This window comes from Choloepus didactylus, chromosome 5 (genome assembly GCF_015220235.1).
Source record: "Choloepus didactylus isolate mChoDid1 chromosome 5, mChoDid1.pri, whole genome shotgun sequence".
Taxonomy (NCBI): Eukaryota; Metazoa; Chordata; class Mammalia; order Pilosa; family Megalonychidae; genus Choloepus; species Choloepus didactylus.
Genome location: NC_051311.1, coordinates 167,735,426 through 167,879,604, shown reverse-complemented (window position 1 = coordinate 167,879,604; position 144,179 = coordinate 167,735,426). Strand labels below are relative to the sequence as shown.

The following is a 144,179-nucleotide window of genomic DNA, read 5'->3' as shown; positions in this document are numbered from 1 at the left end:
AGAAAACAGTTTGAGGTATATTTTACATGTCTGAAATCCACCCACTTTAAGTAGACATTTAGTTGATTTTTTATAAATGTACAGAGTTGTTCAATCACAAGACAATTTTAAAACATACCCATCACTCCAAGAAGAGTCTATAAGCCCTCTAACTTTCTTAGCTACAATTTGACATAAGCAGCCCCTCCTTTTAGAATGTTTCCATCACTTTACTTGCAGTTCACCATATTCTCCTATTTGTCTGCTTGTTTTGTTATAAATGTGACCCCACTGCCCTTTCCTTCTAGTTTTCTTTTGCTGGTTTCAATTTCTCTCTAAAACCTCTACACATTAGATTTGACACAGGAGTCAGTCCTACAACCATTTTTTTTTCCTCAGAAATTCATTCCCTTGTTGATGTCATCCAGGCTCTTGACTTTAAAAATCCTCTATTCTGCCATGAATTTAAAATTTATATTTCCATCCCAAACCTTTCCATTCAGTCCAGCTGCCTTCCTGACACCTCCACGTGGGTATGTAACATGCCAAAAACAATCACTGGATTTCTGCCACAAGTCTGCTCTCCCTCAGTCTCCCATTTTCCATGTATAAGAACTCCATCCTGACACATTTTGAGGTCATACCTTTGCAGTCAGAATTTCTTAACTTCCCAACCCCAGCTTCAGAATATGTCCACAACTGACCACTTCTCTAACTCCCCCTTTTCTACATTGGTTAGAGCCACTGTTAGCTCTTGAAAGTATAACTGAGATTGCCTCCTATGTTCCATTTCCTATGCTCACCCTTGCAGTTTGCTTTCTACCCAACACTAGAGTTATTATGTCAGGGCACTCCTTGAGTCTAACCTCCAAGTAGAAGCAGAAATGCACACATTACCCAAGAGGTCCCACCTGATTCAATGCTCCTTGATCTCTCTGACCTCATCCCACTCCTCACCCTCACTCTGTTCCAGCCTCATAGACCTTCTTGCTGTTCCTTGAATGTGCCAACTATGTTCCCATCACATTTATTATTCCCTTTGAATTTTCTGCTCCCATTGTCTTGAATCTCTGCCCCCAATATCCATATATGCTCTCATTCTCTTCAGTTCTCTCTCAGTTGTTCCCTCAATGGCAAGAAAGTAGAGAAGTACTGAATCAAAGACTTGGAAGGGGTCTATGGGTAGTTTATCCACATAGTTTCAGACAGCACCATGCAGAGATCATAGGGACCAGCAAAGCGGGGGACAGGGAATTGGGAAGACTGTGGGTAGTTATTTGTTACAAGCCCACAATGCCCTTCACTCCCTGGGGAATGTAAGGATCAAGACTGCTGTGGACCTTGGTGGGCAGGGGCTGGCACTTTTACACCAAGGATCAAGGATCCCAGACAGAGGCAGGGACTGACAGAGCAGCCTCATTATCTGTTGCTGATGAAGAAAACACTGTGTTATTGAATGTACCTTAAAATAAACATCACCTGGAAAATCAGGGACATGTATCTTTATCTTAAAAATATATAAATCACATCTATTGTAAAAACAATTTATCCTCAAGAGCTCCAGATTCAAGTGTGTGTGAACCAGGTAGTGGTATATGAAGCTTGGACAGAAGTAGGGATTTTGACCTAGAACCTCAGGAGCCAGGGATTTAATTTACTTTTTGTAGGTAGAAGACAGGAAAATAGGAGGAGGGGAAGTCACATGGGAAGTCCTAAAAGCTAGTGCTATTGCTGGAGAAAAAGGAAAGAAAAGGGATGAGACAAAAATGGAAGCATTGTTGGGCCCTGGAGCATTATACCAATTAAAATTGAAGTTTAATATCACTCCCTGCAAAATCACAGCCCATCCTTTGTGTTTCTATTTATTAACAGAGGGGAAGTACATATTCCAGTGGCTTTTGAGGTGGGGAACAGATGTCATGACATTTATTAAAACATGCAACATTGCTATACTGGTTAGGAAAAGAAATTAGAGATATCAAGTAATAGCAAAGATACAACCAAGGAAAATGGAATATATTTTAGTGTATGGAAACTTGAATGAATCATGCACTATACATTTAGAATCTGTGTTGCATAATATTTCATCTTCTCTGCATTTATAACACATTTTGACAATCACAGAATCCTTTTCTTCCAATGCCACAAACTATTACAAGTGAAAGCTGGTACTGCTGCTTATCAAAATATGAAAGATAACTGATGTTTTATATAAAACCACTTTATATGTTAACTTGTTCCAAAAACCCTTTTTTTTTTTTTTCATTTTTCAGCCAGGTTTAAAAAATGTCATTACAAATATTCACATTTTCTTCTGTTAGATGAACATTTTTAGACATGGAAAATGAGAATTTTATCAACAGAGAATGTGAAACATGAGACAATGTCAGCACTCTTAGCTGTGCTACTTTTGCTGTTGAATATAGCACTGTACTGAAAACACTGATCAAACCTTGTCATCCTAACCCATTTTGTTTACACTTAAACTCCCATTTTTTCTATGTAGTCTATTCACCAATAGGAAAAACAGAAAGTGAAGTCTGTTTTGCACTGGATCTTCTTTCAGAAAGGAGCTTGAGGGAAAATGCTTAACAGAGAGGAGTTAAAATCAGAACTCCTGATTTTAACTTTAAGGGGAACAAAAGGATAGAATATGATTTTTTTAATTACATCAAACAATAGCTATTTAAATATTTGTTTTACAACTACTGCATAGACCCAAGAACTGAAAACAACAAACAAAACAATCTGTTTACAATGCTGATATAAGCTTGCCACAAGAAGCTTTCAATCATAGCTATTATTGCCAAGATCACTGGACCAAAAAAATATCCCTGTTCTCTGCAACATATGCCTCAGGTTATAAAAACTAAGATGACTACCATGAAGGTGGAGAGCATCTGTTCTTGGATATCTGTGCAGTGGTATATAATGAATATTATATGATAAAGGCAAAAGTGTAACTTAGACCTCATTTATACAATTCTATTCTTTGTATGAATAAACCGTGGGACAACTTTCCATAAAAACTCTATACCACAGCTTTAACTCTCAACATCTGTTCATTGTTAGTTCATATTAGTGAGACCATATAGTATTTGTCCTTCTGTTTCTGGCTAACTTCACCCAACATAACATCTTCAAGTTTCCTCCACATTATTGCATGTTCTGTGACTTTGTTCTGTCTTACAGCTGCATAATATTCCATCATGTGTACATACCACAGTTTGTGTTAAAAGCTGTAAACACAGGTTATCAGGAGATAGAAGGTAGAGATTGAGCATTTGATGCTGAAGAACTTCAGAATGTTCTACAGGATTGATTGTATACATTCAGAAATGAATAGCATAATACTGTGTGATGGTAGCACAATTTGAAAGTACACTGAACAATGATGTCTGTGAGTAAAGTTGAAATAGAGGGCTAGGGCATGTACGACACCGGAAGAAAAGATAGGCAATAAAGACTGGGGCTGTATATCTTAGTGTAACCTAGACTAGTCAAGGATTGTGACTAAACATATAAATATAAATTTTTTTCCCTGTGGGAGAACAAATGAATGTCAACCTTGCAAGGTGTTGAAAAAGGGATGGATGGTATTGGAGAAAAATATAATCATAGTTAACTAGAGTCTATGGTTAATAGTAACATTGCAGTAAGCTTCCATTAAATGTAACAAAGGTAATATACCAAAGCTAAATGTCTATGAGAGGGGGATATAACAGGGATATGGGATTCTTAGTAGTGGTGTTGTTGTCTGACCTTATTATTATATTGTATGTATGGTATTTTATTAATTAAAATTTTTATTAATCTTTAAATCTTTAAAATCTTTAAAAAATTTTTTGGAGTAATGATTATGTTCAAGTGCTGACTGTGGTGATGAATGCACAACTACATGATGATACTGTGAACAACTGATTCTACAGTGTGGATGACTATATGGTACGTGAATATATCTCTATAAAATTGCAGGGAGAAATACAAACAGGGATCCAGCTGTTGGAGAAAACATGGAGAGTGGGATGTATGTATTCACTGTTGGTGGGAAAATAGAATGGTGTAGCCTATCTGTAGGACAGTATGGTGGTTCCACAAGAAGCTAAGTATGTGGGTGCTATAAGGTCCTGCAACCTCATTATGGGGTGTATGCTTGGAAGATCTGAGAGCAGGGACATGAATGGACATTGGCACACTGGTATTTATGGCAGCAGTATCCACAATTTGCAATGGATGAAGGTGGCCAAAGGGTACATCATCTGATGAACAGAATGGTGAACTGTGGTGTATGCATACAATAGAATATTGAGTAGCTGCAAGAAGGTATGAAGCTGTCAGACCTGCAACTAAATGAATGGATCTTGAGGACAGCATTTTCAGTGAAGTATGCCAGAAATGAAAATGTAAACATTATAATGCATCACTAATATGGACTAACTACAATGTGTAAACTCTGAGAATTGAATCTTAGAGAACAGCTTATCAAGGGAATGCTTATTGTAATGGTCCCTAGATTGTAACATCTTACATCAGTCACATCTATGAGTTGTAATGGTTATCTCCAAATTCTGAGATGCTGAGCTCTTTGTGTATAACCTGGTCAGTACCTGGAATTTTGGGTATCTCTGTGACAGCTGAAACTCAGAGCTAGAGCACAGCAGCTATGAATGTCAGTATTAGTGCATACAGCAATTGTTAAAAAAGCTGAAAAAGAGTTCAGAATTTAATTAGAGTTATTAATGGAGCAGATCAGATTAGGACTAAGGCAAATCAGACTAAAGGGTAAAGGGCAATACTGACCGTGTTTTTAAACTTCAACTTCTGTGTAAGACCAAGGAAAGAGATGTTCATTTGGTGCTGGATCTATATTTTCTGCAGCACACTAAATAATTTAACTTCCACAGTCAGTTTATTAAAAGACCATAATTACACGGAACTTTGAATAGGAAGTGAGATCTGGTAGGTTTGTACAGATTAGTGTGAAATCCTGATACATCCCAAAGCAATTTCAGCAGAGAAGAAAAATATATTTGCAGGGCCTCACAAAGGGACTGGGGGAAAAGGCAGAAATCTTGGACTCCCCCAACTGGGTTATTACTGATATTCTTACAAACTTTGAGGACTAACAATTTAGTAGGATGAGCCCTCAATCTTTGGGCTTGCCCTTACGAAACTTGTTACTGCAAATGAGAGTCTAAGCCTACTTATAATTGTGCCTAAGAGTCTCCCCCAACAAGTCTCTTTAAATTAAAGTGAATCAACTTAAAAATAGGATACAACACAGACAAACAGTGAAAAACACTGCTTAGAAGATATCTAACAAATGCATGCTGTTCCAGTTTGCTAATGCTGCTGGAATGCAAAACACCAGAAATGGATCAGCTTTTATAAAGGGGGTTTATTTCATTACACAGCTACAGTCTTAAGGCCATAAAGTTTCCAAGGTAATACATCCAAACCAGCACACATGCCAAAACAAAAATATACAGATTTAGTTTTCCAACACCCTGATATTTTTCAATCCTTTTACAGAAACTATGCCAACACAAAATCTGTAGACCTCTATAATTCAAAGATCAAATAGAACATTAGGACAACAACCATGTGCTACAGTTAGGTAGAGACATAAATTGGTGTAAAACACCCTATTTTTTAAACAAAACTCCAAAATGACTGGAGTTCTTATAAGCAGAGGAATTTTGGACACATTGGGAGACAGAAGGAGACAGACAGTCATGTGAAGTAGGCCAAGGCTGAGTGATGGATGGTTGGGTGGCCATCAGCACAATGCTGTAGACTTCATAGAAAGCATGGTCTTGCCAAGACCTCAATGTTGGATGTCCAGCCTCCAGAACTATGACATAATACATTTTTAAGCCCACCACTATTTGGGCTTTGTTACAGCTGCTCCAGCAAAGCCAGGTGCTCCCATTCCCACCTCCCTGCAGACCCTGACTACACTGAACTGCTTTCTGTCTCTGTGGATTTGCTTATTCTGGGTGTTTCATGTCAAAATAATCACACAATTAAAACAATTCAGCTTCGTTTCTTGATAAAAACCCTTCAAAAGGTAGGAATTGAAAGAAATGATGTAAAGATCTTGTTCACAGAAAACTACCAAACATTGCTAAAAGAATCAAAGAAGACCTAAATAGGATAGGAAGACATTCTGTGCTCATAGATAGGAAGGCCAAATGTCAAGATGTCAATTCCAGCCACATTGATCTCAAATTCAATGCAATACCAATCAAAATTCAAACAGCCAACATCACAGAATTGGAAAAGTTAGTTATCAAATTTATTTGGAAGGGAAAGGGGACTTAAATAGCCAAAAACTTCCTGAAAAAGAATGAAGTGGGAGGACTTACACTTCCTGAGTTTAAAGCTTATTACAAAGATGCAGTGCTCAAAACTGCATGGTACTGGCATAAAAATAGACATGTTGATCAATGAAATAGAATTGAGAGTTCAGAAACAGACCCATAGCCTATGACCAATTGACTATTGACAAGATTCCCAAATCCTCTGATTGGAACAGAATAGTCTCTTTAATAAATGGTGCTGGGAGAACTGGATATCCATGTCCAAAGGAATGAAAGAGGACCCCCTAAGTCACACCCTACACAAAAACTGACTCAAAGTGGATAAAAGCCCTAAATGTAAGAGGCAGTACCATAAAACTCTAGAAGAAAATATAGGGAAACATCTTTAAGATATAATGATAGGTGGTAGTTTCTTAGACTGTACACCTAAAACACAAGCAATGAAAGAAAAAATAGATAAATGGGAACTCCTCAAGATTGAATACTTCTGTGCTTCAAAGGACTTTGTCAAAATGGTGAAGACAGCCAATTCAATGGGATAAAATATTTGGTAACCACATATCAGATAAGCATTTGATATCCAGTATATGTAAAGAAATCCTACAACTCTATATAAAAGGACAAATAACCCAATTATAAAACAGGAAAAAGACATTTTTCCAAAGAGGAAATACAGATGGCTAAAAAGCACATGATCAGCCTCACTAGCTATTAGTGAAATGCAAATCAAAACCACAATGAGCTATCATCTCACACCTACTAGAATGGAAACTACAAGTTTTGGAGAGGATGTAGAGAAGTTGGAACACTTATTCACAGTTAGTGGAAATGTAAAATGGTACAGCCACTGTGGAGAATACTTTGGCGGTTCCTCAGAAAATTTTGTACTGAGTTGCCGTATGACCTAGCAATTCTGTAACTTGGTAGAGATTGGCAAAATGGATAAAAATGTATGGCCCAGCCATATGCTGCCTGAAAGGGACTCACCTAATACGCAAAGATAAAAGTAGGTTGAGGGTGAAAGGATGGAAAAAATAATATGCAAGTACTGGAGGATCCAAGACGGCGGCATAGAGAGGAGTGGAAGTTAAGTAGCCCCACTGGAACAACTAAAAAAAAAAAAAACAGAAACAACTAGTAAATAATCTGGAATAACTCCAGGGGGACAAATGTGACCATCCATTCATCATACACTAACCTGAATTGGGAGGACTGCCTGAGATCACAGCATAAAATCTGTAAGTAAGAACTGCGGATCCAAATCGGGAGACCCCTCCCCCACAGCCTGAGCTACAAAACCTCATGGTGCCAGAGAGAAGCTTTCTCCCAGCAAGTGAATATAGCTCAGTTGAGCTCCAACTGGGGTTTTAATTAGCAAGTGTGAACTGCTCACTATGAGGTATGAATCCCCAACAAGTAGACAGAGGCTTTGGGTGATGACTGACCTTGGAGAACCAGAGGGTTGCCTCGGTCTAGCTCTGTTCCTTTTTTGACTCAGTGCAGAAAGCCTCAGCCATTTTCAGTTCCCAGTTCTGTGACCCAGATGTACAGGCAGAGAGAGACCATTGAAATGCTAATGACCTCCCCCTAAGGCGTCTATCTTCTCTAAGAGGAAAGGGGTGGGGCCCAGCTCTACTACCTGCCTTTCATTCAAAACTTACACCAGTCAAGAATTATAGGCTAATCTTTGCATCAGGCAGAGAGTGCCCCTGCATGGCCCAGTGGCCCGGGGCTTCCCTTGAGGGATGATGCGCACTAGTGACGTAGCACAACCTTCCCTCAGCAGAGGTCCTAGAAGATCACAGCTGAGAAGGGGGGCCCTCTAGGAAAACCCAGGGATGCTACATCAATGCTGGTGGTTTGTGGGTCAGCGAAAGAGAAAATCTGGGGCAAAAATGAAATGAAGGCTTAGACTCTTGCAATGGCCTTGAATCTCTGGGAACACCTGGGAGGTTTGAATATTAAAGTGGCTCTGCCTCCCTGACCACCCAGACACACGTACCATGTTCAGGGTGGACAGCTCCAACAACAAACCCAAACTGAGTTCACCAGTTGAACCCCACAAAAATCATTTCCCCACACACCACAGAGACAGAGTTGGGGAGAACTGACTTGAGGGGTATAGGTGACTCACAGATGCCATCTGCTGGTTAGCTGGAGAAAGTGTATGCAACCAACTTGTATTTCTGGAAAATTAGATTGGTATTTTTTTTACAACTTGAAAGAACCCTATCAAGCAAAGCAAATGCCAAGAGGCCAAAAACAACAGAAAATCTTAATGCATATGATAAAACCGGACAATATGGAGAACCTGATCCCAAACACCCAAATCAAAATATCAGAAGAGACACAGTACTTGCACAATTAACCAAACAATTACCATCGAGGAACAAAAACATGGCATAGGATATAAAAGACACGAAGAAGACCATGGAGCAGGATAAAAGGGACATAAAGAAGACCCTAGAAGAGCATAAAGAAGAAATTGCAAGATTAAATAAAAAAGTAGAAGATCTTATGGAAATAAAAGAAATTGTTGGCCAAATTAAAAAGACTCTGGATACGCATAATACAAGATTAGAGGAAGCTGAACAATGACTCAGTGTCCTAGGGGTCCATAGAGCAGAAAATGAAAGAATAAAAGAAAGAATGGAAAAAATTTAAAAAAATCAAAAAGGATCTCAGGGATATGATACATAAAATAAAATGTCCAAATTTAAGACTCATTGGTGTCCCAGAAGGCAAGAGAAGGGTAAAGGCCTAGAAGGAGTATTCAAAAAAATTATTGGGGAAAACTTCCCAAACCTTCTACACAATATAAATACACAAAGCATAAATGCCTAGTGAACTCCAAATAGCATAAATCCAAATAAACCGACTCCAAGACATATTCTGATCATACTCTCAAATACTGAAGAGAAGGAGCAAGTTCTGAAAGCAGCAAGAGTAAAGCAATTCATCACATACAAAGGAAACAACATAAGACTAAGTTGTGACTACTCAGTGGCCACCATGGAGGCAAGAAGGCAGTGGAATGACATATTTAAAACTCTGAGAGAGAAAAATTTCCAACCAAGAATACTTTATCCAGCAAAACTCTCCTTCAAATTTGAGGGAGAGCTTAAATTTTTCTCAGACAAATGCTAAGAGAATTTGCCAATAAAAGACCTGCCCTACTTCAGATACTAAAGGGAGCTCTACCGACAGAGAAACAAAGAAAGGAGAAAGAGATAGAGAGAATTTAACAGACATATATAGAACCTTACATCCCAAATCACCAGGACACTCATCTTTATCTAGTGATCATGGATCTTTCTCCAGAATGGACCATATGCTGGGACATAAAACAAGCCTCAAAAAATTAAAACAAACAAACAAACAAACAAAAACAATTGAACATATTCAAAGCACAATCTCTGACCACAATGGAATACAAATAGAAGTCAATAATTTGTGAATTGTAACTCCACTATTTACTTTCTACGTGATATAAATACACAAACTCTAATGACAAATCAGTGGTTTTGAACTCAATGTAAAATATGTAATTTTTGACAACTACATAAAGGTGGGGGAATGGAGGAGTATAGGTACATAGTTTATCTGTCCTATTGAAATTAAGTTGATATCAAAGAAAAACAAGATTGTCATGGATTTAAGAGTTTAATTTTAAGCCCCACAGTAAACACAAAGAAATTATCAGAGAATATGACCATAGAGATGAAAAGTAGAGTATGGGTTAAGAGAAATGGGGGAAGGGGAAATGGGGAGTTAAGAAAGGAGTGTAGGGTTTCTGTTTGAGGTGAAGGGAAATTTCTAGTAATGGATGGTGGGAAGGTGATAGCATTACAACATTCTAAATGTGATTAATCCCACTAATGGAATGCTAGGGAGGGGGTGGAATGGGAAGATTTAGGCTGTATATATGTTTCCACAATTGAGAAAAAAAAGACAGTCTAAATAGATGACAACTGAACACCAAGGATGACCCTGGATGGGATCTGAAGATGGAGGACAGGAGACTCAAAGGGACACAGTTGAGACATAAGGAAAAGGAAATATAGAATGTAAGCTTTGTATCATTGTTGAATCTCTTGTACTTCTTAGCTGCACTTAATGGGATTGCATAAAAGAATGTACTTGTTCATGGGAATTGTATATATGAATTATAGTGTTTGTTCAAGGATGTGTGCAGCTTGCTCTCTTATGTTCAGAAGACAGAGCAATAGATGATGGATGATAGATAGGGAGGGAGGGAGGGAGGGAGGGAGGAAGGGAAAGAAATAGCAGTGTGACAACATGTTAAAGTTTGTGGATTGGGATATCGGTGGGGTCAGGGAATGCTGGAGTTCTGTGTATGGGGTTTGTATTATTTTTCAACTGTTCCTATAACTTTGAATTTATTTCAAAATAAAGTGTAAAAAAAAATGCAAGTACTAACCAAAATAAAGCAAGGGCAGCTATACCAATATCAGATAAAATAGACTTTAAGTAAAAAGGAAATAGGAACAAAGATGGTCATTATGTAATGATAAAGGGTAAAATTCAATAGGAAGATTTAACAATTATAAATATGTATGAACCTAAATGCAGAGACCCAACATATATGAAGAAAATACTGACAGATTGGAAAGGAGACATTGATGGTTCTACATTAATAGTAGGAGACTTTATTATACCACTCTTGGATAATGGATACAGTAACTACTTAGAAGATGAATAAGGGAGTACAAGACTTGAATGATACTCTAAACCAACTAGAATTAACAGACATATGTAGAACAATTCACCCAACAAAAGCAGAATACTCATTCTTCTCAAGTACACCTGCATCTTTTTCCATGATATGTTGGGTAATGAAAGAAGTCTAAAAACATTCAAGAATGTTGAAATCATACAACATATATTCTTGAGACATAATGGAACAAATCTAGAAATCAATAATGGAGGGAAAAATGAAAAATTCACAAATAAGTGGAAATTAAACAACATATTCTTAAGATTTCAAACAGGAAATCAGAAATGAAATTAGGAAACATCTTGAGGAAAATGAAAATGAAAATACAGCATAGCAAATTTAAGGGATGCAGTTGAAGGCAGCACTGAGAGCAAAAATTATATGTGTAAATGCATACATTAAAAAAGAGGAGGAGGCGGGGCAAGATGGCAGACTGGTGAGCTGTATGTTTTAGTTACTCCTCCAGGAAAGTAGGTAGAAAGCCAGGAACTGCGTGGACTGGACACCACAGAGCAATCTGACTTTGGGCATACTTCATACAACACTCATGAAAACTTACCTGATTATCAAAAAATAATATAATCTGAATTAACTCCACCTCCCACAGCCTATTCATCAGCCCATGGAACTGCTGAGATCAGCGAAATCTGTAAGTTTTTGTGGCCAGGGGACCCGCGTCCCTCCCTGCCAGGCTCAGTCCCGGGGGAGGAGGGGCTGTCAGCTCCGGGAAGGAGAAGGGAGAACTGCAGTGGCAGCCCTTATCGGAAACTCATTCTACTGATCCAACTCCAACCATAGATAGACTGAGACCAGAAACCAGAGAATCTGAGAGCAGCCAGCCCAGCAGAGAGGAGACAGGCATAGAAAAAAAAACAACACGAAAAACTCCAAAATAAAAGCGGAGGATTTTTGGAGTTCTGGTGAACATAGAAAGGGGAAGGGCCCGGAGGCGCATATGCAAATCCCAAAGAAAAGCTGATCTCTCTGCCCTGTGGACCTTTCCTTAATGGCCCTGGTTGCTTTGTCTCTTAGCATTTCAATAACCCATTAGATTTCCGAGGAGGGCCCGTTTTTTTTTGTTGTTTTTTTTTTTTGTTTGTTTGTTTGTTTTTTTTAATCCTTTTTTCTTTTTCTAAAACAATTACTCTAAGAAGCCCAATACAGAAAGCTTCAAAGACTTGTTATTTGGGCAGGTCAAGTCAAGAGCAGAACTAGGAGAGCTCTGAGACAAAACGCAATAATCCAGTGGCTGAGAAAATTCACTAAACACCACAACTTCCCAAGAAAAGGGGGGTGTCCGCTCACAGCCATCATCCTGGTGGACAGGAAACACTCCTGCCCATCGCCAGCCCCATAGCCCAGAACTGCCTCAGACAACCCAGTGTGACGGACGTGCTTCAAATAACAGGCACACACCACAATACTGGGCGTGGACATTAGCCTTCCCTGCAACCTCAGCTGATTGTCCCAGAGTTGGGAAGGTGGAGCAGTGTGAATTAACAAAGCCCCATTCAGCCATCATTTCAGCAGACTGGGAGCCTCCCTACACAGCCCAGCAGCCCAGAACTGCCCTGGGCGGACGGCACTCACCTGTGACATAGCACAGTCATGCCTCAACAGAGGACCCGGGGTGCACGGCCTGGAAGAGGGGCCCACTTGCAAGTCTCAGGAGCCATACGCCAATACCAAAGACTTGTGGGTCAGTGGCAGAGACAAACTGTGGCAGGACTGAACTGAAGGATTAGACTATTGCAGCAGCTTTAAAACTCTAGGATCACCAGGGAGATTTGATTGTTAGAGCCACCCCCCCTCCCTGACTGCCCAGAAACACGCCCCATACACAGGGCAGGCAACACCAACTACACACGCAAGCTTGGTACACCAATTGGACCCCACAAGACTCACTCCCCCACTCACCAAAAAGGCTAAGCAGGGGAGAACTGGCTTGTGGAGAACAGGTGGCTCGTGGACGCCACCTGCTGGTTAGTTAGAGAAAGTGTACTCCACGAAGCTGTAGATCTGATAAATTAGAGATAAGGACTTCAATTGGTCTACAAATTCTAAAAGAACCCTATCAAGTTCAGCAAATGCCAAGAGGCCAAAAACAACAGAAAATTATAAAGCATATGAAAAAACCAGACGATATGGATAACCCAAGCCCAAGCACCCAAATCAAAAGACCAGAAGAGACACAGCACCTAGAGCAACCACTCAAAGAACTAAAGACGAACAATGAGACCATAGTACGGGAGATAAAGGAAATCAAGAAGACCCTAGAAGAGCATAAAGAAGACATTGCAAGACTAAATAAAAAAATGGATGATCTTATGGAAATTAAAGAAACTGTTGACCAAATTAAAAAGATTCTGGACACTCATAGTACAAGACTAGAGGAAGTTGAACAACGAATCAGTGACCTCGAAGATGACAGAATGGAAAATGAAAGCATAAAAGAAAGAATGGGGAAAAAAAATTGAAAAAATCGAAATGGACCTCAGGGATATGATAGATAATATGAAACGTCCAAATATAAGACTCATTGGTGTCCCAGAAGGGGAAGAAAAGGGTAAAGGTCTAGGAAGAGTATTCAAAGAAATTGTTGGGGAAAACTTCCCAAATCTTCTAAACAACATAAATACACAAATCATAAATGTTCAGCGAACCCCAAATAGAATAAATCCAAATAAACCCTCTCCGAGACATATACTGATCACACTATCAAACACAGAAGAGAAGGAGCAAGTTCTGAAAGCAGCAAGAGAAAAGCAATTCACCACATACAAAGGAAACAGCATAAGACTAAGTAGTGACTACTCAGCAGCCACCATGGAGGCGAGAAGGCAGTGGCACGATATATTTAAAATTCTGAGTGAGAAAAATTTCCAGCCAAGAATACTTTATCCAGCAAAGCTCTCCTTCAAATTTGAGGGAGAGCTTAAATTTTTCACAGACAAAGAAATGCTGAGAGAATTTGCTAACAAGAGACCTGCCCTACTGGAGATACTCAAGGGAGCCCTACAGACAGAGAAACAAAGAAAGGACAGAGAGACTTGGAGAAAGGTTCAGTACTAAAGAGATTCGGTATGGGTACAATAAAGGATATTAATAGAGAGGGGGGAAAAATATGACAAACATAAACCAAAGGATAAGATGGCTGACTCAAGAAATGCCTTCACGGTTATAACATTGAATGTAAATGGATTAAACTCCCCAATTAAAAGATATAGATTCGCAGAATGGATCAAAAAAAATGAACCATCAATATGTTGCATACAAGAGACTCATCTTAGACACAGCGACACAAAGAAACTGAAAGTGAAAGGATGGAAAAAATATTTCATGCAAGCTACAGCCAAAAGAAAGCAGGTGTAGCAATATTAATCTCAGATAAAATAGACTTCAAATGCAGGGATGTTTTGAGAGACAAAGAAGGCCACTACGTACTAATAAAAGGGGCAATTCAGCAAGAAGAAATAACAATCGTAAATGTCTATGCACCCAACCAAGGTGCCACAAAATACATGAGAGAAACACTGGCAAAACTAAAGGAAGCAATTGATGTTTCCACAATAATTGTGGGAGACTTCAACACATCACTCTCTCCTATAGATAGATCAACCAGACAGAAGACCAATAAGGAAATTGAAAACCTAAACAATCTGATAAATGAATTAGATTTAACAGACATATACAGGACATTACATCCCAAATCACCAGGATACACATACTTTTCTAGTGCTCATGGAACTTTCTCCAGAATAGATCATATGCTGGGACATAAAACAAGCCTCAATAAATTTAAAAAGATTGAAATTATTCAAAGCACATTCTCTGACCACAATGGAATACAATTAGAAGTCAATAACCATCAGAGACTTAGAAAATTCACAAATACCTGGAGGTTAAACAACACACTCCTAAACAATCAGTGGGTTAAAGAAGAAATAGCAAGAGAAATTGCTAAATATATAGAGACGAATGAAAATGAGAACACAACATACCAAAACCTATGGGATGCAGCAAAAGCAGTGCTAAGGGGGAATTTTATAGCACTAAACGCATATATTAAAAAGGAAGAAAGAGCCAAAATCAAAGAACTAATGGATCAACTGAAGAAGCTAGAAAATGAACAGCAAACCAATCCTAAACCAAGTACAAGAAAAGAAATAACAAGGATTAAAGCAGAAATAAATGACATAGAGAACAAAAAAACAATAGAGAGGATAAATATCACCAAAAGTTGGTTCTTTGAGAAGATCAACAAGATTGACAAGCCCCTAGCTAGACTGACAAAATCAAAAAGAGAGAAGACCCATATAAACAAAGTAATGAATAAAAAAGGTGACATAACTGCAGATCCTGAAGAAATTAAAAAAATTATAAGAGGATACTATGAACAACTGTATGGCAACAAACTGGATAATGTAGAGGAAATGGACAATTTCCTGGAAACATATGAACAACCTAGACTGACCAGAGAAGAAATAGAAGACCTCAACCAACCCATCACAAGCAAAGAGATCCAATCAGTCATCAAAAATCTTCCCACAAATAAATGCCCAGGGCCAGATGGCTTCACAGGGGAATTCTACCAAACTTTCCAGAAAGAACTGACACCAATCTTACTCAAACTCTTTCAAAACATTGAAGAAAATGGAACACTACCTAACTCATTTTATGAAGCTAACATCAATCTAATACCAAAACCAGGCAAAGATGCTACAAAAAAGGAAAACTACCGGCCAATCTCCCTAATGAATATAGATGCAAAAATCCTCAACAAAATACTTGCAAATCGAATCCAAAGACACATTAAAAAAAATCATACACCATGACCAAGTGGGGTTCATTCCAGGCATGCAAGGATGGTTCAACATAAGAAAATCAATCAATGTATTACAACACATTAACAAGTCAAAAGGGAAAAATCAATTGATCATCTCAATAGATGCTGAAAAAGCATTTGACAAAATCCAACATCCCTTTTTGATAAAAACACTTCAAAAGGTAGGAATTGAAGGAAACTTCCTCAACATGATAAAGAGCATATATGAAAAACCCACAGCCAGCATAGTACTCAATGGAGAGAGACTGAAAGCCTTCCCTCTAAGATCAGGAACAAGACAAGGATGCCTACTATCACCACTGTTATTCAACATTGTGCTGGAAGTGCTAGCCAGGGCAATCCGGCAAGACAAAGAAATAAAAGGCATCCAAATTGGAAAAGAAGAAGTAAAACTGTCATTGTTTGCAGATGATATGATCTTATATCTAGAAAACCCTGAGAAATCGACGATACAGCTACTAGAGCTAATAAACAAATTTAGCAAAGTAGCGGGATACAAGGTTAATGCATATAAGTCAGTAATGTTTCTATATGCTAGAAATGAACAAACTGAAGAGACACTCAAGAAAAAGATACCATTTTCAATAGCAACTAAAAAAATCAAATACCTAGGAATAAACTTAACCAAAGATGTAAAAGACCTATACAAAGAAAACTACATAACTCTACTAAAAGAAATAGAAGGGGACCTTAAAAGATGGAAAAATATTCCATGTTCATGGACAGGAAGACTAAATGTCATTAAGATGTCAATTCTACCCAAACTCATCTACAGATTCAATGCAATCCCAATCAAAATTCCAACAACCTACTTTGCAGACTTGGAAAAGCTAGTTATCAAATTTCTTTGGAAAGGGAAGATGCCTCGAATTGCTAAAGACACTCTAAAAAAGAAAAACGAAGTGGGAGGACTTACACTCCCTGACTTTGAAGCTTATTATAAAGCCACAGTTGTCAAAACAGCATGGTACTGGCACAAAGATAGACATATAGATCAATGGAATCGAATTGAGAATTCAGAGATAGACCCTCAGATCTATGGCTGACTGATCTTTGATAAGGCCCGCAAAGTCACTGAACTGAGTCATAATGGTCTTTTCAACAAATGGGGCTGGGAGAGTTGGATATCCATATCCAAAAGAATGAAAGAGGACCCCTACCTCACCCCCTACACAAAAATTAACTCAAAATGGACCAAAGATCTCAATATAAAAGAAAGTACCATAAAACTCCTAGAAGATAATGTAGGAAAACATCTTCAAGACCTTGTATTAGGCGGCCACTTACTAGACTTTACACCCAAAGCACAAGCAACAAAAGAGAAAATAGATAAATGGAACTCCTCAAGCTTAGAAGTTTCTGCACCTCAAAGGAATTTCTCAAAAAGGTAAAGAGGCAGCCAACTCAATGGGAAAAAATTTTTGGAAACCATGTATCTGACAAAAGACTGATATCTTGCATATATAAAGAAATCCTACAACTCAATGACAATAGTACAGACAGCCCAATTATAAAATGGGCAAAAGATATGAAAAGACAGTTCTCTGAAGAGGAAATACAAATGGCCAAGAAACACATGAAAAAATGTTCAGCTTCACTAGCTATTAGAGAGATGCAAATTAAGACCACAATGAGATACCATCTAACACCGGTTAGAATGGCTGCCATTAAACAAACAGGAAACTACAAATGCTGGAGGGGATGTGGAGAAATTGGAACTCTTATTCACTGTTGGTGGGACTGTATAATGGTTCAGCCACTCTGGAAGTCAGTCTGGCAGTTCCTTAGAAAACTAGATATAGAGTTACCATTCGACCCAGCGATTGCACTTCTCGGTATATACCCGGAAGATCGGAAAGCAGTGACACGAACAGATATCTTCACGCCAATGTTCATAGCAGCATTATTCACAATTGCCAAAAGATGGAAACAACCCAAATGTCCTTCAACAGATGAGTGGATAAATAAAATGTGGTATATACACACGATGGAATACTACGCGGCAGTAAGAAGGAACGATCTCGTGAAACATATGACAACATGGATGAACCTTGAAGACATAATGTTAAGCGAAATAAGCCAGGCACAAAAAGAGAAATATTATATGCTACCACTAATGTGAACTTTGAAAAATATAAAACAAATGGCTTATAATGTAGAATGTAGGGGAACTAGCAATAGAGAGCAATTAAGGAAGGGGGAACAATAATCCAAGAAGAACAGATAAGCTATTTAACGTTCTGGGGATGCCCAGGAATGACTATGGTCTGTTAATTTCTGATGGATATATTAGGAGCAAGTTCACAGAAATGTTGCTATATTAGGTAACTTTCTTGGGGTAGAGTAGGAACATGTTGGAAGTTAAGCAGTTATCTTAGGTTAGTTGTCTTTTTCTTACTCCCTTGTTATGGTCTCTTTGAAATGTTCTTTTATTGTATGTTTGTTTTCTTTTTAACCTTTTTTTCATACAGTTGATTTAAAAAAGAAGGGAAAGTTAAAAAAAAAAAAAAAAAAAAACAAGGAAAAAAAAAAGATGTAGTGCCCCCTTGAGGAGCCTGTGGAGAATTCAGGGGTATTCGCCTACCCCACCTCCATGGTTGCTAACATGACCACAGACATAGGGGACTGGTGGTTTGGTGGGTTGAGCCCTCTACCACAGGTTTTACCCTTGGGAAGACGGTTGCTGCAAAGGAGAGGCTAGGCCTCCCTATGGTTGTGCCTAAGAGCCTCCTCCCGAATGCCTCTTTGTTGCTAGATGTGGCCCTGTCTCTCTAGCTAAGCCAACTTGAAAGGTGAAATCACTGCCCTCCCCCCTACGTGGGATCAGACACCCAGGGGAGTGAATCTCCCTGGCAACGTGGAATATGATTCCTGGGGAGGAATGTAGACCTGGCATCGTGGGACGGAGAACATCTTCTTGACCAAAAGGGGGATATGAAAGGAAATGAAATAAGCTTCAGTGGCAGAGAGAATCCAAAAGGAGCTGAGAGGTCACTCTGGTGGGCACTCTTACGCACACTTTAGACAACCCTTTTTAGGTTCTAAAGAATTGGGGTAGCTGGTGGTGGATACCTGAAACTATCAAACTATAACCCAGAACCCATGAATCTTGAAGACAGTTGTATAAAAATGTAGCTTATGAGGGGTGACAAGGGGATTGGGAAAGCCATAAGGACCACACTCCACTTTGTCTAGTTTATGGATGGATGAGTAGAAAAATAGGGGAAGGAAACAAACAGACAAAGGTACCCAGTGTTCTTTTTTACTTCAATTGCTCTTTTTCACTCTAATTATTATTCTTGTTATTCTTGTGTGTGTGCTAATGAAGGTGTCAGGGATTGATTTGGGTGATGAATGTACAACTATGTAATGGTACTGTGAACAATCGAAAGTACGATTTGTTTTGTATGACTGCGTGGTATATGAATATATCTCAATAAAATGAAGATTAAAAAAAAAAAAGACATAATGCTGAGCAAAATAAGCCAGGCACAAAAAGAGAGATATTGTATGTTACCACTAATGTGAATTCTGTGAAAAATGTACAATGTTTTATACTGTAGAATGTAGGGGACCTAGAGATACCAATTAGTGGAGGGGGAATGATAATCTAATAAGAACAGATAAACTATGGAGGGTAATCTCAATGTTATGGGAATGCTGAGGAATGATTATGGTTTGTAAACTTTCCTGGATATAGTAAGATCATGTTGGAAGCAATAGAGTTATTTTAGGTTTTTTTTTCCTCTTATTCCTTTGTTTTCTTAGGGGTTGTTAATTTTCTTGGGGTATGGTAGGAACATGTTGGAAGCACTGTAGTTATTTTAGATTATTTGTTTTTCTTACTCCTCTGTTTGGACATGGTTTATTAATTTTCTTGGGGTATGGTAGGAACATATTGGAAGCAAAGTAGTTATTTTAGGTTATTTGTTTTCCTTAATCCATTGCTTTGTTTGAAATGTTGTGGGGTTTTTTTGGTTGTTGTTTGCCTGTTTGTTTTTAATTTTTTGATAAACAAAGTTAAAAAATTGAAAAAAAATCAGTAGAAAAATGGGAGTAAAAACTAAATGACAAATAGGGTGGGATGGGGGGATGGTTTGGGTATTCTCTTTTCACTTTTATTTTTTATTCTTATTCTGATTCTTTCTGATGTCAGGAAAATGTTCAGAAATAGATTGTGGTGATGAACGCATAACTATATGATCATTCTGTGAACAGTTGATTGTATACCATGGATGACTGTATGGTTTGTGAATATATTTCAATAAAACTGAATTTAAAAAAAATATTGGAATATAGAGTGTAAGCTTTATTACCAAAGTTAAATTTCTTGAACTTAAGAATGTTACAAAGTGAATATACTATTTCTTAGAAAATATACATGGCAGTATTAAGTCTCCATGATTCATGATATACACAATCTATTTTCAATTATATGCAATTTCTATAATTTCCATAGAAAACATTGATAAACAGATATTCAGACAGGTATACAGATATACAGATGGATATAGAATGATATGGAAAAGGTGGACACTTAAAAACGGGAGATCTGGGGATCTGAGGGGGAGAGTTCATTGGAGTTCTATCAGGCTTGTATTATTTTGCAACATTCTTTAAGGTTGAAAGTATTTTAAAATTAAAAGGTTTCTGAAAAATACCTAGGCTATAGATGTGTGGGCTTATTTCTGAAGTTACAATTCTATTCTATTGGTCTATATTTCTGTGCTTGTGCCAGTACCACACTATTTTGCTTGCTGTAGCTTTGTAATAAGTTTTGAAATCAGGAATTATGAGTTCTTCTACTTTGTTCTCCTTTTACAACTTGGTTTTGACTATTTGGGACCACTCACCCTTTCATATGAATTTGATGATTGGCTTTTCCATTTCTGCGAAGGCGGCTGTTGTGATTTTATTGGGATTGAGTAAATCTGTAAATCACTTTGGGATGAATTGGCTTCTTAAAGATATTAGTTTTTCCAACCGCTGAACATGGCTTGTCTTTACATTTATTTAGTTCTGTTTCAGTTCTTTCAGCAGCATTTCATAGTTTTCATGCACAAATCCATTATATACTTATCTAACTTTATACCTCAATATTTTATTCTTTTAGTTCCTTTTGTAAATGGACTTTTTTTTAAATTTCCTTTGGATTGTTCATTCATGGAAAATAAAAATATATTTGCATGTTTATCTTGTATCCTGTTACTTTGCTGATTTCATTGATTATTTCTAGTAGCTCTCTGGAAGATTCTTTTGTATTTTCTACACTTAAGATCATGTCTTCTGAGAATAGAAAGAATTTTACTTATTTTCCAATTTGTATGCCTTTCATTTCTACTTCTTGCCCAATCCCTCATGGTGCAACTTCCAGCAAAATATTGATAGGAAGTAATGAAAGGGGGTATTCTTGTCTTTTTACTGATCATACGGAGAAATCTTGCAGTCTTTCACTGTTCAGAATGTTGCCTGTGGGTTTTCCTTATATATCTTTTATCTTGTTGAGGAAATTCCTATTTCTAGTTTTCAGTGTATTTTCATCAAGAAGTTTGCTATATTTTGTCAAATGCCTTTTCTGTGTCAAGTGAGTCGATCATGTCATTTTCATCCTTTATTCCTTTAATGTTTGTTGATTGATTTTGTTGCATAACCCTGCTACATTCTTGGGATCAAAGTTGGTGACGGGGTATAAGTTTTATGTTCAGTTGGATTTGGTTTGCTAGTATTTTGTTAATGATTTTAGGCACTATAAAATTAATAAGGGATATTAGTCTGCAATTTGCTTTTCTTTCAATATCTTTTATTGACTTTGTTATTAGAGTGATTCTGGCCAAATAAAATGAGGTAGGAAGTGTTCCTACTTTTCAAATTGGGGAATTTTTCACAATGATAGTTAATTTTTGGAATATTTGGTAAAAGTCACTAGGGAAGGCATCTTGTCCAGGATTTCATGTTAATGGCTGTTTTTTAGCCCCATAATTGATGCAGTTGTCTTTCTAGATCTTCTATTTCTTCTGGAATCATTTTTTGGTATATTATCAGTTTCTAGGAAATTTTACATTACTTCCAGCTTTTATAATATGTAGGTATATACTTATTCATAGTATCCTATTATAATAACTTTTTTCCTGTAAGGTCAATATTAATGCCCCTTTACACTTCTGATCTTATTTCAATTCTCTTCACTTTTCTTTGTCAGTCTAGTTAAAGGCTTGTCAATTTCACTGATATTTTTTCATTTATTTCTTTCTTCTCACTTTAGGATTAGTGTGCTAAATTTCTACAGTTTCTTCAGGTGTGAGGTTAGGTTACAGATTTGGGAAATTTCCTTTTTTATTTTTTAATACAATTTTATTGAGATATGTTCACACAGCATAGAAACCATCCAAAGTATACAATCACTGCTTCACAGTATCATCACATAGTTGTGCATACAGCCCCATGATCATATTTAGAATATTTTCATTACTCCAGAAAAGAAATAATAATAAAAAAAGTAATCCTCCTATACTCCTTACTGTTGATGACAGATTCTTAAAATATTACCATTACCATTAACTATTGTCCAGAGTTTGCAATAGTCACATTTTCCCCGTCTTTTAACTCCTTATAATAGTGCCATACATCTGCTCTAGTTCATAAAGAACTTTTAAATATTTGTACACTTAATCATGGCCATTGTGCACAAGATTCACTATGTAACACATTCTCATGTTTTAACATCCAACTTTCCTTCTGGTGACATACATAATTCTAAACTTCCAACTTCCACCACATTCACACACCATTCAGCACTGTAAATTATTCTCAAAGTGCTACTGTCACCTCTGTCCATTTACAAATGTTCAAGTTCACCGTAGTTAAACATTCTGCAAATAACAGGCAACCACTCCCAATTCTTTAACCTCATTCTATACCCTGGTAAACTATATTCTATATATACATATACATATATATACATATATATTCTATATTTTGTCCATTAGTTTACATATTATAATTAGTTCCTATCAATGGGGTCATAAAATATTTGTCCTTTTGTGTCTGGCTTATTTCACTTAACATAATTTTCTCAAGGTTAATTCATGTTCTTGCATGCTTCAGGACTTCATTCCTTCTTACTGCTGAAAAATATTTCATCCTATGTATATATATTTTCTTTACCCATTCATCGACTGATTGACGCTTGGGTTGTGTTGATCTTTTGGCAACTGTTAATAATGCTGCCACAAACATTGGTGTGCAAATTTCTGTTCATGTCCATGCTTACACATCATCTGGGTATATCTGGAATAGTGGGATGGCCAGGTCATAAGGCAACTCGGCACTAAGCTTCCCAAGGAACTGCCAAGCCATCCACCACAGCAGCTGTAACATTTTACATTCCCACCAGCAGTGAATAGTGTTCCAATTTCTCCACATCTTCTCTAGCACTTGTAGTTGCCTGTTTGTTTAACAGTGGTCATCCTAGTAGGTGTGAGATGATATCTCATTGTGGTTTTGATTTACATTTCCCTAATAGTTAGTGAAACCGAGCATTTTCATGCACCTCTCAGCCATCTGAATTTCCTCTGTTGATAAATGTCTATTTATGTTCTAGGCCCATTTATCAATTGGGTTAATTGTTGAGTTTTTGGATTTCTTTATATATACTGGATATCAAAACCTTATCAGCTTTGTGGTTTCCAAATATTTTCTCCCATTGAGTTAGTTGCCTTTTCACAAAGTCCTTTGAAGCACTAAAGTATTTGAGTTTGAGGAGTTCCTATTTATCAATTCTTCTTTTGTTGCTAGTGCTTTGGGTGTAAAGTATAAGAAACTACCACCTATCACTAGATCTTGAAGATGTTTCCCTACATTTTCTTCTAGGGCTCTTTTGGCAGTTGTTCTTTTTAGGTCTTTGACCCATTGTCAGTTAATTTTTGAATAGAGAGTGAAATAGGGGTTATCTTTCATTCTTTTGCTTATGACTATCCAGTTTTCCCAATGTCATTTATTGAAGAGACTGTTCTGCCCCAGTTGAGTGTGCTTGGGAGCCTTATCAAAAATCAATTGACCATAGATCTGAGGGTCTATTTCTGAGCTCTCAATTCAATTCCATTGATCAGTATGTATTACTGGCATCTTTATGCCAGTAAATGCTGTTTTGACCACAGTGTCTTTATCATCTTCTTTAAAATCAGGAAGAATGATACCTCTCTCTTCATTCTTCTTTTTCAAGATATTTTTATCTATTCATGGCCCTTTACCCTTCCAAATTAAATTGATAATTTGCATCTCCATTTTTTGAAAAGTATTGTTGGAATTTTTTTTTATTAAATTCAGTTTTATTGAAATACATTCACACACCATACAATCATCCATGGTATACAATCCACTGTCCACAATATGATAACATAGTTATGCATTCATCACAATCTATCTCTGAACATTTTCCTTACATCAGAAAGAACCAGAACAAGAATAAAAAATAAAAGTGAAAAAAGAACACCCAAATCATCCCCCCATCCCACCCCATTTGTCCTTTAGTTTTTATCCCCATTCCTCCACTCATCCATACACTAGATAAAGGGGGTGTGATCCACAAGGTCTTCACAATCACACTGTCACCCCTTGTAATCTACATTATTATATAATTGTCTTCAGGAGTCCAGACTGCTGGGTTGGAGTTTGGTAGTTTCAGGTATTTACTTCTAGCTATTCCAATACATTAAAACCTAAGACGTGTTATCTATATAGTGCACAAGAATGTCCACCAGAGTGACCTCTCGACTCCATTTGAAATCTCTCAGCTACTGAAACTATTTCGTCTCATTTTGCATCCCCCTTTTGGTCAAGAAGATACTCTCAGTCCCACGATGACGGGTCCACATTCATCCCCGGGAGTCATATTCTGCATTGCCAGGGAGATTTACACCCCTGGGAGTCGGGTCCCACATAGGGGGGAGGGCAGCGAGTTCACCTGTCAAGATGGCTCAGTTAGAGAGAGAGAGGGCCACATCTGAGCAACAAAGAGGTACTCAGGGGGAGACTCTTAGGCACAACTACATGCAAGTTTAGACTCTCCTTTGCGGTAACGAGCTTCATAAGGGCAAGTCCCATGCTCAAGGGCTCAGCACATCAAACTGCCAGTCCCAATGTTTGTGACAACATCAACACCAGTCCAGGTGAGGATGTCCAACACATCTGCACCTTCCCCCAGATCCTTGGGGCTGGGGAGGAGGAGGCTGTAAATATATTTTTTATTATCTGCTCAAATTACTCTAGGATGTATCACTATTTCACTCCAGCCTATACTAACCTACTGTATCTCACTTCCTATTCAAAGTTCCATGCAGTTGTGGTGTTTGAACAAATCGACTGTAGAGTTGTACCATTTAGAAAATTTAGATCCTGTACCAAATAGATATCTATTCCCTTGGTCTCATATGGAAGTTGAAGTTTTAAAACACAATCAGTTTCAACCTTTACCCTTTGGCCTGGCTTGCCCTGGTCTTAACCAGACATGCTTCATTCATATCACTAATTGAAGTCTGGGCTCTTTTTCAGCTTTTTTTTTTTTTTTTTTGACAGTGGCTGTATGCACTAATACTGACATTCATATCTGCCAAGCTCTAGCTCTGAGTTTCAGGTGTCTCAGAGATATGCATTGTTCCAGAGACCAATCAGGTTATATGCTAGGGGATCAGCATCTCAAAGTTTAGAGATAGGCATTACAATTTAGGGAGAGAGTTAACTGCTGTAAGAGCTTACAATTTAGGGACTATTACAATTATTATGTCCACGTTAGGCTATGTTCTAAGATTCAATTCTGAGTTTACACATTGTAGTTCATCCATATTGGTGAGGCATCATCCCTCTCACCATGTTTTCTCCAATTCTGTTGGAATTTTGATTGGTATTGCATTGAATCTGTAGATCAATTTGGGTAGAACTGACTTCTTAATGATATTTAGCCTTCCAATGCATGAACAAGGAATGTCTTGCTTTGATTTCTTTTCAAATGTTTTGTAGTTTTCTATGTGCAAGTCCTTACATCCTTTGTTGTTTATTCCTAGATACTTGATTCTTTTAGGTGCTATTGTAAATGAAAATTTTTTTTCTTGATTACCTCTTCAGATAGCTCATTACTAGTGTATGGAAACACCATTGATTTTTGCATAGTGATCTTGTATCCAGCCACTTTGCTAAACTTATTAGCTCAAGCAGCTTTGCTGTCATTTTTTCTGGGTTATCTAAATATAGGATCACGTCATCTGCAAATAGCGAGTTTTATTTCTTCCTTTCCAATGTGGATGCCTTTTATTTATTTTTCTTGCCTAATTGCTCTAGCTAGAACTTCTGGTGCAATGTTGAATAGCAGTGGTGACAGTGGGCAGCATTGTCTTCTTCCTGATCTTTGAGGGAAAGATTTCTGTTTCTCACCATTAATATGATGCCAGCTGTGGGTTTTACATATATGCTGTTTATCATGTTGAGGAACTTTCCTTTGATTCCTACCTTTTGAAGTGTTATGAATGGATGCTGAATTTTGCCAAATGCCTTTTGTGTGTCAATTGAGATGACCATGTGTTTTTTCCCTTTCAATTTGTTAATGTGGTGTATTATATTGATTGACTTTGTTTTGAACCACCCTTGCATACCTGAAATAAATAATTTCCAAATTTTTCTGAATTTTCCTTGTATTATTGATTTCTAGCTTCATTCTATTTTTGTCAAAGATGGTACTTTGTATGAATGATTTCAGAGTCTTTAACTTTATTGAAACTCGTTTTAATCTAAAATGTGAGTAACTGAGAGTAATGTATAGTCTGAGGTCATTGGGTGAATTGTTCTATAAATGTCAGGTCTAGTTGACCTACAGTATTTTTCAAGTTCTCTATTTCTCTATCATCTGTTTATATATTCTATACATCGTTGAAAGTGATGTCTGGAAGTTTCACAAATATACTGTAGAACCATCTATTTTTCCCTTCTTATTAATCAATGTTTGCTTCATATAACCTGGGGCTCTGTTGTTAGGTAAATGTGTTCATAATTGTATCTTCCTGATGAATTGACCCTTTTAACAATACATAGTGTCTTTTTCCTAGTTAACAGTTTTTTGACAAAAAGTCAAAAAAACTTTTGTCTGCTATTAATATAGCCACTCCCACACTCTTTTGGTTACTATGTGCATGGAATTTTTTCCAACTTCTCAATCCCATGATGCTAGGTGCAGACCCATCCCTGGGAGTCATATCTTGCATTGCCAGGGAAATTTACATCCCTGGGAGTCAGGCCCCATGTATGTGTGTTAACTCTCAGTGCTGAGGGGTTAACCTGCTGAGCTGGCCTAGCTAGAGTGGGCCACATCTGCCTTTTTGGTATCTTTTGAGAAATCTGCACTTCATTGAATTGAGGCTACTTTGTGCATGATCTGTTGCTTCTCTCTTGTCAGTTTCAGAATTCTTTGGTATTTGACAGTTTGATTTTAAGGAAATCTCACTGTGTCTCCTTGAGTTTATCCTGGAGTTTGTTGAGCATCTTAGATGTATTAATTCCTGTCATTCATTAAATTTGGGAAGTTTTCAGGCATTGTTTCTTTGGATATTCTTTCTGCCTGTCTCTATTCCCTTTTTGGGATTCCCATAATGCAGACATGTATATTTTTATGGTAGACTCTGTTTATGTTTCTTAATTCTTTTTACTTTCTGGTCCTTAGAATGAATAATCATATGTATTTCCTTACAAAAATTCTCATTTTGTTCATATATTATTTTCTTAATATCTTTTATTTTTTCTGTGTTATCCTTTTGCTCTTTTAGCATATTGAAGAAAAATTTTAAGTCTCTCCCTGGTATATCCAAATACTAGGCTTCCCCTTTAATACTTTTTACTGTTTAATTTTATTTGAATGGGCCATCAATTCCTGTTTGTTGTGCCTTGTAGTATTTTTTATGTACACTGGGCATTTTAGTGCCTTAGTGTGTTAACTCTGGAATTTAGTGACTGACTTGTCTGTTCCATAAGCATTAATCCAGCTAATGTTATGAGAGTGATTTTTTTTTGAATGCCTGGAGCTAATAGAAGAAAATTAAACTTTTTCAGTATTTGCAGATTTGTCGCTGTGAGTGCTCTCCTTCAGAATTTAGCCAGCCTAACAATAGCCTAAAGAACAGCCCAAAGTGAAAGCAGAGACCATCTTTTTTGTTACCATGTGTCTTATCCTAGTCATGCAACAAGGCCTCATGAATTCCCCTGTTTACTCGTATCTAATTTCCCATTTCCACCCAGGAAAGAATGTTTGCACACAATTATGTTTGTGACAGTAAGTGTTTTAACCAGTAATTCTTTGCTCCAGTTACGTAAGATTTGATTGTTTTCTTACAACAGTTTGGTTGCCCCACAAGCTGTTTATAAAGCCAGAGCAAACTCTGGGACAGCAAGTCAGAAACAAGTATCCTAGTTCAAACTTCTATGCTGCCACCAGAGATTGATACAGATATATATATGCATTCCTGTATGTGCATAAGTATTATTCTCCTCCATCCGTAACCAGGAAAAGGGAGCAGGCCAGTTCCACACTAAGGGAAGTGAGGGTTTGGAGAAAAGTCCAACAAAGGAGTCAGGAGGTTTTCCTACCATTTAAAAGTTGTCTCCTTTATTGATTTGACCTTTGTCATGTTAATGCAACCTTTTAACTGTTGCAGATGGGAGTTCTGCCAGATCTTCTTATTGCCTGAATGTGTGCAGGGGGTGGAGCCATGAAGCATCTAACCCCATCTTTTATATATATATATATTTTATTGCAGAATATAACATATATACATACAAGTGATAACTTTCCAAGTGAAATTCACAAGTAGAGAGCAAACTTCAAAGTATATTATAGGTTACAGTTCCACAGACTCAATCATTTCCCCTGTGAAATACAAAATATATACAAAAAGGTAACATCTCTCAAAGCATGATTTAACAAGTAGTTATATAGGAAACCTCCAAAGTTGCTGAGTTACAGTACTACCTCAGCCATTTCCTCACTGTGAAATATAACACATATACAAAAAGGTGACAGCCCTCCAACTATAATCCAACAAGTAGCCACAGAGCTTCAAAGGATGACATGTGTTACAGTTCCACCATTTCAATTCTTTCTTTCTAGCTATTCTAATACCCTAGCAACTAAGAAAAAGAAAATTTTATAAAGATTCAGAATTCATAATCCTTTGCTAAATTCCATCTTATCTGTTGCTACCCATTCCTCTAGTTTAATCACTTTCCCTTTCTTCAGGGATGTCTAGTATCATGGGTTCATCTCTTTACACCTCAAACCCATGATCTCCATTAGAAAAGGCCTGAGCCTAATCAGGTCATGATTCAATGGGTTTGAGCTTCACCCAGTAACCTCCCACTCAACTAAGAGTATAGGGAAAGACAATAGTTTAAAAGTAAAGAGCACTCAAGACAAGAATTCAACTTTAACACATTTTTACTAAAGGAGCACTTAAGATAAAAGGAACAAGTTTACAATGTAAAAATTAATTGATACATTACCAAGCCTGGGAGCCCCCACTCCTCCAGACACAGCTGGACATGAGATCAGAGAGCTCCTCTGAGTTACAGGAAACTTACAGCATCTTGATTTAGAGTAACTTCAATTAAGACATATTCTATTTTTACATTAAATGATGCTTCATGAACATGAGTGACTTTTGAAGTGAAGCATCTTGATCCATGAGTGGCTCAAGATCCAAGGGTATCCACATTATCAGACACTTAGCCTTGAATTCCTGTAAAATTCTACTAATATTTTTACTAAAATTAAGCTATAACTTCTTTAAGAGCAATAAAACATACTTTTACTTGCATAAAGTCAAAATTAGAAGAGACTACTATTACTTGTTTCTAAGATGTTAATAAAATTTTCTTATTTATTCTATGATTATTTCAGCCATTACATCATATTGATAAACATACATTTGATTAGGACTGTATTCAACCTTGCTACATTATTTATGACTTTTCTATGTTTAAAGTAACAGCTGCAGCCACATCCTGTTTTCACAGAGGATCAGGTGATTACATGTTATCTATGTCTAAGAAGGTTGATAGGACTTTTCTGCTCTCTTGAAAAATATTCACAGCTTTTTTTTTTTTAACTGTTTAGCTTTTCCTTCAGTACAATCTTCTAATATGCAACTGGAAGGATATGAATCATCTGTCCCAGTTATTATGGTAAGGCCTTTCCACTTTTTATCATTTGGAAATTGTACTTGAGTGTTTCTAGCTAAAAGTTCTGTTAAATATGCTTCTATATCAGAAGGAACAACTGATTCTTCACTATCAGAACAGAAAACATCAGGTGGTATATGAGAGCAGCACAGAGAGAAGGAATCAGCATTTTCATTATCAAATTTCTCAGCAGAGATATTATCCTGTGATATTAGGCAGTGACCATTCTAACTTGTTAATGTTGAAAAGGGGTGTCAACTTCATGAGAAAAGGGGACATATCTAGTTGATATTCTTGAAGAAGCTATTGCCTCTGGGTTTTGCAACTTAGCTGGCATAGGAGTTTTCTGAAGGATTTGTTTCTGAAGAATAAACTTAGGGGGTGAAACTTTTATAGCATCTCTGAAAGGGATCTGGTTATTCTTTAAGGTTTTCAGGACTATTCTTGACTTGGGCTTATCATAGTATGGTCATGCGGCATATCTAGGTGAAGTTTGCATAAGAGTAATCTACAGGACAGCCTCTTGACTCTATTTGAATTCTCTTAGCCACTGAAATCTTATTTTTTTGCCTTTCTTTTCCCCCTTTTGGTCAAAAAGGCATTCTTAATCCCTTGATGCAAGGATCAGGCTCATTTCCAGAATCCATGTGCCACATCTCCAGGAAGACTCATTCATCTGGGGGGACCTGTCCCATGTTGTGGGGAGGGTGATGAATTTACGTGCACAGTTAGGCTTAGAGAAAGAAAGTCCACATTGGAGCAAAAAGGTTCTGTAAACATGACTCCTAGACATAATTATAGGTGGGCTTGGCCTCTCCTTTACAACTGTAACTTTCACCCGAGCAAGCCTCAAGATCAAGGGCTTGACTTATAAAGTAGGGGGTTCCTAAATTCACAGAGCCTATGTTATGTCCATGATAATCCATCCATATCTCACATTATCACTTAGTTGTACAAACCTCATCACTCTCCATCATAAACAATTCTCATGACCCCAAACATCTCATAGCTCTTGTTAGGACTTAATTATTTGTCCCTAGTATTTTTGTAGTACTAGTAAGGTATTCCTATTAATTATAGTCCCTAGTATGCAATATGTAGATGTTTTCCCATATACCCTTCTGTTGTCAACTCTCTGTACTGGTGTCATACCTTAGAATTATATCATGCAAGCCTCTATATTTGTGGTAATCTGTGGAAAACATGCCTTTAAACAACCCCTTTCAATCCTATTCACCTTCAATACAGCTCGGATACTTATAATCCATTAACAACCGTCCCCCATACCCATTACCACATCTTTGAATTCACCACCATAAACATATCTGAACATATTAGCTTATCATTCTCCCCCATCACCTTGATCCTAGGGGGGCCCTACCTCACATCTTTAGAGCTCTGTTTCTGTACACCGTCCCTTCTCTGGTAATCTCTCCTGAGAATTCTGGTTGGCTTCACCTCTGCAAATGGCCAATTCTATCCAAGGAGAGCATTGGGCATTCCCTAAGTTTGCTCATTCTCTACTGTACCCAGAAAGCTTTCTTCATACTGTAATCCAAGTGACTATAGTCCTAACCTCATGTGTTTCTTCTGTTTCAGGGACCAATATACCACATGACCTGATATCCAATATCTGAAAACTGTTCTTACACAGTCCGGATTAGTGTTTCTAGCATGAGGTTAAATCCAGTCCCTTTAGTTCATTTGCTCAGAAATGGAAACCACTAATTCATGTAATGTAGTAAATAATGCATGTATAATAATTCTTTAACATGGGTAATTTGATCTGGGATTCAAAAAAGATCAAATGTCCATAAATGACTTGCTACTTCCATTGTCTCTGAATGTATTATTTCTATCCATCTAAAGTATTCCAAAGGGTTTTCTCCCCTAAAGTATTCCATTCAGTCCCTTATTCTTGCTAAATCACTTTCCCTTTTAGAATCAAGTTGATAAATAACTATGGATCTTGTTAGTCATCAGTCAAATGGGATAATACCACCTTCTCGTGGATGTCAATGTTAAAAAGATAGTAAATATAGAATGTGTATTTCCTAAAATAATATTAGTAAATTAAATATAGAATGTGTATTTCCTAAAATAATATTAGTAAATTAGAAATATTAGGACAATGATTCTCAGGTGGAAAATAGCTATAAAGGAGAAGGAAATCCTTCTTGGTCTGGACTTTGTGAAGTCAGGATATCTAGACAAACTCTCCTGGCTTACGACATTAAGATAGTGCTACCCAACAAAATGAAGCCTAAATATGGTACCATGGCCTTCCTATGTGTTCTGCTGGGCTCCAAATGTACAATTTAATAGGATCTGTATTCCAGAAGATGAACTCTAATTTTTGAAATATTTCCTAGATAGCTTGTATTGTATTACTATTTCAGCACCAAATAGTAACACATACTTAACTGTAATAAAATTTTTGTCATATTTATAAAATTCTTTCAAACTCTTCAGTGGCATATTTCAGCATCCCAGAATTGATGACTCTAAATAAAGTTTGTGGAAGCTACCTTCAGAAGCTCAGGTGGACAGATATTGGGGGCACATATCTCCAACTACCCAGAGGTATGTGTTGTGTATGAGCTGACAGTGTGGCATTGTGTTTAATAGCTTGACCTCAGGAGCAATACTTGTCAAAATTGCAGCTTAGCCATCCACTAGCTGAGTATCCTTGGAACAAGTTATTTAGTGGTGCTTTTCCACCATTTTGGGAAAATAAAATAGAGTAATTTATAGAGATTTAAAAAGTCAAATATTTTAATGTGTAAAGTACTCAGAACTGTACATAATACATGATGATACTTCAAATTCAATTAGTAAGGAAGATGGCATTTTCTCACAAATGGGCATTATAATACCAACCTCTGGATCTTAAAAAGTGATTGAGGACCTTCAAACACTCTACTTGCATGAGGGGCAGGGCTTCCATGGAAAAACATTCATAGGCAATGTAGCTGCTTGTCATGGTCTGGGACACAACATGGAAAATGTAATGCCACTCAATGGAAAAAAAAAGGAGATAAATCTCACAGATGTAATCACCTTCAATAAACACTCTTGCTTGAGTATATATTCCATATACATTGAATGGAATTCTGATGTTATAAAAAAAATCATTAGGCCACAAATGAACTGAAGATGGTTTACATGTAGGATGTCAGCTATTGGGACATGGTCTATGCTGCTCAATTCTTCTGAGTGTTGGATGGTTAAGGGATGAAGCTTTGAATGACATCTCTTCTGTTGCTGGTTTTCAGTTACCCCCAAACTCCAGTGAATTCCAGGGCTATTTATCTTGTACTTTATAACTGCAAGTTCTTTCTTGGCAATTCCCATTCTCATGGTGAAAATGCTGAAATGTTGAAAATGGTGGCCTGGTGGCTCATTCCTTCTGCTTTTGTGCAGAGCATATGTAAACATTCACAGGAGATTCCTGAGCTATGTGTGCATTTTATGGCTCCTGGTCCATTCCCATGATCCAAGCAGGCAGAGTGAAGTCCCTTACCTACAGTACACACAAAGGAAGTATGCATGCAAAGTATATCGCCCTATGGCTTCAAAGTGGCTTGTTTGCCATGGGGAAATGATACATGCTAGTGTACCTGATCTTCCTTAGTCTCTTCAATATGTGACTAAGCAGGGCTCCATCCACTGCCTGTGTAAGTCAGGTCCTTCATTGGAAAATCCAACATCTTGAATGGGTTGACAGCTTAGATAGGGCTCCTAACCTGGAGGTGGTAACAGGTGTCTCTTCCCCAAAAGGTTTGGTGCAACAAGCACAATCACCAACAAAGTACCCCATGGCATAGTAGACACATAAGGTTCTTCAGTTCAGTAATCCTAGTGTTTTGGGCACCCCTGGAGATGACAGGCTGTTACTTGCCTCCCTGTAGATGCAAAGGGACAACTGGAATGTGAGAAACCTTCCTTTAAAAAGATTAAGCCTGTCTGATGGTTGAGGATGGATATGTGAGAAGTGGGTCCTAGGAAGAGAAGGACATGGCTCCTGGTTGTATAGTCCCGCAACACCAAGCTACCACCATGGTGTTGCAATTGTTTCTCAAGGGTAAACTGAGGCTCTCATGCAGGAAGCTCCATCCAGTCCAGGTTGTTTGTGGGCCTATTAGATCAGTTTCACTCAGCGCAGAACCAGTGATAGTGTTGCTGAAAATGAAACTATTAAAATGAGGTATTTTTCCACAAGCGAAATACAGAACTTAAAAAATAAACATAGACACCTCATAATAGTGTCATATATCTGCTTTAGTTCATGAAAGAATTTTTTATATTTAGCTAGGATGAACCTGTTTTGAAATGTGACGGTAGCATGTTAAGGTGAGAATGATTAACAGTACTGTATTGTATGTAAATGCAGTGGAAAGGTAAGTTTCACCAGAGGAAAGTTCATGATTAAAACATGGGAGCACGTAACAGTGAATCTTGTGGTGGACAAACACCATGATTAACTATATAAATATAAAAAAATTTTCATGAACTAGAGCAAATGAATGACACTATGAGAAGTTAATAAAAGTGGGGTATATGGGGAAAATATACCTATTGCAAACTATGGACTGTAGTTAACAGTAATATTTTAATACTCTTTTATCAACAGTAAAAAGTGTTCTACACCCATATTATTGGTCAGTAAGGGAGGATAAGGGATATTCATTTAGGGATTTTTATTGTTATTTTTATGCTTCTGGAGTAATGAAAATGTTCTAAATTTGATCATGAGGCTGTATGCACAACTATGTGACAATACTATGAACCAATGATTGTATACTTTGGATGGATTCTATGCTATGGAAATATATCTCAATAAAATTCAATAAAAAGAAAATATGGACATTCTAATTTTTTTATAAAGTGTGAGATAGGAGTACTTTTCAATTTTTGGATATGGATATCCAGTTCTCCAAACACAATTTATTGAGGAGGCTGCTCTGTCCCAGTTACATTGGATTCAATGCCTTATCAAATATCATTTCTCCATAGATAAGAGAGTCTATTTCTGAACACTCAATTCAATTCCATTGGTCAGTATATCTGTCCTTATAGCAGTACCATGCTGTTTTGACCACTGTAGCTTTGTAGTATACTTTAAAGTAATGTTAGCCAGAAACAAAAGTACCTCCCACTTCATCCCTCTTTCTAAAGATATTTTTTGTATATTCATGGCACCCTGCCCTTCCAAATAAATTTGGCTATTGGATTTTCTATTTCTGCAAAGAAAGTTGTTGGGATGTTAACTGGTATTGCCTTGAATCTGTAAATCAGTTTAGGTACAATTAGCATCTTAACTACAGTCTTCCAACCCACGAACACAGTATGTTCTTCTTTTCTTTTTTTTTGTCCTGTTTGATTTCTTTTAGCATTTTCTTGTTGTTTTCAGTGTATAGGTGTTTTGTGGCTTGGTTAAGTTTATTCCTACTCTTTTGGTTGCTATTGTAAATGGAATTTTCTTTTTGATTTCATCTGCACATGTCTCACTATTTGTGTATAGGAACACTACTGATTTTTGCATATTGATCTTTTACCATATATTTTGCATATTGATCTGCCACTTTGCTGTACTCATTAATTAGTGCTAGTAGCTTTGCTATAGATTTTTCTGGGTTTTCTACACATAGGATCATGTCACCTTCAAACACTGAAAGTTTTACTTCTATGTCTCCAATTTGGATGCTTTTGCTTGCCTAATTGCTCTAGCTAGAACTTCCAGCAAAACGTTAAGTAACAATGGTGAAAGTGGGCATCACTGTCTTGTTCCTGATCCTAGAGAAAAAGTCCTCAGTCTTTTCCCATTGAGTATGTTGTTGCCTGTGGGTTTTTCATAGATTGCCTTTATCATATTGACAAAGGTTCCTTCTATTCCCATCCTTTTCAGTGTTTTCATCAAGAAAGGATGCTGAATTTTGACAAATGCCTCTTCTGCACTGATCTGGATGATCATGTGGTTCTTCTGTTATGATTTATTGATGTGGTATATACATTGATTTTCTTCTGTTGAACCAGTCTTGTGTATCTGGAATAAATAATGTGCTGCTGGATTTGATTTCTGAGTATTTTGTTGAGGATTTTTGCATCTATATACATTAGAGATTGGTCTATAATTTTCTTTTTTTATAGTATCTTTGACTTTGGAATAAAGGTGATGGCTTCATAGAATGAGTTAAGTAGCTTTCCCTCATCCACAATTTTTTTGACGAGTTTGAGTAGGATTGGTACTAATTCTTCCTTGAATGCTTGGTAGAATTCATGTGAAGCCATCTGATCCTGGGCTTTTGTGTTTTGGGAGCTTTTGATGACTGACTCAATCTCTTTATTTGTGATTGGTTTGTTGAGGTCATCTGTTCTCAAGTCAACATTGGTTCATGCTTTTCTAGGAAGTTGTCCATTTCTTCTAAGTTGTCTAGTTTATTAGCTTATAGTTGCTAATATCCTCTCATCTCCATTTCTGTGGGGTCAGTAGTTATATCTCCTTCCCCATATTTCATTGCATTTCTGGTTGTATTTGCATCTGCACTTATTTTTTGTTGTTGTTAGCCTAGCTAAGGGACCATCCATTTTCTTGATTTTCTCAATGAACCAACTACTGGTTTTGTTGATTCTACTGATTTCCTGTTCTCAATTTCATTTATTTCTGCTCTAGTCATTATTTCTTTCCTTCTGTTTGCTTTGGGGTTATTTTACTCTTCTTTAGTTTCTCCAGGTGAAAGGTTAATTCCTCAATTTTGCCCATCTCTCTCTTAATATGGGCATTTAGGGCAACAGATTTCCCTCTTAGCACTGTCTTTGCTGCATCCCATAAGTTTTGATAGGTTGTATTTCATTTTCACTTGCCTTGAGATATTTACTAATTTCTCTTGTAATTTCTTTCCTTACCCACTGGTTGTTTAAGAGTGTGTTGTTTAGCCTCCATACATTTGTGAATTTAATTATTGATTATATTATTGATTTTCAACTTCTTTCCATTATGACCCAAGAAAGTGTTTTCTATATCAATATTTTAAAATTTGTGAGACTTGCTTTGTAACCCAACATGTGGTCTACCCAAGAGAATGATCCATGAGCACTTCAGAAAAATGTGTATCCTACTCTTGCAGGGGGTAGTTTTACATAAATGTCTGTCAAGTCTAGCTTATTTACCATTCAGTTCAACATCTGTTTCCTTATTTATCCTCTGTTTCAATGTTCTTCACTGGCTAGTAAAGAAATGAAAATCAAAACCACAATGAGATATTATTTCACACTTACTAGAATGGCCATTATCCAAAAAAACAGAAAATTACCAGTGCTGGAGAGGATGCGGAGAAACCAGCAAACTTATTCACTGTTGGCAGGAATGTAGAATGATGCAGCCACTCTGGAAGGCAGTGTGGCAGTTCCTCAGGAAGCTAAGCATAGAATTCCTATATGATCCAGCAATTCCATTACTAGGAACTGAAAGCTAAGACCCAAATGGACATTTGTAAACTAATCTTTACAGAGGCATTATTCATGATTCACAAGAGATGGAAAAACCCAAATGTCCATCAATGGACGAGTGGATAAACAAACTCTGGTATACACATGATGGAATATCATGTTAGCTGTAAAACAGAAAAGTCATGGAACATATAACAACATGGAGAAAGCTTAAGGATGTTGAGTAATGTTAGCCACAAACAAAAGTACAAATATTGTATGGTGTCACTGATATGAACTAACACTAATGTGCAAACTTTGGGAGTTAAAGCTGAGAATACAGGTTTATCAGGAGATAGAGGGTAGAGATTGGGCATTTGGTGCTGATGGAATATAGAATGTTCAACAAGATTAACTAAATAGATACAGAAATGGATAGCACAATACGGTGTGATGGTAGCACAATGTTATTATAAGTACACTGAACAGTGATGCCTGTAAAGTTGAAAGAGGAAGGCTAGGGGCATGTATGACACCAGAAGGAAAGATAGATAAACACTGAGACTATAACTTGGTGAAACCTAGAGTTGTCAATGGTGGTGATTAAATGTACAAATATAAAAATGGTTTTACATGTGGGAGAGCAAATGAATGTCAACCTTACAAGGTGTTGAAAAGGGGATATATTATGGAAAAAATATAAACCATTAAATGTAACAAAGACAATATACCAAAGCTAAATATCTATAAGAGGGGTATGAGATTCTTGGGGGTGGTGGTGTTGTCTCAACTTACTGTATTTTATTTTTTCTTGTATCTTTTTTATTGTAAAAAAATCTTGGAGCAATGAGTATGTTCAAGTGCTAATTGCAGTTATGAATGCAGAACTATATGATGATACTGTGAACAACTTATTGTACACTGTGTATGATTGTATGGTATGTGAATATATCTCTAAGATTGCAGGAGAAAAAAACAGACACAAGTGCTGGAGAAAACATGGAGAGAATGATGTGCCTATTCACTGTGGTGGGAAGTAGAATGGTGCAGCCTATTTGGAAGACAGTGTGGTAGTTCCACAAAAAGCTATGTGGATGCCATAATGTCCTGCAACCTCATTATTGGGCATATACTTGGAAGATCTGAGAGCAGGGACATGAATGGACATTTGCATACTGGTGTTTATGGCAGGAGTATTCACAATTTGCAATGGATGGAGGTGGCCTAAGGGTACATCCACTGAGGAACAGAACAGTGAACTGTGGTGTATTCATACAATAGAATATTGAGGGTCTGCAAGAAGGAATGAAGTTGAGACATGCAACTAGATGAATCAATCTTGAGGAGAGCATTTAGAGTGAAATGCACCAGAAACGAAGAGACAAGCATTATGATGTGTCACTAATATGGATTAATTAAAATGCATAAACTCTGAGAATTGAATCTTAGAGCACAGGTTATTGGGAAACACTAATTGAAAAGGTCCCTAGATTGTAAGCTCTTAAAGCAGTCACATCTATTCCTGAGTTGTAATGGTTATCTCTAAATTCTGAGATGCTGAGCTCGTGTATAACCTGGTTGGTCTCTGGATCTTTGGGTTTCTGTGTGACACTAGAGACTCCGAGCCAGAGTTTGGCAGCTATGAATGTCAGTATTACCTCAAAGAGCAACTGTTAAAAAAGCTGAAAAAATTCAGACTTCAATCAGAGATTGAATGTAGAGGATCTGGTAGGACTAAGACAAATCAGGCCAAAGGGTAAACCTCAATATCAACTATATTTTAAAACGTCAACCTTGGTTTGTGACCAAAGAGCTGTTTATTTGGTGCAGGATCTGTATTTTCTGTAGCACATTAATAATTTAATGTCTGTGGTCAGTTTATTCAAACAACAATTCCATGGAACTTAGAAAGTGAGATCTGGTAGGTTTGTACAGATTAGTGTGAAACACCAATACATCCCAAGGTAATTTGGGCGGGGAATAAAAATGTATTTGCAGTGCCCTCCTGAGGAACTGGGGGGAAATGCAGAAATATTTAACTACCCAACCTGGGGAATTACTGATATTCTCAGAAGCATTGAGGACTACCAGTTTAGTAGGCTGAGCCCTCAAGTCATGGGGAGTGCCCTTACGAAGCTTGTTACTGCAAAGGAGAGGCTAAGCCTACTTATAATTGTGCCTTAGAGTCACCCCGGAAAACCTCTTTTGTTGCTCAGATGTGGTCTTTCTCTCCCTAAGGCCACTCAGCATGTAAACTTGCTGCCCATGTGGGACATGATTCCCATGAGTGTAAATCTCCCTGGCAATATGGGACATGACTCCTGGGGATGAGGCAGGCCTGGCATCGTGGGATTGAAAGTCTTTTTGTCCAAAAGGGGAGAGAGTAATGAAACAAAATAGTTTTTGTGGCTGGGAGATTTCAAATGGAGTGGAGAGTTCATTCTGGAGGGTGTTCTTACATGCTATATAGATATCCCATTTTAGTTTTTAGTATATTGGAAGAGCCAGAAGGAAAAACCTAAAACTGCCAAACTGCAACACAGTAGCCTTGATTATTGAAGATGTGTAATTATGTAGCTTACACAGTCTGCTGATGTGATTGTGGCTTGTTGCTCACACTCCCTTTATTTAGTATATGAATAGATGACTAGAAAAATGGGGACAAAAATTAATTGAAAAATAGGGTGAGATGGGGATGGGATGTTTTATTTTTTTTTTTAATTTTATTTTTATTGTTTTTGGAGTAATGAAAATTTTCAAAAATTGTGGCTATGAAGCACAACTATACAATGGTACTGGAAACAAGTGATTGCACACTGTGGATGACTGTATGGTATATGAATATAGCACAACAAAGCTAAAGAAAAAATAATACCCCCATAAAAAGATATGGACAGAAGACAGGGAAGTATCAGGAGGCCAGGTTCATCTGTTCAGTAAGGGGCCATTGCAGAGTCAGATTTCTGAGCTAAACGGCACAGTCTGGGTTAGTGAACTTCTTATCCCCTGCTAAAACACATTTTTGTCCACATAGAACAACACAATCAACAGAAGCAAGAGACAAACCAATGACACTTTAAATCTGTGTTCCTTGGAGCATGATAGAATTGTTCCCAATTAGGGGGAACTTCTAAAAAAAATACCCAATGGAAAAATGTTGATGAGGCCATAATTGCCCTTTCACTTAAGGTGGTGGATATAGCTATACGATTGCACTCCTGGACAGGATATAGATGAGACAGTCATACCTCAAAAAGCAGTGGAGGCATTCATGAGGCAATTGCCTCGCTAGTGGAAGACAGCCCTGCCCTTTTTGTTCTCCTTGGAGATGGCGGGCAAAGTGATGGAAAATATCTATCACATCTCACTTTAGGATTGAAGCAGCAGCATGGAGGCAGGCTTGGATGGATGACAGACAGCCCACAAGAAGATGCATTGAAAGGCAGAAGAAAAAGACCAAGGAAAGACAAAAGAAGGGGTGAGGCCCATCTTCAGAGCACTGTGGCTCTGGTTACTAAAACAGAATAGATGACACAGAAACTGATGTGATCCCTTCAGAAGAAAACCGCTAATGCCAACATTATCAGGAAGAAGTTGGGAGTGTTCTTCTAAGAGGTTAAGACCATGACAGGAGCCAATAAAGAGCAGGAGGAAGGAGGCTGGAAGGACTGGAAAAATTTAGAACACAGCAGAGCTGCCCTATGAGTCCAGAGTACTGAGAAGGATGCATGGCTTCCAAAGTCTTCCCTGTTCCCCTATCAGGACAGTGAGGAAGACAATTCAAACTGGGAGCATAATGACACAGATTGGGAATATGATTCACCTTGCCTGTACCCCAATATTACCCCCTATCCCAGGTAGCCACTAAACACACAGTAATTACAAACCTAGTATTCCATTTCTATGGAGTGCACTCATTTTATTTAAGGATAAATTTCAAATTGAGGCACTCTTACAGTTAGTACATAGAATTCCTAACATGTAATTTCTCTGGCTTATCAGAGAGGACTCTCCACTTCCAACAGATTAGCCTTATGAGTTCTCTCAAGATTTATCATCAGACCATCTACTACGGTCTTTCCTACATAAATGACACTCATGGATTCTATGAATTTCTTTATATTAACTGTAAAGTACAGATAGCTAAAGGCACTACAATGTTGATTACAAACAATGTTTTTTCAGGATGTGATTTTTTTTTTTTTTTTTTTGTATATTTAAAGGTTAAAGCTATGGCTGAAATCTCTTGCATATTCAAAATGTGTAGTGTGACTTCTCTCATTCCATCAAAGGTCAGAATATTGACTGAAAGTTTTCCAACACTGATGAAACTCAGGGTTTCTCTCAAGTTTGAATAATTTTATGTTGTCTAAGGATAGAAAAATTAAGGTTTTCCCACAGAGATGACACTCATGGCTTTTGTCCACTGTGCATTCTCTCATGTTGCCTGAGGGCAGAACTCTGACTGAAAGCTTTCCCACACAGATGACATTCATGGGGTTTCTCTCCAGTGTGAGTTCTCTCATGTCGTCTGAGGTCAGAACAACGAATGAAGGCTTTCCCACAGGTATGGCAGTCATAGGGTTTTTCTCCACTATGTGTTTTCTCATGTTGTCTAAGATAAGCATATTGATTGAAGGTTTTCTCACATACATGGCATTCATAAGGTTTCTCTCCAGTGTGAATTCTTTCATGTCGTCTGAGGTCAGAACAACGCATGAAAGTTTTCCCACATATATGGCATTCGTATGGTTTCTCTCCAGTGTGTGTTCTCTCATGTCGTCTAAGACATGAGTATTCACTGAAGGTTTTACCACATAGACAGCACCCATACGGTTTCTCTCCAGTGTGAGTTCTCTCATGTCGTCTAAGGCCAGAAAATAGACTGAAGGCTTTCCCACATAGATGGCATCCATAGGGTTTCTCTCCAGTGTGAATCCTCTCATGAATTCTAAGAACAGAATATCTACTGAAGGCTCTCCCACATAGATGGCACTGATACGGTTTCTCTCCAGTGTGAGTTCTCTCATGTTGCTGACGATGAGAAGCTTGACTGAAGGCTTTTCCACATAGATTACATTCATAGGGCTTCTCTCCAGTGTGAATTCTCTCATGTTGTCTAAGGTAAAAAAATTTAATGAACCTTTTCCCACACAGAAGGCATTCAAATGATTTATTTCTAGTTTGAGTTCCATTATATTGTCTGTGGCCAGAGCTTCTAATAAAGGCTTTAGCACTTCGATGGTATTCGTATGATTTACTTCCAGTGAAAATCTCCTTATGTTGATTAAAAGAAGACTGGTCACTGAGGATATGGCCAAATGGTATGGTTAAATATGATGTCTTTCTTATGGGAATTAATGGATGTTGCATCACTGTGGATCTGAGAGTGCAATCTTCTTGCAAAAAATTATATTTAAAGGAATTCTTTTGCATGTGAGATACCTGCTGTGGGGAGATGAATGAGAAACTGTAAAACATTTGTCCATACACTTATATTACCTCATTTCCCTCCATATGAATTCTCAATTAATCCTTCAGTGATAGTTTCCAACTAAAATCTTCCCTATGTTAGTCTCATACACACGCTGGACACCTTCATGTATAGAGAATTTATTATATCATCCCAATTCCAGACCTATCTGATCAATTTTGAACTTTATGATGTTTCAAAATTTATGTGGACTATGTTTATGCAATCATGTTTTTCTAAAAACTCAGCTTAAGAGTTTGTGTTCAGTTTAGATTTTCCATCAATTCAAACTATCACGGATTTTTGCTGGATGAGCATTTAACCCCAACATTAATTACAGCTAGGTGACTGTACTACATTCATAATTTACTCAATCCCCAGGTATCTAAATGGAAAACTAGAGTTCATTCCAATGAAGCTTACCAATGACATAATGTTAGAATTGTCTTTGCTGCAGGTAAGTTGCATGAATATCATTTCTTGCTTTTCACGGGCACTTTTCCTGCCTATAATTATTGGGAGAAGAATACAGTAAATTGTTAGCATAGCATTAGGGGAATACAAACATTGGAAAGTCCCAAATATCCCTGTCTGTATCTTTCAAACATTGACACTTGGCTGGGAGAGAATTTCAAATTAAGGAATATAGTAGGAAGAAAAAAAAATTATAGGACATTAACAATAAGAAAAGATTTTCATGATTATTGAATAGAGCTTGATAACTGTATAGAATGACCACATATGAAGAAAATTTCCCCAATATCCTTACCTACATTTCAGAAATCATAACTCACTTAAGAAATCCTGAAGTTGGTATTTCCAAGGACATACTAACTGACAAGGGCCCTCCACTACAAATGCACAGTTTCCTAAGGCTCACCTGGACTCCGGTTTTGGAGAAATCCTATTCCTTCTCTCCACACTTCCTCTCCCTGTACCAACTGGGAAAGCATATCTGATTTGCAGACCTGACATCCTGTTCGTAGGAAAAAGATACCTGGGTTTTCAGTTAAGTGTTAATACTGCATTATCAAGTCCATGGCATGCTACCAAAGACAAAGATAAGCACTGAAGTTCAGCAAAGGAAAAGTACTTTGAACGCAAAACACTGACAATATTTCACCAGCAAAACAGTAACTCTTGAACTTGTTTCCATTACAGAGGGGACCTCTGTTGCTGCCCATGTCCAAGTTCAAAGACTACAAAATCTTCCATATTCTAAATGAGGGAAATTCTCTGTTTCCACTGTTGTTGAATAACATTTTCAAAGATAACCCAGTAAGTATAAACTCCACCAAAACAATATAAATTATATGTGGAAATGGTATATGTGGTGTTACTACTGTGTTCTGAAACCTCAGCATAGGCTTTGGAGCAAAATAATTATTTCAAAATGCTTAGTCCATTCAAAAAAGTATCCATTCAAAAAATATTCATTGACTTCCCAGCACTGCTGAGTGTTGGAGATTGAGATTTAAGAGAGACATTAAGTTTTGTTCAAGAAGACTAAATTCTATGGGCGTGAACTAGATGCAAGTAATTAGAAAACATATTTCATTTAGATGGTTGTATGTGTAATAAATATATATAAAATATGAAAGTATATGAAGATATTAAAAGGTTGCACAAAAATATGAAGTAGCTGACAGATACTTGAAACAATAGATGATACATGAGTAGATATGATACCTTCATAGGTAGATAATAGATGAATGATAGATACATGCCAATGATAAATAACTTTTAACAGACTCACCTACTGAGACCAGATGACTGATATTCTCCAGCATCACTTCTGTGAATAGCTTTCTCTGGCATGTGTCAAGCAATGCCCACTCTTCTTGGGTGAAGTCTACAGCTACATCTTGGAAGGTCATTAACTCCTAAAATATCATAGAAATTTAAGTTCACACAAGGTCATACTTACCAAAGTCCTAATGTTGAAAATTGCAGCACTGATAAAGCAGACTGTTTATAGAGCTGAAAATCTGTTTGGAGTACAAGTGAGATCATCTCAATGCTGAACTGACACCTGCCTTTCAAATACACTCACAGACACACAGACATTCTGAATAGAGACAACTTCATTGTAATGGATTATCATATGATATGTAGTATGATACAGACCTGGTAATTTCCTAATAGACTTCTAATTATGACATCTGGATGCTTATTATAATACTTGCTCTACAGCACCCATAACTAAAATACTCTTTTCTACCAACTTCAAGTAAATCTAAACGTTCATCATGAGGTAAGACATACCAATGATATATCACTTTTAAAATATGACTACAGTTAGCTTATTCCTGTATATAGATGACCTCACTTTCCTCTCATTTCCAAAATTCTTTAACATTATTTTATGCATTTGTACAGATCCAATGCATTAACGAGTTAAGTGCTTTCTATCTAAATACAATTCACTGGTCTACTATTCATTAAAATGGCAGGAAATTTGAAGCAATATTTACAACTCTGTAGAACTCAACAGGTTTCATACAGAATTGGATCAGTAAGTGCTCCCTCCCTGAATTCTACATAACTCAGTTGTTCTTGATAATGTTAAGTATAGCTGGTTCAGGATCACAAGTCAGGGACCCTTGAGATGTTGCACTGAAAGATGGCCCTAGTCTGACCATTCCTGTGTTAGGAAACCTTTTATTAAAAACATTTTCTGGGGTCTAAAAAACCAGCTTTCATTGTCCATCTTATATCTTTATCTGTCTGTTCAATATTAAAATAAGCCCATGCATTCCTTTTGGTGTCTTCAAATCTTAAAAAATTTTCAGTGCCATAACTTTTATTCTACCTAAGGGAACAATATTTCCTATACATTGCAGCCATTTATAAAATTTGAATAAAGTTGATTTACAAAAATTGTACTTTGGAAATTGGGAAAAATAGTTGTAAGCAAAATTTTATTTTATTTTTTTAACATTTCAAATGCACAAACCTCTCCATGTGCTGGCAACAGTGGAGTAAATTCAATTCAAGAATTCCTTACTCACCTGTGGCTGCATTGTCAACAGCTCAGCTGACAACTGTCTTCCTCTGGATTTTCACTCACAATCAGATAAGCAGTAGGTGAGCAAAGCTGAGAAAGGAAACAGAAGCCTTGAGATTCAAGTCTTGACCACAATTTCCAGACTCACCTGTCATGAATCCCAAACCCTTCACCAGGGAGTACCCCCAGGCCAATCAACAGGAACACGAATAGTGCTTCAAGAGAAATAGAGGGAATCTCTCCCAGGGTCAAGACATAGGAGGTCCTGGCTTTTCTAGAAAATAATGAAGGCATGAATACCTTCATTTTACAGGTAAGAACATAAAACTCACTGAATTGTATGTATTAATTATCCCATGGAGTTCAGAGACTTTTAATTCTCTCCCTGATTCCATAACAAAGGAATTACTGACCCACGTTACATCTGGAACTAGGTCTCTCCCATCAGACAAAGCAGTCTGCAGTTTCTCAGATATAATTATACTTGGTGTACGCACTAGCATTGATTCTCCAACATTCCATCCCTGTCCTCTGGACTTTCCCTCCCTGCTCTAACCTGCACCTGCCCTTCAGAGTACACTTGTCCTAAATGATCTTTGTTCTTTCACAGAGTTAACAAAGTAACTCCCTCAACACAGAGACCCAGATCTCACTGCAATGGATTTGGATATCAACCAAGAAACTTAATATATTTAATTATGAGGTTAAACAATTAAAGGTCTTGATTGATTTGGAGGTATCAATGCTCCCATTATGCAAATCTAATCATGAAAAACCCCTGCATCAAAAATAGCAGAAGTATATCATGTCATTGTCATGTCCCAAAATCCTCATAGGATTAGGTGGCTCAGAAGATATAGAACGAAGAGATTTGGGAGAAAATCTATTTGCTCTATCTGATATATTGTGAAGCAGTACCTGAAAATTTTTCCTATGTTAATCATCATCAGCTGCAACATTCACATTTCATTTATATATGTGAACAGATGTGTATAATGTACACTCTCTTCTAAAACATCATTAATAGTTACATGTATATCATAGATAAATAATGATAATGTGTCATACACAGAGGTAAGATTAACTTACTCATTTGTACCTGAAGTCCAGGGGGAAAAAATGGTTGTATTAAATATACTTACAAAATTACATATTTTTTGAAAAGTTTAATCAACATACAACCCTGTTGATAAAGAAAATTTCTGAGGTCCCTCTGAGTATTCACATCATCAGTCAGTAAACATCTGACCATTTACCAGATATGCCCCCATGGGAATTTCCTGCCTTGACCGTTACTGCATCTGACACAGCACATTACTAAGCTATTGCTTTAGGTCAAAATGCAGTCACAATTCATAATGCTTTTAGATATATCTTCATAATTGATTCATTCTACATTCTATAATCACTTCAAAGCTCATAGTTTTGAATCTCAAATACTCTCATACTTCACATTTCTTTCAGCAGATAAGATTAAAATGTTAATCAGATGACTGATGTAATTTCATAACCACTTCAGTTTAACACACTAAAATCTCTACAGCTATTCTTGCATTCACATCCATTAGTTATTGTTTCTGTCTCATTGAAGGGTTAAGTTACCCTTGAATGAATTCTGGTCTTTCCTGTTTCTTCAGATAACATATTAATGATTAAAGTTGAAATCTTTACCAGCAACCTCTCCTCTTATCACAATCAATCTCATCACTTAAACTCATCTCTTCTATTTTGAAACAAAATGCCCTGCACCAATTTTCTCTTTTATGCCTAATATCCTGTTCCTTCTTTCACAATCAAACTTCATGAGCACTTTTTCCCTTTCCCCACACTGCTTCAAATGATGACTTACTGTCCCAGTCTGCTAATGCTCCCATTAAGCAATATACCAGAAATGGATTGGCTTTTATAAAGGGGGTTTATTTGGTTACAAAGTTCTAGTCCTGAGGCCATAAAAGTATCCAAAGGCATCAACAATAGGGTACCTTCAAGGAAGAACATGGATGGCATCTGGAAAACCTCTGCCAGCTGGGAAGGCACAGGCACATGGCTGGTGTCTGCTCAGGGTTTATAGTTTCAAAATGGCTTTCTCCCAGGACATTTGTCTTTAGGCATCTGGGAGCATTCTCTTAGTTTCTCCCAGGCAATCTCTGGACTAGCAAAAGTTTACTTTAAATGGCCATCTCCAAAACGTCTCTCTCAGCTGCAGCACCAAGCTCCTTATGTGTGAACTTGTAGGGCTCCAGTAAACCAACGAAGACCCACACTGAATGGGTGAGGCCACACCTCCATGGAAACAACCTAATCCAAAGATTCCAACCTAATCAACAATAATATACCTGCCCCTACAAGACTGCATTAAAGAACATGGCATTTTGGCGAACACAATACACCCAAACCAGCATACTTACCAACATCATTAAAGATCCCTCTTACATAAATCATGTTACCACCTCCAATGAGCTCCCCTAAATAAATCCAGTCTGTGGGTCTCAGGATGTAACTTGGAATCAAAGAAAAACTGGCATATGACATACTCTTGGTAAATTCTTTTTTCTAGACTTCTCTGAAATCTCAAGCCACTGTAGTCACTCCCCAGAATCAAAAAAAAACAAAGAGGGGACATTGGGTCAACTCAATTCTGAGGCAAGTTCCATAGAACACAACTTTCTCTCTTCCCAAAGTTTTGACCTATTCAGCTTCTCTTTCTGTGGGAGAATTCAACTTCCATTTGTACTCACTTTGTACAGGTAAAAACATTTAATAAATCTGAGTGTTCCAGAAAACAAAACTGCACAGATAAAAGAACCTAACTAGGGTTTCATTCCATGGGGGTACATCCTTTTCAAGTTGACTGTGTTACAAGATAAATTAAAATTAAATCCTCATGTAATGTTAGAAAATAAAGGATGATTTTAAAGGCTAATTACTTAAATTCTTTGCAGCTCATTCTTTGTAACAGGAAACATACAAAGTCCTGAGCTACAATAAGGAACTAGATATGCTGGATCTATATTGATAAAGAGCTAGAATCCCCTGAAGGATGGGATTAAAAATAAAGGGAATATGAAATATGAAAATTTGTGATGGATATAAATGTGAAAAAAAATGAAACATTACTGAGATGGAAAATGGGGTAGGGAAGTGGTGGGGCATAAGTCATATAGTACTCACTAGGACTTGCTAAAGATGTTTACTAACTCTCCTCAGATATTGTGGGAAGTCCATTTCATTAGCCTGTTTTTCCAGCTAAAAAGTAAAATTTAAGTACCTAACACAGTGTACTACTTTGTTTTCTTTTTAAAAATTTGAATTTATATTTGAGTAGAATTCAACAGATTCACTTTTATTAATTCCCTCATTTGGATTCTTTTTATCTGAACATGGTTGCACTGAGATACATAAGCCTATGTTGATATATATGTATGAAAATAATTTTCCTTTTTTCACAAAATAGGCAGTTTTAAGTAGGCTTAGCCTCTCCTTTATTCTTTTGTGTTCTACAGATACCCCTTTTAGTTTTTAGTGTACTAGAATAGCTAGAAGGAAATACCTGAACTCTTGAACTGCAATCCAGTATTCTTCCATCTTGAAGATGATTGTCTAATTATACAGCTTATACAGCATGACCATGTGATTGTGAAAACCTTGTGGCTTACACTCACTTTATCCAATGTATGGACGGTTGAGGAATGGATGAAAAGTAAATGAATAATTGGGGGGAGGAGGGGTATGAGATGTTTTGTGTGTTCCTTTTTATTTTTATTCTTATTTTTATTTTTCGGAGTGGTGAAAATGTATAAAAATTGATTGTGGTGATGAATGCACAACTATATAATGATACTGTTAACAACTGATTGTACACTTTGGATGACTGCCTGGTATGTGACTATCTCCATAAAATTGCATTAAATAGGCAATTGTTTTCTTATGATTACCTGCATATTTAATGTAGAAATTGCCCATGTTGCATTGTATACTCTCAGGAAATGGACCTCAAAAATCACAGTGAAATCTCCTGGGATGTTTAATAAATTCTAGTGCCTGGGTCCTGTAATCAGAGATTCTAATTTCAGAGTTTGAAAAGTCCAGTTATGATTTCAATAGACATCAAAGTTTGAGAACAACTTCTCTAAGGAAGCTGAGACCCCAAACAGGGCCTTGGTACTCATAGTGTATGGTAAGTGGGTCAACAGTATTAGCATGTCTGGGAGCTTGGCAGAAAAATAGAATCAGGCCCCATCCCAGACCCATGAATCAGGATCCGTATTTTTACAAGATTTCCAGGAAATTCACAAACATACATTGAAGAATGGTCAGCACTGGCTCACAATTCATTTCTGTTCCCAAGGTGTATGGAAATCCTAAATTTTATAAATGATTGTTCTCTAAACTCACATAATAAATTAAAATTTTTTTTAATATAGACAAAAAAATGAAGGGGAATTAAGACATTCCCATATAAATAAAAGCTCAGGGAGATTGTCACCAGCCTACCACCCCTACAAGAAAGGCCAAAGGAAATTCTTCAGGTTGAAAAGGAAGTTCTGAAGACAATAGTTTGAATTTGCATTAAGAAATAAGTATCTCCTGTAAAGGAAACAAGGTAAATATAATGCCATTGCTCTTCTTTGGAAGGAGTATAATTCCACTTTTTACATATGACAGAGTCTAAAATACAAATGCAGGAAAACTAATGACTAATCCATGGTTTCAGAATAACTTTATAATGGTGGGTGGATGCATGGGGTATAGGAATACAGTATGTGTATACTGAACTTAAGTTGACTTAAAAAAATGAGATTGTTATAGATACAGGGTATTAAATTCAAGTACCATGGTAACCATACAATTAACCAAAGATCCAAAGTGTACAATTAATTGTCCACAGTATTATCATACAGTTGTGCATCCATCACAATTCTTTTTCAATTTTTAGAACATTTTCATTACTCCAGAAAAGAAATAAAGACAAAAAAAACAAAACAAAAACAAAACAGGAAACTCAAATCCTCCCATACTCCTAACCACCCCACTCCATCATTGATTCATAGAATTGGTATAGTACATTTGTTACTATTGATGAGAGAATGTTAAAATACTAACTGTAGAATATAGTTCGCAATAGGTATTTTTTTCCTATATGGCCTTTTATTATTAACTTCAGCTTATAGTGTCATACATTTGTTCTAGTTCATGAGAGAGATTTCTAATTAACAGTTAGGCATGGACATTTCCCACCACAAGATTTATACATTCCCATCTTTTAACCTTCAGCTTTCCTTCTGGTGACATATGTGACTCAGCTTACCCTTTCCAACACCTTCACACATCATTCAGCACTGTTAGTCATTCTCACAACGTGCTACCATCATCTCTATCCATTTCCAAATGTTTGAAGTTACCTTAGTTGAACATTCTGCTTATAATAAGCAACCTCTCCTCATTCTTTAGCCTCATTCTATTTCATGTCAATTAGTTTACATATTAGAATTAGTTCATATCTGGAAGACCCTGCAATATTTGTCCTTATGTGTCTGTCTTGTTTCACTCAATATAGTGCCCTCAAGGTTTCTTCATCAACCCATTTTTTTTAAAACAGTTTTGTTCACACACCATACATTCTGTCCTATGTAAATAACTGATGGTTCCCTGTATAGTCACATTTTTATGTATTCACCACTGTCAACACTATCTAGATAAGGGTCTCTCCATTTCTTCCACAAAGAAAGAGGAAGAGTCAAAGAAGGTAGAGACAAAAGAAAAAGAAAAAAGATGGGGAAAAAAAAATGACAGCTAGGAAGCAAAAAAAGATAGCATTAAACTAAAGTAGAATAAAGAGTCAGACAAAATCACCAGTGCTAAGAGTCTCATACCCTTCCTCTATGCCCCCCCAATATGCATTTAGCCTTGGTATATTGCCTTTGTTACACTAAAGGAAGCATAATACAATGTTTCTGTTAACTATAGTCTCTAGTTTACATTGATTCTATTTTCCCCCAATCACACCCATTTTTAAATTTTTATTTTGAAATAATTTCAAACATATAAGACAGTTGCAGACACAATACAAACCCCATAGAGAGAAGTCCAACACCCCCCCACCCCAAGATATCCATATCTACCAATTTTACATTTTGCTACCTTTTCAGTACCTTTCTCTTTCCTTCCTTCCTTCCTTCCTTCCTCTCTCCCTCCCTCCCTTTTTCTTTCAACTATATCTATTATCTTCCTATCAATTATCTATCTACCCATTTATCATCTTCTGAACATTTGAGCAGGTTGCATATATCATACTCCTTGAACTCATAACACTTTCATGTACATTTCCTATGAACAAGGATATTCACTTATGTCATTAACTTAACTGCATTTAATTCAAGAAAATTAATATGGATATAAAGCTTAAATTCTCTATTCCAACATTTCCTTATGCACCGTTTGAGATTTTCTCCTCCATTCTTAGATCCACTCCAGTATCATATATTGCCTTGTCATTAACTCAATTAACTTTTTTTAAAATTAAGTATACCAAAATTTTATTTTTTAGAAAAAGGTATAAAATAAAAAAATGTTTCAAACAAACCATAACAAGGGAGTAAGAAAAAGACAACTAACCTAAAATAACTACTTTACTTCCAACCTGTTCCTACTCTACCCCAAGAAAATAACCTAATATGGCAACATTTCTGTGAACTTATTCCTACCATACCCATCAGAAATTAACAAATCATAGTCATTCCTGGGCATTCCCAGAACATTAAATTTACCCATGATAGCTTATCTGTTCTTATTCGGTTATCGCTCCCCCTTCATTGATTACTCTTTGTTGCTAATTCCGCTACATTCTACATTATAAACCACTTATTTTAGGAGTGTGTTGTTTAACCTCCAGGTGTTTGTGAATTTTCTAAGTCTCTGATGGTTATTGACTTCTAATTGTATTCCATTGTGGTCAGATAATGTGGTTTGAATAATTTCTATTTTTTAAAAACTTATTCAGGCTTGTTTTATGTCCCAGCATATGATCTATTCTGGAGAAAGTTCCGTGAGCACTAGAGAAGAATGTGTATCCTGGTGATTTGGGATGTGATGTTCTACATATGTCTGTTAAATCAAATTCATTTATCAGATAGTTTAGGTTTTCAATTTCCTTGTTGGTCTTCTGTCTTGTTGATCTATCTATAGAAGAGAGTGATGTGTTGAAGTTTCCCACAATTATTCTGGAAACATCAATTGCTTCCTTTAGTTTTGCCAGTGTTTCTCTCATGTATTTTGTGGCACCTTGATTGGGTGCATAGACATTTATGATTGTTATTTCTTCTTGTTGAATTGCCCCTTTTATTAGTATGTAGTGGTCTTCTTTGTCTCTCAAAACATCCCTGCATTTAAAGTCTATTTTATCTGAGATTAATATTGCTACACCTGCTTTCTTTTGGCTGTAGCTTGCATGAAATATTTTCTTCCAACCTTTCTCTTTCACTTTCTTTGTGTCCCTGTGTCTAAGATGAGTCTCTTGTATGCAATCTACTGAATGGTTCATTTTTTTTGATCCATTCTGCGAATCTTTATCTTTTAATTGGGGAGTTTAATCCATTTACATTCAACGTTATAACCATGAAGGCATTTCTTGAATCAGCCATCTTATCCTTTGGTTTATGTTTGTCATATATATTTTTCCCCCTGTCTCTATTAATATCCTTTATTGTACCCATACCGAATCTCTTTAGTACTGAACCTTTCTCCAAGTCTCTCTGTCCTGTCTTTGTTTCTCTGTCTGTAGGGCTCCCTTTAGTATCTCCAGTAGGGCAGGTCTCTTGTTAGCAAATTCTCTCAGCATTTGTTTGTCTGTGAAAAATTTAAGCTCTCCCTCAAATTTGAAGGAGAGCTTTGCTGGATAAAGTATTCTTGGTTGGAAATTTTTCTCACTCAGAATTTTAAATATATCGTGCCACTGCCTTCTCGCCTCCATGGTGGCTGCTGAGTAGTCACTACTTAGTCTTATGCTGTTTCCTTTGTATGTGGTGAATTGCTTTTCTCTTGCTGCTTTCAGAACTTGCTCCTTCTCTTCCGTATTTGACAGTGTGATCACAATATGTCTCGGAGTGGGTTTATTTAGATTTTTTCTATTTGGAGTTCGCTGAGCATTTATGATTTGTGTATTTATGTTGTTTAGAAGATTTGGGAAGTTTTCCCCAACAATTTCTTTGAATACTCTTCCTAGACCTTTACCCTTTTCTTCCCCTTCTGGAACACCAATGAGTCTTATATTCGGACATTTTATATTATCTATCATATCCCTGAGGTCCGTTTCGATTTTTTCAATTATTTTCCCCATTCTTTCTTTTATGCTTTCATTTTCCATTCTGTCATCTTTCAAGTCACTGATTCGTTGTTCAACTTCCTCTAGTCTTGTACTATGAGTGTCCAGAATCTTTTTAATTTGGTCAACAGTTTCTTTAATTTCTGTAAGATCATGTATTTTTTTATTTAGTCTTGCAATGTCTTCTTTATGCTCTTCTAGGGTCTTCTTGATATCCTTTGTATCCGGTACTATGGTCTCATTGTTCATCTTTAGTTCTTTGAGTAGCTGCTCTAGGTGCTGTGTCTTTTCTGATCTTTTGACTTGGGTGCTTGGACTTGGGTTATCCATATTGTCTGGTTTTCTCATATGCTTTATAATTTTCTGTTGTTTTTGGCCTCTTGGCATTTGCTGAACTTGATAGGGTTCTTTTAGGATTTGTAGAGAAATTGAAGTCCTTATCTCTAATTCATCAGATCTACAGCTTCGTGGAGTACACTTTCTCTAACTAACCAGGACGTGGCGTCCACGAGCCACCTGTTCTCCACAAGCCAGTTCTCCCCTGCTTTGCCTTTGTGGTGAGTGGGGGAGTGAGTCTTGTGGGGTCCAACTGGTGTACCAAGCTTGCGTGTGTAGTTGGTGTTGCCCGCCCTGTATATGGGGCGTGTTTCTGGGCAGTCAGGGAGCGGGGGGTGGCTCTAACAATCAAATCTCCCTGGTGATCCTAGAATTTTAAAGCTGCTGCAATAGTCTAATCCTTCAGTTCAGTCCTGCCACAGTTTGTCTCTGCCACTGACCCACAAGTCCTTGGTATTGGTGTATGGCTCCTGAGACTTGCAATTGGGTCCCTCTTCCAGGCCGTGCACCCCCTGGTCCTCCGTTGAGGGATGACTGTGCTATGTCCCAGGTTGAGTGCCGTCCCCCCAGGGGGTTTCTGGGCTGCTGGGCTGTGTAGGGAGGCTCCCAGTCTGCTGAAATGATGGCTGAATGGGGCTTTGTTAATTCACACTGCTCCACCTTCCCAACTCTGGGACAATCAGCTCAGGTTGCAGGGCTAATGTCCACTCCCAGTTTTGTGGTGTGTGCCTGTTATTTGAAGCACTTCCGTCACACTGGGTTGTCTGGGGCAGCTCTGGGCTATGGGGCTGGCGATGGGCAGGAGTGTTTCCTGTCCACCAGGATGATGGCTGTGAGCGGACACCCCCCTTTTTCTTGGGAAGTTGTGGTGTTTAGTGAATTTTCTCAGCCACTGGATTATTGCTTTTTCTCTCAGAGCTCTCTTAGTTCTGCTCTTGTCTTGACCTGCCCAAATTGCACGTCTTTGAAGCTTTCTGTATTGGGCTTCTTAGAGTAATTGTTTTAGAAAAAGAAAAAGGGATTAAAAAAAAAAAACAAAGAAAAAAAAACGGCCCTCCTCACAGATCTAATGGGTTATTGAAATGCTAAGAGACAAAGCAATTAGGGCCATTAAGGAAAGGTCCACAGGGCAGAGAGATCAGCTTTTCTTCGGGATTTGCATATGAGCCTCAGGGCCTGAGCTCTGCCCTTCCCCTTTCTATGTTCACCAGAACTCCAAAAATCCTCTGCTTTTATTTTAGAGTTTTTTGTGCTGTTTTTTTCTATGCTTGTCTCCTCTCTGCTGGGCTGGCTGCTCTCAGATTCTCTGGTGTCTGGTCTCAGTCTATCTATGGTTGGAGTTTGGATCAGTAGAATGAGTTTCCAATAAGGGCTGCCACTGCAGTTCTTCCTTCTCCTTCCCGGAGCTGATGGCCCCTCCTCCCACGGGACTGAGCCTGGCAGGGAGGGGTGCGGGTCCCCTGGCCACAAAAACTTACAGATTTCGCTGATCTCAGCAGTTCCACGTTTTCATGAGTGTTGTATGAAGTATGCCCAAAGTCAGATTGCTCTGTGGTGTCCAGTCCATGCAGTTCCTGGCTTTCTACCTACTTTCCTGGAGGAGTAACCCCAATAAGGAAATTAAGAACCTAAACAGTGATAAATGAATTCGACCTAATACGCAAATATACAATGTTATAACCACACTACCAGGATATACATTCTTCTCTAGCACTCATGGAATGTTCTCCATGATATGTCATATGCTGGGGCATAAAACAAGACTCAATAAATTTAAAAAGATTGAAACTACTCCTAGCACCATTCTCTTACCATAATGGAATGCAAACAGAAATCAATAACCACCAAAGAACCACAACCTTCATAAATATGTGGAGATTAAACAACGCAATCCTAAACAATCAGTGGGTCAAAAAAGAATTTTAAGGAAAAATAGGTAAATATCTAAAGAAAAATGAAAATAAGAACACAAAATATCAAAACCTTTGGGATGCAGCGAAGGTGGTGCTAAGTGGGAAATTTACATTTCTAAATGCATACATTAAAAAGAAAGAGCTAAAATCAAATACCTAACTGAACTGAAAAAGAGAATGATCAGCCAATGAACCCTGTGCCAGTTTGAATGTATTGTGTCCCCCCAAAAGCCATATTCTTTGATGCAATCTTTTGGGGCAGACGTTTTGGTGCTGATTAGATTTGCATGGCAAAGCACCCCACCCAACTGTAGGTGGTAACTGCTGAGATATTTCCATGGAGGCATGGCCCCACCCATTCAGTGTGGGCCTTGATAAGTGGGGCCATATAAATGAGCTGACAGGCAAAGGGAACTCAGTGCAGCTGAGAGTGATGTTTTGAAGAGGAGCTACAGCCAAGAGGGACACTTTAAAGAAAGCACAGGAACTGCAGATGAGAGTTTGAAAACGGCCGTTGAAAGCAGACTCTTGCTCCAGAGAAGCTGAGAGAGGACAATATCCCAAGTGCAACTAAGAGTGAAATTTTTGAGGAACCACAGCCTAGAAAGGAACATCCTGGGAGAAAGCCATTTTGAAACCAGAACTTTGGAGCAGATGCCAGCCACGTGCCTTCCCAGCTAACAGAGGTTTTCCGGACACCATCGGCCATCCTCCAGTGAAGGTACGCGATTGCTGATGTGTTACCTTGGACACTTTACAGCCTTAAGACTGTAACTGTGTAACCAAATAAACCCCCTTTTATAAAAGCCAATCCATCTCTACTGTTTTGCATTCCGGTAGCATTAGCAAACTAGAATAAACCCTAAAGCAAGTACTAGAAAAGAAATAAAAAGGATAAAAGCAGAAATAAATGATATGCAAAACAAAAAACAATAGAAAGAATAAATAAAATCAAAAGTAGTTTCTTTGCAACCCTTTTTAGTTTCTAATGAATTGGAATAGCTAGCAGTAAATACCTGAAACTATCAAACTACAACCCAGAACTCTTGAATCTTGAAGTTAATTGTATAGAAATGTAGCTCATGAGGGGTGACAATGTGATTGGGAAAGCCATATGGACCACACTCCCCTTTGTCCAGTGTATGGATGGATGAGTAAAAAAATCGGGGCAAAAAAAAATAAAAAAAGCACCCAGTGTTGTTTTTTACTTTAATTGTTCTCTTTCACTTTAATTTTTTTTGTTATATTTTTGTGTGTGGTAATGAAAATGTTCAAAAATTAATTTTGGTGATGAACACAAAACTATATAATGGTACCATGAACAACTGAATGTATGCTTTGTAAGACTGCATGGTATGTGAATATATATCTCAATAAAATTGAATTTTAAAATAAAGCTGGTTCTTTGAAAAGATCAACAAGATTGACAAACACTTAGCGAGACTGACAAAGTCAGAAAGAGAGAAGGTATGAATAAAGACAATAATAAATGAATGGGGGGGGGGGACATTACTCTGGTTCATTAAGGTTCATTGGGCCTGGAGACTGGGATTGGGTATCATGATCCCTGAAGCCAAATGTTCCTGATATTTTTAGGGCCCCCGAATAAACTCAAGAACCATGTATAAATTATCTATGTATCCCAGATGTTTTAGTATCCTAGCTTCTAAAACAAATACCATACAATGGGATGGATTAAACAATGGGAATTTATTGGCTCATGGCTTTGAAGTCAGAAGACTTGCTTGCTCCATAGAGGTTATCTTCTGGCTGGCTAGCAATCTTTGGGGTTCCTTGGGGTTTCTGTCAAATGGCAATGTACATGATGTCTTCTTTTTCTTCTGGGGTCCATTAATTTCCAGCTTGTGAATGCTTTCAGGGCTTCTCCTGTGCCAAATTTCCTTTGCTTTTAAGGACTTCAGCCATATTGGATTAAGGCCCAGCCTCATTCAGTTTCATCACACCTTACTAATACCTTCTTAAAGTTCATATTTATAAATTGATTTCATACCCAAAGGACCAGGATTGGAACCTGAAAATTACTTTTGTGGGGGCATGATTCAATTCTCAACATGAGGGAAAGTCATCTTCCTTCTCTGTCTTTATTTCTTCACCTGTCAAATTTCATTGATATTTTTACCAATTCATGTATTCTGAATAAAGTAATCTGGTACATGTAAAGCACTTTGAAATAAGCTTGTAAATACTCATTAATTAATGTTGTTAGTTACAATAGTAACTAAGTTGTTATTGAGTTTTCAATCCCAGAAGCTCTTTCTGAGTCCAAGGGGTACCCATTCATGCCCTCCCTATGAGGACTACAATATTTGAGCCCTAAGATATTTTATCAATTTAGAAAAATATACATGCAAGTGGAACAGAATTTTATAGAAATATTTCATTAGTGACTAAAATATAACAATCATAGACAATCGGCCAATCCTTAAAGAGGGAAGGGACATTGTCAAAAATTTTCAAATTTTCTAAATACTATCACGTCTCCAAGTCAATTATTTATTCCTGAAAGGAATACTTTTAACAAGATGAAAAATCTGACAAAAAATTCCATCTTCAATATTAGAAAATCTAAATTTGCTATTAAAATAGCTAAAAGGGATACTGAATAGATGCTATAATTTAAACTAAGTCATCAAAGATTTATAATTAATTAGACATGAAGCATGAAAACAGTTATGTTAAAATAGGAAAGGGAAGCCTTTGAAATAATCTATTGGGCTCCTAAAGAGCATGGGACAAAAATATACTTTGTAAACTTGCTTACAAAAACTGCCTTCCTGATGAAAATTCACTGTTATTCAATTATTTTTTAAGTGCTTTTGAACCCAAAATCAAAGTATTCATTAATTTAAACAATTTGAACTATATATTCTCTTCTTTAGTCCCATTGTCAGCCATCTCAGTTGAGATTTCACTGAAAGGGTTGGGGTCAGTGAACATCACTGGCTTTTATTTAATCCTCTTTGAAACTGATCCAGATATCCCTCATACACATCCAAATAGATCTCCAATATTCCTTGGTTGGGCACTGACTCCTTTAAGCTCCTCAAATAGTTCTCTCAGGAGTAGTTTCCTTAAACATTAATCCCCAAACTTGGGCTTTAATAACAAATGCCAAAACCAGTGTCTGTCATTCTGTCAAAATTCCTGAGCCTCTTCATATGCCAAACTCTGGTGTTCAAAGGTGAGACAGATAGACCTGATACCTGACCTTTTGGGATACAGTGCCTAGGAAAGGAGGCAGGCAAGAAAAGTGTATTATTAGTAGTAAATACTTTGGTAAAAACACAGAGGTATTGGTGAGCTTTGGAAAGACACCAATATTGGACTTGAACATTCAGTGAAGGTTCCCAAATTACTGATAACTAGGCCAGATCTGAAAGAAGGCCTTGATAGATATTGTTCCAAGGTGCTCCAAAAATAGGAGACAACATGGGCAAGTCACATGCAATTTTAGAGGTAGGAATCTCCCATTTGCATCACAAATCCTAAGGCAATCAGATTGAAAAATCCAATAAAAAGTTTAGATCTAGCAGACATACATAAGGCACTCCACACAACAGAATATACATTCTTCCCATATGCACATGGAATAACCTCCAGGGTAGGCCATATTGTCTGGTCATTAAACAAATCCAAATTTTTTTAAAATCTTAAAGTCAAACAAAATATCTTCTCCAACCATAATGCAATGAAACCAAAAATCAATTACAGAAGGAATGTTGGAAAATTCACAAATACGTGGAAAATTAACACACTTGGTAAGCAACCAGTGGGTCAAATATAAATCACAAGGGTGATTAGAAATACTGTGAGATTAATAAAAACCATAACAAAACATACCAAAACAGAATGATAGAAGTGCTCAGAGAATTTTATAGGTGGAAATGCCTACCTTTTATAAAGAAGAAAAACCTTAAATCCAGTAACTTAAAACCTAACTCTACATATTAATAACTATAAAAAGAAAAGCAAACTAATCTCAAATGAGAAGGAAAAAAAATAATAAAGATTAGAGTGGACACAGATGGATTTAGGAAGAGAGAAAGTGACAGAGAAAAATCACAAATCCAAAAGTTGGTACTCTGTGAAGATCAATACACTTTCCAAATTTTAGCTAGAATGACAAAGGAAAAAAGAGAGAAAACATAAATAAAGCAAATGAAACTATGGCCATTACAACTGAGTATAGAAATTAAAATATTTTAAGATGATACCATGAAATGAATACCAACAAATTCAATAAACCAGATGAAATGAAAACATTCCTAGAAACATGCAAAATACAAAAACAGACTCAAGAAGAAATAGAATATCTTAACAGAACTATATCAAGCAAAAAGAATTAGAAATTGAAAACCTCCAAAGTCCAAGACAAGATGGCTTCACTGTTGACATCTATGAAACATTTAAAGAACTAGCACCAATCCTTCTCAAACTCTTCCAAAAAATAGAAGGTAACGGAATAGTTCCTAATTCTATGAGTCCAGCATTGTGCTTTTATGAATGTCAGACAAAGGCATCAAAACTACAATTATCCCTCAAAATACTATCAAACCAAATCTAACAGAAGGTTAACACAGGAGTATACATCATGACCAAGTGGCACTTAGCTTAAGAATGCAAGGAGTGTGTCAACATACAGAAAACAACCAATGTAATATTCTGTATTACTAGACTGAAAAAAAAAATAAGATCATGTAGTCTGATGCAGGGAAAAAACATCTGATAAAACCCAACACTTTCATGATAAAAAAAGATAACAGGACTGGAAAGGAACTTCCTTAACCTGATAGAGGGGATTCATGAAAAATCCACAGGTACCATCATAAACAATAGAGAAAGCCTGAAAGTTTCCTTGATGAAGGAAAAAAAAATCTGATAAAACCCAACATTTTCATAATAAAAAACAATCAACACACTAGGACTGGAAAGGAACTTTCTTAACCTGATAAAGGGGATTCATGAAAAATCCACAGATAGCATCATAAACAATGGAGAAAGCCTGAAACTTTCCTCCTAAGAGCAGGAATAAGAAAACAATGCTTGCTTTCATTTTTTGCTATTAAACATTCTAGTGGACATTCTAGTCAGAGCAATTTGTCTAAATAAATAAATAAATAAATAAATAAATAAAGGGCATGAAAATTGAAAAGAAAGAAGTAAATCTCTATTGTGAAATAACATGATATTATAGAGAGAATCCTGTACAATACAATGCACACACATTCACACTTACACTCATATACACATAAACACACTATTAGAGCTAATGAATGAAAGCAGTAAAAAGTTGCAGGATATAAAATCAACATGTATGAATCAATTGTATTTATGCATACAAATTATGAAGAGTCCAAAAACAGAAATTAATGAAACAATTAAATTACAGAGGCATTGAAAGATTAAAATTCCTGGGAATAAATTTAACTAAGGTGTACAATTGTATACTGATACCTATAAAATTTGGCTGAAAGAAATTACAGAGGAACTATATAAATAAAAAGACATCCCATTCCATGAGCTGGGAAATTTAATACAGTTCAGGTAGCAATACTCCCTCAAATGATTTAGAGTTACACTGCAAACCTATAAAAATCCCAAAAGCCATTTTTTAAAAAATGCAAAAGTTGACCTTTAAAATCATATGGGGCAATATAAATAGGGATAAAAGTGCTAGAGAAAACATGGAGAGAGGGATGTATGTATTTACTGTTGGTTAGTAGTCTTTCTAGAGGACAGTGTGGTGGTTCCATGAGAAGCTAAGTATGTGGGTGCCATAAGGTCCTGCAACCTCATTAGGGGGCATATACTTGGAAGATCTGAGAGCAGGGACATGAATGGACATTTGCAAACTGGTGTTTAAGGAGGCAGTATGCATGATTTGCAATGGGTGGAGGTGGCCTAAGGGTACATTGAGGAACAGAATGGTGAACTGTGGCGTGTGCATACAATGGAATACTGAGCAACTGTGAGGAAGAGTGAAGCTGTGAGACACCCAATTCAATGAGGTGAATGGATCCTGTAGACAGCACTTTGAGTGAACTACACCAGAAACAAAGCAAACACTATAATGCCTCACCAGTATGGACTAACTACAATGTGTAAACTGATAACTGAATCTTAGAGTTCAGCTTATCAGGGGAATACTTATTGTAATGGTCCCTAGATTGTAAGCACTTACAGCATTCACATCTATTCCTGAATTGTAATGGCTATCGGCAAATTCTGAGATGCTGATCCCTCTGTGTATAAACTGATCAATCCTTGGAACTTTGGGTATCTATTTGATACCTGAAACTCAGAGCAAGAGCTTGGCAGATATGAATGTCAGTATTAGCTCATACAGCAACTGTTAGAAAAGCTGAAAAAGAGTCCAGACTACATTAGAGACATGAATGAAGCAGATCTAGCTAGGATTAGGGCATTAGGCCAAAGAGTAAAGGATGATACTGACTGTGTTTTAAAACTTCAACTTCCATATGAGACCAAGGGAAGAGATGCTTATTTGGTGCAGGATGTAAATTTCCTAAATAATCTAACTCATACAGTTTGTTCAAATACTATAATTACATGGAACTTTTTTTTTTTTTTACATGGAACTTTGAATAGGAAGTGAGACCTGGTAGGTTTGTATAGATTAGTGTGAAATAGCGACACATCCCAAAGTAATTTGGGCAGAGTCTAAGAATATATACGCAAAGGCCCCCTGAGGAGCCAGGGGAAAATGTGGAAAGTGTTTGACTTCCTCATCTGGATTGTTGCTGATGTTCTCACAAACACCGAGCACTGGCGGTTTGGTATGCCGAGCCCTCTATCTTGACACTTGCCCTTATGGAGCTCATTAATGCAAAGGAGAGGCTAAACCTGCTTATAATTGTGCCTAAGAGTCTCCCCCCCCAGTACCTCTTTGTTGCTCAGTGATGGCCCTCTCTCTCTAGCTAACCCAACTCAGCAGGTGAACTCAATGCCTGACCCTCTACATGGGACCTGACTCCCAGGTGTGTAAATCTCCCTGGTAATGGAGGATATGACTCCCAATGATCAATCTGGACCCAACATCGTGGGATTGAGAAATCTTCTTGACCAGAAGGCAGATGCAAAATGAAACAATCAAGTTTCAGTGGCTGAGAGATTCCAAATGGAGTCAAGAGATCACACTGGTGGGCACTCTTATGCACTATATAGAAAACCCTTTTTAGGTTTTAATGTATTGGAATAGCTAGAAGTAAATACCTGAAACTATCAAACTGCAACCCAGAAGCCTTGACTCTTGAAGACGATAGTCTAACAATGTAGCTTACAAGGGGTAACAGTGTGATTGTGAAAGCCTACTGGATCACACTCCTTTTATCAAGAGTATGGATGGATGAGTAGAAAAATGGGGACAAAAACTAAATGAAAAATGGGGGGGGGATGATTTGGGTATTCTTTTGTATTTTTATTTCTTATTCTTATTTTTACTTTTTCTGGTATAAGGAAAAAGTTCAAAAATAGATTGGGGTGATGAATGCCCAACTATATGATGGTACTGTGAAGTTGATTATACACCACAGATGACTGCATAATATTTGAATATATTTCAGTAAAACTGAATTTAAAAAAAATTATGGGTAGTCGGGCAAGATGGCAGCATAGAGAGGTGTGGAATATAGTTAGTCCTCTAGAGCAACTAGTAAATAGCCAGGAACAACTTATAAATAGCCGGGAACAACTGTTGGGGAACCTCCATGACTGCTCACACATTGTACACCACCCTGGAATGGAAGGAATGCTGAGATCACAGCACAGAATTGTAAGTAAAGCTCCCCAAACTGTGGAGCTGGTGCCCCTCTTCCACTGGCATGGTAGGCTGAGTTGCAAAACTTTGCCCAGAGCAAGGGAATGTAGCTCAACCAACCTCCAACTGCAGTTGTAATTAACAAATTTGTACTAGTGAATATAAGCTACAAGCACAGATAAACCCAGAGCAAATAGGAAAGGAAACTGAGGTTCCTCCCAGCAGAGAGGAGACAGGACTGATGGAAAAAGAAAATACATAAGTAGATAAAAACAGAGGCTTTTGGAGATGGCTCAGCTCAGAGTACTGGAAAACAGCTGTGTCCCAAGAAAAGGGGCACTGAGAAATAGGTACCAACACCATTTGATCAGCGAATCTGGGGGGCTGGGGACTGGCTCTGTAAAGGGGTTTTTGTTCTTTCTCTTTTTTTTCCCCTCTCATTCTAAGCAGTTCATTAGAGAAAGCCTCAGGCATTTTCAGTTGTCAGCCCTGACCCAGGGAAGAGTGGAGTTAACAGTAAGAGAGCCAAAGGAGGAATTCAAGTGTAGAAGCTAACTCCCTAAAAGGTGTATCTTCCTGTTCTAGTTTGCTAATGCTGCCTGTTATGCAAAATAGCAGAAATGGATTGGCTTTTATAAAGGGGGTTTATTTGGTTACAAAGTTACAGTCTTAAGGCCATAAAGTGTCCAAGGTAAGTCATCAACAATAGGGTACCTTCACTGGAGGATGGCCAATGGCATCCAGAGAACCTCTGTTAGCTAGGAAGGCATGTGGCTGGCATCTGCCTCAGAGTTCTGGTTTCAAAATGGCTTTCTCTCAGGACACTCCTCCCTAGGCTTCAGCTTCTCTCCAAAATGTCACTCTCAGTTGCTCTTGGGGCATTTGTCCTTTTTTAGCATCTCTGGAGCCAAAGTCTACTTTCAACAGCCATCTTCAAACTGTCTCTCATCAGCAGCTCCTCTCTACTCAGCTCCTGTGCATTCTTCAGTGTCCCTCTTGGCTGTAGCAAGTTTGCTCCTTCTGTCTGAGCTTATATAGTGCTCCAGCAAACTAATCAAGGCCCACGATGAATGGGCGGGGCCACACCTCCACGGAAACTATCCAGAGTCATCACCCACAGTTGGGTGGGGTACATCTCCATGGAAACACTCGAATTACAATCTAATCAACACTGATACATCTGCCCACACAAGATTACATCAAAGATAACGGTGTTTTGGGGGATGTAATACATTCAAACTGGCACACTTCCCTAAGAAAAGGGGGGTGGAACCCAGCTCAAGTGACTGCCCTCCCTCAGAGAATTCAGACCCCAGGTCCTGGGGGAATAAACAAAACACCTTAAGCTTGGCTTCTGACACCCTCAGACTCCAGCCAGGACAGGGTCCACTAAGAATTAAAGGGACCACACCTCTTTACACCACTGGGGAGCTGCAGGCTGACAAGTGCCACCTGCTGGACAGGATAGGAAAAGCACCAAGTCTAGAGGCCTCACAGGAGAGTCTGACAACCTGCTCCTAAGGGAAATGATACTGATTACAATTTCATGAGACCTGGGCCTGTCTGGTCAGGGAAAATCTGATTGGGGTAATCAAGGAAACCAGAAGCCTAGACAAAAAAAAAAAATTACGAGTCACATTAAGAAAAATGAAAATATGGCCCAGTCAAAGGAACAAACTTACACTTCAACTGAGATACAGAAATTGAAACAACTATTAATCAAAAACAATTCTCCTAAATCAATCAAAAAATCAAATCAGCGAATTGAGGGAAAATATGGCAACAGAGATGAAAGACATAAAGAAGACACTGGGTGAACATAAGGAAGAGCTCAAAAGGTTGAAAAACAATTGGCAGAACTTATGGGAATGAAAGGCACAATATAAGAGATGAAAAACACAATAGATACATACAACAGCAGATCTCAAGAGGCAGAAGAAAAGATTCATGAGCTGGAGGACAGGACATCTGAAATCCTACACACAAAAGAACAGATAGGGAAAAGGAAGGAAAAATATGAGCAGTGTCTCAGGGAACTGAATGATAACATGAAGAACATGAATGCACATGACATAGGTGTCCCAGAAGGAGAAGAGAAATGGAAAGGGGCAGAAACAATAATGGAGAAAATAATCACTGAAAATTTCCCATCTCTTATGAAAGGCATAAAATTACACACCCAAGAAGTGCAGAGTACCCCAAACAGAATGGATTCAAATAGACCTACACCAAGACACTTAATAATCAGATTATCAAAAGTCAAAGACAAAGAATTCTGAAAGCACCAAGAGAAAAGTGATCCATCCCATACAAGGGAAGCTCGATAAGACAATATGCAGATTTCTCAAGTAGAAACCATGGAGGTGAGAAGCTATGATGTATTTAAGATACTGAAGGAGAAAAACTGCCAACCAAGAATTCTGTATCTGGCAAAACTATCCTTCAAAATGAGGGAGAGTTTAAAATATTCGCTGACACTGAGAGAGTTTGTGAACAAGATACCAGCTGTACAGGAAATACTAAAAGGAGCACTGCAAGCAGATAGGAAAAGACAGGAGAGAAAGGTTTGGAGTACAATATTGAGTGATAGTAGCACAATAATGTAAGTGCAGTGAATTAAGATGACTGTGAGTATGGCTGAAAGAGGAAGGTTAGGGGCATGTAGGACACCAGAAGGAAAGACAGAAGATATTGGCATAACTTCACTGTATAACTTAGTGAAACGCAGAGTAGTCAATGATTTTGATTAAATGTACAAATATGTGTTTACATGAGGGAGAAAAAATGAATGTCAACTTTGCAAGGTGTTAAAAATGGAGTGGTATTGGGGAAAAATACAATCAATGCAAACTAGTTCTTATTAACAGTAATATTGTAATATGCTTCCATTAACTGCAACAAAGGCAATATGCCAAAGCTAGATGTCTATAAAAGGAGGATATAATGGAGGAATATGGAATTCTTGGCACTGGTGTTGTTGTCTGATTTTTTTATTGTATTTTTTTTTCTTTTGTTGTTTTTCAGTCGTCATTTTTTTCTCTATTTCTTTTTACTTTTTTTTTTTTTTTTACCTTTTCCTCTTTGTGGAAGAAATGGAAATATTCATATATAGATAGTGTTGGTGAATGCATAACTGTGACTATATAGGGAATTATTGTTTGTTTACTTAGGATGGAATGTATGCTATGTGAATAAAACCATCTAAAAACAAAACAGAGGGATACAAGTGCTAGAGAAAATGTGGAGAAATGCATGTACCTAATCACTATTGGTGGGGAAGTAGAATGGTGCAGCCCATCTGGAGGGCAGTGTGGTGGTTCCACAGAAAGTTAAGCATGGGGTTGTCATATGGTCATACAATTTGTTTATTGGGTATATACTTGGAAGAACTGAAAAGAGGGACATGAATGGACATTTGCACAGTGGGGTTTATGGTGTCAGTAATGACAATTTGCAGTGGATAGAGGTGGCCTAAGGGTATACTGACTGATAAATGGAATAGCGAACTGTGGCCTATACATAAAATGGAATATTGAGCTACTACAAGGAGTGAAGTTGTGAGGTGAATGGACACTGAGGACAGTATGCTGAGTGAAATAAATCAGAAATGAAAAGAAAGAACAATATAATGCCTCACTAATATGGACTAACTATAACATGCAAGCTCTGAGAACTGAGTCTGAGAGTATAGGTTATAAGGGGAAGGCTTATTGTAAAGGTTCCTAGACTGTAAGCTCTTACAACAGTTACATCTATTTCTGAGGTGTAATGGTTATTTGTATATTCTGAGATGCTGAGTTCTTTGTGTATAATCTGGTCAGTCCATGGAACTTTAGGTATCCATGTGACACCTGAGATTCAGAGCCAGAGTCTGGCAGCTATGAATATCAGCATTACCCCATACAGTATATATTAAATCTGAAAAAAAAAGAGATCAGACTTCAATTAGAGATACAAATGCAATGGACTTGCTTAGGACTAAGGTAAATCAAACTAAAGGGTAAAGGATGATATTCACTGTATTTTAAAACTTCAACTTCTGTGTGACACCAAAGAAAGAAATTTTATTAGGTACAAAACCTATATTTTTTGTAACACACTATATAATTTAACTTGATTGGTCAGTTTATTCAAACAACATAATTACACAGAATGTTGAATAGGGAGTGAAATCTAGCTGGTTTGTACAGGTTAGTGTGAAACCCCAATACATCCCAGAGTAATTTGGGCAGAAAATAAAGACGTATTTGCAAGGCCCCCTTGAGGGACTGGAGGAAAATGTGGGAATATTAAATTTCCCCACCTGGGGAATCAATGATACTCTCACAAGCACTGGAAGCTACCGATTTAGAAAGCCAAGCCCCTTATCTTGGGGCTTGCCCTTATGAAGCTTGTTACTGCAAAGCAGAGGCTAAGCCTACTTAAAATTGTACCTGTCACCCCCAGAGAACCTCTTTTGTTGCTCAGATGTAGCCTCTCTCTAAGACAACTCTGCAGATAAACTCACTGCCTCTCCCCTCTACATGGGACATGACTCCAAGGGGTGTAAATTTCCCTGGCAACATGGGATATGACTCCCGGGGATGAGCTTGGCCCTGGCATCATGGGATTGAGAAAGCCTTCTTGGACCAAAAAGGGGAAGAGAAAGGAAACAAAGTTTCAGTAGCTAAGAGATCTCAAATACAGTAGAGAGGTTCCTCTGAAGGACAGATGAATAGAAAAATTAGGACAAAAAGTAAATGAATAATAGGGAGAGATGTGGGGTACAGGATATTCTGGGTGTTCTTTTTTACTTTAACTTCTATTCTTCTTCGTTTTTATGTGTGATAATGAAAAGGTTTAAAAATTGATTGTGGTGATGAATGCACAACTACAAAATGCTACTGTGAACAACTGTACCCCATTTTGTACACTGTGGATGACTGTATGGTATGTGAATATATCTCAATAAAACTGAACTTAAAAAAAATCATATGGAATTATAAGATAGCTAGAGTAGTTAAAATGATATTGTAAAAGAAGAACAAAATTGGAAGATACTCAATTCTCTATTTCAAAGCATACTACAAACTACTAAAATCAAAACAGTGTGATACTGACATAAAAGTAAACATAGGGACCAATGGAATACAACTGCTAATCCAGAAATAAACCCATGCATCTATGGTTCATTAATTTTAAGCATGGCACCAAGATACTGCACCCTGGAAAGAACAGTGTCTTCACCAAATACTTGTGAGAAAAGTGTATATTCACATACAAAGCATGAAGTTTAATCTCTATCTTACAGTACTCAGAAAAAAAATTAAGTCATTTAGAGACTTAAATGTAAGAGAAAAATCATAACACTTCTACAAGAAAATATAGAAGTAAGTCTTCATGACTTTATTTTTGGCAATTAATGCTTCGATACGACATTAAAAGCATTAGAAGCAAAAGATAAATGTAAAATGAACTTCAAAAAAATTAAAAACTTCTGTTCATTAAAGGAACCTCTCAAGAAATTGAAAAGTCAACTTACTGAATGGAAGAAAATTCTTGCAATTCATGTATCTGAGAAGGGCATAACATCCAGACTATACATAAAAAATCTGTTACCACTTAAAAAAAAAACAAATAATAGATTGATAAATGGGCAAAGATTCTGAAAAGAACATTCATCAAGGAATATACTCAAATGGCCAACACAACACATAAAAAGACATTCAAGATCTTTAATCATAAGGGATAAGCAAATCAACACCACAACAAGACACCACTTCACACCCACTAGGATAGTTGTAATTTTTTGAAAATCTAAAATAACTGTCAGTGAGGATGTGGAGAAATTAGAACCCTTGTACACTTCTGGTGGAAATGTACAATGACCACTGTGGAAAATATATAGGCAATTCCTCAATAAGTTTTATATAGAATTAGCAGATTATCTGATAATTCTACTCCTTGATATATACCTAAAAATGAAAAAAGAAATTCAAATAACTGTATGCAAATATTCATAGCACCAGTATTCACAATATCCAACAAACCAAGTATCTATCATCTGATGAATGAATAACTAAAAGATATTATAGCAATACATTGTAATACTGTGCAGCCATACAAAGGAATGAGGTAATGGTACAAGACAAAACATCGACAAATCTCAAGAAACACGATAAATGAAAGAAGTCAGAAAAAAAAATTCACATCTTTTTTTAAAGATTCTATTTACATGCAATATCCAGAATAGGAAAATCAATAGAGATAGAAAGATTAATGGGCAATGGGTTGAAAGGAGTGGGGAATGGGGAGCGGCTCCTTTTGCAGGCATGAGGTTTCTTTTGGAGGAAAGGAAAACACTGTAGAATGAGATAAAGCTGATGCACAACATTATGTATGTACTAAACACCATTGATTATACCATTTAAAATGGTTCAATTTATGTTATGTGAATTTTCACCTCAATAAAAAATGTGCAGCTCAAGTACAGTAATCAAATATCTTACTCAAAGACATTCAACTTTCTCTGGAATACAAAATATAAACTTTAATGTTCAAATAGGAATATAAACACAAGTAGTTCTAAATTTTAATAAATATTTATTTTCCAGTATTTCTTTTTCATGCAAAAATGACTCAACATACAGAGAAAAATAAAATTAAAATGGCAAATTAAAAAGAAACACTTGAATTCCTCTCAAATGTCCAATTCAATTTTGAATGAAATGGCAATAAAATTACGTCCTACACTGGGTTATGTGCAGTAATTTTTATATAATTTCCTCTTATCAAAAATAAGTATAAAACTTTGAATAGGAAGTGAGATCTGGTAGGTTTGCACAGGTTATTGTGAAATAGCGACACATCCCAAAGTAATCTGGGCAGAGAATAAAAATATATATGCAGGGCCCCCCTGAGGAGCGGGGTGGGGGTGGAGGGGGCGGGGGAAATGCAGACCTTTCTCACTTGGGTTGTTGCTGATGTTCTCATAAATACTGAGGATTGGCAGTTTGGTGCTTGCTGTTATGAAGCTCATTGCTGCAAAGGAGAGACTAAACTTGCTTATAATTGTGCCTAAGAATCTCCCCCTAAGTACTTCTTTGTTGCTCAGATGTGGCCCTCACTCTCTAGTTAAGCCAACTGGGCAGGTGAGCTAAACTGCCCTCTCCTCTATGTGAGACATGAATCCCAGGGGTGTAAATCTCCCTGGCAATGCAGAATATGACTCCCAAGGATAAATCTGGACCCAACATTGTGGGATTGAGAACATCTTCTTGACCAAAAGGGGGAAGTGAAATGAAACAAAGTTTCAGTGGCTGAGAGATTTCAAATGGAGTCGAGAGGTCACTCTGGTGGGAATTCTTATGTACTATATAGATATCCTTTTTTAGGTTTTAGTGAATTGGAATAGCTAGAGGTAAATACCTGAAACTATCAAACTGCAATCTAGTAGCCTTGACTCTTGAAGACAATTGTATAACTATGCAGCTTACAAGGGGTGACAGAGTGTTGGTGAAAACCTTGTGGATCACATTCTCTTTACCCAGCATATGAATGGATGTGTAGAAAAATGGGGACAGGGACTAAATGAAGATTGGGGTTGGATGGGAGGATGATTTGGGTTTTCTTTTTTATTTTTATTTTTTATTCTTATTTTTATTCTTTCTGGTGTAAAGAAAATCTTCAAAAATAGATTGGGGTGATGAATGCACAACTTATATGATGGTACTGTGAACAGCTGATTGTGCACCATGGATGATTAAACTGAATTTCAAAAAAAGTATAAAACTGACATCCATATTTGCTTATGATATTTAATAACATTTTAAACCTGTTCTAGAAAGTATTTTATGGCTCCTACGCTACCACTCCCACCCTCTAGTCTTCACATGAGTAACCTGTTTTATTTTTGTCACCTTACTAGGCATGTGCAAAAATTCATATTTATTCATCTTTCATTTAGTTTTTTTTTTTTCCATGATGGTTTTTAATTACAGGATTTTTTTCCTTAAAAAGTAATATAAACAAAATTTTAAACATTTAAGAAAGAAAAAAGAATAACCTATAATCTTACAATACTGAAATATCTACTCTTAGCATGTGGTATTTATCCCTCCAAGTCTTTTTTCATTTACATATTTATATTACATAGTTGGAATCATTCTATACTTTAAATTTTGCATCTCACTTTTTTATTCAATGTGCTGTCACAAACAGTTTTCAGTGTTAATATATAGTCTGAAAGCTTATTTTTAAGAGCTATGTAATATCCATTGATTGGTAATATTGTAATTTACCTAACTATTCTAATTTTGGAAAGTTATTTTTTTCTAACTTTTAGTTAGTTTTAGATTTATTTCAGAGAATTCCAGCCAATTCTTTGTAGACACTCAGTGTGTTAGATTCCCAGCAAAATCACCAGGACCTAGAATATCTCCTGGTACACATAATGCAGTCAAAAGGATTTATGTATGAATAGAGGAATAAATGTCTTCAAAACTGCTCTTCACAATGGCCTCACGTATTCAACATCATAGGAGGGATATAATTTTGAAACTGTCTGGTATTCCCAATAAAGATGAACAAGTGAGTGTCCCACAGAATGAAGCATTGACTACATTACCTGTGTAATCAGGGAGTGACCCCTGGAATATAGCCCTTATTAGGTTAATTGAATGCTCTAAAGGAATACAAGACAAGAGATTTATAATCACCTTGAGAAGAAACTGGACAGGGCAGAACTTTGAGACAAGAGCAAAGTGTTGCTTCCTTTTGAACCCGTTTCAGAACCTAGTTACCTCACCAAGTCTTCCAATTTTTGAGTTCTGATGAGTTCTACAAACAATAGATGTGAGCAGGCCTCAGTGACTTACACTTTTATATCAAGGCAAGATCTTACATTTTATTGCGTCAACTTTTACCTCACCATATTCATTTCCTATTTTGACTATTTGTGTCCTTTTTCCATTTTTCTCTTGAATCTATTTCATTACTTTTTTTTGCTGCTCAATACTGTAAGGGTTGAATACTTGTATGCCACATGTTGCTATGAAATTTAAGTTAATTAAATTTAATGAAAACTAAATAATTGAGTTCTTCAGTACCACCAGCCAAATTTCAAATGTCCATGAGCTACATGTGGCTAGTGGCTTCTGCAATGGACTGTGCAGATATAGAACATTATTGTCCTTGCAGAAAGTGCTCTTACACATGCTGATCTGGATCATAGGTATTTCTTCTATCTTTTCTTTCTGTAAATGATTTATTTTCTGCTTTGATCTATTCCTTTCTTTATTTTCTCAAATTATGCTTTATTGTATTTAGCGTCTTAAGGCAGGGGATTAATATCATTTAATTATTTTAATTATAACTGGCCAGTTAGCTCATTTGGTTAGAGAGTGGTGCTAATAATTATTCTAATTAATATAAATATTGTTCAAAACATAGGGCCAATAATTATTCTAGGGATACTGGTTTAGCTTTATGACTTTGGCAATTTTATGTAATACATTCAACTATTTTTTTCATAATGTACATTTTTAAAATTTGTGCCAAGTATATATAGAAGAGTTTTCCACATTAATTTTCAGTTCTTAGATAATATTTTCTATTTGTCACTATTTTCCAGTTTTATTTCCCTTATAGAAGAGTTTTCCACATTTTCAGTTCTTAGATAATATTTTCTATTTGTCACTATTTTCCAGTTTTATTTCATTTTGAATAGGGAATACTGGTTATTCCTTTCAAATTTTTGAGGTTTTCCTGCATCTTATTTTATGAACCATTGTTTGCCAGGTCCATTATCTCTTTAAAGACAGATTTTCTTTTTTGGGATGTGATATTTCCATACATACACATGTTGAATAATTGTGGAATTCATTCTACTTTTTATTTTGACAAAGTAGTAAGGATTTTTATCATCAAAACAAGTAAGAGACACAAGCATAACAGATTATAAGGAAGTTAAGAAGCCTGAAATGGAGTCCTGCATGCTAAGTCCATGTCAACAAACCAAAGCTTAAATAAGTTCCACTCTCTTGTAAGTGCTCCTGCTCCCAGAACCTGAAACCCAAGAACAACCAATCATAACTTGCCAGATTCCTTTTCTTTCTGTAGCTTAGTTCCTCTAAGTCAAGGCTAAGCCAAATAAGCAAAACTATCCTGTACCAATAAGGTTATTTTCGTTAAGACTAACTTGTTCTGCCTACATAATCTTTGTTCTTGCTGTTGCTCTTCAGAGCTCCCTTCCATTTTATGGATTGGATAGTGCCTAATTCATGAATTTATTCATTAATAAAGGCTTGAGATCCAAAAATTAATTTCCTGTAGTTTTTTTTTTTTTTTTGCCTTTTTTTTTGTTGTTGTTGTTACAGTTTTGGTGATAATACCAGGATCTGAAGGCAACTGCTAAAGACTCTGGAGGCAAGACAAAAGGCGGCAACTTGAAACCGTTGAGTTCTCTGTCGTCCCCATCTTCTCCAAGGTTAAGTCACTCTCAGATCTGAGCTTCACTTTTTTTTTTGTATTTGAACTCTCTGATTTCACTAAGTGTCAATCCAAAGGTAAGTTGGTCAATCTTACTGATGAGAAATATCAAATTTTGAGCCTGAGTCCCTGGCCTTTGGGTGAAATCCAGTTTCATTTTTGCTACTGTTAGTTTCTTTAACTGTGTACAAGGTAAGAAAAGATAGAATCCTCGAACTCTTAAAATTTTGATACTCCATCCTCTGACACTGTGGCACTTACATGTTCAAAAACTGGGGGGTTAGAAGCTGTGCCTATCTAAGAAAACGGCAACATCTCACCAAAGACAACCTAGAATTTCAATGCCCCTTATGGGAAATATTCCAAATAGACAAAATTACTCATCTTACAAATGCTCTCCAGAAAAGGAGCTCCCAAACCAGTCAAATGGAATGCCAGACTGTATCTAAAAATTGCAATATTCTAAAATTGTTTCCTCAAAGCTTCTTTGCAAAAGGCAAATGAAAAATACTAAGTTCATGACATCTATGTTTTTATGTCCGACTGGAAAAATTGTTTAATTGATGCATATAAGCTCTGTATATGTGTCTGTCTGTAGATTTCGTGTGTATTTTCCTACCTCTGAACGGTATTACCAAATTAACCTATAAAAGTCCTTAGAAAGAGTTCTATTAAAACTGACTTAAAGATAAATAAGCACTTACATAAAAATACTCCTAAAGTTCCAGAATTAAGGAAACCAAACTTCTAATATTTTCAATGAAAAAAAAAAAAAAAGTATTCATAGAACTAAATCCAAGTATTTTGAAGAAAATTAAAGTTCCCATAATTCAGATAAACCTTTGGCAAACAGGACTGATATTATTAGTTAAGTGAAAATAACTATGTCTTTGGAATTACCAAAGTAAGTACAATATAAGTATATAATTTTATTCTACTTGGGTATGTTCTTCCTATATTTATATAGGATTATTGATCAAATAAGCTAGCATTATATCTACTAGATCTTTAAGAAGAAAAATGTAAGTTTGTATTTAAAGAGTAATTGTGTTTTGAAGGATGTTAGCTTGAAGACAGTTTGCAAGATGTTTCTGATAACTTAAATATGCAAGGTATGCAAGGCATGCTTTTTTAAGAGAAAAGAAAGTAGTTTTGTCTTAAAGTAAAACAACCAGTTGTTGCAGAATGAAAAACAGAATCTTGTAGGACCATCCTGAATGAATGTAAAAAGTTGTAGAAGGTTTGCAGAAAAGGCATTTTATTTGACATGGTTAAGGCTGGTTAAGATTTGATCATTTGTAAAAATTTTAAAGGTTTTCTTATCAGAAACTATTTTCATACAAAAGTAGAATTCAGTTTTCTCTGTTACAATGGCAGTTTACTTGGATTATTGGTCTGCTCTTAGTAAGAAGTTATAAAAGGTTTTTCTTAACTCTTTGAGAAACCTGCTTAAAAGACAAACATTCCGTATCTTATCAGAATAAACTCCTGTGCTTTAATTGACCTTTATTGCTTTAGAGAATGTTCTCATTTGCTAATGCTGCCAGAATGCAAAACACCAGAGATGGATTGGCTTTTATAAAAGGGGGTTTATTTGGTTACACAGTTACAGACTTAAGGCCATAAAGGGTCCAAGGTAAGGTATCAACAATCGGGTACCTTCACTGGAGGATGGCTGATGGCATCCAGAAAACCTCTGTTAGCTGGGAAGGCACGTAGCCAGTGTCTGCTCCAAGTTCTGGTTTCAAAATGGCTTTCTCTCAGGACATTCCTCTCTAGGCCTCAGCTCCTCAAAAATGTCACTCTTAGCTGCTCTTGAGGCATTTGTCCTCTCTTAGCGTCTCTGGAGCAAAAGTCTGCTTTCAAAGGCCATCTCCAAAATATCTCTGTAAGCTGAAGCTCCTCTCTCAGTTCCAGTGCATTCTTCAAAGTGTCCCTCTTGCCTGTAGCAAGGTGGCTCCTTCTGTCTGAGCTTATATACTGCTCCAGTAATCAAGGCCCACGCTAATGGATGGGGCCACACCTCCATGGAAATTATCTCATCAGAGTTATCACCTACAGTTGGGTGGGGCACATCTCCATGGAAACACTCAAAGAATTCCAATCTAATCAGCACTAAAATGTCTGCCCCATGAGATTACATCAAAGAATATGGCTTTTCCTGGGGGACATAATACATTCAAACTGGCACAGAGAACAAGTCTTCTCACTTTTGAAGTAATTACGTATATTTTACAATTATGTTACCTCTCCTTCTTTACTTTCAAAATCTTTTATTGTCACTTTTAGTTAAATAGGGAGCTAAATATTTTTTCACAGCGACCCAATATGCTATCTAAAAATTACACCTGATAACTTCCGACATACTGCCTTTCTAAAATTTTATCCCCAAATGATGTCTTCTTGAACTCAAACTGTAAAAAGATTTGTCCTTTCACCTTGTAAATAAAGAGGTACTAAAACTAGTTAGGTTTATTTACTATGCTATGAGTTGCATGGGAAGTGTTATCAAATTAAAAATGATTTTCTTTCTATAGGTTAAATTTATGACAAAATGTTATTAATATAAACACTTCAGAAGTTCTAAAAAGTTCTTAGAGATTTGTCAATATCCTCACATCTGTAAAATGTCCAAGTACTTACTTGCCTGATACTGGACAACAACAGTATCAGTTATTTAAAATGTTTGATGAACTCTCATTGGATCGTTTGTAAGACAGCAATAAGCTAACAATGGCCATTTTAAGTCATTTGTTATTTACAGTTTTTATTCTGATGCTTCTCTGAAAACACTTGTAATCAACTACAGGCTTCATCTTCAACAAAAAGGATTATGTCAGAGAAGAGACCTATGAAAAGTACTATGCCAAGTTCTCTGAGGCACAGGCTTCTAATGACACTGCTTAAATAAATTTGAAAGAATAACTCCTGGACTGAGTCAAGATTTCCAGAATCTAGTAAAGAAGCTGATGGGTTCATGAGATCACTGACACAAGATCAAGAGAAAAAGGATTAATTACCTAGGATCAAATGAACTGATTAAGAAATGTTATAGTTTTGTTTGGATTCTTGCTGTTTTACTGTTCTACTTCATTTCGAGATACAAGGAATTCCTTGCCCTTTTCCCTTAAGCTACCTATAATTCATGAAACATTCATCTTTATCTCCCTGCCTGACTCCTTCAGAATTTGGAAACTCTTACTGAATATCGTTATTTTTTTGGCAATATAATTATTCACATAGACTTAATCAGAATCTGTCTTCCTTGATAACAGGAAATAACAGGAGACACTGGTTATATAACCAAGTCTTAGGACACAGAGGAAATTCCAAACCTATCGTCTATTGTAGCCTGAAACTTGATGCGGTTGCCTATGCTTATCCAATTGTGTAAAAGCTATAGCAGTAGCTGCCAAATTAGTTAAATCCTCAGCACACTTAACTCTGAGCAGACCCAACATTTTCCTCCAGAAATTTGACTTATGAGATCCTTCTACTTTCACCTCCTAATCTTCTCATAAAGTGCTGCAATGTTCTTAACCTGCTACTCAGCTACCTTTACCTGATGAGACAGAACCCCATGACTGTAAATTGGTAACTTCACAATTACATGCTCCTTTAACCATCCCAGAAGTCATTCTATGTGTTAATGCTTCTTATGATAGAAATTCTGAAGGGAAATTCCAAAGCAGGCTCTTTGGTTACTACTATGAACCAGTTGAATGAGATAGCCTTCCACAACTTTTTTCTGCCCAACAGGGTGACCTCTATGTTCTTATCCCAGCCTGCTTTCTATCTGAAGGAAAAGCTGCTAACATCTGTACTAATAACACAAATGCTTTCGGTGCAATCCATGATATCAGCATGTTATGGAAACAAAGATGGTTTCTCACTTCTTCTGGTACTCCAATTAAGAACAGTCATATAAATATGTCCTTTCTGCCACTTTACTCCCTTCTATGGTTGCCATCATTAAGCAAAAAGCTCACACAAAAAGAACTGAGACTGAATATTAAAATGAAAATGGTCTTGCAGATTTCCTAGCAGAAACAGCCTCTACTATAACAGCTGAGATTATAGACTTAAACTGTCCTTCTCTGGCCCCAAACCTTTGGCCATGATTATTCACAGCATTCCCTTTGTGAAACACAAACTCTACCCATATGAAACTGTCACTGGCAAAACTATGGTTCTGCAAATAAAATTGACACTGATCACTTATTGTCACACCAGGAAATGACCTAATTTGCAAATCCATAATGCATTATGCCAAAGATTATCTCCAACAAGTAAAGGACACCTTTCCTGACCCAGATGACAGACAACCCATTTAATCATAATCTGGAAACAGGAGATTGGGTCTATTAGAAATGACACCAACTAAAGACAGCCCAAGAGCCTCAATAAAAGGGAACCTACCAATTGCTATGAACTTCTGACACTGCAACTAAATTACAGGGTGTTGAACCATGAGTGCACATATCTAAACTGAAACAGGCCCCAACAGAGTCCCAGACTTTTTTTTTTTTACTCCAGAGACTTAATAATCAAACAAGCCAGGAAGTGAAGCAGACCATGTCACAAGGTAGACTACTTACTCCCAAGATCCTCACATAGTCTTTATCTTACTAATACTTTTAATGCATAAAATCCTTTATATTCCTCTATGCTTTGTCCTTGAACCGGCCTGGAAACACACCACCATTGTCTGCTTCTCCTAAGCCATTTTAAAGACAGGTAACTTCATAGATTATTGGACTTTGTCACTATAAACCCTGATCTATGCACACTGCAGGGGACCCCATTATTAGATCCATAAACAAATTTCTTTCTTGTCCCAAATGCTTCAGTCTCTTTGGATCAAACTGCACCATTTGTTTCACATCAAACATGAATACCAGAACCAAGGTCCTCTTTACCCTGCTTTAACCTTTCTTGGACCTGTTAACCTCACTATAGACACAACTAGCCAGAAGAGCTTGGAGACCCTACTGTAATTGTGTACTTGCCTCCAAGAACTACAAGTTACATTAAAATGCATGTTCACTTTCAAGTTTAAGACCCTGGTTATGAGAAAGATTCACAACACAAATTTTCACCAACTCCTTAACTGTACTCTCTATATCACAGACGCTTGGTTACTAAGCTAAAATGACAGTGTTCATAATAATAAGTCTATAAACAGCATCACCTTGGCTGGAATTACATTGTTCTGCCAGGCTATCTTTTTATTTGAGGAGGTTTTGATAAGGTATTTGCCATAATAAGGTAAATTGCCATAGTAACTGGCAAATATCTGGGCAATGTGCACTTTGTCTCCTCACTGCCCTCTTAGCAGTTTATAATCAATCTGAAACTTTTCACTGGACTACTCCCCTCAATCTACATTCTCAGAAAAAATGGAATTTACCCAGGGAGTTCATGATTGTGGGTTTGCCTCTTTTGGCAGATTGCTGATACCCTGGATTGGATAATCATGAAAACACAGTTAGAAATCTATCAATCACAATTAGAGAACTTACCAAATCTACCACTAGAGAGCTAGAGCTACACAGCCATGATCATTAGATTCATTAGCTAAACTTGTTTTAGACAATAGCATTGCTGTCCTTGACTAATTAGCTGAACAAGGAGGCATTTTTGCCATTGCCAACATCACCTCTTGTACTTGCATAAACATTGCTGGGGAAGTTGAGACACAACTGCATGAAATAACTGAACAAGCCACATGGTTCAAACAGGTAAGGTCTTCCTCAGGGCCACCTGTAAACCACTTTGATTTCAGCTTGTTTAAAACATGGGACCTGAGCTGAGGAGCATATTAAGGGATGGGCATTTGGGCATTTTATTACTCATACTATTCACTATAGTCTCCCTGGTGCACTGCTTGCTCTTAGGAGTATTAAATAGGGGTACCCAACCACCTATGAACCAGGAAATGCCTGGAATAAAAAAACATGTGATGAACAAAGAAAAATTGACAACATCATGACTACCTGTGAACTCAACATCAAAACAACCAATAATTACTACTCCAAAACCTTAGGCAGTAACTGAGAGTTGTGCACAATACCAAAAATTTTTATCACAGCTGTCAATGGCTGAGAGCCAGATCAAACTGGGGGAAATCATTAAATATATTAAGTAGGCCCTAGATGGAGTCCTTCATGTTAAGCCCTATGTCAGCGAACTAAGTTACTTCTTGTACCTGTTCTCCCAGAACCTGAAATCTGAGAATAACCAATCATAATCACCAGCTCCCATTTTCTTCTGTAGCTTAACTCCTCTAACTCTAGGCTAGGCCAAGGAAAATGTTCCTGTACCAATAAGATTATTTTAAGACTTCCTTGTTCTGCCTGTATAAGCCTTGCTTTTGCTCTTCAGACCTCCCCTCCATTTTATGGATGGGATGCTACCCAGATCATGAATTGCCTAATAAAGCTAATAAAGCTCTGAGGTCCAAACAATTAATTTCCTGTAGATATTTTCTTTTTTTTTTTTTTGGTCTGTTGACACAGACAAGACACAGATTAATTAATTCTGATCATTCTAGACTCCCAGATCTCTCTATGGAAAGCTCCTTTTGTGGACAAGATAATATCCAAAATATAAAACAGCAGGAATTTGAGACAAGTTTGAAGACAATGAATAAACATGGTCACAGCGAAGTTCTCCTCATTTTGGGGAAAAAATGTTCTCATACAGCAAAACCTTAATTTCCTCCATGCTACAGAAAAAAAGTTTCTAATTCTGTGCAAGGAAATAAAAATGTTTCATATAAACTTTAAGACTATCTAACTGTTCTTTACTTCAAAAGAGTTTAATATCCTTTTATCTATAATAACCAGTACAGTACATTTTTTCCCTTATGACATTTTCAATGAAATTGAAGTTAAATTAATATCACCTTAAAGGGCAAGAAAGAATATGCAAGACTAGTGTTTGCTCTGTGTGACACATAAAATTCAAGCATCCCACCAGCATCAAAAGACCAAGAAGTAATGTAAGAAACACCAGATACAGGACACAGTGAAACATTAGGACTATCACAAAGGAGAGTGCAGCTGCAGCATAGGAAGAGGGATCCCTGCCACATCTTGCTTTTAATTGTACCCAGATCTCAAACAGATGTTAGGCCCCTCGCATTGACAAGGCCAGAGCACTGTAGCAGAACAGTGTCAAACTTAAAGGAAGACAAATGATAGTTGAATGGATATCAGATATTAGATTTTTGTTGACAGAGCTTTAGGAGACATAATTATGTTGTGTGGAAACAAAGAGATCCCTAATATCACACCACAGCACCAAGCCAATGTATCCACAAAATCCAGTAAAGGCTGGGCAACCACAAACCTGCCTCTGCATGGCAGGAAATGCACTTACATGTTAAGGCCCAAATAAGGAAACAAAATACCTGCTTCATGGTGGCTACTGAAGAGATCTGGAGGGAGAGCCTAAGCTGTACACTTACCCATACTAATGGCACTACAGACATAAATCACTACTAACATTTTGGTGAAAAGTTGTAGTACACACACACACACACACACACATATATACATTGAACAAAATTTTGAATGAATGGATGAATAAGTGATTTGGAAGCATTAAAAACCTTAACTTCTCCTCAAGATTAACTGTGTAGGTATCTTATTTCTAATACATTTTATCTTCATTTCCAGACAGTGTCTCTTGTCTCCATCCTGAATTTCACTACTAAATGAGTTTGCTTGAATTCCTTCCCATAATATGTGTCACTGTCAAACTTTTAATTCATCTGTAGGTTGTACTTACACAGAAGTTTTCTCTAAGTCCATTTCTTGCTGTGATATTTGAGGAAGAATTTACTTGGTTATAAGTTTATGAGTGTCAGAACTGCTTTTACTGAATTCTTTGTAGGTATTCTACAATATCTCATGTTGCTGAGTAAATTCTCCCATATTCTGCTTGAGTAGTTTTGTTCTGATGCTTAAATAATATTTATCTTTGAATTGCAGTGAGAGGGAATTATTCATTTTTATTGTTTTATATTGGTTTACCAACACACAAGAGTGAGTTTTCACAAACTCTAAAATTGAGTTGTCTTCCTGGCAACGCAGGATATGACTCCCAGGAATGAATCTGGACCCGGCATCATGGGATTGAGAACATATTCTTGACCAAAAGGGGGAGGCGAAATGAAACAAAATAAAGCTTAGTGGCTGAGAGATTTCAAATGGAGTCGAGAGGTCACTCTGGTGGACATCTTTACACATTATATAGATAACACTTTTTAGGGTTTAATGTACTGGAATAGCTAGAAGTAAATACCTGAAACTACCAAACTCCAATCCAGTAGCCTTGACTCTTGAAGACAATTGTATAACAATGTAGATTGCAAGGGGTGACAGTATGATTGTGAAAACCCTGTGGATCACACTACCTTTATCCAGTGTATGGATGGACGAGTAGAAAAATGGGGAAAAAAACTAAATGGAAAATAGGGGGGGAAGGGGGAATGATTTGGGTATTCTTTTTTACTTTTTTTTTCAACTCTTATTCTGATTCTTTCTGGTGTAAGGAAAATGTTCAAAAATAGATTGGGGTGATGAAGGTATAACTATACGATAGCACTATGAACAGTTGATTGTACGCCATGGATGATTATATGGTATGTGAATATATCTCAATAAAACTGAATTTAAAAAATTGAGTTGTTTTAATGAATTAAATCGTAAAATTATTTTTGTCATATCACTCAATTATCTCTACTAGTTGAGATAATATCGATTTTTATCAGCTGTGTCTGTCTTCAACAGTTTTCAGATTCTCTCCACTCATTTTAAAAGGTTTTACTTATTTCACTTCCTTTTGCTAATTTTCAAGCTTGTCCTTCATGTATACAAGTAATTTTACTAGTGTCTTTTTCTTTTATACTCAATGGGCCTCTTCTCTGAGATGGCTTTATTTTGTTTTCCTTGACATTTTAGCAGTCTGTCAAGTCAATTTTCACTTCTTCTTTTAACTTAAAATTTTTACTTCTATTATTGTAACTGTAATTTGAAGTCCTATTTGATTACATTTTTAAAAAATTTTTTCACCAATTCATTTTTATTATTATATTAACAAATGGCAGAGATAAGATTCACCTCTTGATAACACTAATGGTTGGCAAGAAACCACATTTTGGCAAGAGCATACGACAGTGATATGTTACTAATCCAGTCTCTGAACGCCACCACCACCAAAAAATCAAAATCCTGTATTTATAGATCTTGCTGCCTTCCATAGTGCCTATGTGCATAAACATACACAAGTGCCAATTTCAAGCTACCAAATGTTTACCAACTGTCTCACAAATCTGAATATTTACGCACCAGCTCTTACCAAGTCAGCACATGCCTGCTCAAGGATACCTCTGGGTGAGAAGTTACAGACTGCTGAAGGATGTAACTCACTCTCCTGTGCTGTTTCTGGGCAGGAATATGCTGGCAGATTCAAGAAAGATTAATATAACCAGGGCCACCAGGCTTCCTTGTAAGGAAACCAATTAAAATAGTCCTTCCCACCTTTGATTCACTGACTCATTGAGTGGACCTAAAACGTAATGGTCAGGTGGAGCAGAGGAAACCAATATGATTCCTCTCTCTTGCGATCATCCTTGTCCATAATGTTTTCTCCTGCCTGAGGAGGAAGGGATCGGTGGCCTTCGCTGCTGCCAAACATGGATATCAGAAAAGGGAAATGAAGCTCAATAACTGAGAATAATCAGGTACTAGAAGAAAACCCTGGTCATGAAGTAAATTCTTCCTGCAGTTTTAGCATCATTTCTCTTCAGTGTTAAGAAGGATCCAGCACTGATTCAAGTATTCAAGTATTCTAGAACCCTGTCACATCTAGAGGTCCTAGAGTACCTACCCAAGAAATCAGGAGACTCAGACTTATCAGATTTTACAGATTATTAAAAGAGTTATAGGAAAATATGACAGTGTATATCCTTTTATAGTTTCCAACAGAGACCGAGATTTATTTAGTGATTCAGGATTTAGATGTATTCCACGTATCTTAGGTCACCAGCTTGAAGACTGGAAATTGTCCTGATTGACATATAAAGACAGTGAGGATGGACCCAAGACGGCAGTACAGGGAATTCTAGGATTCAGTCCGTCATCAGGGCAGCTAGTAAATAGCCATGAACTGTCTGAAACAACTATTTGGGGGTCCCCAGAGACCAGAAGCACATCGTACACCAGCCAGGAATGTGTGAAAGAATGAGACTGATAAGTTTCAGTGAAGAGCTGTAAGTAAATCTTTCTGTGCTGTGGAAGTTGATGCACACCCCTCACTGGCAAGGCAGGCTAACCTGGAGTTACTCCTGGCAGGAAATAGAAGTCCTCTCTCCTAGGAACATGAGGGAGACTCCCTCAGGCACCAGCTGCAGCTTTTAATTAGCAAATGCAGGCTGCTGGATCCAAGTTCCTAGCACAGATAAATTTACAATGCATCTGGAGAACCTAAGATGGCACCTAGGTGAGACAGGGCAAAAAAACACCTCCGTGAAAAATACTAGATAAAAACCACAAAGTGACTCAGAACACCACTTCCAGAGCAGTACCAGCCAGACAAGGTCTGCTAAATCTACAAGGGCCGTGCATTTGGTGAAACCAGGAATCTGCATTCTGAAACGAGTGAGTGAGTCGGCTAAAAGTCCCTCGGCCATGCTGCGGTGTGGGGAAACAGTAGGTTGGCGTTTGGAGACAGAATAGTTCTTTTAAAAAAAAAAAAAAAAAAAAAAGCCTGGAGCAGCTGCAGATACGACAGGAGCAGGCTGGGCTAACCCCTCAGTGTCTAGCGTGGAGGATATCCCTTCTCACACCCACTGCTGATTGTCTCGGGCCCAGGGGAGCAAAGGGGAGCCAAAAGGAGAAAAAAACGCACGACTTGCAGCCGTCTCCCTGGCAGGCAGGGGCACTCCTGCCCAGGGCTGAACCCACAGCACAGAGCTGCGCCAAGAAACCCAGTGTGACAGGGAGTCTTCCCGCAGCACCGCACACATGCCACAATATCCACCGTGGACAGTGGCCTTTAATACACCCACGGCTGATTGTCCTGGAGCTGGGAGGGCAGAACTGTGCAGAAAGGGGGAGGTTAACAGGTCCTATTCAACCATCTTTGAAGCAGGCTGGGAACACCCCTGCACAGCCTGGCATCCCAGGGCTTCCCTGGAGGCCGGCGCGCACTTGTGACATGGTGCAGCCCTCCCTCCCTCAGCAGAGGTCCTGGAAGAGCACAGCAGGGAAGGGGGAACCACTCGGAAATCCCAGGGAACCTACACCAATACCAAGGACTTTTGGGTCAGTAGCAGAGAACAGCCTTACATCTCCAGGAACACCTGGGAGGTTTGATTAAAGCTGCCCTTCCTCCCTAACTGCTCAGACACATGCCCCTCATTCAGGGTGGACAGCACCAAAAACACACCCAAATTAAGCACACCAGTTGGACACCATAAGAATCAGATCCCCACACACCACAAAGACAAAGTTGGGAAGAACTGACTTGAGGGGAATAGGTGACTCACGGACGCCATCTGCTGGTTAGTTACAGAAAGTATACACCAACAAGTTGCAATTCTGACAAATTAAAGATCAAGTAAAGCAAATGCCAAGAGGCCAAAAACAACAGAAAATCTTAAAGCATATGATAAAACCAGATAATATAGAGAACCCAAACCCAAACACCCAAATCAAAAGATCAGAAGACACACAGTACTTGGCACAATTAATCAAAGAACTACAGACAGGCAACGAAAGCATGGCACAGGATATAAAGGAAGTGAAGAAGAGCATGGCACAGGATATAAAAGACATAAAGAAGATATTGCAAGAGTAAATAAAAAATAGAAGATCTTAAGGAAATTATGGACACTCATAATACAAGATTAGAGGAAGCTGAACAACAACTCAGCCTTCTTGAGGACCACAGAACAGAAAATGAAAGAACAAAAAAAAGAATGGGGAAAAAAATCTAAAAAATCTAAATGGATCTCAGGGATATGACTGATGAAATAAAACATCCAAATTTAAGACTCACTGGTGTCCCAGAAGGGGAAGAGAAGGGTAAAGGTCTAGAAAGAGTATTCAAAGAAATTGTTGGGGAAAACTTCCCCAACCTTCTATACAATATAAATACACAAAGCATAAATGCCCAGCAAACTCCAAATAGAATAAATCCAAATAAACCCACTCCAAGACATATTCTGATCAGACTGTCAAATATTGAAGAGAAGGAGCAAGTTCTGAAAGCAGCAAGAGAAAAGCAATTCACCACATACAAAGGAAACAACATAAGACTAAGTAGTGACTACTCAGTGGCCACCATGGAGGCAAGAAGGCAGTGGAATGACATATTTAAAATTCTGAGAGAGAAAAATTTCCAGCCAAGAATACTTTATCTAGCAAAACTCTCCTTCAAATTTGAGGAAGTGCTTAAATTTTTCACAGACAAACAAATGCTGAGAGATTTTGCTAATAAAAGACCTGCCCTACTTCAGATACTAAAGGGAGCCCTACCGACAAAGAAACAAAGGAGAGAGAGATACAGAGAATTTTAACAGACATATATAGAATATTACATCCCAGGTCACCAGGACACACATTCTTCTCTAGTGATCACGGATCTTTCTCCAGAATGGACCGTATGCTGGGACATAAAAACAAGCCTCAATAAAATAAAAAAAAAATAAAAAAATAAAAATGAATTTGTTCAAAGCACACTCTCTGACCACAATGGAATACAAATAGAAGCCAATAATCATCAGAGACTTGGAGAATTCACAAACACCTGGAGGATAAAAATGAGGGGGAGATGAAAACATTCATGGATAATCAAAAGCTGAGAGACTTCATCACCAGTAATCAGTCCTATAAGTAATGCTAAAGGGAGTTGAGTAGGCTGAAAGGAAGGGATACTAAACAGTTGACTGAAACTACATGAAGAAATAAAGATTTCCAGTAAAGATCACATGGTAAATATAAATACCAATACTACTGTATTTTTGATTTATAACTCCACTATTTACTTCCTACAGGAGCTAAAATACATAAACTGTAATGATAAATCAGTGGTTTGGGACTCGATGTAAAATATGTAATTTTTGACAAGAACTACATAAAGGTGGGGGAATGGAGGAGTATAGGAACATAGTTTATGTGTCCTATTGAAGTTAAACTGGTATCAAAGAAAAACAAGATTGTTATAGATTTAAGATGTTAAATTTAAGCCCCAAGGTAAACACAAAGAAAGTATCAGAGAATATGACCATAGAGATGAAAAGTAGAGTAGGGGTTCCAAGAAGTGGGGGAAGGGCAATGGGGAGTTAAGAAATGAGAGTAGGATTTCTGTTTGGGGTGAAGGGAAACTTCTAGAAATGGATAATGGGAAGGTGATAGCATTGCAACATTGTAAATGTGATTAATCCCACTAATGGAATGCTAGGTAGGGGGTGGAATGGGAAGATTTAGGCTATATATATGTTTCCACAATTGAAAAAAAAAAAAAAAGTCTAAATAGATGACAATTAAATGCCAAGAATGATCCTGGATGGGATCTGAAGATGGAGGAGAGGAGGCTCAAAGGGACACAGATGGGACACACACACACAAAAAAGGAAATATAGAATGTAAGCTTTATATCAAGGTTGAATTTCTTGAACTTCTTAGCTGCGCTTAATGCGATTGCGTAAAAGAATGTTCTTGTCCATGGGAAAGGTATATGTGAATTATATCGTTTGTTCAAAGATATGTGCAGCTTGCTCTCATATGTTCAGAAGACAGAGCAATAGATGATGGATGATAGGGAGGGAGGGAGAGAGGAAGGGAAAAAAAGAAACGGTGGTGTGACAGGATGTTAAAGGTGGTGGATAGGGGTATTGGGGGAGGGGGGTCAGGGTATGATGGAGTTCTATGTATGGCGTTTGTACCGTTTTTGCAACTGTTCCTATAAGATTGAATTTATTTCAAAATAAAATTTATTAAATTAAAAAAAAATTTACAATGCATCCAAGAAAGAGATAACCCAGAAGCTTCTGCTTTAGTGCCAATCCCAGCAGGGGAGGAAGCAACTCCCAATGGGGAGGAGGCACGGCAGACAGAGAGACACAGAGGCTTCTACAGGTGGAGGAGCTCAGTTTGATGAAGGACAGACAGCTCTGCCCATCCTTCAGGAAATTAAAGGCACTGACTCTGGCCCTTGATTGGTAAACTCAGGCTGCAGGACTCCAGCTACATTTTTTTTTAAGGAGACCATTAAAGAAAAGCAGCTGGCAGTCTCCGTTTCTTTCCTACTTCAGGCAGAGGCAGAAGCAGGGTTGACTGACAAGCACAGAAATCTCTCAGGCAGCAAACTCAGGTTGCTGAAGCGTGGCTCCTCCCCAAGAAAAGAGGAGAAAAAGATCCAGCACAGGCAATGGCTGTTCTTTAGAGAATTCAGACCCCAGGAGCTGGGAAAACAACAGTTTCATACCCCTTTCCAGCACCCTTGTCTCAATCACGCCCCCAGCAAGGGTGGAGTCAGCCAAGAATTAAAGGCACAGTAGTCTTCTGCTCCTGTGGGAAGCAGAGGACTAAAAAGTGCCATCTGCTGGGCAGGACAGGAAAAAACACAAAAGATTGGCATACTGATGGGTCTCCTCTCCAAGGAACATTAGTACTGATCGACACCATTTTTGTGAGTCCTAGACTTGTCTTGTATTGGAAAAACTGACTGCAGTAGATCCTCACTGTGGGGCCCCTCCTCCCAGAATCAATTCTGCAAGTAAAAGTAGCTAGGGGTCACAAAAGAAGTGTTAACTACATATAGAAGCAAATTAAAACAAACAGAATAGCTCAATATTCATGAAGGAGGAAGAGGAAAGAGGAAGTCATTTCCTGGGGTGAAACAATTGCACAAATAGGGCAATCTCAAGACCCATTCCATACACGCAGGGCAAGAATCAGATAAATAAGTGCCGAAAAAATTCTGATCAGTTAAACATGAGCTACCTAAGATATGCAGAATCGATTAAGTGTTCTCTAGAAATGCAGAATAAGTTGAATTAAGAGTCAATAGCACAAAGCCAATCAACAAGAAAACCCTAGGCAAGAGAGGAAAACAACCTCAAGAATAAACTAATCAAGAAAATCAGATGCCTAGACACTAGGGAAAAATCACATCACCCTAAGAAACATGAATATTTGGCCCAGTCAAAGGAACAAACTAAAACTTCGGGTGAGATACAGGAGTTGAAGCAAGTAACCAAGGATTTTCACATAAATCTTATAACTCAATTCAACAAGAAAAAGGAAAATGTGGTAAAAGAGATGAAGAATATAAAGAAGATACCGGATGAGCATAAAGAAGAACTCAAAATATGCAAAAAAAAAAAAAAAAAAAAAAAAAAAACAGAACTTAAGGGAATAAAAGGCACAATAGAAGAGAAAAAGCATACAATGGAAGAATACGAAAGCAGATTTGAAGAGACAGAAGAAAGGATCAGCTAACTACAGAATAAGACATTCAAAATCTTATACACAAAAGAACAGATAGGTAAAAGAATGGAAAAATTTTAGCAGGGTCTCAGAGAATTGAATGACAGCACAAAGCACATGAATATACATATCATGGGTGTCCCAGAAGGAGAAGAAAGGGGGAAAGGAGCAGAAGAATATTTTAGGAAATAATAGCTGAAAATTTCCCAATTCTTATGAAAGGTGTCAATTTACAGGTTCAAGAAGTACAATGTACCCGAAACAGAACAGATACAAAGAGAGATACTCTAAGACACTAATCAGACAGTAAAATGCCAAAGACAGAGAATTCTAAAAGCAGCAAGAGAACAGCAATCCATCACATACAGGGGAAGTCTGATAAGAATAAGTGTGGATTTCTCATCAGAAACCATGGGGGCAAGAATTCAGTGGTATGTTATATTTAAGATACTGAAAGAGAAAAACTTCCAGCAAACAATTCCATATCTGGAGAAACTTTTAAAAATGAAGGAGAGTTTAAAATATTCACAGATAAACAAAAACGGACAGTTTGTTAATAAGAGACCTTTACAAGAAATACTGAAAGCAGTACTACAGGCTGATAGGAAAATACGGAGAGAGGCTTGGAGGAGAGTGTGGAAATCAAGAATATCAGTAAGGGTAACTTAAAGGGTAAAAAGAGAGAAAAAATAAGACATGACTTATAAAATGCAAAGGATAAAATGGTTGAAGGAAGTACTGCCTTTACATTAATAACATTGAATATTAACGGATTAAACTTCCCCAAAAGACACAGTCTGGCAGAATGGATGAAAAAAACAAACAAACATGATCTATCTATGTGCTGTCTACAAGAGACTCACTTTAGAATCAAGGACAAAAAATAGGCTGAAAGTGAAAGGTTGGAAAAAGATATTTCATGCAAGCAGTAACCAAAAAAAAAAAAAGCTGGGGTGGAGATACTAAGACAAAACAGACTTTAAATGCAAAAATGTAAGAGACACAAAGAAGGACGTTATATATTAATAAAAGGGGCAATCCAAAAAGAAGAAATTTCATAAATGTTTATGCACCTAACCAGGGTGACCCAAAACACATGAGGCAAATATTGGCAACACAGAAAGGAGAAACAGACATCTCCACAATAATAGTTGAAGACTTCAATACACCACTCTCATCAATGGATAGAGCATCTAGATAGAGAACCAATAAGGAAATAGAGATCCTGAAAAATATGATAAATGATTTAACAGACATTTACAGTATACTGCACCCACAATAGCAAGTTTTACATTCTTCTAAAGTGCACAAGGACCATTCTTCAGGCTAGACCACATGTTCGGTCAGAAAGCAGGACTCAATAAATTTTTAAAATGTGAAGTTACACAAAGCACTTTCTCTGATCATAATGGCATGAAGGTGGAAATCAGTAACAGGTGGAGGATGGGAAAATTCAAACATTTATGGAAGCTAAACAATGCAGTCTTAAACAACCAGTGGGTCAAAGAAGAAATTACAAGAGAAATATGTAACTATCTTGAAACAAATGAAAATCAGAACAAACATATCAAAACTTACGGGATGCAGCGAAAGCTGTGCTGAGAGGGACATTTATAGCCCTCAATGCCTACACTGAAAAGGAAGAAAGAACTAAAACCAAAGACTTAATTGCACACCTGGAGGAACAAGAAAAAGAACAGCAAACTAACCCCAAAGTGAATGGAAGGAAAGAAATAACAAAGATTAGAAAAGAAATAAATGAAATTGATAACAAAACAAACAAACAAACAAAAAATAGAGCATCAACAAAACCAGAATTGGTTCTTTGAGAAAATCAATAAAATTGATGGACCATTAGCTAGAATGACAGAGAAAAAAAAGAAAGGATGAATATAAATAATCAAAAATGGGAGGGAGGACATTACTACTGACTCCACAGAAATGAAAGCGAGCGTAAGAGTTGACTATGAGCAACTGGATGCCAACAACTAGACAACTTAGATGAAATGGACAACTTCCTAAAAACACATGAGCAACCTACACTGACTCTAGAAGAAATAGAAGACCTCAACAAAGAGATCACAACTAAAGAGAATGAATCAGTTATCAAAAACCTCCCCAAAAGAATACAGGACCAGATGGCTTCACAGATGAATTCTAACAAGCATTCCAAGAAGAATTACTACCAATCCTGCTCAAACTCTTCCAAAAAAAATTGAAGAGGAGGGAATCCTACCTAATTGCTTATACCAAAGCAAGACAAAGATACAAAAAATTACAGACCAATCTCTCTAATGAATATAGATGCAAAAAATCCTCAACAAAATACTTGCAAATTGAATCCAGCAGCACATTAAAAGAATTATACACTATGATCAAGTGGGGTTTATCCCAGGTATGCAAGGGTGTTTCAACACAAGAAAATCAATTAACGTAAATACACCACATTAACAAATCAAAGGGAAAAACCAAATGATCATCTTGACTAGTGTGGAAAAGGCATCTGACAAAAGCCAACATCCTTTCTTGATAAAAGCACTGCAAAACATAGGACCTGAAGAAAACATCCTCAACACGATAAAGGGCATATATGAAAAACCCACAGCTAACATACTCAAGGAGAAAGACTGAAAGCCTTCCCTGTAAGATCTGGAATAAGACAAGGATGTCCTGTGTCACCCATTATTCAACATTGTGCTGGAAGTTCTAGCTAGAGCAATTATGCAAGAAAAACAAATAAAATCCAGATTGGAAAGGAAGAAGTAAAACTTTCCCTCTTTGCAGATGACATGATCCCATATTTACAAAATAATGAAAACAAAAAAAACCACAAAGCTAATTGAGCTAATAAATGAGTTCAGCAAAGTGGTGGCATATAAGACCAACATGCAAAAATCAATGGTGTTTTTATGCAGTAGTAATGAGCTATCTGAAGAGGTAATAGAGAAAAAACTTCTATTTATAATAGCAAATAAAACAAATACCTTACAATAAACTTATCCAAGGATGTAAAGGACTTACACACAGAAAACTACAAAACATTGGTTAAAAAAAAAAAAATTAAAGACCTAAATAAATGGAAAGCCATTCCATGTTCATGTATTGGAAGGCTAAATGTCATTTAGATGTTAATTCTACTCAAATTGATTTACAGATTCAACACAATACCAATCAAAATCCCAACAGCTTACTTTGCAGAAATTAAAAAAACCAATAATCAAATTTATTTGGAAGGGCAAGGTGCCCCGAATAGTTAAAAACATCTTGTAATAGAACAAAGAAGTTGGAGGTCTCATACTTCCTAATTTTAAAGAATATTACAAAGCTATAGCGGTCAAAACAGCAAGGTACTGGCATAAGGACAGATATATTGTCCAATTGAACTGAATTGAAATTTCAAAAATAGACCCTCTGATCTCCCGCCAACTGGTTTTTGACTAGGTGGCCAAGTGCACTCAACTGGGACAGAGGAGCCTCTTCAACAAATGGTGCTGGGAGAACTGGATATCCATATCGGAAATAATGAAAGAGGATCCCTATCTCATACATAAAAATTAACTCAGTAGGATCAAAGACCTAAAATATTAGAGCCAGGACCATAAAACTTGTAGAAGAAAACATAAGAAAATATCTTAAAGATCTTATGGTAGGCGGTAGTTTCCCAGACCTTACACCCAAAGCACAAGCAATGAAAGAAGAAATAGATAAATGGGATCTCCTCAAAATTAAATACTTTTGTGTATCAAAGGATTTTGTCAAGAAGTAAAAAAGCAGCCTACTCGATGGGAGAAAATATTCAGAAATCATATATACAATAAAGGTTTAATATCTAGAATATATAAAGAAATAAATCCCACAACTCAACACCAAAAAACCAACAACCCAATTTAAAAATAGGCAAAGGACATGGATGGACACTTTTCCAAAGAAAATATACAAACGACTAAAAAGCATATGATGAGATGCTCAATTTCACTGGCTATTAGGGAAATGCAAATCAAAACCACAATGAAATACCATTTCATACCTACTAGAATGGACATTATCAAAAAAAAAAAAAAAAAGGAAACTACAAGTGTTGGAGAGGATATGGAGAAACAGGTAAACTTACTCTCTGTTGGTAAGAATGTAAAATGGTGCAGCCACTCTGGATGGCAGTTTGGCTGTTGCTCAGGAAGCTAAGTATAGAATTACCATATGATCCAGCAATCCTGTTTCTAGGTATATACCTGGAAGAACTGAAAGCAGGGACATGAACAGACATTTGCACACTGATGTTTATAGTGGCATTATTCACAACTGCCTATAAGGTGGAAACAGCCCAAATGTCCATCAACTGATGACTGGATAAATAAACTGTGGTACATACATACAATGATATATTATGCAGCATTAAGGAGGAGTAAAGTCACAATGAATTCAACAGTGTGGATGAACACAGAGTACATTATGTTAAGCGAAATACACCAGAAACAAAAGAACAAAGTGTATGTTCTCACTAACATGAACTACCTATAATGAGCAAACTCTGAAAGTTAAATTCGAGAGCACAGGTTATCAGGAGAACGAAAGACGGCAGAGATTGGGCAATTGATTAATGAGTGCAGACTGTTTAATAACGTTGATTGTAAAGGTTCAGAAATGGATAGCACAACAGTGATGGTAGCACAATATTGTAAGCGTAATTAACAAAGCTAAGTGTAAGTATGACTGAAAGAGAAAGATTAGGGTCGTATATGTCACCAGAAAGAAAGCCAGAGGATAAAAACTGGGAGTGAAACCTAGAAAGGACGATGACTGTGGTTAATTATACAAATATAAGAAAGTTTTTATATGAACTAAAACAAACATACGTCACCATTACAGGGTGTCTATAATAGGGTGATATATGAGAAAAAATACAACTAATGCAATCTAAGGTCTATAGTTAACAGCAACTTTCTAATATTCTTTCTTTAATTTCAAGAATGGCACTATACCAAAGCTAAATGTTAATCATAGGGGTGGTCATAAGATGTATGGGATTACTGTTTTGGAATTAATGAGAATGTTCTAATATTGATTGTGGTGCTGAATGCATAACTGTGTGATTATACCAAGAGCCACTGACTGTACACTTAGGATGGACTGTATGGTATGTGAATAAAACTTAAAAAAAAAAATGAGGATGAAGTCAATGGTGGTGTAAATTATATTTTCACGTGAACTATGAGTGAAACCTATAGCCCATAAAAATTAGAAAAGGTTACCAGATGACCAGTACCTGGAAGAATGATCCAGTTATTTCTATCCTTAATTACAGAGTTTTTTTGCACATCAATAATAAGGGAAATCCCCACTTCCAGGCAACATCATACCTGATCTCAAACAGAGAAATGATGAGGACCTCGTCCTGTACAACTAGAATGTCAGTATCTTGCAAAATGGAAATTGGCTGAGGTAAATGAAACGCAAGTCCCAAATGTTAAAAGAGAACACAGTGTTTATATACTAACTCTTTCAAAACCTTTTGAATGCAAAAGGTGAAGCTGGATAATCTGCTCCACAGTTGAGGCTTGAATGGACAGGATGAGTTCTAGTGTGACTTGCCATTTCTATGCTCTCATTTTCCTCTCTGTGAAGTGGTAACAATAACAGGACCTACCCATTATTTAAGCTTATAACCAGTCCTCTGAGACTCCCTGAGGATGACTCTGAGTGGCAACTTTTATTAACTGTCAGAATTTCTCATGTTCCTTATCCTTTTTGCCTAAGATTTCTCATCCATCAATGTGAACAATAATTATAACTATCTCCTATGCAATACTTTGTGAGAAATAATGAGTTAGCACATTCTAAATACATAGAATTGTGTGCTGTACATTAAGGTTTCAAGTAAGACTTAATATGACCTGATAACCCTCCCATGCTTTCAAAGTAAAGGTTAACTCCCTTGCGGGAAATTTTTATCAAATTAGAAAAATGTATGCAAACTAGTAAGAAACATAAGGAAGAACAGAACTAGCAATCCAGTAGACCAATATTTCAATCACCTAGAATATGCGAGAGATTGCTCACAATTTTCTTAATACGTACCACCTTTTTAAACTATTAATACATTATTATTAGGACAGCAACATCTCTACAAGTTGGTTTTCACTGATTGAAAATAAAACAGCGTAATTAAAAACTTTTACCTGGCATCCGCAGGCAAGTGCTACCAGCGCACTCCCGGGCGGCATCCCCACCCCCACCCCCGGAGCCGAAGGGCCGCCGCGCCTCCGAGGGACCCTCGCGCCCCAGGCCGGGGTTAGGGCGGGGACGGGGGGTTCGAGTAGCTCACGCCCGGTGAGAGGCGGCCCGAGAGCAACGCGGACTAACGTACGAGAGCAACAGTCGCCGACACCATCTTACGTCCACCGCGGCCGCCTTGCACACCCAAGCTGCTGCTCCCTTCGCGGTCTCACGCAATCCGGGGGCTGCCGGAAGATCCCAGGAGTGCGAACTGCTGTGGTAATAGGCCTTTCTTCCGGCGACGTGGGAGGAGAAAAGATCGCGCTTCCGGTGTTGTCAGTTCAGTCTCACCAGGGAGGCCGGAAGAGGAACGGTCGACCCCTAGCGGGGCTGAAGGTGCTTACGCAGGCGCAGAAGCACATCTTCCTAAACTAGCAAGTTGAGAAAAGTGTTGAAAGAACCACCATATTTCATGCATTTTATGGTGCATATTCTTTGCATGTTAACGTCTCTAAGAAGTCAGGATGTGTCTCACAATGAATGATGTGTTCTTGTTTAATTGGCAGCATTTTCTCTTTCCTAGTAGCTGATGGCATAGTAGGTTCCATGAAACACAGTAGGTAGAACGTCAACCCAATTGAAGGGCGTGTGAAACCAATCGTCTTGAAGAGTGTGCAGAGTTCCCTTAGTCCCTGAACTGTTTTCAAAAGGCTCAGCGTCGTCATTCGTAGTTTTGGAAAACCTGCTCTGGGCAATTGCCATGTGGTGGACCCAGTTCCAAACCTGAATTCAGTTTTCTGACCCTGGAGAAACCAACTCAGCCCACTCCCAGTGCAACTCAGGCACCCGAGTTGGCCCAGTAAACTTCAGCAAAGTGGGTTCCCCGGTTGGGCAGGTCTCTTTTCAACCCTGGCAAAGATTAAAATGTAATATAGAAAACCTCTTGTTAAATATGGGAGATTTACCTCCTCTTCCTCCTGAAACTCCTCTCATGTGATAGAAAAGGATTTTTAGAAAGACAAAAAAAACATGAGGGCAAGAAGGTAGGAATCTTGTGGAGCTGGGGCTACATGGACAGTGGTCGCTGCCTTAGAAGACTGGGGTGTGGAGGCCAGTGAGAATGCTGGAAAAGGAGACCCCAGACCTCTCTCCCTGCCTGTCCTACTGGCCGGCATGGCCCTCTGCCCCAGCAGTGACTGGGAAGTGAATTCCAGGTGAGGAGCTCAGAAGCCCAGCCCACCGGTGTCAGAGCCCTATTCTGAGGCTTCTTGGAGAGGAGGTCTCCCTGCAGTAGCTCCCAACACAAAAGACTGGTAGGTGTCACCCAGCAGAATATCCCAGCCAGATCTGCTCTCAAAGCTCAGCAGCCCCAGGGCTAGGAGCATAACGCTTGTCATGTGACTGAAAATCCCAGGGTCCCCAGACACCAGAAAAGAGAAGGAGATAAAGGAAGAGGGACTCAGAAAGAACAGAGATGATTCTTACACACATTTCCTGGGTTATATATATTAAGGAACTTTTTGGGGGGTGGGGGGGTCTTCCCTAGTAATAGAATTGCTGGGTAATGAATTCTGCATTGCTTAGCATCATATTTTAATATCAATTTTTCCCCCAAAATGACAGAACCACTGCAAATAGCAATGTATAATATTTCATGCTATTTTATATCCTTTTTGCATTTATCAATCTGGTGAGTATAAAATGGTACCTCATTGGCCTTAATTTACATTTCTCTGGTTCACAGTAAAACTAAGCACCTTTTGGTATATTTATGGGCCCTTCATGTTTCCTTTTTTGTGGCATGCTTTTTTATGTCTTTTTCCCATTTTTCTCCTATGTTGTCTTTTAGAAAAGTGAGTTATAGTTCTTCATATATTCTAGATAATAATGTTTTCTCAGTGTGCCAGTTTGAATGTATTATGTACCCCCAAACACCATTATCTTTGATGTAATCTTGTATGGGCAGACGTTATCAGGGTTGATTAGATTGTAATTCTTTGAGTGTTTCTTGGAATGCGCCCCACCCAGCTGTGGGTGATGACTCTGATTGGATAATTTCCATGGAGGTGTTGCTCCACCCATTCAGGGTGGGTTTAAGTTGATCAGTGGAGCCATATAAATAAGCTGACATAACAGAAGGAACTCAGTGCAGCTGTGAGTGACATTTTGAAGAGGAGCTACAGCCAAGAGGGACACTTTGAAGAAAACACAGGAGCTGCAGATGAAAGACAGTTTGAAAATGGCCGCTGAAAGCAGACTCTTCCTCCAGGGAAGCTGAGAGAGGACAAATATCCCAAGTGCAACTAAGAGTGACATTTTTGAGGAACTGCAGCCTAGAGAGGAACATCCTGGGAGAAAGCCAGAGCCAGATTTTGAAACCAGAACTTTGGAGCAGACACCAGCCACATGCCTTCCCAGCTAACAGAGGTTTTCCGGACACCATTGGCCATCCTCCAGTGAAGGTACCCCATTGCTGATGTGTTACCTTGGACACTTTATGGCCTTAAGACTATAACTGTGTAACCAAATAAACCCCCTTTTATAAAAGCCAATCCATCTCTGGTGTTTTGCATTCCAGCAGCATAGCAAACTAGAACAGTCAGTATCATAAATTTACCCAGTGTAAGACTTCCTTTTCACTTTCTTTACAGATCCTTTTGATGAAAAGAAGATACTTATATTAATATACTAAACTTTATGAAACAACTCCTGTTTGTATACTTGCCTAATTTCCAGCAATTCTTGTTAAGAGCTCTTATTCTAAAAATTTATCTGTAGATTCTCTGAGATTTTTAGATATTAGTTTAAACTCTGCATAATGGTGATTGTATTTCTTTCCAATACTTTTACTCTTTTCCCTGGTCAGCTTAATGTCTTGGCTAGGATATGTAGAAAGGATGGTTTATAAGTAGTGATAATGAGCATTGTGCTTTTAAAGAGAGTATTTCTAGGGTTGCTATAGATATTTTTGCAGGTCTTTGTTAAAGAACATTACCTTTTATTCCTAGTTTGTGAAGAGTTTTTAAATTTTTCTTTTCTTTTTTATTTTGAAAAGTATCCTAAATTTATAGGAAATTTGCAAGTATAGTACAAAGAGTGTTTGTTTCCTTAAGCTTTCTAGAGTAAGTTGCTCACCTGTTGCATCCTTACACCTAAATAGTTTATATTTCCTGAAAACAAGGACATTCTCTTAAATAACTGCAATACAACCATCATAATCAGGAAGTTAACATCGATAAAACATTATCATACAGTCCTTAAACCTTCAAATTTCACTCATTATCTCAAAAAAAAAAAAAAAATGCCCCTTATAGCAAACGGAACCAGTTCAGAATCTGATTTTGTTGCTAGTCATCATTCTTTTCTCTCCTTCAATCTGAAAGCACAGTCTTTCCTTGATTTTCAAAACCTTGACGTTTTTGAAGATCACAGGCCAATTATTTTGTAGAATTTCCGTCAGCTTGTATTTGTGATATTTCCACACAATCAAATTTGAGTTATACATCTTTGACAGATGTATCACAAAACTGATTTGAAATCTTTTCATTGCCTCTTCTCAGGTAGAATGTGATTTGTTTGTTCTTTTACTGGTTATAACTTTGGTCACTTTATTTTTTTTATTTTTTTTTAATTTCTTTTTTTTTTTATTAAATTCAGTTTTATTGAAATACATTCACACACCATACAATCATCCATGATATATAATCCACTGTCCACAGTATGATAACATAGTTATGTGTTCATCACCACAATCTGTCTCTGAACATTTTCCTTACATCAGAAAGAACCAGAACAAGAATAAAAAATAAAAGTGAAAAAAAACACCCAAATCATCCCCCCATCCCACCCCATTTGTCCTTTAGTTTTTATCCCCATTCCTCCACTCATCCATACACTAGATAAAGGGGGTGTGATCCACAAGGTCTTCACAATCACACTGTCACCCCTTGTAATCTACATTATTATATAATTGTCTTCAGGAGTCCAGACTGCTGGGTTGGAGTTTGGTAGTTTCAGGTATTTACTTCTAGCTATTCCAATACATTAAAGCCTAAGAGGTGTTATCTATATAGTGCATAAGAATGTCCACCAGAGTGACCTCTTGACTCCATTTGGAATCTCTCAGCCACTGAAACTATTTCGTCTCATTTTGCATCCCCGTTTTGGTCAAGAAGATACTCTCAGTCCCACGATGCCGGGTCCACATTCATCCCCGGGAGTCATACTCTGCGTTGCCAGGGAGATTTACACCCCTGGGAGTCGGGTCGCACGTAGGCAGGAGGGCAGCGAGTTCACCTGTCGAGATGGCTCAGTTAGAGAGAGAGAGGGCCACATCTGAGCAACAAAGAGGTACTCAGGGGGAGACTCTTAGGCACCATTACATACAAGTTTAGACTCTCCTTTGTGGTAATGAGCTTCATAAGGGCAAGTCCCATGCTCGAGGGCTCAGCACATCAAACCGCCAGTCCCAATGTTTGTGACAACATATGCTAGTGGTCACTTAATTTGAAGTGGTATCTGCTAGGGTTCTCCATGGTGGAGTTACTCTTTTTTCATAATTAATAATTATTTAATGGGGAGATGCATTGAGACTATGTAAATGAACCATTCTTTGTCAAATATTCAATCTGTCCCTCATCTATCTATCTAATCTGTATGGACTCATGTCTTTTATTTTGTTTTTATTTCAGTATAAGCCATTATTTCATTATTTATTTTGGTGCTTGACTTGTTCCAAATTGGCCAGCTATGTCAAGATGGACTCTGTGTCTTTTTAACATGTCATCATGCTTTGGGCTTTTGGAAATAAATTAATAAATGCTATCTTTCATCAGATTCTTTGCTGCATCTCTATAGATGATCCTGTGGTTTTTCTCCCTTTGATCTGTTACTGTGGGAAATTACATTAATTAATTGATTTCTTAATGGTAATGAAACTTGTTTTTCTAGGCTGCTATTTTTGTACATTGCTGTATGCAATTTGATATTCTTTTGTGAGGAATTTTACATCCCTGTTCATGAATGGGACAGTAATTATCCTTTTTTCCACTTGGCTCATTATCATATTATATCAAATCTAGCCTCATAGATTTAATTGGAGAGCATTCTTACATTTTCTGTTCTGTGGTAGATTTTGTGTAAGATTACGACTAGTCCCTGAAAGTTTGGTAGAACTTGCATGTAAAATAGTATGTGCCTGTTGTTTTCTTTGTGGAATGGTTTTTAATTACTTATCCAAATTATTTTATGATAATAGGACTATTCGGAAATTTTTTTTCTTGAGTTTTGGTCATTGTTATTTTGCTAGGAATTTTCCTATTTCCTCTAAGATTTAAAAGCCATAAGCAATGTTGTTCACAGCATTATTTTTTAATCTCCTAAAAATAGAGACTAAAGAAAAGATACAGATACTTAAAACGTATCTCTAATAATCTCTCCCTTATTTTGTACCTTCTAATTTCTCAACTTTCTTAATTTATTTGCAAATGTTCTTCAAATTTAAATCCACCAATATTTTTAAGCACAAATTATTTGTCAATTTAGGGGCTGATATAGCAATGATAAAAACAAAGAAAAATCCCTACCTTCAATTTCCTTACATTTAGTTAATGTAGACAAATAGATTAAATAGTAAAATAAAAAAAAGTATGTTAGATGATACTAGTAAAGAAAATAAAGCAGATGGGGATAGAATTTACTGAATAGGTAGGGGAGGTTGCAATTTTTAAATTGTAATTTAAAAATTAATAGAGCGAGAAGGGATGGCCTCGCTGAGAAGGTATAATTGGAATAAAGAGATGAAGGAGTTCAGGGTAAGCCACTAAGGTAAAGGGAAGAGAAGGTACAAATGCACGGGGGTGTACCTGTGTGTTCTAGGAACTTCAAGGTACGGCTGGATTGGAGTGAGAGGGGAAAGAATAACATGAAATGAGTTCCCAGAGGTTAAATGGGGGCTGACATGTATTGCTTTGTGGGCCTTTGTAAGATCTTTGGCTTTCACTTGGGGTGAGAATAAAATTTCCTGGAGAGTTTGAGCAGAAGACTGACTGGATCTGGCTGCTGGGTAAAGAATAGACTAACAGGTGGTCCAAGGGAGGGGGTAGGGAGCCTAGCGAAGAGGCTTCTGCCATCCTAGGGGAAAATGGGGCGGGGAGAAAAAGGGAGACGGGAGAGCAGAAGGGAAAGAGAGAAAGGGAAGAGACGATGGGTTGAAGAGGAGGGTAGAGAGGGGGAAGGAGGGAAGGAAAGAGAAGCAGAGAGGAGTGGGGACAGGAGAGCAGAAAAGGGGAGTGAGGGGAGGCTTCAGTTACTCATTTAGTAAAATTTAAAAACTGATATGGGAATAATATATGACAATATAAATTCATCCCAGAAATGCAGAATGATTTGACGTTAGGAATTCTATCTACATACTTAATCATATTAGTAGGTTAAAAAATCAACAACATGACCATTTCTCTTGATGCTATTAAGATATTTGATAAAAGTCTATAGCTATTCCTGATTGTTATCCTTAATCAAATAAAAATAGATATTTTATACTTATATACACACACACACACACACACACACACACTTCTCAGACCAAAAGCTAGCATCGCACCAAATTATTTTCCTTAATGTTAGAAACATTGAGGCAGGCTAGATAGGTCACCCAGGGCAGTAAGATGTCACTTAGGCCAGCCACTGAGCAGAAAGCACAAGATAACTTCAAAACTGCAGCAGAAAGCTAGCATAGAAAACAGCTTCACTGCAACACAGACCACACCTGGTGTAGGAAGCAAGATGCCCCATTTCTCAGAAATTGCTAAGCAGAGAGAGGAAGAAAGGAGGGGTAAGCAAGAAAGGGGATTTGGGGAATTTCCACATCTAGCTTCAGCCTAAAGCATAGTGACAAGCCAGCATATAAAAATCCAAATATAGCTAATCGGGTGAGTGTCTCTCTCTTGAGCACTCCCAGGCAAATTTCTCTAGCATGTAGTGTCTATTTAATAAATTTCACTACTTGCTGCTAATGGCCTTTATCATCCTCGAATTCTTTCTTGAGACATCAGGTCTGGAGCGGAGCTTGGCTCCAGTGTGGACAGAGCTCTGGTAACAACGTGAAAAATATGTTTATTGTCACTATTATCACTTTACATTTTTGCAGAAATATTAGCTATTATAATTGTTTAAAAAATAAAAATTTCAAAAATAGTAAAGGAAAATAATAACAGCATCATTGTTTGCAAGTGATATAATTTTTAATACCTGAAAACTCCAAATTAATAAACTGAAAGCTATTAGAAATAATGAAATTGTATTCATTTATACACAGTTTATGTTTCTATATAAAAACAATAATCAGAAAATATGATTAAAATTTGCTGACACGATAGCAACATAAATAAGGGACTTTGGAATAAACTTGAATACTTAAGACCCATATGAAGACAACTTTGCATCTCTACTGATGTATGTAAAAGATTTAGAGAAATGGAAACAATATGTTTTATTTTTATGCTTAAAGTTTCAATAGTGTATGTATGTAATTTTATAAACATAATGCAATATACATTATAGATACAATAAAATTTTAATTAAAATGACAGGTTTTTTTGAAACATGACCAAACTGATTCTAAAATTCATATGGAAATTTGTATATATCAAAAATAGAACTTCTAGAAGAAAATAGGAATCACTTTAAACTTATAATCATGATGAGCCAAATTCCAAAGACCTAAAGGAAACAAATGATCAATTTGACTAACTTGAAAATAAGAAAAAAATAAAATAATCCTAACCAGAAATATAATGAACAAATATAAATAATAAACTAGAAATATATACAATATGTTTACCTGACAAGGAACTACATTCTATAACAGATAAAGAGCTGTTAAGGAAAACAACCATACTGTATAGAAAAATTGGTAATGAACAAAAAAATTTGGCAATGAACAAAATATACTGGCAATTAACACCAGTTCACATTCACGAAACACACAAAACAACACAAGAAACAACAAACACAAGAAAACATGCTGAGTCTCACTGACTATAAAGAAAGAGTAGGGAAGTAAAGAACGAGATAACGTTTGTCTCCTGTTGGATTGGTGAATATACCTCCTGTATGGCCGAGAACATGCATCAACAAACTCTTATGTCCTATTGGTTGGAGAGTAAACTGGTACAATCTTTTCATAGGACAATTTATCGATATTTTTTCAAATTTTAAAATTTACCCTTCGATCCATCAATTCCACTTCTACCAATTTATTCCATTAATGGGTTGAAAATGTAATGTTTTTACCACAGCAGTGTTGGTATTCGGGAAAAAAATAGAACTGGAAGCACTTTTAGTGGTCACCTGTTTGTGCCCCGTCCGTGTGTTTCAGCGCCGTCTCGGCTTCATCCGGATTCTCAGACTCAGTATGGGAAGCATCCCTCCCACAGGCATGCAGACATCCCCCTGATGCGATCCCTGGTCACATTGCGGGTGAGCCTCCCGGGTGCACTTCGGCGGGTTTAGGGGAAGGACTCCGTGTTTTCCCTTCCTTTCCATCTCTTCTGGGTGGTATGTGGAGCGGGAACACCGTCTGTCGTCGTGTCTGCGCCGCGGACTCGGAGAGCCCGAGGAGGTGCTGCAGCTGGAGCTGCGGGCTGTGCTGGAACCTCCCGAGCGGCTCGACACCGAGGAGGAGCTGGGACCGCTGCTTGAGCCGGTGCCAGTGCTGGAGCCGCAGCTGGAGCTGGCGCCGGGGCGAGACCTGGTGCTGCTGCGGCCTCTGGAAGCGCCACGCCTCTGTCGGGTTTTATCCCTGCAACGATACTTCTCGCTTGCCTCCTCGGTGGCCCCGTTGATCTTCAGAGCAATCCTTGGACTTCTCCTCAGAGCGGCCTTCGCGTTTGGTGGGAGGAGCCCTCCGGGCTGCGGAGCGCGCCCACGATGCGCCCAGCGGCACCGGGCAGGCGGCCCTGGAAGCTCGAATGGGGTCGGATTCCGCCCCGAATTTACATCTTCCAGCTCCTGCCCCGCCTCCTGCTGCCCTCTGGCACTGCTCTGTCGCCAGGGTTCGGGAGCGGGAAGGCCTGGAGTTCATTTTTGAAATGTTTCTGTTTCCTCTCTTTCTCCCGTTCTCTTCCCTTATTCTCTTGCTGCCCCACTCTCTGAGCTTCCTTTGCTCCGTCGGGCATCTCACAGCAGTCTCTCTCCATTTTGTGGCGATCAAAGGTTTTGAGACCTTGATTATTTAGCTCTTTGCTGATTAACTATGCATGAGATATTCAGATGGTTTAAGTTAGGCGAGGACTCAGCTATATTTTGCTAAGTTACTATGAAAAACAGATTTAGATTTTGGATAGACCTTCTTACAGAATTAGAACACATGGTGAAAGTGTATCTAACAGCTTCTGTCACTTTTTGCAGAATGACTTTCTAAATTAAAAAAGTCTTTCTAAATTTAAGTACATCCTGAGCTGGTTATGTCTTTTTTCTCAATGGGTTTCACCATTACAATGATTTGCATATCTAAGGGGAAAGAAATTATTTCTTGTATCAGAAGTGCATATGCTTTAGTATAGGCCAGCTTCCTGAAGACAAAAGCATTCTATATTGTTAATCAAAACGTACTGTCCTCCTTGACTGATCATTTAAGCTACTCAGATCATTTTTACTTTCTTGATTTCCAGAACCCCCATTAGCAAATTTGGAACACCCTATTTCTTTGTTCCATTTTACAAATAATGCTAATTTAATAACCTGTTTCCCAGGAATATGCCAAATGCAAAGATATTCATTGCTCTCATTGCCATTTTCACCAAAGGAGAAAAGATCCAGGGGAGCTTTCTGGAAGATGACCACGATATTCAAAACTACATTTCCAGAAAGGATAATCCAATTATATTTATGACCTTTTATTTTATTACGCAATCTGAAAGTTTACTAAAATTAGATAATAAATCCAATTGAGTGAGTATTGTTTTCTAAGATATGACCTGATCTCGAGATTTTAACTGACACTTAGAGAGGAAGCATCATTTTGAAATTTTTTTTAATGAGAGAATATGTTGAGAAAGTTTTATATAAAATCGTTATTGTATTCTCTTTATAGACTCTCACTTCTAGCTACAGTAGAAATGTAGCAATTATGCCTTAGGATCATAACTTTTATGGAATATCTCTCCCCTTCCCAGGCTGGGCCACTACCCTCTTTGGATTGTGTGACTCTACATTTAGTCACAGAAATTAACAACATATGGTGATACCGTGTTTTCAACCAAAAACAAAACAAAACAAAACAAAAAAACCATTAGCTGACTTTTGTGCTTTGGAATTAAAAAGTACAGTTCTTAAAATCAGTGAACTCGGTCCTGAACTAGGAAATGTCTTAATGTATTCAGTCTGTATTTTATATGCCTGTGTAGGGAAATACTGTTGTTATCCAGGAGAAAGTTCATAACTCTTGGTAGCTATGCACAGGGAAGCCATTGAGTTGAATGTTCCATATGAATAAAATCTATTCTAAGTAAATTTTTTAGGAAATTTCTCTTCAGTTCAATTGAGCATGTGTAGTTGTCAGGTACAGTACTACCGCTAGACTTGCCACATAGGTGTGTCTTAAGTATAAATTAAGAGTGTATAGATTTGATGTATTTTGGTGCATAAATGATGTCAATAGTTACAGAATATAGCATGTTTATGCATATTTAAGTATAAAGACACATTTTGACGTATTTATTTATAATTGCGACTTTAAAACCTGAATGATATCGTATTTTCTGTTCTCAGATGTTCAGAAACATCCGCAAATATTTAACTTGGGTTGAAGTATTAATCTTTAGATAGCCTATCATATTTTTGACAAGTTTGAAGTATCTTTGGATCCTGTAGTTCACACACTTCAGGAGTCTATGTACCTGGTGAGACTTAACATTTGACAGAGAAGTATCTTGTTGGCTCTAGTAAAATCTCTTTTGCAGTTTTGTTTAAGAGTTGATTATTAGCGTAAGGAAAACCTTATGCCTAGATGATAGCTGTCTAAAACTCTGAAATTATTATATAACTCTTGGTTTTTAGGCAAATCAGAAATGTAAAATTAGTCATAGAAATTTATGTACATTCTATTTTCAACTTTTCAAAAATTACTAACTGACCTAATTACTTTAGGTATAACAGAGCTATTTCTCAAATCATTCTACATGGAAGTTATCACATGGTGTTGCTGCATGCATAAGTTTTTCCTTCTCTAAAGTATACCAGTGGTTTTATGTTTTACTTTTAAGGAAATGAACTATGTAATGCAGAGGGTCTAACAGTTTTCTAACATATGAAGTCTCAATTTTAATGTGTCAAATTGCCCTTTCCATGAAGCAAGGGAAGATTAATATTGGGTGGATAGTTAAAGAATTCAGTTTTATTAATTTTTTACCCATGTTTCAGGGTAGTGAATGCATTTGTAAGAAACTGTTAGTGAAAGGGGATTTTAACTGCAATTGCTGGATGTATCACCTACAAAATCTATTAATTTGACAATAGTATCATGTATATGTATTTTTATTGTTAGCTGTTTTCCCTTAATTTTGGAATAGTACTCTATATTAATTTGAGGTACATTTTTACATTTTCTCTGGATATAGGATATTTTTTGTCATGCTTGATGCAACCATTTATTTTTTTTTCCTTTTTAGGCTACAACTATGGGATGACTATAGGAAATATCAAGTTATTTTTGTTTTGCTTAAGTTTTCTTTTGTAGGTTAACCAGGGATGTTTTTGGTTATTTGGAACTGTGATACTCAAACATTTGACATCTAAAATCTTTGGCATTGCAGTTGATTTGAGTGTATTTTTTGCTTATATTTTAATGGCTTGATAAAAAATCAAACAGGGTAATAATGAATTATTTGAGTTATTACAGTGCTACCAAAAGTTACTAAAGTTATTAAACCAAATTCCAGGATGAAGTCTGCCTACTTATTATTTTATCTGTTTACTACAAAATAAAGTAAATATGACTGTGTATATATAGTCTGTATCCTCCAATCTAATTCCTTGACACAATTCACTTACTTTATTGATTCTTCTAGATTACAAAAATTTTTTAATTTTAAAGCAAGAAAACTTTTAGACATTTGAGCACACATTTTAAGTCTATACAGCCATTTTCTCCAGCTTCTTTATATCCATGTTTATCACAGATAAACATATCCTATTCAGAACCTCTTAAACTGTAAATCATAGTTTAGTCCCATTCTTTTTATTTTTCCAGATTTCTGGTCAGTTCTTGTCAAAGTTTATTTATAAAGCCTTATGAGCAATAGGAATTTCAAAAGGGCATCAGTATTTTCCAATGTAATCCAAGTTGGTCTTATTCAGAGAAGACTTCCCCACCACCTTGGAAAGTAAATAGAAAAGAAAAGAAAAGAAAATGAGGGAGATTTTTCACTTGTAATTTTAAGGCTTCTTCCTACCCATGATGGTTTGCCTATTTCATTTTATTTTTTTATTTTTTTAATCAACATGTCCTAAGTCAGGAGACTCTCAAGACTTAATTAAAAGACCAAGCAATACAACAACCAACGTGGAAAGTATAAAATAAGAAACATTATTTTTCCTGTGAATCATTTTTATTGGCTATCATTCTTCCTTCTGTAATAGATTAAAGCTGTGGTTTTGAAACTGGGTTCTGTAAAGTCCTAGGACTCCCAAAGGATCTTCCGGGGGGGCCCATCTACTCCCCTCAAGCCCCCTCCCCAGCTAACCTCTCTTTCCTCCGGGGCATTTCACCTCAACTCTTACATACTGGACATTTACATAGGTTTTCATATGAACAAGGGAATTGTTTTGCTTAGTGAAGACTGAAAACACCTAGGCTATTATATGGGTCATGTAAAACCTGTAGAGACATTTTTAAGAGTATAAAACTGTAGTCTAAAATGCATTTGTTTATTTATCCATTCACTGTGTACTACCTGCTTAGTGCTTGGCAGTGGAATGCATGTGGGAGATACAAAGCTGAACAAGGCGTGGCCTAGTAGGAGATGGGTACAATTCCTAGCAATTACAGTACAATATTGGATGCTATGAGAAAACTCAAGTACAAGTGCTGCTGCAGGAATCCACAGGGAAGGCTTCTGGAGGTAACTGTTAAGATGAGAGCTTAAAAGGGATTGTGTCAGCCAGGCTGTGAGTGAGCCTGAAGAAAAGCGAAAAAGCCCAAGTCCCTGGTTTATAGACTGCCTCGTCACTGGAGGAAGACAAACCAGTTACAGAATGGATTCAGATTAAAGTGACCATTGTCATTCCTATCACAGCTGTATGTTGTACTGGAGCCTTAAGTACTGTTACTTCCAAATTAGAAATAATTTAGTTGTAAGTTTAAAACTCATAGAATTCTGTAATATTGATTAAGAACATGTGTTAAGGCTGCCCAGTTGTTGAGAAACATTTTCTGTGAACCTTTTCTATTAGGACAATTTCTCAATATAACCTATTTTCCCATCCCTGTTCCTATCAACACTTATTTTGTTAGAAGACTAATGAACTGGAAACTATGGTGAAAGCCTTTCTAATTTACAAATTTTAGCTGATTCTATTGGCAGTGAATTCTGGGGGCTTTAACAAACCTTTACTTTGAAAACACCTTGCTGTTTCAGCAGAATGTAGCATTTAAAATCAGGGACTCTGGTGTCACATGGGTCTAGGTTCAAGTCATAACTGCCATTTTTCACCTGTGAAATTTTCAGCCCATTTAACTAAATAAAAAGCACTTGCACAGGGTGGCATAGGGTTAGCACTCAATAAATATTGACTGCTGTGTCTCCATTGTTGTTTATTGTCATGAGAGAATGTTGAATTTGTCAAATGCCTTTTCTGCATGTAATGAGATGATCATATGGTTTTCCTTCCGAAGTTTGTTAATGTGGTGCATTACATTAATTATCAGATATTAAATCAAAGTTGCATTCTTGGAATAAATTCCAATCGGTCATGTTTTGTCATCCTTTTTATATATTGCTGAATTTGGTTTCCTAATATATATTTTTTTAATTTAATAAATTTTATTTTGAAATAAATTCAATCTTCCAGGAAGAGTTCCAAAAGCACTACAAACCCCATACATAGAACTCCATCATACCCTGACCCCCCTCCCCCGATACCCTTATCCACCATCTTTAACATCCTGTCACACCACCGTTTCCTTCTTTCCCTCCCTTTCTCACTCCCTCCCTCCCTCCCTATCTATCATCCATCATCTATTGCTCTGTCTTCTGAACATAGGAGAGCAAGCTGCACATATCTTTGAACAAACAATATAATTCACATATACCTTTCCCATGGACAAGAACATTCTTTTATGCAATCTCATTAAGCGCAGCTAAGAAGTTCAAGAAATTCAACCTTGATACAAAGCTTACATTCTGTATTTCCTTTTTTGTGTGTGTGTGTCCCATCTCTGTCCCTTTGAGCCTCCTCTCCTCCATCTTCAGATCCCATCCAGGATCATCCTTGGCATTTAATTGTCATCTATTTAGACTGTCTTTTTTTTTTTTAATTTTCAATTGTGGAAACATATATATAACCTAAATCTTCCCATTCCACCCCCTCCCTAGCATTCCATTAGTGGGATTAATCACATTTAGAATGTTGCAATGCTATCACCTTCCCACCATGCATTTCTAGAAGTTTCCCTTCACCCCAAACAGAAACCCTACTCATTTCTTTTCTTTTCTTTTTTTTTTTTTTTATTAAATTCAGTTTTATTGAAATACATTCACACACCATACAATCATCCATGGTATACAATCCACTGTCCACAGTATGATAACATAGTTATGCGTTCATCACCACAATCTATCTCTGAACATTTTCCTTACATCAGAAAGAACCAGAACAAGAATAAAAAATAAAAGTGAAAAAAGAACACCCAAATCATCCCCCCATCCCACCCCATTTGTCCTTTAGTTTTTATCCCCATTTTTCTACTCATCCATACACTAGATAAAGGGGGTGTGATCCACAAGGTCTTCACAATCACACTGTCACCCCTTGTAATCTACATTATTATATAATTGTCTTCAGGAGTCCAGATTGCTGGGTTGGAGTTTGGTAGTTTCAGGTATTTACTTCTAGCTATTCTAATACATTAAAACCTAAGACGTGTTATCTATATAGTGCATAAGAATGTCCACCAGAGTGACCTCTTGACCCCATTTGAAGTCTGTCAGCCACTGAAACTATTTCGTCTCATTTTGCATCCCCCTTTTGGTCAAGAAGATACTCTCAGTCCCACGATGCCGGGTCCACATTTGTCTCCAGGAGTCATATTCTGCATTGCCAGGGAGATTTACAACCCTGGGAGTCGGGTCCCACGTAGGGGGGAGGGCAGCGAGTTCACCTGTCGAGATGGCTCAGTTAGAGAGAGAGAGGGCCACATCTGAGCAACAAAGAGGTACTCAGGGGGAGACTCTTAGGCACCATTACATGCAAGTTTAGATTCTCCTTTGCGGTAATGAGCTTCATAAGGGCAAGTCCCATGATCGCTGACTCTCATTTCTTAACTCCCCATTGCCCCTTCCCCTACTTCTCGGAACCCCTACTCTACTTTTCATCTCTGTGGTCATATTCTCTGATACTTTCTTTGTGTTTACCGTGGGGCTTAAATTTAACATCTTAAATCTGTAACAATCTTGTTTTTCTTTGATACCAACTTAACTTCAATAGGACACATAAACTATGTTCCTGTACTCCATCATTCCCCCACCTTTATGTAGTTCTTGTCAAAAATTACATATTTTACATTGTATTTATCATTACAGTTTATGTATTTTAGATCCTGTAGGAAGTAAATAGTGGAGTTATAAATCAAAAATACAGTAGTATTGGTATTTATATTTACCATGTGATCTTTATTGGAGGTCTTTATTTCTTCATGTAGTTTCAGTCAATTGTTTAGTGTCCCTTCCTTTCAGCCTGCTCAACTCCCTTGGTTTCCTAATATTTTGTTTAAGATTTTTTGTACCTGTGTTCATGAGGGATATTGGTTTGTAATTCTTTTTTCTTGTGATGTCTTTTTCTGGCTTTGTTATCATGAAAACACTGGTATCAAAGAATGAGTTTAGAAGTGTTCCTTCTGAAAGTGTTTGTGTAGGATTGGTATTATTTCTTCTTTAAATATTTGATAAAATTCACCAATAAAGCTGTCTGGTCCTAGATTTTTCTTTGTGGGAATATTTTAAATTGAAATTTCAACACCTTTACTTGTTTGCCTTTCTTCTTGAGATAGTTTTGGCAATTTATGTCTTTCAAGGAATTTGTCTGTTTCATCTAAGTTGTCTAGTTTGTTGGCATAAAGTTGTCCACTATATTACCTTATCATCCTTTTAATTTCTCTTGGCTTATTAGTTGTCTCAGTTTGCTTAAGCTGCTGGAATGCAGTATACCAGAAATGGATTGGCTTTTACAATGAGGATTTATTAGCTTACAATTTCTAGATCTTTAGGCCATGAAAATATTCAAATTAAGGCATCAACAGGATGACAGCTGGACTCTGAAGAAATGCTACCAGCATCTGGGATACCTCTGTCACATGGAAAGGCACATCACCCGGCCAGCGTCTGCTGGTCCTTTACTCCTGGGTTTCGTTGCTTTCAGCTTCTGGTTCCAGTGGATTCCTTTCTGAGTTTCCATGGGTCCTCTCTTAGCTTCTCTGGGGCTTTTTCTTTCTAAGCTCTCACAGCTTTTTCTGTCTTTTATCTTTTCAAAAAGTACTCCAGTAAGGGGATTAAGACCCACCTTGAATGGGCTGGGTCACATCTCAATTGAGATAACCTAACCAAAAGGTCCCACACACAATAGTTCTGCACTCACAGGAATGGATTAAAAAGGAATTGCCTTTCCTGGGGTACATAATCATTACATCTTCCTGGTGAATCATCCCTTTTATCATTATGAGTTTCTTACTTTGTTTTTATTAATATTTCTTACCTTAAAGTCAACTTTGTCAGATATTGATTACAGTTACCCCAGCTCTTGGAGTTACTGTTTATATGGCATATATTTTTCTACTCTATTACTTTCAACATATTTATGTTATTGAATCTAAGGTGTCTCTTGTATACAACATATAGTTCGAGCTTACTTATTTATCTACTCTGACGATATCTATTTTTTGATTGGAGTGGTAGTCCATTCATATTTGATGTAATTACAATAAATGGGTGCAGGTACGGTTTCCATTTGCTGTATTTCCCCCTCTGTCTATGGTTGTATATGTGTCTGTGTGTGTGTGTGTGTGTGTGTGTGTGTGTGTGTGTGTATGCATTTCTCTGCTCCTCCTTTCTGCCTTCTTTTGTGTTAAACAAATATTTTATTTTGGTTTACCCTTTTAATCCCTCTGTTGACTTCATAACTACATGATTTTTAATTTCCTTATGGTTGCTCTAGTATTACAATATTAATTTTAATTTATCACAGTCTATTTCATGCTAATCCTGAAATCATATGTCTTTTAAAGAAATTAAGAGAAAAAAAGAAAAAAAGTTGTTTAAGTCATCTTTCATATTTATCCACAGTTACCATTTTTATTATTATTCTTTTCTTCCTATGGATTTTCATTACGGTCTGATATAATTTCCTTTCAAATTGACGAATACCCTTTAATAACTCTTGAAACATAAGTCTACTAGCAATGGATCCTCTCAGCCTTGTTTCTCAGGTTATTAGTCTCAGATAAAAATCCCTTTGGTAGCAAGCTGGCATGGGTAATGTCTTCAAGATTTATATTCATGGAGGGAGTTTATTTAGTGATCAGTTGACTGCTGTCTAAATGATATATTCTTTAAGAAATAAGAAACATGTCTTCATGCCTGTTCAGGGATTAAGCGATTATTGCTTTATGGATAACACAAAATCCAGATCTGCCACTGCATTGCTTCTGAAACTTTTGGGTTAGGTTGAACACGTGACTTATTTAGTAATTGCCTTCTTTGCTTTGTGTTGTTGGCCCTAGAATTTGATCAGGGTATCTCACACAGCATCCCATCTTTCCTATAAGTAACCCAACGATCTGATTGGTTCATATAATGAGGTTGAGTTGTGGGGTAAATCATTCATGGCAATAAATCCCAGGCTGCAAATAAAGGATGTTGTATATGACATGCTTACTTACCCAAACAAGAAAGTGACTTGAAACACCAATCTAAATATCTTAAAATATGAATTGCTTTCATTCAGTTAAATGGGATTAGTTTAGGCATTCTTCATATTTTGATTGCTGACATACCAAAGTAGCATATTTTTTGTTCCAAAAGTCACAAAACTCTTAGTGCCCAGAGGTTTGAATTGTTTGAGAAATGTCTACTTAAAATGAAAATATTTGGAATTAATTTTGCAAGCGGCCTTAACCAAACCTTGTAGAGACCCGAAGAGGATTTGTATTTTGTTTATAGTTAGGTCAACCATACAATTTAAAATCCTTCTTGATAATTCCCATACCTGTGTCATCTCAGTGTTCTCATCCATTGATTGTCTTCTCTCATTCATGTTGAAGTTTTCTGAGTTCTTGGTATAATAAGTAATTTTCCTTTGTACCCTGGACACTGGGTGTTCTGTTATGTGACCCTAGATTCTATTGATACTTCTGTTTGCCTTGCAGTCACCCTGCTGAAGCGTAGTATACAGGTCCAGTTGGAGGGAGATGTTCAGATCCCTGCTGGGTTTACCTGACACCACCCCAGCACAAAATAGAGCGTGTCCTGCCTTGCCTCACCTTGCCCCATTCCCATCAGGTATCTGACAGGTGGGATGGAATGTCCAGCTCCCTGCTTCTTATTACTGATACTAGGGAGGAAGCAGGAAAAGGGAAGGGATGCAAAGTGCTGTAGCACTGCCTTGCCCTGAGTCGCTCCACCTCACAGTTGCTGTGTGAGAGTGGAAGTTCAGCTCCCGATGGGCCTTGCTGATACCACCCCTACAAAAGCAGAGCACCAGCTCCTGCCACCTCACTCTGGCCTGTTTCTGCCAGTGGAGGTGGATAGCTCCCTGTAGAGCATCTCTGACACCTCGGGCAGACTTTCCTTTGGTATTCAGGTGGTGGATATTATCAAAAACGTTTTTGTTGTGCCTTTTCTTGGTCGTTTGGCTTGGAGGGGTGGGTCTCATTTGCACCTGTTTGTTCTGGGGGGTGGGCTTCTGTTGCACCACTCTTGGGATAGATGGGAGGCACCGTGAACTCACCGACACATTTTCCCTCAAGTCCTGAGGGCCCTAGCCAACTCGCCTTTTTCTTTCCACCACTTAGAGTTTTCCCTCTATTTGTTGGTTGTCATATATCCCAGTGTCCCGGCCCGCGGGACGTTCAACGGAGACTCCGAATCCTGTGAGGGAGGAATGGTATGGGACAAGAGACGCGAGGAACGACAGCAAGACAGGTTTCTGATCAAGCTGCAAAATTTTATTGAAGAGGCAGAGCATATATACTCTAGGAGAAGGGGAAGTGGCTAGCAAGGGCTCGTGGCGGTCTAGGATTGGTGGCTGCTGTTGCTAGGGTAGATGGCAGATGTAAGGTTAGCACTTTTGGCGCGAACTAGCACTTTTGGCGCGAACTACTTCCGTAAAGAAGGCTGAGGGTAACTTAAGCTGTTGTTGCATCAGCCCTGGCGGCCATGTTGCATATTTCCGGCATTGCTGAGGGTGGATTTTATACATGCTACCTTAATCGCCCTCTACATCTCCTCCCTTTGTTTTTCAAAAGGATGGAGGAAGAATGCTGATCGAGCATTCTTTTGGCATTAACCTGCTGGGGGAAGTAGAGGCCTCATTCCCCAAGTTGTTTGTGGCTCTGTTTTTCTGGGGAGGGGAATTTGTGCAGAGCGAACCCCTATGCTAATGAGGCATACTTCTCAAGGAGCTCGAAAATGGCCTTTAATTGTTTTGGCCCTCCTTTGCAGTGCTTTGTCTTGCACCCAGTGGTACCAATCATAGCATAAGCTAGAAGCATATTTTCGAGTTATATGCTGCTCCCGTAGGAGGGGGCTTTCTTACCCGAAAGGGTGGGTAGCAGGCAGATTTTCTGGATCCACACCTTGGTCAGCGAGGTGAAGCCGGTGATAATGCACTTGAATAGGCTTGCCTAGGGCAGAATCAACTTGGTCCTTAACTAGCTGTATTATTCTTTTTATGGTCCAAGGTGCAAAAGATATTATAAGGAGTATGGTTATAAAGGGGCCTAATATAGGGAGGAGGTAAGGGAGAATTCCGTTAAGCCCCCAGGAGGTACCTCCTTGGGTTTCTCGCTCACGTTTGCGGTTTTCAATTCCTTCCCTAAGTTTGGTCATGGAATCCTTAACTATGCCAGAATGGTTAGCGTAAAAGCAACATTCTTCGCCTAGTGCAGCACAAAGCCCTCCTTGCTTAAGGAAAAGCAGATCTAAGCCTCTCCTGTTTTGGAGAACAACCTCCGATAGGGACGTAAGGGATTTTTCAAGATGGGTGATGGAGGTTTCAATGCGGGCTAAATCTTCATCTATAGCAGCTCTTAGGTGGGAGAAGCCTTGGTTTTGGAGAACGACAGAGGCGATTCCGGTGTCCAGGCCAGTAATACCTGTAAGTTGGGCTTCTTTTAGTTGCTGGCTGCACGTAGGCTGGGCGTGTTCTGGGCAGGCTACAGCAAAGTTGGCGACGTGCTGGAAGAGAAAAAAGGAGAGAAATTTTTTCTCAGGGAGGGGTTTGTTCCCTGGAAAGGTTATTGTTAAAGGGAAGGGGGGATTTTGGGGCTTGCTTTGACAGTGGAGGATTAATATGTCTAATTAGTCTTTCTGGAAGCCAGCGAGGACCCTCTTTTTCTTGGTCATATATGCAAGCAGAACCTCGTCCCCAGATGATAACGGGGTCAGGTCCATTCCATTTTGATGTTGAGGGGTCACGCCACATAACAGTGGCTTGTTGCATCTGTGTTTTGGGATGCCAATGTCTGTCAGCTGCAGATTGTCCTTCATCGTCCAGAGTTAGGAAGTTAAGAACAAAAAGAGCATGATGTAAAAGGTCTCGGGGACGTTGTTTCGTGAGATTGAGAGTGCTTTCGGCTAAACGGCACAGAGCATTTTTTAGGGTGCGATGTGCTCGTTCTACTATGCCTTGCCCCTGGGGGTTATACGGTATTCCTGTAGTATGCTTGATTTGTAATTGTTGACAGAAGGTTTGAAAATTTTTGCCAGTATACCCAGGTCCATTATCTGTTTTAATGGTTTTAGGCTGGCCTAAAACGGTGAAACAATGCAGTAAATGAGAGATAACATGTTTTGAAGCTTCCCCTGTTTGCAAACTAGCTTGAATAAATCCACTACATGTGTCAACGCAAACATGAATATATTTAAGTTGCCCAAAGCTGGCAAAGTGCGTGACATCCATTTGCCAGATTTCATTTGGGATAAGCCCTTTTGGGTTAACTCCTAAATGAGGGACTGGCAGTTGGGTTACACAGTTTTTGCAGGCTTTAACAATTTCCCTTGCTTGTTCCCTTGTAACATTAAATTTTAGGCGGAGGGTGTTTGCATTTAGGTGGTGTTGGGCATGGGCTTGGGAAGCTAAGGTTAGAGAATCGCAGAGATTGGGGCATATTAACTGAGTGGCAGCGTCTGCTAGCGCATTGCCTTTTGCAAGAGGACCTGGTAGATTTTGATGGGCACGGAGGTGCCCCACAAAAAAGGGGTGCTGCCGTTTGAGAATTAATTTTTGTAACTTTGAAAATAAGGGGACTGCATTGGTGGATGGTTTGATAAATGGAGTTGTTTCTAATAGTGGTACAGACTGAGCTATGTACGCGCTATTAGTGTATAAATTAAAAGGTTGGTTTTGAAGGTGGGAAAAAACCTTCAGGACCGCATAGAGCTCGACAAGTTGAGCTGAGGTATAGGGAGAGCGCACGGAAAATGCTTGACCCTGGATGACATATGCTGCGGTCCCATTTGCTGAACCATCAGTAAAGACTAAGGTAGCAGAGTCTATGGGTTTTGCTTTAGTGACCTTTGGGGAAAGTGAATTGATGGATTTTAGCGAACTGGATTAATGGGTCGTTTGGGGTAATGATTATCAATATTGCCTAGGAATGAAGAGCATGCGATAGCCCATTCATCGCTGGTTTGGGAAAAGCCAATGGATTGATCTTGGTGTATGGGACAATAAGGGAATCGGGATCTTTTCCAAACAGTTGGCGGCTAGTTTGCCAGCCTTTAATTATGAGGGCAGCTATAAGAGCAACGTATGGCGAGAGCACTTTTGTTGGAGTAGCTGGGAGGTGAACCCAGAGTAGTGGGTGGCCTCGCCCGTTGGTTGGTTGTTTAAATTGGATTGCCAGAATACGCCTGTAGGCGTGTGAATTGTATTAAGAATTATAAAAATTAAAGGCTGGTGGTAGTTTATTTGAAAGCAAGTTTGATTTTGGATAGCTTGATTTATGATGGTAAGCGCTTGCATTGCCTCTGGAGTTATGCTTCGGGGAGAGGAGGGACTTGCGTCTCCTTTCAAAATATTAAGAGTGGTAGGAGAGTTTCAGTGGGTAGTTTTAGGTAGGGGCGAAGCCATTGAATGTCTCCCAAGAGTTTTTGGAAGTCATTTAACGTTAGCAAATGGGAGGTTCGCAATTGAATGCGGGGTGTTAAAACTTGTTGGTGCCAAAGTTCGAACCCTAGATAAGAAAAAGGGTCTGAGGTTGTACCTTGGTCGGGGGCTATTTGAAGACCTTTTGCTGTTAAATTTTTAAGAAGGTCTTGAAAGCAAAAATGTAATTTATCTACGTCCTCACCTGCTAATAGGACATCATCCATGTAATGAAGAATGTAGATTTGTGGCCATAGCTGTCTGATAGGGTTAATGGCTCAGCAACAAATTTTTGGCATAAAGTCGGACTATTGGCCATGCCCTGTGGTAAGACTTTCCATTGAAACCGGGGCATAGGGCCTTGAAAATTGATTTGAGGGACGCTAAAGGCGAAATATTGCCTGTCTTCTGGGTGAAGAGGTATGGAGAAAAAACAATCCTTTAAATCTATAACTATTTTGTAAAAGTTGATAGGGATAGCAACTGGTGAAGGGAGACCGGGTTGCAGGGCCCCCATGGGTACCATGGCTTTGTTTATGGCGCGCAAGTCTTGTAGCAGTCTCCATTTACCTGATTTTTTTCTTATAACAAAAATAGGAGTGTTCCAAGGGGACTGAGTAGGTTCAATATGTCCGGCATTAAGCTGTTCCTGTACTAACTTTATAGCCGCTAGGGTCTTTTCCTGAGTCAGGGGCCATTGATCAACCCATACTGGTTCTATGGATTTCTATGAAATTTTTTCAGCATGGGGTACAGGGATGTCAATGGCCATCAGGCTAAATTTTGGGGGAGCCCAAGTCCTGTTTTACCTGTATTAGGTGTTATAGAGATGGGCAGTTTTATTCCTTGATTAGCTTTGCCTAGGCCTTTGCAGGGAGAAAATTCATTTTGAGCATTTGAGCAGTAAACTGTATCACTAGGGCTGCCATAAAAACTTTCATTTGAGTTAAGATAATCTCTGCCCCATAGATTAGCGGGGAATGGGGGAGATAACATATGGTTATAACTGTACCAGCGTTCCCTTCCTCATCCTCCCGTTTTAGGGTGCCTGTGAACTTTGTAGAGGATTTTGTGGTTTCTCCTATTCCCTGTAGGTGGGGTGGGCAGCGGCCGTGAGAGGCCAGGATTAGGCCAGTGATTTGAGGATATAATTGTGGCTCAGCCCCTGTGTCTAAAATACCTTCAAATGATTTACCATTTAATTTTAATCGTAAGATGGGTCGATTATGGGATATTGGCTGTGCCCAAAAAATATCGGAAGATCCAGGGCCCTCTGTGGGGCGCTGGGTTTTTTTGAAGTTTGAGTTAATGCATTGAAGGGGGAGGATTACAAGCTGTGCTATTCGGGTGCCGGGAGGAATAGAGACAATGTTGCTTGAGGTGGCTGCGATTATTTTTATTTCACCCTTAAAATCATTATCCAGCACACCTGGGGTGATTTGAATCCTGTGAAGGGCAGTACTGGCTCTTCCTAAGATGAGGCCAAAGGTATTTGGGGGCAGTGGTCCATAAACTCCCGTTGGTATGAGGAGAGGACTGTTTTCTGGGGTTAATATTGATTTGGAGGTGGTACAGAGGTCCATCCCTGCGCTTCCTGCTGTTGCTCTCCATAAGTCTGCAATATAGCAGCATGGTTTATAGTTGGGAGCGCAGGTACTGCGACTGGGGATGGCTGAACAAACCGTATTGCCCCTGGGTTTGTTCTGGTTGGGGCCTGGGGCCGGCCCCATTGGAAGTTTCCCTGGAGCTTAGGCTTAAGGGGTTGGTCATTAATGTCTGCGTTAGAGTGGCATTCAGATGCCCAATGGAACCCCTTTTTACAGCGGGGACAAATAGAGGGCGGCAATGGGGGTTTATTAGTAATGGGTAAGGAGGAACCAGTTTGTGGCACGGGGCAATTTTTTGAAAAATGGCCAGGTTGCTTACAGTTATAGCATGTTGGAGGCTTTGCTTGTGCCGTAAAATTTTTATGCTGCGCTGCAAAATTTTGAAGGGCGGCACCAATGGCTATTCCAAGAGTTTGAGTGGGCCCAATGCCAGAACAGAGCTTTATGTAATTATTAAGATTGGTATTACGAAAGGGGCGGATTGCTGCTTGGCAGGCAGCGTTAGCATTTTCATAGGCCAGGTGTTTAATAAAATCACTTTCGTTTTCGCTGGCCCCAAATAAGCACTCAGCCACGTTTTGCAGGTGGCTAAGGAAATCGCTATACGGTTCATCGGGCCCCTGTCTTAATTTAGCAAGAGAGGCAGTGGCGGCACCCTTTTGCGGAAGTTTTTTCCATGCTCTAAGCGCGGCCGTTTGTACTTGAGCTAAGAGACCTGGGGGGAATTGAGCCTGTTTATTATTCTGATGGTAGGGGATTTGACCTAAAAATTTGTTTAATGTCCAGGTTTTAGAGGTGGCTTTACGGGCATTACGGGTGGCATACTTTTTACAATGCTCTTCATAATCGGATTTCCACAACAGGAAATCGCCGCCGGACAGGGCAGCTCTGGCTAATTGGGACCAATCGTTAGGAGTGAGCTCTTTTTCACTGAGACTCTCTAATAGGGTGAGCGTGAAGGGGGCGGTAGCGCCATAATTACTCACTGCCTTTTTTAATTTTTCTAAATATTTTAAACTGAGTTTTTTATATTTAACTGTTGAAGCAGTACTAGCTTCTTCCTGCTCTTCTTCGTTAGAACTAGGGGGATTTGATTGTTCCTCTTCCTTGCTTTAGCTACTAGAATCGCCATTTTGGGAGCTGGCGGCGCCATTTTGGGAGCTGGCGGCGCCATTTTGGGTTTGACTACGTGTAACTGGAAAGGCGTAGGTGTGGTGAGCGCAATGGGGACGTGATGAGCGGGCGTTTTCTGGAAGCACAAGGGCTGCAACGCTCTGAGTTGCCGACCAGAGGTCGGCGAGCAAATTGGCGGCTCGCAGCCGCTCTTGTTCAAAAGTTTCTCTAAAGTTATCGGCGTGTAGCCGGAGGTTTTCTGTGGCCTCTTCCAAAGCGCGGAACTGAGGTAAGGACGTGACTGAATAAAAATGAGAATATGGTTTTGGAAAATCGGGTGCGTAAGGGGGTGGCCGAAACGGAGGAAGGGAGTTGATCTCCAAAGAGGGAGAGATTTTAGCCTCCGGTTCCTCCAAAAAGGGAGAAATTTTAGCCTCTGGTTCGATATTGTGCTGATCGGGCGATAGACTAGCTTGACTGGTTGGGGTATTTGGCCTATCCCTGTTGGGGTTTTTGTTTAGGGGGTTTTCAGGCATGTTAATAATTACTGAGCTGCATGCTGAAGCGGGGCGAGAGTGCTCTCTTAAAGCTTCCTCTCCTTTTTTGCAGAGGTTTTGAATGTCTGGAGCTAAAGAATGGACTCTTAAGATTTCATTAATTAGATTCCAATAAGAAAAGGCAGTAACCGGGACCTTTTCAGGACCAAAGGTCCGGGAATAATCTTTTAAACAGTCGCCGACTCTTAGCCAGCATTGGTGGTCTATAGTACCTTCTTGAGGGAACCAACGGCAGGTTTTTAACAAAAAATCAAAAAAGCGCGTGAGATCTTTTTTCTTAACTCTAGTTCCTCGTGCCTTGAGCGATTGTTTGACCTGACTAATATATAATTCATGTTGGGAGATTGCTTGTCCCATGTTGGGGGTGGGGGCTTACCTTTTGTTGCTTTCTTTTCTTCTTTCCGTTTCTTCCTTTCTCCGGCACTGATCGACTGCTGAACGGATCTGTCTCGCGAGCGCGCTTCCCCGCAGCGATCCCGGGTGCGGTGAGTGTGAGAGGCCTCTCTCTCCTTGAGTGCGGCGTTCCGTCTCTCACAGAACTCCGAGCCCCACGTTGGGCGCCAGTTTGTCCCGGCCCGCGGGACGTTCAACGGAGACTCTGAATCCTGTGAGGGAGGAATGGTATGGGACAAGAGACGCGAGGAACGACAGCAAGACAGGTTTCTGATCAAGCTGCAAAATTTTATTGAAGAGGCAGGGTATATATACCCTAGGAGAAGGGGAAGTGGCTAGCAAGGGCTCGGCGGCCTAGGATTGGTCGCTGCTGTTGCTAGGGTAGATGGCAGATGTAAGGTTAGCACTTTTGGCGCGAACTAGCACTTTTGGCGCGAACTACTTCCGTAAAGAAGGCTGAGGGTAACTTAAGCTGTTGTTGCATCAGCCCTGGCGGCCATGCTGCATATTTCCGGCATTGCTGAGGGTGGATTTTATACATGCTACCTTAATCGCCCTCTACATCCCAGAATTTTGTTGTAAGAGGGAGGACTAGTGAGGAACGGAGCTGCTCCATCTTGACTGATAGTTGGATTTATCAAACAGACAGGGTCCCTTTTGAGAATAAAAGAATGTGATGTCTGGATGTGTGAGCAACAGGCACAAAACAGGACACATGGCCACCACGCCTACAGTCCTTGCTCCCGGCTAATATGAAAGGGGAATCATTTTGTCACTTTCACTCAAATTCCATCTACCTTTTCAAGGGCCCACATTAGATGGTGTTGAGGCTCTTGCTTTTTTCTCTTGGGCACTAACTGTGGAATTTCCATTCAGCACTTGCCCTCCTTCATGGTCAAACACTCAAGTAGGGAGGGAGGATGCTGCAAGCCTATGCCGTGTCCATCAATGATAGGAATTTGTGCATCAGTGTCTCTAAGATCCTTTTCCCTTGATGGCCACTTTTTGAGGCAAGGTGTGTTTCTGGCCACAGATCTCTTATCTTCCAGGGCTCAGGAATTTCTCTTAACTTTTTTTTAATGCCTTGATTCCTTTTTCCCTATCCTCATGATGCCCCCTGTAATCTATACTCCAGATTCTTATTTTGTGCCGGGCTTATTTCACTCAACATAATGTCTTCAAGGTTCATCCATGTTGTCACAATTATCAGAATTTCATTCCTTTTTTAAGCTGCATAATATGCCATTGGTGTATATACCACATTTTTTAATTAATTGAGGTTTAATTTACCTGCAGTAAAATTCACCCTTTTTTCGGTGTATGATCTGAGTTTAGCAAACGTCAATAGTCATGAAACCACTACTGCAATCAAGATATAAAAAAAATTCATCAGCTCCAAAATTTCCCTTGTTCTTCAATATCATTGCCTGGGTTTTGATTATTAAAGTTAGACTGTCTCATAAAATTAGTTCTGAAGTATTCCCTCCTCTTTTGTTTCTTTGAAATGGTTTCGGAAGATTGTTATTATTTTTCCCTTAAATATTTAATAGATTTCAACACAGAAATCATTTGGGCCTGGTGTTTTCCATTTGAAAAATTTTTTATTACAAATTTAATTCCTTCATAGGGCCTTTCAGCTTATTGGTTTCTTTTTGTGTGGGTATTGAGAATTTGTGTATTTTAGGGAAATTTTCCATTCTGTCTAAATGGCTTCATTTAGTTGCATTAACTTGTTCATAATATTCTCTTACTTTCCTTCTAATGACTTTAGGTCTACTTATATTCCCTTCTTTCATTGTCAATATTGTTATTTTGTTTCCTATCTTCTTGATCTGCCTAGCTAGATGTTTATTAATTTTATTCATTTTTTTCAAAGAACGAGATTTTATTTTTTTCTATTTTTATTTCAATGGTTTCAACAAGTATCTGTATTTTTTCCGTTCTTTTATTTATTTAGATTAAATTTGCTTTGCTTTTTTTAGCTTCTTAATGGATGACTGGAGCACACCCACCCTACTGGCTCTGCAGCCCCGTGGGCAGGTGGACTCGCACCTCGGCACCCCCCGCCCCCGCTGCGCCCTGCCCCGCCCCGTGCTGCTGGAACTGGGTGTTTTCACCCTGCTGGAGCCTAGAACCGGGAATGTGGCACCTAGGGACGCCGGGAAGGGGCCCGGCCCCGACTCTGCTTCGGGCTTCGTGGAGCCTCAGACCCAGCATCCACGGACGCCCCCACCGGCCCCCGGCACTGTGGTGGGGACTGTTTGTCGGTCTTCCCAAGACAAGGCCAGTGCCCTCCCGAGGCAGCAGCTGCTCACAGCTCCCGCCTGCTCCACTTCATTTCATTGTGGTTGGACAAGGTAGGTGGTGTGATTTCTATATTTTTGAATTCATTGACACTCAAGTTTTGATCAAACATATGGAATATCCTGGAGGATGAGCCACATGCACTACAGAAGAATGTGTATTATGCTGCTGTTGGGTAAAGTTCTCTCTCTACATGTATCTGTTAGGGTTAGTTGGTTTATATCTTCCTAGTCGTCTGTTCCCTTATCATTCTTCTGTCTCGATGTTCTTTCGTTTCAAGAAGTTTCGTGGTGTATCAAAATCTCGTATTAATGTTTAATTATTTCTCCCTTCAAATCTCTCAATATTTGCTTTGTATATTTTGGGTTTCTGCGCAGTAAATGTACGTATAAGTATAATTGTCAAGTCTTCTTGTTGAATTAACCCCCATCTGTATATAGTAACGTCCTTTGTTCCTCGTAACAGTTTTTAATCTGATAACAGTATAGCTACTGCTTCTCTCTTTTGGTTCCTGTTTGCATGTTTATATTTTCTTCCATCCTTTCACCTTCAACCTACTTGTGTCTTTCAATTTAAGGTGACTGTCTTCTAAACAGCATTTAGTTAGGTCATGCTTTTTCATCCATTTTGCCATTATCTGCCTTTTGACTGGCAAGTTTAATCCATTTACGTTGAAAGTAGCTGTCAGGTCAGAGTCGTTCAAGAATCTACACAGTGCAGCAAGTCAAAGTTTTAAGTAGAAAGTTTAAGATTTATTAGAGGAAGAAAGCAGGTGGGAGCCAGCAAAAAGAAAGAAAGTGGCTCTGGCTCTCTTTCTGAGAGCTGCCTTTTTTAAAGAAAAAAAAAACTGTGTTGGGAAAGAAGGGTGTCCACTGAGTGGTGTCTTGTGCCTTGATTGGGTGAGGGATTATTAACTTCTGAGCTGACTGGTTGCTAGGGTTCTAACTCACTACTCTTCTTTGAAGTGCAGCTGCATTATCTCTTTGGAGGGAGCAGACCTTTTCCACATGGTTATGGTCGTTCATCTTATAGACATATCTGATCTTGCTTTATCCGCCTTTTAGGGGTTGAGGCACCACCATGACTGGAGTTTGTAAACAGTCTTCAACCTGTATTTTATAGCACATCTGGTTTCTATAGATAAGCTGCGGGGTCCCTGGGTCAGAAATTCCTTCTGTATGTTAGACTCTTTTTCTGGGATCTGGCAGTAACTACCAATAATGCAGAACTTTAAACTGTCATTTTGCTACTTTTAAGTCATATATTTTTCCCTTGATTCTTTCCTTCATGCCTTTTCTCACATTTATTTGATATTTTGTATTGTGCCATTTTGAGTTCCTTCTGGTTTCTTTCTGTATATATTTATCATGTATTTTCTTTGTGATTTCCAACAGGCTAAATTTAACATCATAAATATGTAAGAATAATGTTTTATTTGATATGAACTTAATTTTAATAGCACACATGTGTTCCTGTACTCCTCTCCCCACTATTTGTTTTACTTGTTACAAATTACATCATTACACATTGTGTGTCCATAACCAAAAATTTACCATTACTTTTTATGCATTTGAGTTATAGGACCTGTAAGAAGTAAGAAGTGGGTTACTTACCAAAACATACAATACAATAGTTTTGGCATTTTTGATGACCCACATGGTTTCCTTTAGCAGAAGTTTTTATTTCTTTGTGCTGCTTTTGGTCCATTGTTCAGTGTCCTTTCCTTTCTGTCTGAAGAACTCCTTTTAGTGTGCAGGTAGGGAGGTCTTTTGGTGATGAACACTCTCAGCTCTTTTTTTTTTTTTTTTTAATCTGGAAATGTCTTAATCTGACCCTTATTTTTGAAAGACAGTCTCACCGGATATAAAATTCTTTGTTTGCAATTGTTTTCTTTCATTACTTTAAATATTTTATGTCCAACTGCTTTCTTTCCTCCTTGGTTTCAGATGAGAAATCAGGACTTAATCATACTAGGATTCCCTTGTACATAACTCATTGCTTTTCTCTTAAGCTTTTAGAACTCTCTCCTCATCCTTGGCATTGGACAATTTGATTACCACATATGTTAATGTCTTTCTCTTGGAGTTTATCCTGTTTGGGGTTTTTTGGCCTTATTGAATGTCTTCCAATTAAATTTTGGAAGCTTTCTGCCAATATTTCCTTGAACATTCTTTCCTTCCATTGTATTTTTTGTATATTTTTAAAAGTTTTAAAAGTTGCAATAATGAATTTCATGGATCAAAGAAAATATCACAATATGGAATTTTAAATATTTTGACCCAAATAGCAATGTAAACAATACCTATCAATAATAGGAGAGGTAGCTTAAAACAATAAGCAGAAGAAAAAGTTTGCCTTTAAATGTACTTTACAAAAAACATACAATAAATCAGTGATCTGAGTTTCAGTTTACAAAGAAGGGAGAAGAGCAGTAAAGCTATAAAAGATTGGAAATAGAAAGGTATGGTCAGGAATAATGCAGGAGTATTTTAAAAATCCATAGAGGAGGGAAAGGAAGCCAAAGTTTTCCCACCTATAAAAAGGAAGAAAGAGCTAATATTGACTTTACAGTGAGATTGGGAAGATTAAATGCCATTATGCGTGCAGAGGCATTTGTAAAATGTAAAGAACTATTCCTATCCAATTCCATTTTCATTTCATTTATTCAACACATATTTACTAATTACCTATTCCATCCCAGGAACCTTCATGGTAGGGGGAGTGCAGTGCTCTGATTGCTGCTGCCTCATTTGTTTAAATTTCCATCTTTTTATAGTGATGTAGTACACCTGGAGGCCCATGATACAATATTAAACATTTGTTATGTCCCATAAATAATACCCTAATTATTAATTAAATTTACTATTTAATATTTTATTATTAAATTTACTATTTAATATTTTCATGATGCTATTTCTTTTATGAATGCAAGACTTCCCTTGAAGTTAAAAACAATAGGGAAACTTATAAAACACATGTTTTCTGTTAATAGCCCAAACCTAAGTAATTACGTGTAAATTTTAGCTGTCTGAGTAACAAATGCAGATTGGGATTGGAGAAACTTGCTGGGTTACATGCACAGTGACTTCATGAGCTGAGCTTTCTGGGAAGGTATTCATCAAACTTGATTCCTTTTCATTCTATACACAGTTAGACTATGTTCCCAAGCCTCTGGTAGTGTGGTAAGGCCACATGACTGAATTTTGGCCAGTGCAATGTAAGAGGAATTAATGTAGATCATTTCCAAGACTGTCCCTTGAAAACCTCCCACACAAGACCCTTGATCTTAACTCACATCTGCTGACTGGATACTGACTCCTTGGATGACACTGGTCTTCAGCTATTGAAAACAGCAGATGTTGTTAGCCTCAGCTCCTGGATGACTACATGGAGCATGCCCAAACTCCAGTTGGATTTTATGTAAGTGAGAGTTAAACATCTGTGGTGTTCAACCACTGAGATTTGGTTTTTGCCTGGTGTAGCAGTTAGCTGCGCACACACACTGCTATGTTGACTAGCTCAGTACAACTGAAATTGCATTTCAAAGCGTTTGTTTTCAGTGTGTCTGATCATTCTCAATCCCCTGTTCTTTCAGTTATCAGTGGTTCAGTTTGTTTCATGTTTTCACAAAATACCACTAGGAGTGAGAGAGAATGACTTCTACCACCAGAAACCTCCATGACTTCCTGAAGCTGTCAGTTGCTTGAACTTTTATTCAAAGTGATGATTTATGTCAGAGTTCAGGTTAGATTCTGGGAAGCCATCTGCAATGGAAATTATCTTCCTTTCCAACTCTAGTTTCCTGAGCCAAACATTGCTGGGGTTAGTGGGAGATCAGTGCAAGGGAGGCCTTAAGCTCTCAAGGAATCCCTTGAGGGGAAGGTTGGCCTAAGCTCTATGTGGGTTTCCCTGATCTCCCTGACCCCTGGAAGCCAAGAGGCAACAGAGTGAGTGGGCTAAATCTTCCCTCCTCCGAAGCAGGAAAGGGAGGCATTATCCATGGTCCACAGCAAAGGTCAGAAAGCCTTTGCTTTTTTGACTTAGGTCAGAGACTGGCAGCGCTTGGTCTGTAACATCTGTGAGACAACCCCCAACAGAGGGAAACAAGGACCAAGGAACCAAGGAAGGAAAATAACAGCCAGCACCCCACCCCCACCCCCACTGCCCCAAGGAGCTTTGACCCAGAGGGAGGAAAATTAGGCAGAAGAAACAGAGTTGTTGGGGAGACACAAGACAATTTGAATGACAATAATAGTAAACACTAGAGCATGTAAAGAAGTTGAAATGTAGCACAGAAAGCCTTTCTGGAGTGCAAAATTAGAATTTTCTAACTAAGTGTAAGTCATTACCTTAATTGAAAGAAAGGAAGGTTATCACGGAGACCTGAATTAGCATCCTGGAAAATCAAATGGAAGAAATATCTTGAAGCACAGGGAAAAGTTAAAGAGATGGCATGTAAGTGGAAAAGAATAAACAGCATGGAGGACAGATCCTAAAACCCTGATGTGAAGAGCAGCAGCAGCAGAAAGAGAAACAAACCAATGGAGGATGGGTAAGTATTGTACTAACAACAGAAGAAAATTTCCCTGGACTGAAGAAAGTGGGAGACTGAATTTTAAAAAGCATTAACCAGGTTTTAGGCTGATTTGACCTGGAAAACCATATGCCTTGGCATATCCTAGTAAAATTACAGAACTCTAAGGACAAACTAAACATCATAAAAAATGTCTAGGTAGAAAGAATTAGGAGCCAGATGTGCCTGGAATTCTCAATTTACACAGCTGGTCATGAAAATTGAAAAATTTTTCACAGGGCTCTTGGTTGTTCCTCTGTCTTGGAGTCCCTCCTTCATCAACTTTCAACAGATCTTTATATATTCCAGATATAAATATACATATATCTTTTGACCCAGAATTTGTCCTTCTAGTAATCTAATCCATAGAAATAAAAGTACCAGGATACAATGACACATAGGTAAGGATATTTCTGTTGCCAAGAAAATATGGTAAATGACTGTAAAACTTATTATCAAGGAAATAGTCAAACAAATTATGAAATATACTGAAGTACTATAAAATAATTAAAAAGGATGAATAAGAGCAAAACAAGTTAATTTGATGGTATTGAGGGAGAAAATCAAGATTCAGATATGTTCACAGCTGAATATAACTTTCTTTCTATTATATGTTTATATATGCAACACTAGAAGGTAAATTCAAATGGTCTTGGGACTTTAATTTTCACCAGTTTTTTGCAAATGTTGTGAAGAGTGCCATAAATATGGAGAAATCATTTAACACGGGAGATACAAGACTGATGGTTTGCTATGTGTGTACTGTTTGGGCAGAAGGGGGCCAAAAAAAGAGCTTCCCCAAATCCAAAAAGCATATACATCATTCCATTTATACATTTAGTAAAAATATGAGTATGCATGGTTGAAGGAATTTTTCAATGTTTATCAATTCAAAAGTTTCATGCAAATATTGTACCCTACTTCATTGTATAGTTATTATTATACGTAATATTTCTGTGACTTTTAACTCATAAGTTTTTCAATTAAAAATTTAAAAATAATTACAGGGACCTCTCTGAAAAGATTCATTCTCAGTTTAGTGACTGGATATTTGGTAGTATCAGAGACTTATTGTTAATTTTTAGTTGTGTAATGAGAAAAGGACAGAGTAGGGCATCCAGGCTGTGGTCCCTAGTCTTCTATTCAGCGTTAAAAGAGTTAACACAGAACTGAAAGCTCCAGCTGCAGACTTCATGGAGTCAAGATTTCCCCTAAAGCCCTGAAGCCTTCCCAAACCATAAAAGCTTGTAAAATCATGGGTCCAAAGCAGATTCTTAGTTAAAGACAAAAAGCATGGGGTGGTAAAGATTGTTAAACATCTGCCATAAACAAATTTTCGGTACCTGAGGGCAAGCCCCAAGTCCTGATAGCTATCTCCTTCTAGAACAAAGAAGATACCTAGTTAATGCAAACCATGGTTAATACAAACTTTGCACACTCCCATTGTTTAAAGGTTACTATGGAAATCTGCCACCAGCCAAACTTCCCTTTATAACAAGCCAACCCACTCCCACTCAGTGCATGTTTCTCCCTCGAACATGCCCATGTTATCTCTTTAACATATATATATCTTTCTCTTTCTCTTTAATAAACTTTACTACTTATTTCTATTGGCTCCTTTCATCTCAGAATTCTTTCCGTGGTGAAAGTCCTGAACCTGGAATGGGATTCTGCCTGGCACTGCTGCCAGTGGGGCCCCAGTTATAGTAATAATTGTGGTTATTTAAAACAAACAAACAAACAAAATCAAAACACCTTCTGCTCTTTTAGAAATATGTGTTTAACTATTTAAGAACATGATAGGGTGTTAGGGATTTGTTTCAATGCCATCCAATATGACTAGTTTGGGGTAAAGTGAGAGTGCAGATGGAACAGAATTGCCCAGGTTTGGGCAATTGTTGAAGCCGGGTGATAGGTACATGGGGAATTCATTAAACTGTGGTAATAATATGACTGAAAATTCCCGTATGAAATGTTCAAAACTAAAAAATGTGCAGGCAATCTCAATGACTGACTCCTTCCAGTTCTCAGTTATATATATATATATATATATTTTTTTTTTTATCTTCATTTTATTGAGATATATTCGCATACCATGCAGTCATACAAAACAAATCGTACTTTCGATTGTTTACAGTACCATTACATAGTTGTACATTCATCACCTAAATCAATCCCTGAAACCTTCATTAGCACACACACAAAAATAACAAGAATAATAATTAGAGTGAAAAAGAGCAATTGAAGTAAAAAAGAACACTGGGTACCTTTGTCTGTTTGTTTCCTTCCCCTATTTTTCTACTCATCCATCCATAAACTAGACAAAGTGGAGTGTGGTCCTTATGGCTTTCCCAATCCCATTGTCACCCCTCATAAGCTACATTTTTATACATTGTCTTCGAGATTCATGGGTTCTGGGTTGTAGTTTGATAGTTTCAGGTATCCACCACCAGCTACCCCCAATTCTTTAGAACCTAAAAAGGGTTGTCTAAAGTGTGCGTAAGAGTGCCCACCAGAGTGACCTCTCGGCTCCTTTTGGAATCTCTCTGCTACTGAAGCTTATTTCATTTCCTTTCACATCCCCCTTTTCGTCAAGAAGATGTTCTCCGTCCCACGATGCCAGGTCTACATTCCTCCCCGGGAGTCATATTCCACGTCGCCAGGGAGATTCACTCCCCTGGGTGTCTGATCCCACGTAGGGGGGAGGACAGTGATTTCACCTTTCAAGTTGGCTTAGCCAGAGAGAGAGGGCCACATCTGAGCAACAAAGAGGCATTCGGGAGGAGGCTCTTAGGCACAACCATAGGGAGGCCTAGCCTCTCCTTTGCAGCAACCGTCTTCCCAAGGGTAAAACCTATGGTAGAAGGCTCAACCCATCAAACCACCAGTCCCCTATGTCTGTGGTCATGTTAGCAACCATGGAGGTGGGGTAGGCGAATACCCCTGCATTCTCCACAGGCTCCTCAAGGGGGCACTACATCTTTTTTTTTTCCCTTGTTTTTCTTTTTTTTTTTTTAACTTTCCCTTCTTTTTTAAATCAACTGTATGAAAAAAAAGTTAAAAAGAAAACAAACATACAATAAAAGAACATTTCAAAGAGACCATAACAAGGGAGTCAGAAAAAGACAACTAACCTAAGATAACTGCTTAACTTCCAACATGTTCCTACTTTACCCCAAGAAAGTTACATAATATAGCAACATTTCTGTGAACTTGTTCCTGCTATATCCATCAGAAATTAACAGACCATAGTCATTCCTGGGGCATCCCAGAACGTTAAATAGCTTATCTGTTCTTCTTGGATTATGTTCCCCCTTCCTTAATTGCTCTCTATCGCTAGTCCCCTACATTCTACATTATAAACCATTTGTTTTACATTTTTCAAAGTTCACATTAGTGGTAGCATATAATATTTCTCCTTTTGTGCCTGGCTTATTTCACTCAGCATTATGTCTTCAAGGTTCATCCATGTTGTCCTATGTTTCACGAGATCGTTCCTTCTTACTGCCTCGTAGTATTCCATCGTGTGTATATACCACATTTTATTTATCCACTCTCTGTTGAAGGACATTGTGGTGTTTCCATCTCTTGGCAATTGTGAATAATGCTTGCTATGAACATTGGCGTGCAGATATCTGTTCGTGTCACTCGCTTTCCGATCTTCTGGGTATATACCGGAGAAGTGCAATCGCTGGATCGAATGGTAACTCTATATCTAGTTTTCTAAGGAACTGCCAGACTGACTTCCAGAGTGACTGAACCATTATACAGTCCCACCAAAAATGAATAAGAGTTCCAATTTCTCTCCACTCCCTCCAGCATTCGTAGTTTCCTGTTTGTTTAATGGGCAAGCCATTCTAATCGGTGTGAGATGGTATCTCATTCTGGTTCTTAATTTGCATCTCCTCTAATAGCTATTGAAGCTGAACATTTTTTCATTGTGTTTCTTGGCCATTTTATTTCCTCTTCAGAGAACTGTCTTTTCATATCTTTTGCCCATTTTATAAATTGGGCTGTCTGTACTATTGTCATTGAGGTGTAGGATTCTTTATATATGCAAGTATCAGTCTTTTGTCAGATACATGGTTTCCAAAATTTTTTCCCATTGAGTTGGCTGCCTCTTTACCTTTTGAGAAATTCCTTTGAGGTGCAGAAACTTCTAAGCTTGAGGAGTTCCCATTTATCTATTTTCTCTTTTGTTGCTTGTGCTTTGGGTGTAAAGTCTAGAAGTGGCTGCCTAATACAAGGTCTTGAGATGTTTTCCTACATTATCTTCTAGGAGTTTTATGGTACTTTCTTTTATATTGAGATCTTTGGTCCATTTTGAGTTAATTTTTGTGTAGGGGGTGAGGTAAGGGTCCTCTTTCATTCTTTTGGATATGGATATCCAACTCTCCCAGCCCCATTTGTTGAAAAGACCATTATGACTCAGTTCAGTGACTTTGGGGCCTTATCAAAGATCAGTCGGCCATAGATCTGAGGGTCTATCTCTGAACTCTCAATTCGATTCCATTGATCTATATGTCTATCTTTGTGCCAGTACCATGCTGTTTTGGCAACTGTGGCTTTATAATAAGCTTCAAAGTCAGGGAGTGTAAGTCCTCCCACTTCGTTTTTCTTTTTTAGAGTGTCTTTAGCAATTCGAGGCATCTTCCCTTTCCAAATAAATTTGATAACTAGCTTTTCCAAGTCTGCAAAGTAGGTTGTTGGAATTTTGATTGGGATTGCATTGAATCTGTAGATGAGTTTGGGTAGAATTGACATCTTAATGACATTTAGTCTTCCTATCCATGAACATGGAATATTTTTCCATCTTTTAAGGTCCCCTTCTGTTTCTTTTAGTAGAGTTATGTAGTTTTCTTTGTATAGGTCTTTTACATCTTTGGTTAAGTTGATTCCTGTTGTTTTTGGCCTCGTGGCATTTGCTGAACTTGATAGGGTTCTTTTAGGATTTGTAGACCAATTGAAGTCCTTATCTCTAATTTATCAGATCTACAGCTTCGTGGAGTACACTTTCTCTAACTAACCAGCAGGTGGCGTCCACGAGCCACCTGTTCTCCACAAGCCAGTTCTCCCCTGCTTTGCCTTTGTGGTGAGTGGGGGAGTGAGTCTTGTGGGGTCCAATTGGTGTACCAAGCTTGCGTGTGTAGTTGGTGTTGCCCGCCCTGTATATGGGGCGTGTTTCTGGGCAGTCAGGGAGGGGGGGGGTGGCCCTAACAATCAAATCTCCCTAGTGATCCTAGAGTTTTAAAGCTGCTGCAATAGTCTAATCCTTCAGTTCAGTCCTGCCACAGTTTGTCTCTGCCACTGACCCACAAGTCCTTGGTATTGGCGTATGGCTCCTGAGACTTGCAAGTGGGCCCCTCTTCCAGGCTGTGCACCCCAGGTCCTCTGTTGAGGGATGACTGTGCTATGTCACAGGTGAGTGCCGTCCCCCCAGGGCAGTTCTGGGCTGCTGGGCTGTGTAGGGAGGCTCCCAGTCTGCTCAAATGATGGCTGAATGGGGCTTTGTTAATTCACACTGCTCCACCTTCCCAACTCTGGGACAATCAGCTGAGGTTGCAGGGAAGGCTAATGTCCATGCCCAGTTTTGTGGTGTGTGCCTGTTATTTGAAGCACTTCCATCACACTGGGTTGTCTGGGGCAGCTCTGGGCTATGGGGCTGGCGATGGGCAGGAATGTTTCCTGTCCACCAGGATGATGGCTGTGAGCGGACACCCCCCTTTTCTTGGGAAGTTCTGGTGTTTAGTGAATTTTCTCAGCCACTGGATTATTGCCTTTTGTCTCAGAGCTCTCTTAGTTCTGCTCTTGACTTGACCTGCCCAAATTGCAAGTCTTTGAAGCTTTCTGTATTGGGCTTCTTAGAGTAATTGTTTTAGAAAAAGAAAAAAGGATTAAAAAAAAAAGGGCCCTCCTCAGAGATCTAATGGGTTATTGAAATGCTAAGAGACAAAGCAACCAGGGCCATTAAGGAAAGGTCCACAGGGCAGAGAGATCAGCTTTTCTTCGGGATTTGCATATGCGCCCCAGGGCCTGAGCTCTGCCCTTCCCCTTTCTATGTCCACCAGAACTCCAAAAATCCTCCGCTTTTATTTTGGAGTTTTTAGTGTTGTTTTTTTTCTATGCCTGTCTCCTCTCTGCTGGGCTGGCTGCTCTCAGATTCTCTGGTGTCTATGATATCTATGGTTGGAGTCTGGATCCGTAGAGTGAGTTTCCGATAAGGGCTGCCACTGCAGTTCTCCCTTCTCCTTCCCGGAGCTGACAGTCCCTCCTCCCATGGGACTGAGCCTGGCAGGGAGGGGCGCGGATCCCCTGGCCGCAAAAACTTACAGATTTCGCTGATCTCAGCAGTTCCACGTTTTCATGAGTGTTGTATGAAGTATGCCCAAAGTCAGATTGCTCTGTGGTGTCCAGTCCACGCGGTTCCTGGCTTTCTACCTACTTTCCTGGAGGAGTAACTAAAACATACAGCTCACCAGTCCGCCATCTTGCCCCGCCTCCTCAGTTATATTTTATAGCAGTAATTTATTCTGGAATGTACCACAAAACATCACTGTTTGTTTTGTGGTTGTTACTTCAGATTACTATTGGGAGTATTATTATTACTGCAGAACATCAAAAAAACTGTTCAGTAGATAAAATTTGTGAGTCATGCTTGTTATTAAGACTAAAATGGACTAATTTACTTAATCCAGGTGTTACCCTTTGTTAAGATTATTTTATCTGTTCCACTTGAGGATAAATAAGAATTCCATCCTAAATTTCAAAGCTCTGACCAGGATTTGCCTGGCTTTATCACTCTCAAGTGAATAGTACAGCAACCTGTCAAAATCACTATGTAAATTTGTAAATTTCTTAAAGTACAGCATATTCAAACAATTCTTTTTTGTTTTACAAAGAAGTTCTCCCCTTCAGTAACCAACTGACCAATCACCGAATAAGGAAACCAGTTGACCAGTCAGTCAAGGAATTGTTGGTATTTTGAGGGACAGAGAGTTGTAAGACAGGATCTCTCCTAGGAATGTACACTGTAGCCAAGGTGATGAGTCAAATTAATGGTCATTACCAAGTCCGATGTATTTAAGGGATAAATTCTGCATAGAGACTGTAGGTAGCAAAGCCAATTTTCATGAGTTTTAGGATATCAGGGTTGATCAAAGAAAAGACCTAACCATGAGATGTCAGTAGCACACAACAAGTTCTGTTTCGGCAGCACTTGAACAAGGTGGCATGAGAAGGGAAGTCCCTCCTAGGAGGAGACCTTCAGGAGACATTGGCATGAATCTATCAGCCAAAAGGAGAGACAGTACAGGAGCTCCCTGGGAAGTGGAGAATCAGAGAGGAGACTTATGTGTTTAGGTGCTGTCAACCAGCAGCATGGTGGGGAATCAAAGGGCTTCAAAGGGCAGTAGTGGTTTAGAGTGTTTCATAGCTATAGGGTTTATTTTATCTACGGTTGACTAATATTGTATGCAGGCTTGTGGAGGTCTGCAAAGGTGATAATCACTAAATAGCTAAAAACATGCTTATTTGGGCTACATTTAAAGCAAATTGATGCACAAAATACTGAATTTGGCACTGGCAGGCTTTTGGGTAATGGTCCTATCCTGCTGTGAAGAAATGAGCAGCATAGGAGCCACTACACATGGTCCATTTTTATCCATTTATATAACACTAGTCCTTTAATAAGATCCCCTCTCCCCACACTTTTTTCCCCCAAGTTTCAATGGTTTCCCACAGATATACTTTAAAACATGATGCTTTGGATGGTCTGATAAGGATGCGTGTCTGGAAGGTAATAAATAGAAAATTTACATTTCCCTATTCTTAAAATGAAGGCACATTAGAGCTGATATGCCTCTGATGAGTATGGGAAATATGGCAAAAGTCCTTTTGAGCTTAGGTGGAAGACAAGGGATGTGGAAGACAAGTGATGTGAAGACAGGACTCATTCTTGCTGTCTCCTGCCAAATGACACATCCACTTCCAACAGAGCTTCTTACTCAAGGGAAATGACCTGAGAATAGGATACGTGTGCTGGGAGACACTGGGTCCATTTGTTTTCATTTGAGGGTTATTAGGCTGGAACAAATGGGTAACAGAATTAAATCATAAACTTAACACATTTGAAACTCTCTTGGTTAGTACTTCAATCCGATTGCCTCATGTGGCTGAGTGTCTCAGGCTGCAGATCCTGAATCTCTGCTTTGCCTATGGTCTATTTGTTTTCAAACCCCACACCTTGCCTAATCATACAAGATACTCATAAAAACCACTTGAGGTGTCTTAGTGAATGTTTCTCCTAGGATGTGTTTTTGGATGCAGGTAGCAGGAAACTCAGAGATAATGGCTTAAACAGTAAGATTACATAACAGTCATGTGTTCCCTACCTTAAAATGATATCCAGAATCTGACAGCTTCTCTCCACTCTAGTTCAAGCCATTGTATTGTTTGCATAGGATTCTGCGATACCCTTGTAATAGTCCATGACTCTAACCTTGATCCCTTGGTTGTTGCCCCCCTTCAGTAGTGGTTTCACACATGTGACAGACCATGACACTTATCTTCTCAAAACCCTTCAGTGACTTCTCACCTTGCTCAGACTAATAGCCAGAGTCCTCCCAATGAAACATAAGGCCCTACCTAATTTAGACTCTGCTGCCTCTCTGCCTTTGGCCCTTATGACTCTCCTTTCTGTTATTTCAAGGTACAACAAACTCCTTGAGGTTCTGTTGCCAACCCCCTCCTGGTATGTCCTAACTTAGGTCTTTGAACTTTCATTTCCTTCAGCTTCAGTTCATTTCCCCAGATATTCAGGTATCTGACTCATTTCCTTCTTCTGTCTCTCAAAATATGAACTAATTAGATAAGTTTTGTTCTAATCACTCTAACTAAAATGACTCTCCTTCTCCAACCATCAATCTATATCAATTTACTTAATTTTCTTTATTGTACTTATCACATTTATAATTTGATAATACTTCATTTATAATTTTAAAAATTAATTTTGTGTGGAAATGGTAATATTTTGTGATACACATATATTTTTAAAATATATATGTATTTTGAAAAAATTAATTTTTCCTTATATTTTTAATTTTTAATGAGGGTACTAGAAAACTGAAAGTTAAATTTGTAGCTTGCATTTGTGGCTTACATTATCTCTCTATTGGACAGTGCTGGCTTAGGCCAACAATTCTTTACTCCAATCATAGGAGGCGGGAATGCTGGCCAGTACAAAACTGGTGTTCTGTAAGTATAGAAAAGGCACAATCCAGCCCATCAGGCCCATAGGATTTCTGATATGAAAACTAAAATGTATAGTTCTAGTTTTTTGTTTGAGAATTTTTCCTGAATCTAGTACCTGCAATTGCAGCCCTGTTCATGGGACCATTGTATCAGGAAGGAAAAAATATTGAGATGTTATGTGGAAAAAAGAAAAAAAGTATGGTTGTACCACCAAATTCCTCCCATGGGAAGAATTGTACAATTATACTAGCATCCTTCCGCAAGCCCCCTTCTTCAGATCCCTGGGAAAATAGGAATCTATCTAGTGGAGACCCTCCAGTGGCCCCTGTCATGTGGAGTATGATCACTGACTCATTAACGTGTGTAAGCCAGCCCTTCATTCCTTTATCAAATGTTTCAAATACCCATTTCAATTCCTGATCAAATCATTACTCTGAGGATGAAAATGTGTTCTTTGGCTTAAAGAAATATAACTTGGTGATCCTAATATTCACAGTATTTTCTATTCTGGTCCTTTCAGTGCTGGGCTACAATAGACAGGAGCAAGAGGGCTCTACCATTGCTCTGCAGCCCCAGCCCTCACCTCATCAGATACATAATGTCACACTCCATCACCACAGCACGTGGAACAACATGGTATGTCTGTCAAGCCCATGCTTCAGAGATTTAGTGAATCGGCAATGCTCCCCTTGGATTCCTTATCTAAAACTATTCAGAAATATGAGCAGTTCAGTTCAGGGAGGAAAGCCTGGAGCATAACCAACATTCCTGCCATGCCAGGAATGGGAGAAGCCCACCCTTGTCCCTTCCACACACATTTCCACCTGCACTGGTGAACCTGCAGTACCCCTCTTTTGGAGATGATCAGCCTTGACTGGGCCCTCACTGAGAAGGACAGAGAAAGACAACGTGTACCCAAGTTGAGAGCCTTCAAGACTTCTGCTGCAGCTGCAGACTCCCAATCCCTGCCCCACCTGCACCAGGAACCCTTGATGGCCTTGATGCAGCCTAGCCAGTTCTCAGGGCTGTGCCCCAGGGAGAGTCACTGGGACAGACTCCAGCCCAGCCTGGGCCCCTAGCTTGGCCCAGTGACCTCACCCTCTGCCCACATCAGCTACAGGGGGAAGGAGACCCTGAAGGAACCAATTCCCCCCACCAGCTGTTTCCAAAGGAAAGTCTGACCATGAGGGGTCATCACCACATGAATTGTGAGCAGCAGGATTTGCCATGTGTGGTGAGACCAGCCTCCCTTTCTGGCAACAGCCAGGGCCAGGAAGGGACCATGAGGTGATTCATGAAGTTTATCCACAGCAATATATGCTTGGGATTGTGCCAGCAAGAAGCAAGAGAAAGTGGAGAGGAAATACCAAGGAGAGAAGTTCAGTCCTCAGGAGGCCCAGATGCATTCATGGAACTTTACACAGAGATGAAGATCATGAACTCCCTAGAGCTCAAAATGTAGATGTGGCAGTTCTGTGAGGTGCTCGATGCATTTGGCTGTGAGTGAGACCTGACTGAGCACTACAGGCTTCTGTGCATGTGTGGGATACCAGGTGAGGAGGACTTTGTTCAGTGGAGGATGGAGGTGTGCAGACTGCCGTGGCTGGGTCTTCATGGTGTGTAAGTCAACAAAATATCTTGGACCTCCAAGGCCTTCAAAGCCATTGCTCCTAATCTAAAAAGGAGCTTCAGTTTTAAATGACTCCCATTAACTGAGACTTAAAGGCAGAAATTCTGTGATTGGAGGGTGACATGAACATTGAGATTGTATATTTGTGCTAAGGCCATTGTATTAGTTAAGGTTCTCTAGGGAAACAGAATCAACGAGAGATATCTATGAATATAAGATTTATAAAGATGTATCATGCAACTGTGGGTATGCATGTGTCCAAATTCCATAGGGCAGGCAGCAACTTGGCAACTCCAATGAAGATGTTCGATGAACCCCTCAAGAAATGAACTGGCAACTTTGACAAATGTGTTCAATGAACTCCTCAGGAAACGAACTGGCAATTTCAACGACCTCCTCAGGAAATGCTTCACTGGTCAGCTGAAGACGAAGTGAAGGTCCTCTATCTGTCTCACTTAAAAGTCTTCAACTGATTGATTGGATTAAATCCAGCCAACGGCATTCTCATTGTGGAAGACATGCCCTTCATTGACATAATCAGTCACAGCTGCAGCCAATTGACTGATGATTTAATAAACCGGCCTGCTGGTTTATTAACCAGCCACAAACATCCTCACAGCAATGGTTATGCTTGCTTGACCAGACAGCTGGGTCCCATCACCTGGCCAAGTTGAGACATGAACCTAACCATCACAGTCCACCCCTTGTCAACTTGGCGGTTATACACATCACCTAAAACCATACTTTGTCTCTAAGTAGAGAAAAATAACAGACATGTATTTCACCTAACAATACTCCGCTGTGCAGCGTACAACTAGAAACGCACTAAATCTCTCCAGTATAGGGTACAAGTCCTTGGGTGACATTAACTATTTTTTAATTCATTTTTTATCAAAATTTTTATTTACTTTTTTTCTCATTTTTATTGAGATATATTCACACAACATTCAGTCATACAAAGCATACGTTCAATTGTTCACAATACCATTATATAGTTGTGCATTCATCACCAAAATTAATTTTTGAACATTTTCATTACCACACACACAAAAATAATAATAAAAATTAAAGTGAAAAAGAACAATTAATGTAAAAAAGAACATTGGGTGCCTGTGCCTTTTTTTTCTTTTTTTGCCCCCATTTTTCTACTCATTCATCCATAAACTGGACAAAGGGGAGTGTGGTCCATGTGGCTTTCCCAATCACATTGTCACCCCTCATAAGCTACATTTTTATACAATTGTCTTCAAGATTCATGGGTTCTGGGTTATAGTTCAATAGTTTCAGGTATTCCAATTCATTAGAACCTAAAAAGGGTTGTCTATATTGTGTATAAGAGTGACCACCAGAGTGACCTCTCAGCTCCTTTTGGAATCTCTCAGCCACTGAAACTTATTTCATGTCCATTCACATCCCCTTTTTGGTCAAGAAGATGTTCTCCATCCCATGATGCCAGGTCTAGATTCCTTCCCAGGAGTCATATTCCATGTTGCCAGGGAGATTCACTCCCCTGAATGTCAGATCCCATGTGTGTGTGTGTGTAGGGGGGCAGTGATTTCACCTGCCAAGTTGGCTTAGCTAGAGAGAGAAGGCCACGTCTGAGCAACAAAGAGGCATTCAGGAGGAGACATTTAGGCACAATTATAGGCAGGCCAAGCCTCTCCTTTGCAGCAACAGTTTTGCCAAGGGCAAGTCCCATGGTAGAGGGCTCAGCCCATCAAACCACCAGTCTCCTATGTGTGTGAGCACATCAGCAACCATCAAGGTGGGGAAGCCCAACACCCCTGAGTTCTCCACAAGCTCCTCAAGGGGGCTCGAATAATTTTCATAGCTTGTTTGCAATTAACTCTTTTATTGAAAAAATTAACTATATCAAAAAAAAACATGCAGCAAAAAAAATTCAAACAAACCATAAGATAACGAGAGATTAAGAAAAAGAAAACTAACCTAAAATAACTACTTTACGTCCAACGTGTTCCTACTCTACCCCAAGAAAATAACCTAATATAGCAACATTTCTGTGAACTTGTTCCTACAATATCCATCAGAAATTAACAAACCATAGTTATTTCTGGGCATTCCCAGAGCATTAAATTTACCCACAATAGCTTATCTGTTCTTATTGGGTTACCATTCCTCCTCCATTAATTGCTCTGTATTGCTAGTTCCTATACATTCTACATTGTAAACCATTTATTTTACACTTTTTGATGTTCACGTTAGCAGTAGCATATAATATTTCTCTTTTTGTGCCTGGCTTATTTTGCTCAGCATTATGTCTTCAAGGTACTTCCATGTTGTCATATGTTTCACAACATCATTCCTTCTTACTGCCATGTAGTATTCCATCATGTGTATATACCACATTTTATTTATCCACTCATCTGCTGAAGGACATTTGGGTTGTTTCCATCTCTTGGCAATTATGAATAGTGCTGTTATGAACACTGGCATGCAGATATCTGTTTGTGTCACTGCTTACAGATCTTCCAGGTATATACTGAGAAATGTAGTCCCTGGATTGAAGGGTAACTCTATATCTAGTTTTCTAAGAAACCGCCAGACTGACTTCCAGAGTGACTGAACCATTATACAGTCCCACCAACAATGAATAAGACTTCCAATTTCTCCACATCCTCTCCAACATTTGTAGTTTCCTGTTTGTTTAATGGGAGCCATTCTAATCGGTGTGAGATGGTATCTCATTGTGGCCTTAATTTGCATCTCTCTAATAGCTAGTGAAGCTGAACATTTTTTCATGTGTTTCTTGGCCATTTATATTTCCTCTTCAGAGAACTGTCTTTTCATATCTTTTGCCCATTTTATAATTGGGCTGTCTGTACTACTGTCATTGAGTTGTAGGATTTCTTTATATATGCAAGATATCAGTCTTTTGTCAGATACATGGTTTCCAAAATTTTTTCCAATTGAGTTGGCTGCCTCTTCACCCTTTTGACAAATTCCTTTGAGGTACAGAAACTTCTAAGCATGAGGAGCTCCCATTAATCTATTTTTTTCTTTTGTTGCTTGTGCTTTGGGTGTAGGGTCTAGGAAGTGGCCATCTAATACACGGTCTTGAAGATGTTTCCCTACATTATCTTCTAGGAGTTTTATGGTACTTTCTTTCATATTGAGATCTTTGATCCACTTTGAGTTAATTTTTGTGTAGGGTGTGAGGTAGGGGTCCTCTTTCATTCTTTTGGATATGGATATCCAACTCTCCCAGCCCCATTTGTTGAAAAGACTATTATGTCCCAGTTCAGTGGCTTTGGGGGCCTTATCAAAGATCAGTCAGCCATAGACCTGGGGGTCTATCTCTGAATTCTCAATTTGATTCCATTGATCAATATGTCTTTGTGCCAGTACCATGCTGTTTTGACAACTGTGGCTTTATAATAAGCTTCAAAGTCAGGGAGTGTAAGTCCTCCCACTTCGTTTTTCATTTTTAGAGTGTTTTTAGCAATTTGAGGCATCTTCCCTTTCCAAATAAATTTGATAACTAGCTTTCTCAAGTCTGCAAAGTAGGTTGTTGGAATTTTGATTGGGATTCCACTGAATCTGTAGATGAGATTGGGTAGAATTGACATCTTAATGACATTTAGCCTTCCTATCCA

At 38.2% G+C, this 144,179-nt stretch overlaps 1 protein-coding gene and 1 pseudogene across 5 annotated transcripts; both read right to left on the bottom strand.

The window, feature by feature from the left end:
* Nucleotides 1-41,701: 41,701 nt before the first annotated feature.
* Nucleotides 41,702-96,856, bottom strand: LOC119534689 (zinc finger protein 596-like). Of its 5 annotated transcripts, none has more exons than XM_037837326.1 (6): nucleotides 96,710-96,856; nucleotides 46,013-46,098; nucleotides 44,758-44,884; nucleotides 43,882-43,977; nucleotides 43,425-43,507; nucleotides 41,702-42,976 (listed from the first exon to the last, which is right to left on the bottom strand). In XM_037837326.1, the coding sequence occupies exons 2-6, from the start codon at nucleotides 46,022-46,024 to the stop codon at nucleotides 41,939-41,941; spliced, it is 1,356 nt and encodes a 451-aa protein (XP_037693254.1). In that variant the 5' UTR covers nucleotides 46,025-46,098; nucleotides 96,710-96,856; the 3' UTR covers nucleotides 41,702-41,938. The 5 variants fall into 5 exon arrangements, with proteins under 5 accessions (XP_037693254.1, XP_037693255.1, XP_037693257.1 ...); XM_037837327.1 differs by lacking the exon at nucleotides 96,710-96,856 and adding an exon at nucleotides 96,522-96,700; XM_037837329.1 differs by lacking the exon at nucleotides 43,882-43,977.
* Nucleotides 96,857-104,287: 7,431 nt separating this feature from the next.
* On the bottom strand, nucleotides 104,288-105,643 carry LOC119535519 (annotated as a pseudogene).
* Nucleotides 105,644-144,179: the final 38,536 nt, after the last annotated feature.

Excerpts from the sequence above, each read along its gene's own strand:
- LOC119534689 (XM_037837326.1), bottom strand. Across the intron at positions 43,978-44,757 it reads CAGTCATCTGGTCTCAGTAG|GATGTCAGGTCTGCAAATCA; the intron begins GTGAGTCTGTTA and ends TCCTACGAACAG. Across the intron at positions 42,977-43,424 it reads ATTCTAACATTATGTCATTG|CAGGTATCTCACATGCAAAA; the intron begins GTAAGCTTCATT and ends ATCTCCCCACAG.